This window comes from Myotis nattereri (genome assembly GCF_964212035.1).
Source record: "Myotis nattereri genome assembly, chromosome: 1".
Taxonomy (NCBI): domain Eukaryota; kingdom Metazoa; phylum Chordata; class Mammalia; order Chiroptera; family Vespertilionidae; genus Myotis; species Myotis nattereri.
Window position 1 is genome coordinate 60533848 of NC_138075.1, and position 144127 is coordinate 60677974.

General features: G+C 44.1%; 2 protein-coding genes across 2 annotated transcripts; one reads left to right on the forward strand and one right to left on the reverse strand.

Annotated features, from left to right (window-relative positions):
- The first annotated feature begins 8214 nt into the window (after positions 1-8214).
- On the forward strand, positions 8215-115011 carry SHC4 (SHC adaptor protein 4). Its single transcript, XM_081088786.1, is given in 13 exon segments — positions 8215-8293; positions 8296-8825; positions 41232-41302; positions 63307-63370; positions 67655-67774; positions 78893-78946; positions 80638-80689; positions 91739-91862; positions 93424-93595; positions 95579-95639; positions 102187-102366; positions 112774-113027; positions 114314-115011. Coding segments are annotated over 13 exon segments (1890 nt in total). The 5' UTR covers positions 8215-8241; the 3' UTR covers positions 114470-115011.
- Positions 73196-75099, reverse strand: EID1 (EP300 interacting inhibitor of differentiation 1). Its single transcript, XM_081113973.1, has one exon. The coding sequence runs from the start codon at positions 74843-74845 to the stop codon at positions 74279-74281; it is 567 nt and encodes a 188-aa protein (XP_080970099.1). The 5' UTR covers positions 74846-75099; the 3' UTR covers positions 73196-74278.
- Positions 115012-144127: the final 29116 nt, after the last annotated feature.

The following is a 144127-nucleotide window of genomic DNA, read 5'->3' on the forward strand; positions in this document are numbered from 1 at the left end:
TTCCCCCCGTTTAATTATTTACTCTGGTTGTTGATGCTTATTTATCTCAGGGTGCAAAGATTCTTTTTCCTCAGCTCACAGTACAAAGTGTCTGTATTAGTTTCTAGTGCTGCCAAAAACAAACAAATAAACAAACAAAAATAAAACCACGAACTCAGCAGCTTAAACAACACAAATTTAATATTTTAACTTCCTCTAGGTAAGTTCACCCTCAGGCCACCAAAGTTCACATCTGTCCCACATGCAAAATACATTCACCTCATCCCAAGGTCCCCAGTGATGTTATAGCATCAACTCAGAGTCCCAAATCGCATCAGCTCAAAAGTCCCAAATCCATCATCTGTGTCAGACATGGACCAAGTTCTGGGAAGGACCCATTCTGGGGGTATAGTGTCTTTCCATCTGTGGGCCTGTGAATGAAAGGAACAACATATAATGGTAGGACAAGCATAGGATAACAATTATAGGCATTCCAGAGCAAACAGGAAGAAAATTGAAAGCAAAAAAAGAGGCATTGGTCTCAAGTGGTTTCTAAATATAGCTGAGCAAATCCCGCTGGGTTTCATGGTCTTGGAATAATCCCTTTTGACCTGTGCCTCTGTCCCCTGGGCAGTGTTCTGCCGGCATGGCAATCTCAAGAACCTTGTGTGTCTCTCCTTTGTGTCATGGGGATTTACTTCATTAGACAAGAGTCTCATTCACAGACCTTCCCGAGATAATCCCATCCCTATTTTTGGCTTTTGTTGACATGGCTGAGAGAACAGACCTTAAGCTCTCTGGTGTGATTGAGGGCATTTGTGAGGCACATGCTTCATCTAAGAGCCTTTTCCATTGACTTTATTCTCTGACCCTTTGATCTTTCAGGTGGCACACCTTCAGCTTTTCTTGTAGCTCACATATTCCTGACAGTGGATCTTTTCATTTTAGCATCTTTTGAAATCCAGATGGTCTGAGAGTCTTCAAAACTATCAAATCCTGGTTCTTCTTTTTTTGTTTGTTTCTTTAACAGTTCTTTCCTCAATTTATCTCTTTCCTCTCACATTTTATTCCCCCCTGCAGTTGCAAGGAAGCCTGAGAAATTAAGTATTTAGCTTTTCCTGGTAGAGGTGGGCAAAGGAACAGAGGATTGGAAATGAAGTTTGGATTAGCCAACTCATAGTGCTCGGGTTTAAACCTGTCCAGGGCCCTGCCTTTGTCTTTTGCTCTTGCCAGTCCACAGTTAGAATTGGAGGCCAGCTCCTGAGTCAGACACCTCCTGATGACTGTGCTCTGACCCCCTGTCCGATACCCACTCACGCCTTCTTGTATGCCATCCCTGAGCCCTTGAACCACTTGGAGGGCCATCTTCAGCACTGGCTGCCTGGGGCTGACCCTGGAAGTGTCTGACCCCTTTCAGAGGCCTACACACTCCACCCGTCCCATTGCTATGCAGGGGAAAGCTGCGGTTCTGACAGCACCTGTTTTCACATGGGTCATTTGTCAGCTTCGTGTGTGTGTGTGTGTGTGTGTGTGTGTGTGTGTGAAAAAGAGGAAAATGGAACACACTGAGCAAGGCCATGTTTATCCTATGCTAGCTTTACTACACTTAATCTTAGCCAAAAGGCTGAGAAGCGATATCTTATGCTAGCTTTGGAGTCTATGTAGGTAGAAGCTCTTCTGAAAATATTACTATGGCAGAGCTGTTGTTGTCTGCCACAATATCCATTGTCGGCTCCTTCCCCAGAAGCAGACTGTGATTTTGTGTGCAGCAGCCACGCACTCAGACAAAAGACTTCATTCTCAGGTGAAGCGTTCGTTTTCTCTCACAGCCAGGTGCAGCCCGGTGACTACGTTCTGGCTAATGCGGTGTACTGGACACATTCTATTGCGCTTCCAGGATGTCTCATTAAAGAGAGCGGGCATGTCCTTGTTTGTCCTTTCATCCACTTTGTTGCCTGGAATGCAGCTTGAGTGGCTGGAGTTCCATCCGCCACTATGGACTGTGAGGAGAAGAGATCTACGTTCAGGATGGCCCAGAGTTGATGCTATGCCTGGACTTTCCACTTCCAGGGAAGTAAATATTTTGTTTAAGCCACTGTTCTTTTGATTTTTATGTTATTTGCAACTGAAGGTCACCCTAAGTAACTCTTCTATTCTTTTTTTATTTTTTTAATATACTTCTATTGATTTCAGAGAGGACAGGAGAGGGGGAGAGAGAGAGAGAGAGAAACATTAGTTATGAGAGAGAATCATTGATTGGCTGCTTCCTTCATGCCCCACACTGGGGATCAAGCCTACAACCCAGGCATATGCCCTAACCAGGAATCCTGGTTCATAGGCCAACGCTCAACCACTAAGCCATGCTGGCCAGGCTATTATTTTTCTTCATGATGTCTAACTCTTTACACAGTGCTTCCAGGGACATTGTCTCATTTTTCAACAGCTAGGAAAATATTGGGTTTCCTATGCTGTTTCTAGCTGGTCCTGGTTCCAGGAGAGCCAGTCAGGGCCAATAGCAACCATCATAGAGCTGTTTACCTACCAAGGTTGAAGAGTGGTAAAACTGTAAATGTTTTGATTAGGAGGCAAAAGGAAGATGTTGCTTTAATGACAAATCTGGGGTGAATGGACCTGCTCCCTTTTTTTGATACTAGGCCCTAACTCTCAGACTCAACTCTTCCACACCTCTCACATCCCCACCCTTAAAATGGTATTTTGATCTCTGGAATGAGCTTTATATAAATACTAGAGGCCTGGTGCATGAAATTCGTGCACTGGAGCGGGGGGGGGGGGGTCCCCTCAGTCTGGCCTGCGCCCTCTCACAGTTCAGGAACCCTTGGGGGATGTCCGACTAACGGCTTAGGCCCACTCCTAAGCCGGCAGTTGGACATCCTTAGTGCTGCAGGGGAGACAGGAGAGGTTCCTGCCACCTCCACTGTGCTCACCAGCCATGAGCCCGGTTTCTGGCTGAGCAGCACTCCTCCTGTGGGAGCACACTGACCACCAGGGGGCAACTCCTCCATTGAGTGTCTGCCCCCTGGTGGTCAGTGAGCATCATAGTGACTGGTTGTTCCGCCGTTGGGCTGAAACTGGCTCTCTGACATCCCCTAAGGCAGCGGCTCTCAACCTGTGAGTCGCGAACAATGAAAATACATCCTGCATATCAGATATTTACATTATGATTCTTAACAGTAGCAAAATTACAGTTATGAAGTAGCAACGAAAATAATTTTATGGTTGGGGGTCACCATAACATGAGGAACTGTGTTAAAGGGTCGCGGCATTAGGAAGGTTGAGAACCACTGCAGGGGTCCTAGATTGAGAGAGAGCGCAGGCCAGGCCGAGAGATCCCACCGGTGCACAATAGGGGCCAGGGAGGGACCACGGGAGGGCTCCAGGGCGTGACCAGCCTGTTTTGCTCAGTCCCAATCAGCTGGACCCCAGCAGCAAGCTAACCTCACAGTCAGAGCGTCTGCCTCCTGGTGGTCAGTGCATGTCATAGCGAGCAGTTGAGTGGCCTTAGCATATCATTAGCATATTACACTTTGATTGGTTGAACGGCCAACCGGATGACTGGACACTTAGTATATTAGGTTTTATTATATAAGATTGTATTGCGGATTCCCCCCAGAAATAGAGCTTCCACAGTGTTTTCATTTCTCGCTGATGGGCTGTTGGACTCATCCTCAGTGAAATTCTTTAGGAGTAGGTCTTGCCCAGTTACAGTTCTTCAGGAGTGGTCTGCTCTGTGATAGAGATGGATTTGGTGTCTGGAGTAGGAGTCCTTGTGCTTTAACACTCTGATCCTATCTGCTCCACTTGGTTCCAAAGAAGCAATTGGCCTATATTCCCTCAGAGTTATTTCTGTCTTGTTCTGTTTCCACCTCCTTACACTCCCTAGCACACCCTTTCCTTCACCCCAAATCCCACCTTGGGCAACCTTCCGAAGCTGGGCAGGCAATTCTGCCCAGGTCCTCTTCCCCCTCACTCCTCTGAGAAATCCTGGCGGGACCTGGCTAATTCTATGGTGGCCCAGCCTGACCCAACTCTTCCATGAACCTGCCTGTGCCACCAAGAAGCTCAGCCATGGCAGGCTGTCCCTTAAAAAGCTGGCATTTTGACTCATAGCAGGTGCCCTTGGCATGGGGATGTCTCAAAGCAAAGGAGGCGTAGCAGAACCCTGAGTTCTGGGGCAGAGATGTGGGTTTATGGTACTCTGATGGTTTATTGACACTAATGGCTTTTCTTCTCTATTATTCATGTTTTTACTCCGGGCAATCCCGGGAAGTATTTAGGGTGAATGTTATAGATGTAATCTCCAAGGATTCGGAGAGGGAGCAAGCACTAACATTTAGTGGGTGCTGAGTGGGAGGTAGGTTCTTGCTTGGCTGGCTGGTATCACAACGAGCAGGGACATGGCTGTTGGAGCGAATCAGCACTTGGTTCTACCCTAGATCCACCTCTAACTGGCTGTGGGGCTTAGATGAGCCAGTAAACCAGGGTGGCTTACTGTACACTCGGATCCTAGGGTTCTGCAACGTGGAGGTGACAGGCCTGGGATGTAGGCTTGGGCTCCCTGGTGAGTGCAGTGGCTACAGCACAGGCCTCGCAGCCAAGCAGAGCTGCTGGAGGGCCCCTGCATCATCGTTCAACCAGCAGGGACCTTGGTCCAGTCACTGAACTTGCTCTGAGACTTTTCTACATGTGTAAGATGGCGATGAAAGTAGTCCCAGCCCCCAAAAGTTATTATAATGATTAAATGAGAATGCAGGTGTTAAAGGGAAAAAAAACCACAGGCCCCAAATGGCGTCACTCGAGTTAAAAGCCCATGATACCAAACCTAGATTTAAGACCTGATCTAATTGCAGTTTCAACCTCTCCCAGAAACAATCTTAATCAACCAGTAGGGAATTTTCCGGTCAAGGACCAGTAAGGTAATATGTCACATAGGCCCTCTCCATCCCCCGTAGAAAGAAGAGGCTCCCTATATAATAAAGCTCTTCCCCTTCTCTTTCCTCCAAGGAAAAGGTGCCCCTCCCTCAAAGGAATCCTTCCTTTTCTTTCTGGCTAATAGCTCTCTTGCCCCCGACCCAGCTTCCTATAAAGACCCTCCATTTTGTACAACCCCTTGGAGCACCCTTCCAATTGCTAGTTGGGATGCTTCCTGAATTGTTTAATAAAATCAACTAGGTATCCAGATTTACTTGGTTAAATTTTGCGGTTTTCTTTAAATGTGTTTTTATAAATTGATATTTAGAGAGAGAGGAAGGGAGAGGGATAGAGAGATAGAAATACTGGGGATCTAGCCCGCAACCTCGGTATGTGCCATGACGGGGAATTGAACTGGTGACCTCTTGGTTCCTGGGTCTACACTGAACTGCTGAGCCACACCAGCTGGGCAAGTGCTGTGTGTTTTGTTTGTTGTTGTTTTAACACCGGTAAACTGCCTTGTGTTCCACAAATAGTAGCGCTTCTTAATATTAGTTTCATCATTATTGTTTGAAAAGGATATTCTAATGTCCTGGGAAAGAGGGAACTGTCTGCTTTGTCTACGCACCTACCTGGAATGGAAATCCACTCAACTAATGAGCCTTTTCTTGGGCTGTTGGGGCAGCTTCTCAGCCCTGCCTTTGTGCTGAGAGCAGCCCAGCTGGGCTGGCGTGGTCTCTGAGGAGGTTCCCCCACCCCCAGTTGTGGGTCTGGTTTCTTTCACCCTCACAAAAGGCCTGGCAGAGCTGCCTAGCGGAGTCAGTATCTCCAGGGTCCCGTGGGACAGAAGCAGCCCACGGTGGCCATGGCTGCTTGTCCAGTCCCACCTGATGCCCCTCCCCTCCAACTCTCTCCTAGGACTCACTCCTCCTGAGCCATGGGGCTGGTCTGAGGCCCTGGAGTCTGACTGGTGAGGTGCACACCGGGGCACCTGGCTCTCTTCCAGTCTGAAAGACCTCAGCACGGGCCCACACGGCCAGGCGGGCTGCCACTGTTCCGGCCCACACCACTGTGAGGAAGCTGTTTCTTTGGACAGCGTTGGCTTTCTTGGCTTCCAATTTGTGCTAGTTTTTCTTCCCATTGCCCAGAAGGGAGTAGAGTGTAGGGGGAAGAGTACCAGCTTCAGGGGCAGGTGGCCTGGCAGGGACTCCTGGGCCAGGCACTGTATGAAGCATGGTGCCAAGTGCTTTGCAGAAATTAGAATTATCTCAGGAGCCCTCATAACATTGCCATTAGAGGCTCCTCCTAACACAGGAGGGCACGCAGGCGCAGAGTGGTAAAGTAACTTTCTCAAGCAGCATAGCAAAAGGGGGCTGGGATCGCAAGGAGGGAGTCCGCGGGAGGGGCGGGGAGAAGGGGGAAAAGGGGAGAGGGAGATTGCTTCACAGTCTTGCCCAGAGCCTGACTTACAACGGATTTAGCCGCACCCTTCCCAGGGAGGAGGTCAGCAAGGACTGAATGGAAGGTTTAGGAAGATACAAGAGGGCCTTCCCAAGGAAAAACACATCCTAACGGGAGATGTGAAGAGGCGTTATTTCCCTGGGGGAGCAGGAAGCCAGTGAGCATGCCTTTTTGGGTGGTCACAGCAACCATTTAATTCAGAGCCTATGTTTGGATCCCAAAGGACCCCAGGCCACTGAAGTCATGCACACCTGAGCCGAACGCAGCCTTATGACCAATAAGACCATGAAGGCGGCGTCCCTGATTCCTGTGGTTGCCAGTGAGATTTACTTTTTAATTTTTGAATGAGTGAATGAACAGTTTCACACGCAAGAGCCTTGGCCCACCAGCAAATGTCACCTTCAGCAGAGGTTTTCTTGTTTCTTCTGGCCTGTGATTTCCACATCCTCCCAGTGTTTCAGCAGCTTCCTCTTCCCCATTCCTGAAAGAACCAGCAGTTTCCCTCCCCGGGCTTCCTTCCTGGCTTCCTGTGTTGCTAAGCCTCTTGCAGTTGTCATCACGTCTTCAGCAAGCAGTTGATAGGTACAGGAAGTTGCACCAGACGGGAGATGAAACCAGCAATCAATAAAAAAGGACTATGTTTCTAAGAAAAATGCATCACTGGCTTCCCGCAGGAGTTGTGTACCATATGTCCTAATATCCGTGGAACAATGCATCTCGCTTTTAGCTCTTCTGCTTGGATTTCCTGAACATCTCAGCAAGAAAGAAACCGGACCTTTTAACCTGCTGCTGCCCAGCTTACCGATGACTGATAGTAAACGATGGCCTCTCCTTTTAACCCTTTCATCAGAGATGGCAACAGAGACTCTCTCCCTCCAGCCTGCTTTCTCCTGGCTACTAGCTTTAGTATATTTATGGTGCATGAGTCACCAAGCTGCCGCCTGATTGGATAAAAACCAAGCACCCCTGAGACCATCAGTCAATTACAGCTATTCTCAGCCCCATTCACAGATTTATTAGCTTGCACACACAGAGAAATTCATTCAGCAAAGTTCATTCATAAAAATTTCAACACTCTGCGTACCATCCCGCACATCTCAGCCTTCCGCCGCCGCCGCCGCCGCGCTCCCGAAAGAAGCTCTGAGAGGGACGGATGCTCTGGGCCAGGGCGGGCCGGCGGGAGGGGATGCGAGGAACTCGGAGAGACCACAAGTCCCTGAAATAATGCCGAGCAGCTCCGGCCACTAGTTCTCCTGGCTTGTGGCCCAGACGGAATGCAAGACAAGATCTTCCAAGAGAGGGCAGCCATTAGAATCAAGAAACTCAGGCAGAAAGCCCTTTGGCTCCTATAGACCTTTTCTTTTTCTTTTTTAAATGGACAATCACTGGAACAAAGGGTTAATAGGCCAGTCATTGCCCCGCCCTGTGGGAGCCCGAGGGAGCAGGTTTGAAAGTTCCTGTGTGCCGCGGGGCGGCTGGGGGTGGGGGTGGGGGTGGGGGCGCTGAATATTTCTGCAACCTCCGGCACCGCAGGCGAGGCTGCGGGACCCGCGGGCCGGTGCGGGGCCGGGTTCTGCTCCCAAGAGTTGGCCTTGAGTGGTCCCCGCCGCCGCGAGCCGGGACCCGACCGAGGCTGGCCCGGCGAGGAATCCAGGCGAGGACACCGGGTGCTGCCGCCCGGACCGGGGGAGGGCTGGGAGCTGGGGAGCGGTCTTCCCTCTCGGCTGTCACCCCCAGGGGCTCGGCCGCCGAGCCGAAGAGGTGGCCGCCGCGAGCCGCACGGGGCGTGGAGACATTTGCTTTCCGCACCGGTTATCCAGCAGACGAGCGGCGATTGATGCCACAGTGTCCGGTCTCAGCGCTGCCAAGGCTATGCGAGAACGCAGCCCGGACGGCTTGGCAGGACTCGCGCTGCATGTAGGACTCTCGGGCACCCCGGGATGCTGCACAGGGCCAAGTACAGCCGCTTTCGGAACGAGTCCGTCACGTCCTTGGACGAAGGCAGCCCCGGAGGCTCCGTCGGGAACAAGGGCTCCCCGCAGCCTCCCTACCCCGCCCTGGCCCCTCACTTGCCGGCTGAAGATGCCCCCTCGCCGTCCCAGGAGAGCCCCACCCCACTGTGCACCTTGATCCCGCGGATGGCCAGCGTGAAGCTGGCCAACCCAGCCACCTTGCTGAGTCTGAAAAACTTTTGCTTGGGGACCAAAGAGGTGCCCCGGCTGAAGCTCCAGGAAAGCCAGGATCCGGCTCCCAGCAGCCCGGCTTCACCCGACAACAGTCTAAATAGGTCCGGGTCTGCACCTCCGCAGCAGCAGGACGTGGTGGGGCGCAGGGCAAGCGCCCTAACTCCCGATGCCTGCCCCCTCCCGGGCCCTGGGGACCCGACCCCCGGGAGCCGGCAGGACAGGCACTTCCTGCAGCACCTGTTGGGGATGGGCATGACCTACTGTGTGAAGGTGAGTCCGTTTCCGTCTCCCTCGCTGCGCGCCCGAGGGCTCCTGGGCACAGACAGGGGCCTCTTCTCTGCTTTCTGCGGGGGGCTGCACATCACCGGGCTGTGGGCTAGGTTTGGACAGGACATTGTGCAACTGGACCCAGGGCAGGAGGGGAGCCGGGCTTACGGACTCTGCAAAACCTGCCTTGTACTGGAGTCGCACAACTTTGGTTCAAGGGCATGAACTAGTGCTAACTTAGGGTAGTTGCCAGGTGTGGGGTAACTTCTGATCGGGACAGGGGAGATAGCGCCTTCTTGTCCCCACTGGACCTAGCATTCTGGCCAAGAAGAGTCCAGAATTTCAAATCTGATTAGTGATTGAGACCCGGTAGGTTATACCAGCCATTGTACTTCGGGAGAGATTTCTGTGCTAGAGGAATACATGCTGTGTAAGGAACTTGAATTATACTTTAAATTTCAATTTAGTATTTAACAAGCACGTATCAAAACATGGCCAAGTCTCTAGTCTTGTATGAGGAGCCAGTCTTAGGTCTTTGGTGCGCATTTTTGCATTTATTGCCTGCACTGAGGCAAGTGCGACTTGTCCAGGAGCTGTGTGCAAAGCCAAGGTCCTTGCTGGCTTGGCATCTGCTCTTGCCCAGTCCAGGTCTGGGTGAAAGAAGTAGATTTGGTCCTTGCCCTTCTGGAGCTCACCTTTCAGTTGAGGAGATCGATGAGTGCATGTGAAATAAAAAGAGAGAGATACCTAGTAATAGATATCTAGTGTGAGAAGGCTGAGGGAATTCAGAAAGATGGACGGTTGTGATCTGGGATTTATTCATGAGGCCCCTTCAGGGGAAGGTGCATCTTGGAAGAGAGAACACATCTGGATTGGCAGAGGGGAGGAGATTCCTAGCAGGGCAAGAATATGAGCACAGCCTAAAGGCAGGTGTGACTGTGGTGGCTGCAGGCCAGCATCACAGAGGCTGGGCTTTCCTGAGAGAAGGGGCTGTTAGGTCGGAGAGAGCCCAGGATCGGATACATGCAGACATGACAAGATAATGGACTTCCAGGCATGCTGTAATGAGGGGTGGTACATAGCTGGGGCTCAAACAAATACGTGTCAGAAAGAGGCCAGTATAGATCATGGATAGCTTAGGATGAAGGGAGCAGTTGACCAAAGAAAGCTCTTAGATGTCGAATGTGGAGTTTTTAAACAATGACTAGATCCCTTGTAGGTTTGTAGGTAAACTGTGACTTCACCAAAATGGTTTCAAAAAGATCAACCTGTGGATTGTGATGAATTGAAGCCAGGAGAAATTGGAGATTGGAAGGTCAATAAGAAAGTTCAGGAAAGAAGGATGAAAACATGGGTGAAGGTAGCGATGAGAGAAAGGAGATGAGTGTGAGAGAAACTGTGAGAAACCTCCGCAGCTTTGGGTGATGGGTCAGATCATTTCAGGTCATAATACAAATCACGGAATGATCAACATTTATTGAGCAGTGGGCAGATTGGTGAGTTTGTGCTTGTTGTTTATGGAAGTTGGGGGAAAGGCTGATGAAGGGGATTGTGAGGAGTGAAAAATACCTTCAGACTTAAGTCTCAGAATAAGAGTAGTGAAGCCAGTGATAAAAGCCGAGTGAATTGGGGAGACTCATGCTACGTTTGCCCTTGACATGTTACATTTAAAGTGATGTTATCCAAGTGGCACTTATTTGTAAGTAGGCTGTCACTTAAGACTAGCACTCAGGTGAGGAGTTTCATGTGAAGGTGTAAATTTCAGAGCTAGCCCGATCACTGTATTATAAACAGGCAATTAAAATCTCTAGGAAGACCAATAACGAACATTGAGAGGGTTACAAAGAGAGCAGGCTTGGGGCAGCCTTGGAAGATGGATAATTAAAACCTCTAAGGAAGATGAACTTATGGGACACTCAGCTCTTGCTCTCCTCCACAATGACATGACTCATGCTGGAAATGGCTTCATGTATCTACTAAAAGTTCATGGGCACAGTCTCATTTGCCAAGCGTAAGTGTCTGCTCCGTCCTAACAGGAAAATGACTGCCTCTCCAAACCCATGGTCTTGGCACCTGCCTTCCCATCACTGAGATATCACCTACCTTCTGCTGTGCCTTTCCTCCCCTCTGGTACTGCCTTCCACCTCCCCACACCCAGGCACCACCTGTACCATTTTAAATGGCAAGAGTTGCTGTGTGCTCTCCATTGTCCCTGGTGAGTGCCTCCACTGGCATTTTGCATTTTTAATGAGAAGCCCATCTGTCTTTCCCTGGGATGACAACTGACCCCAGGAAGAGTGCTGACCCATGACCCATCCTATTTTGCCATTAGACAGTGATGTGAGGTACCAGTTGACACCTCTCTTAGGAAGTCAAAACACACAGAAGAGCTTACTTTAATAATTTTTATAGAATCCTAACTTTGAAAGATGGCAGGGGCTCAGAAGTGATCAAGTTCAATGTCCCTACAGAGAAACTGAAGCCCAGATAAGTGATTTTTTAAAGGTCACACAGAAGTTAAAAGGACAGATCCCAGTCCCTTGCCTGCCATTCTGGGCTCTTTTCACCACAGGTTTTCCTCGTGGTTGAGATTCTGTTCCTCAGGATTCTTTGAGATGTGAACCAATTAAAAAAAAAAATGAAATGGAAACCTATTAATTTACAGTGAAAAATACCGAACCAAAATTGTGATCCCTATATAGGAACAGGTACATAGGAAGACTTAAACCAAAGGTTACTCGGTGATGGTGGAAGCAAGGCATAGAAGTGACAGGAATATTCTTAATGGCGAGTTGCATAGGGACAGATTTTATAGGCAAGAGGCGGCCACATATTTCACTTCCTCATCCGCATCATATGACTGCCCCCCTCCCCCCCAAAATTTACTTGTTTATTCATTCACTCATGTATTCAACGAATATGTATTGTGAACCAATTTATGTGACAGGCCCTGGGGATACATATGTGAATAAAAGAGACCAGGTCTGGGCCTTGGTGGAACTTACATTCTAGGAAGCAGAGATGGGCTCTGGTTGAATATTGAATAAACAAGTCAGTAGAATATGTCATGTGCAGTAGGTGTTAGGAGAGCAATACAGCAGGGGAAGTAAGAAAGGCAGTGGCCTGGGTGGGGATGGCAGGTATATTGTGCGGGGGCTAAAAATGGCATAGTTCATTATGTTTCCTTGCACATTTTATCTTTCCAATAGGAACTGTATTTGCCCTCTAAGTTACAGTTGACTTTGGGTTAAATATCCTTTTTTAAAAATGACTCTTCTTTTGGTCTCTTGCCGTAGAATCAGTTAGACAGCTGAAAATGCTTAGAAATCCTGAGCACCTAATTTCGAGTCACTTTCATTTAAGCTCAGGCCTTGCACACCCTGGAGGTCACCAAGGGAGATGGCCAGCAAGTCATCCTTTGAGAGGTGCTGGGCCAGAAACAGCCAGCCAGGTCTGAGCAAAGTAGTGAGGTGAGTGAAGTCTGCCCCACGATGCCAAATGGTTTATTTTCGCCATAAGATTAAGTCTCATTTTTTTCTGAGGTCTCCCCACGTCACTTCACCCATCAGCAGACATCCACCTGGAGGCCTCCCAGGTGCCCCCCATGTCTGTGGTGAGTGTGGAAAACATACAACGTGACGGGTGTGCTCATCTCTAAAATGAGCGGCTTGGTCTTCATGGCCTTCACGGTGCCCCCCAGCACCAGCGTTGAATGATTCTAGGCTCCTTTCTCCAGTGGGAAGTGTTTTAAACTTTCCCGTCCCCACCCCCCCAAATTGCCTGTAATTTAGTTCAAAGACTACATAAAGCAGACAGAGAAACCCTGCTGCGACAGGTGAACATATTAGTTCTCACACTGCCCCTCGGAGGGAGGCTGCCTTCTCCAAGTGAGGGCACTGAGACCCCAGAAGTCGGTTATCTGCCCTTTACAACCCAAGTAGCAGACAGGATTCAAACCCAGGCTTGTCTCCCTCCATTGCTCGTCTCCTTCCAGGCATCCTGGAAGTGTGCGAGTGGAGTAGTGTGTGTGGAGGACCACACTGTGCAGGGAGCTTTATTACAGGAACGGTTCTTAGAGCTTGCTGGGTCGCGTTCATTGGCATGATTTCAGTCTCCTCACTTCAGCCCAGCCCAGCCCAACCAATTCCTTAGACCGTGTTAGTGTCCTAGGGCGGCGGCCACAAATATCACAAACTGGGTGGCTTACAACAACAGATAGTTATTCTCTTGCAATTCCGGTGACTAGAACTCTGAAATCAGCAGTCCTTGGCATTCCTTGACTTGTGGATACATGACTCTAATCTCTGCCTCCTCTTCACGTGGCTTTCTCTCCTATGTGTTCACGTTCAAATTTCCCTCTTCTTATAAGGGCACCAGACCCTGGGGTAGGGCCCATATGAATTCAGCATGACTGTAGCTTAACCTGATTACATCTGCAAAGACTCTACCTCCAAATAAGGTCACATTCACAGGTTCTTGGGGTTGACTTCAACCTACCTTTTGGGCGATGTAATTCAATCATAACAGTTCCCCAGAACATTAACTGCAATGTGTTTGCCCACATAGACGTCCTTGGGTATTGGGCTCATCAGCTTTGTATGCAAATACAAATTTGTATTGAGGTATTTTCTTTACTTCCTCTGTAAATATCACAGCATACTCTTATTGTCTATCCTCCTGTGTCTAATGTTGTGTCTTAACACTGAGCTACTAGGTTCGTGCTGTCTGTTGTCTAGATTAGATGTAGTCCACAGAGCTACAATGTTCTGTCTGCCCAAGTATCTTTTTCACAGGCGTGCACAGGTCTAGGTGTGACAAGATCTGGGTTAGAGTAATGGCCCTCACATTAAATAGCTGTGTGACCTTGGGTGAGTCACCTTACCTCTCTGCTTTTCTCAGATTTAAAACAAGAAGTTTGAACAAAATGCTGCCTGAGATCCGGAGACGCCAGGTCTTAAATATCCTTCTCTGAGGATCTCTTTTGGTTAGAAAACAGATTCAGGGCAGTTTCCTGAAGGAAATAACTTTTTACATTTCTTTGTTAATAGAGAGGAGAAGGAATGCCCTTGGCACCCTCTTACTAACACTGAGCTGGCTTCACCAGTCAAGCAGAAAGGGGTATGTTATACTGGCATGGGCGCAGGTGGTCAATTTCAGAGAAATAGTGAGAGAGGAGTCAGGTTGTAGAAAAGCATCTGCGTGTAGGATTATGGGGGGTGTGGGTGGGGGGCAGAGGGCAGGCTGGTCCAGGGCAGGCCAGGGTGAATGATGGTGGCTGGGATCCTGAGAACTTGGCGTCACTCACGTGGCCTAATCAGCCAGGCCAGGTTCGGGCTCGGTGTTCAACCTGAGGACTGTAGAAGCAGCCGGAGTGAGTTAACCTTTCTCTATTTTCTATAGACAAAGTGCTAAGAGAAAAAGGCCCTGCTACACACACAGGCAGTCTGGTAACTCTAACCTTGAAAGAGGGAGATTTGTAACTCCAGGAAATCCCTGAAGAGACAGTCCCACGGTCCATGCAAAATAAAGGCAGACCTGAGAGGTGTGGGTCAGGCACGCACAGCCCACTGCTAATTTCCCTCTGTTCTAAGTCATTGGTGGTTAAAAAGGAGGTAGAAGGGGTGGGAGGAAATAATTCCAGCTAAAACTGACAATTTGGCCTTGAGAATATTGTGTTGTTTTTCCTCTTTCTTTCTTGGAGTAGATGTAGGACTTGATTTTGCTAGAGCTTAGGAAAACCCTGGCAGATTTGACCTGTTGTTCCTGTTATTCTCTCTCTTTAAAAAAAACCAAAAACATTTTTTTAATTGATTTCAGAGAGGAAGGGAGAGTGAGAGAGAGAGATAGAAACATCAATGATGAGAGAGAATCACTGATCAGCTGCCTCCTGCAGGCCCCACAGTGGGGACTGAACCTGCATCCCGGGCATGTGCCCTGACTGGGAATCGAACCGTGACCTCCTGGTTCATAGGTTGACACTGAGCCATGCCAGCCAGGCCTGTTATTCTCTTTAAACCCTCACACATGGTTTGATCTGCCCAGTCCTTTTCCACCCCTGGCCACTAGAATGTTAACTAGAAGAAAAGAGTCTTAGAGATGACCAAGTTCAGAACCTTATTTTTAGTTGAGGAAACAGAGGATCAGAGATGTGAAGTGACTTGCCCCATGCACACAGCAGCTTAGTGGGGGAGCCCAGACATGAACTGTGTACAATGCTCTATTTTCTACCCTTATCTTGCTTCACCTTCCCCCACTCCCTGAACATGCAATGCAGATGTGTCTGCTTGATTAAAATGCTGTGCGTGTGCTTTTTAAAAGACCAGAATGAAAACATTTTTTCTAATAGGAAAACTGTATTTAAAAATCAGTGAGAAGGGAAAAGAGAGCAAGGAAGGAGCAGCAAAGAGCCCAGAGTGCATTGCTTTTACCAAGTCCACCTTTTTGTTTATGGGTGGTAACATGTCCTTGTTGGACCGGTACTTGTACAACATTTCATTCATCTTCCACAACCCTTTGGGCTTGTCTTCTCAGTATGGCTTGTCGTCTCATTTCCATTTTCATACCACTTTAAAGCCAATATCATGTCTCTGTGATTATATTGAATCAACCCTGTTCCCAATACAGTTCCCAATGTGACAGCCCCCTCTCGAGGACAGTGATAAGATGTTGCACACAGCTCATGAAGCAAGGTGACTCCTCACCCCTTCCCACCAGCTGCAGGCATGTGAGGTAGCTGGCGTTTCCTCCCCTCTCCTAAAAGATACAAGCTTTGGAGCTCAGGGATCTGGTCATATTTGCATTGACATATTAAGATCATGGAGACCAAAAGATACAGGCCTCACTGCTGCCCACATATAGCTGGTACATGCGATGGGAGGGTTTTGCAAGGAGGTATTTGGAAAAGTCGACAGGTCTCAAAGAGCTGGAATGTTGATTGAGAACATTGGTTGAGGTCGGAATAACAGAAATTTATTGATAGCATAGCAATGATGATAAGTATGTATAAATTTGCAACCATAAACTTAGGTGTACAAGATGCCATTAAAAAAATATATATTTTTGTGTTAATCCTCACCTGAGCATATTTTTCCATTGATTGTTTTTTTAGAGAGAATGGAAGGGAGGGAGAAAGACAGAGAGAGAAACATCTCTCTCATCTCTCCCACTTACACCCCAGCAAGGGCTAGTGATCAAGCCTCCAACCAAGGTATGTCTCCTTGACTGGAATCAAACTCAGGACCCTTTGGTTCATGGGCTGGTGCTCTATCCACTGAGCCAAACCGGCTAGGGCCATTAAAAATATTATGAAATCTAACACCAAGTCATTTCCTGCTTTAATTTTGGTCATTATTCACCTCCAAACCTCTAACCGGTATCACATAGTGAACAGGGGGCTCATTTTATGTCCCTCTGGCCTTCAGTTCATTGTTAAGAATGTTGATAGTTAGATGGGAGGCACCCCTGGATCTAGGCTCCATTTTCACACTAGAATCTCTCCCAATTCTGGGAGCCCTTTGCTGAGAATTTAGCCTGGCTAGCTGCCTCTCCAGCCACTCCCCTTAGGAGGCCTGGCCACTTGCCTGGGACCTGGCCCCAGGGTGCAGGTTGAGGGTTCATCATGGTCAGACACCACCAGTATCAGCTAGCCATCTTCTTCCCACTTCCTGCCCCTGAAGGTAGGGAGGACAGATGGCTTAAGCAAGTTAATGGGAAATCCTGAAGCAGCTGGCAAACAAAAGAGGTGACAGTGGTAGGAGGACACAACAGGAAGACACAGAGGAAAGGACAGCCCACTCATGGAGACAGAACACAGAATCCTCAGGCCCAAAGTGTCAGTAGTACTACTGAGGCCGAGAAACCCCGAGTCCGCGGGACGAAGTGCATAAGCCTGGGATGTGCATTAGGAGGAAACAATGAATAGAAGAATAGACAATTGATTAGTCTGAAAAATCAACCAAGCTCCTTCTAATTTTCTCAAATTTTCTTCTTTAAACCCACAGATTCTCTAAATATTATAGTTCACTCTCTTACCCTGACCCAAACAATACTTACTCCTCAGGCTTCCACGTGGGGATCTCAAGTGATGGGAATGACCATGGGGCTAATTAGCCATGTGCTACTAGTGCGTACTTGTAGATCAGGTACTGGCAGCAGTTTCGACCTCAGGTGCTCTCTGGGCTAAAGGTCGCTTCCAGGCTAACTTGGTATCCTAACCATGGCATCCTACCTTTGTCCAGACTTTCATTTCATAGGAAATGCATTAAGATTTTTAACAACTAACTTACAAGTAACTTTTTAGAAGGGTTTGTTTGGGGATTGGAAACGCCCTCTAGTTAGAAGGGAAGAAGTGATGGAAGGCAAGCAACCTGAGGAAAAAGCCCAAGGGCAGTAAGGACAACCTCAGAAATTGGATTTTCCCCTCAGTGTCGTCAGATCATAATTTCTATGAATCATTCATTAGGAAACGGCGAGATGTATAATTCAAACTTGATTTTTTTAAATTTTTTTTTTACCTCTGCCAACTCTAGGGCCTTGAAAAACATTGCCTCCTCCTTCCCCTCTCCTCAACATGGTTCCTTTAACCCTGGACTCGGGACACAGACTGATATATTAGACTGCAAAGTTCTGTTTCATGGCAAGCTAAGCTATCCAAGGTCACAGGGCTCATCAGCGGCAGAGCAAGGACTAAGACTCAGGTCTCCTGACTCCCAGGCCAGGCTCTTTTGGTACTTTTTCTGAATAAGACATAATTCTTGCATGAGGAGGTTCTAATATGAAAGGTGAGAGGAGAACAAAGATGTTCACATAATATCTATGATATTGGCCAGTGTATAATAAATGACACCAAAATGATGCAAGTAAAGCATGTGGGAGTTGAGGGAGGAAAGGGAACTCCTTCCATTTGAGGTGGTTGGAGAAGGTTTCATGAAGGAGGTGGCATCTTCACTGAGTCTTAACTAAATCATTTGTGTTTTCACAGGCAGAGATGGAGGAAGAGCATTCTGGGCAAAGACACTGACAGGAGGGGAGGCACGGAGGTGGGAAGTGGAGGATGCGTTTGGGAAGTAGTGAGCAATTTGACTTGGTGGGAGAGGGCATGGGGTATCTGTAGGAGGTCTGAGGGAAAATAAGATGAACCAATGCTATTACAAAGTTGTATAATGTCTGAAAAGTTGGGTTTTCCAACAGAAAACTATGGATTTTTTTTTTAAATAGGGGAATGACAAACTCAGAGGTATGTTTTAGAAAGATTATATGGGCTGCAGTGCTCAGAGAGGATCCAAAAGGAGAGTGACTGGGAAAAGGGAGCTCAGGGGCGAAGCCGTTTGGGAACAAAGGCAGTGGCAATAGCAATGGGGAAAGATGTGAGACCCATCAGAGGAGGGAGTGGGGGGAGCAGGAAGCATTTGGGGGTGAGTTCCATTTTGCATGTGTTGCATTCAAGGTGACTTCAAAGCATCCAGGTGGGACTCTCCTGGTGGACATCGAATAGGTAGGGCTGAAGAGAAGTCATTTTTGCTGCTGTGATCATCAAGACACCGGGAATGAACAAGGCTACCCAAATGAGGGTGTGGAGCAAGAAGAGGAGAGGCTTAGAGCGTGCCACCTTTAGGTATTTCATGGAGGCAGAGGAGCAAAAGGCATCAGGGACAGAACTAGCAGCGTGAGGAGCAGGATGGAGAGAAGATGGGGAAGGAGGGGAGAGTTTCGAGGAGAAAGAGGTTGTACAAAACTGTCAGAACTCGGGGATTATTCAAGGAAGATGAGAACCAAGAAAGCCATGGGTTTGGCCTTTTATCTTCTTACTGCCACTCTCCACTAAGATATTAAATTTAACTGTTGCAAGCCAGACATCATTAGATACTGGCACCTCCGCTCCCTCCTTTTGAGTTCTCAGTGAATGGCAGTTCCCAGCTGTTCAGGTCAGAAATCCGAATGTCATTCTAGACCAGCGGTCGCCCACCGGTGGTCAGCAGACCACTGGTGGTCTGTGAAGTCTGAAAGGTTGGCGACCGCTGTTCTAGACCACTCATTCTGTCTTACCCTCACAGCCTCCAGTTTTCAAGTCCTGCTAATTCCACCTTTAGACATTTATCATACACATTCATTTTTCTTCATCCTCACTGAAATTCCTAAGGTGGGGACTAGAGCAGGCAGCATTTTCAAATTTATTGTTCAGCTTCTGTCTGGAACTACTGTTTTGTCAAACACACTTTGTGAGACTCTCAGTTGAAACTGGGAGATGAGTAATCATAACACATGGTAGAAAATGATGTATACCTACAGCAAATAGTCAAGTCCATCAGTGTAATAAACTCCAAGAGGTAGAGACAGCTTCTAGCTGGGCAATGAGAAAAGGCTTTCAGAGCAGATTATGGCATTTGAGATGGTCCCTGAAAATGGACAGCAGTTACACCAAAGGAAATATCTATATATATAAAAGCCTAAGTGACCAGAATGACTGGAACAACTGGTCACTATGGTACGCACTGACCACCAGGGGGCAGACGCTCAATGCAGGAGCTGCCCCCTTGTGGTCAGTGGGTTCCCACAGCCAACCTCCCCTGGCTGGCCGACCTTCTGTGGTCCCTCCCCCCAGCCAAGAGCCCAGGGGTCCAAGGGCTGGCTGCCTCCTTGGGGCCAGCAGCCAACCTCCTGTGCCCCATCCTTCCCCGTGGCTGGCAGGCCCTGATCAGCCCACCACCTGCCTGTCACAGTGGCAGCATGGCAGCGAGGGAAGGAGGAAAAGGTGAGGCAGGGAATCGCATGGTAGTGGGTGTGCTGATGATGGTGGCATTAGTGTCTGTTCCTTCCGTGCCCGGCCCAGCCCTGATCGGCCTGGCCCTGATTGGCCCTGATCTCCAGTCAGGCCTAGGGACCCCACCCATGCACGAATTTTGTGCAGTGGGCCTCTAGTATATTTATAAAAGGGCATTCCACATGGAGGAAATATGGTTAACATACAAGGGAGAGCACTGATTTTAGTTTGGTTAGGGTAGAAGCTGCTTGGGAAAAAATGGTAGATAATAAACTAAGATCTGAGCCAGATTATAGCAAGAAGTTTATTAGATATTTGAGAAGAGGCATCAGGATTCATTTGTGTAGAGAAGGGAGTGAGTGACTGGAGGTGGGGAATCTGTTCAAAGGCTGTTACAGCCATAGTCAAGGTGACAAGTGTCTATATCAGGGTCTTCATAGAGGAAGTGAAGTTAAGAAACATTGGTAGAGATATTAAGGAAGAAAAATTTGATGAAGAGGGCAAAGAGGAAGGGCAGATTCCAATCCAACCTGCCTGAGCTTTTGAGTAACAGGCCTGGGTTGGGGTGGGAAAACATGCCAGTAAAAGACCTGGAGGACCACAGGAGGAGAACAGTGTTGAGAAGATGAGATGTTTGATTTCTGATACATTGAACTTGATGTCGCAGAGAGTCACTGAAGAGAGGATGGTGTCCAGCAGGCCAGCAGAGTTAGGAGAGCCTTAGGCCTGTGTGCACTTTGTGCGCCAAGCCAGGCGATTGGGCATCTTTCCTAACCTGACAACTGTCCCAGTAAGGCAGGTAGATGTTAGGTGATTTTCGAGGGTAGAAGAATGGAGTGTTACTTAATACAATATAGTGGAGGCCTCTTCTCTGATGAAGTTGTTCCATATGTTCTTTTGACACTTAAATTAAACGTATATAAATGTGCTTTTGTTTTGTAAAGTCGAGGCCTTTCTCTCAGTTTTGTAAATACAATGATTAATATCCCCTTTCATTGCTCTTGCACAAATTCTACCCATAGTTTCTTATCAACATTCCTCCTTTTCGTTTTTTTAAGGTGAGATCTTGGAGGCATCCTCAAAGCAACCTGAGTGCAGAATCAGTTTTATTTTAAAAATCATTTTAGAGTCGTCTTATCCACACCTAACATTATTTTTTTTAAGCAACTTGCCTTCATAAAGTCTTTCCAAAGTTTTTGACTTAATTTTTATGGAAATGACTACCTTTAAGAAATCCACACTCCTATTTTATCAGTTTGTTTAATATCTACCTAAATCATGTCATTTCATTGGCCATTACAATTGCCATATACTGGTACTGGTGTGGCACCAATACAGTGGGGTTCCTGGTACGTCCACAATTCAAATGGTGGCAGCAGAAGGTGTGGACATTCTAGCCGCCTGGTGGCCGAAGCAAATCGGTTAAATGGAAACCCAATCACAGCTTTTGTAGTATTGGGTGCTAACAGTTCAGCAACTTGGTTCTGTTGACATGTCTCACAATACATTTCTGATTTTTGGCATCGCGTACAAAAGCTTTGCTGCATAGTTGTAATCAATGAGTGTGTTTTACATTCTACATGTTTCCCCCCACTAAACTTGACAGCAGCATCTAGCCCAGCCGTGGGCAAACTACGGCCCGCGGGCCGGATCCGGTCCATTTGAAATGAATAAAACTATTGAAAAAAAAGACTGTACCCTTTTATGTAATGATGTTTACTTTGAATTTATATTAGTTCACACAAACACTCCATCCATGCTTTTGTTCCGGCCCTCCAGTCCAGTTTAAGAACCCATTGTGGCCCTCGAGTCAAAAAGTTTGCCCACCCCTGATCTAGCCCTTGAAGAGCAGACAGTGTTTAATGAATGCTCTTGTTCTTTTTCTCCAAACAGTTTCTGTTCGGAGAAAGTGCTCTATAGAGTGTCCCCAGGCAAACTGGAAAATACAAAACACAGTTAGGGATACAGCAGGTATCTGACTGCCCTGCAGAATCCTGTCCAAGGCCCTGTTTGCAGAAGATGAAACTGAATCAGCTACTAGAGAGGTTTAAATTTAGAAACTCATCTATGACCCTAAGCCTTTCCCTTTGCAAAGAAAACCCACAGCCAACATAGTTCTACCAGCTTCAGACTAAGTGAAGACCCTCTGTTTTTTGTTTCTTTTAACAATAGTCTGCGTTTTATAGGGTGCCATTTGTATCTTCACAACATTTTGTAAACGTTAAAGGAATAGATCAAGTTTGTTACAAGAGTAGATGTAGTTTGTTATCAGCAGCTTTTATTTGTCATTTGGAAAAAAATGCGTATCTTTCTCAGATGGGATAACATTAACAATTGGAAATATGCTCTAGCCAAAACCGATTTTTACATATCGCCTGCCAGAAACCAAGGTACTTTACTCAAAAAAATGCATCCTCTCTCCCGCCCACTGACCTGCATGGCTTTGCCAGAGAGAACACAGGCGGGTGCTTTGGCCAAGATGGGACCTGTGGGTGGGATGGAGGAGAATGCTGACCAGAAGCGTGTCTATTTTCATTCTGGTTTTCTTTTGGTTTCTGAAATGATGTTAAAGATACTAATTCTGGCTAGATGAAGAGATGCTTGGAAAGAGTGTTTGTTTTGAAAAGAAAATATTTTAAGCGTACTGAACATTTGAAATAAATACCTAAAACTTTTCAGAGTAGCTTTAACTGCACCTCACCCCCACTCCCCAACATACACATCCTGGGTAGACAGCCCACGGGAGCTAATACCTGTCTGCATAATGCTGGACTCTCAGGACCTAAGTTATCTCACGGATCTCTTCGAAATCCCTTCAAATACAGAGATACATTTTAAAAAATATGTTAACCTATCAGGAGTAGCTGTGAGCTGTTCACTTAGAAACAAAGAAACCCTTATTCAGCACCAGATCTTCAATTCTTTATCTCATATGACAAGCAGTAATAAGTTGCAAAGTTCTGTGAAAAGAAAGATGAAGACTGCAAGCACCGTACCCGTACCGCTGCACCGAGTTCAGTGACAGGCTTTGAGGAGGGAATGTTCAGAAAGTACTGCACAGAGAGCAAAGATGATCATTGAGGAGGGAGAGCGCCAGGCAGCAAACCCCAGCGGGAAACCAAGGAGAGGTTCTGGGGAGGGAAGGAGGAGAGGGGGTGGGGGAAGGAAGAGGAAGGGTGGGCAGGATGTCGGCATTGCTGCGGGAGGCCCCTGGGTCTTGGCAAGGAGTGAGTATTGATCCTGGAGGCCTCCAGGAAGCGTAATGTGCACACTCACGGATAATATATTTATTTATGATTTATAGCCTGCTGACTTCCAGAAAGGTTTGATGTGGCTCACCGGCTAGTGAGTTAATGTTTCCTGTACACACTGAGCAACTCTGAAAAAAGTGAAAGGGCAGAAGCTCTGTGAGTCATCACCCAACTGTTTAAGTGAGCTGAGAGGGCTGTTTCTCCTGAATGATGTGCCCACAGATGCTGTAAATACCCACTGGTAGGAATCCTGATGCAGTCAAGCTCATGGAGCTGACATCGCCAGGACATCATGGGGTTTCTCAGGTAATGGAAGCTTCCCCCTTTAGAAGTCAATCTTCCACAACTTAAATTTTTTACTGACATGGGAACCTCTGTGTAATGAAGATTATAGGCTTCTTTCTCTTCAAAGATGTTTGATAACTGATTGGAAGGGAAATGCCAATTTTTTCTCTAGATCAGCGGTTCTCAACCTGTGGGTCGCGAACCCTTTGGGGGTCGAACGACCCTTTCACAAGGGTCGCCTAAGACCATCCTGCATATCAGATATTTACATTACGATTCATAACAGTAGCAACTTTACAGTTATGAAGTAGCAACGAAAATAATTTTATGGTTGGGTCCCAACATGAGGAACTGTATTTAAAGGGCCGGAAGGTTGAGAACCACTGTAAATCTAGATCTATGTTTTATTTTTGTAACAGTTTTATTGAGATATAATTCACACACCATAAAATTCACCCTTACGGCTCTAACTGGTTTGGCTCAATGGATAGAGCGTCGGCCTGCGGACTCAAGGGTCCCAGGTTCGATTCCGGTCAAGGGCATGTACCTTGGTTGTGGTCACATACACAGTAGGGAGTGTGCAGAAGGCAGCTGATCGATGTTTCTCTCTCATCGATGTTTCAGACTCTATACCCCTCTCCCTCTCTGTAAAAAAATCAATAAAATATATTTTAAAAATAAATAAATAAAAAATATTCACCCTTACGGTGTATCATTTAGTGGTTTTAAGTATATTCTCAGAGTAGGGCAACCATAACCCCTATCTAATTTTGGAACATCCTCAGCACTCCAAAAAGTAGCCAAGTACCCAATAGCAGTCACTCTCTAAGACTTACCCCTTCCACCCCTGGAAGCTACTAATCAACTTTCTGTCTCTGTGGATTCAATTATTTGGGACATTTTATATAAATGTAGTCATATAATATGTTGTCCTTTGGGCCTGGCTTCTTTTATTTAGCATAAATATTTCCAAGAATGATCCATGTGGTAGCATGTGTTATACTTCATTTCTTTTTTTTTTTTTAAATATACTTTATTGATTTCAGAGAGGAAGGGAACAGGAGAGAGAGATGATGAGAGAGAATCATTGATCGACTGCCTCCTGCATGCCTCTTACTGGGGATCAAGCCCGAAATCCATGCATGTGTCCTGATAGGGAATTGAATCATGACCTCCTGGTCCATAGGTTGATGCTCAACCACTGGGACCTTCATTTCTTTTTATGGCCGAATAATGGTCCATTGGGTGGATATCCCACATTTTGTTGATCCATTCACCAGTTGATAGACATTTGGGTTGTTTCTACTTTGGGGTTTTTATAAATAATGCTGCTCTGAACATTCACGTATAAGATTTTGTGTGGATGCATGCTTTCAACTTTCTTGGGTCTAGGAACTGCCTTTGAGTGAATACAGATTGAATGAGCTTTCACTCTTCAATGGTCATGGTGCTGTGCTGGGAGCAGGGCAGACTTTCGGGAGCTAATGAGTACGATGGGCTAGTTGCCCCTGAACTCTGGGTCCCCAAATAGAAGAGCTTGAAAAATGTATATGTCTATATTTGTGTAATTTTTTCGATTCCTTCTGCTCAGTCAGCTATCACTCCTTGCTTTTGACAGCGAGCCTATCCCAAGGAGAACCCAAAACTTCAATTTGGGCTTCTGAGTCCTGAGAAGACAACCTGTTAAAACCGTATCTAAGTCTAGAGTGCATGGGCTCTGAATGAAGGACCAAGGTGCTCTCCTAGGGAAAAACACACGCATTCGCGTTAGTTAGAAAATCTGTTTGCGCAGTTACTTCTGAATTCTCAGTCATGGTTAGGACACTTGAAGTTGTCAAGTAGGAGACCTCCAGTTAAGGTGTTATGATATAAAATCTCTCTTTCAGATAAAAGAGATTACTACTTTTAAGATGTTACTTTTGCTGGTATATAGGAAAATCAATGGAAGAACTGCTGAACTGATTCTAGTCTTAAACCTTTTCACAAAACTCATTTGGTAGGAAGGGAGCCACAGAGGAGCCCTGACTCCCAGACCATCATCTGCAAAACACAGGTTAAAAGGCCTCTGTATCCCTTCGGAATAGGTTTTTACAAAGACTCAAATAACTGGAGTTTAAACAAGACAGAGGTTTACTTTTTGGCTCACGTAAAAGAAGCCCATAGGTAGGTAGGCCAGAGTTACATAGTGGTCCCACAGTTATCAATAACCCAGGCTCCTCCCGTCTTTTTGTTTAGCCATCCTTAACCCATAGCTCCCATCCTCAAGCTCACTCAAGATTGCAACCGGCCACTGGAACATCATCCCCCAACATGCCTGTTTTCCAGGCAGCAGGGGCTGAGCAAGGACAAAAATGGTGCACTTCAGGGCTGAGTTAGCCCTGTTAAGTGGCTTTCCTGGAATCCAACGACATTCTTTACATTCCATTGGTCTCCTGGCTTCACGGAGAAGCTAGGAAATGGTAGTTTTTAAGCTGGGTACATTGGAGATTCTATTAGTAAGGAACAAAAGAGGAAAGGAAATACAGGGAAAGGACAGAGGTAGGCAACCCAGAGTCTCTGCACCGACCTTTCTTGGAGCTCATGGTTTAAGATGGATGAGGCAAAGGCAGGTCATCACACAGTGTTACATCCCAGAGCTGTGCAGAGCCTCACAACAGCCCACCCCTGGACCACTAAAGCCCGCCGGCTTAGATTGTGGAAAGGATGATTGTTGGTGATGGTTGAATTGTCTATCTCATTTCTTCAGTGGGAGGATCAGAGGAGTTTCTGGAGGATATGGAGTTTCAGAAGGATGTTAAAGAAAATGATGCTATGAACAGAAACCATTAAATATGATGGGAATGGCTGGTTCAGAGCCATCTGCATGGTGTCACCTACTCTTGGTTTCCATTTGTGTATTCAATGAATGCCATCGGTCAGGGGTATTCAGGGCAATGGTTGGAGGTATGGAGTATAGTCAGTGGCTGGAAAAGGAAAGAAGCGTATTAATTTCCATGAGAATCTCAAACCTGAGCTAGACTCCCATTAGTAGCTGTTACCACCAATTGACCTCTTCCTACCTTTGGCATCGTTCTTCACATGCCTGTCTTTCTGATTGCTGACATTAAACTACACGTCCTTGTAGAAAGTCATTATTTAATGTAATAACCAAGAGTACTAATAACTTACCTCATGCAAATGGACTTTAAAGGCAATAGAGACCCTCCTTGTACTCTATTCCTTGCATTCAGTTAAAAATGCTGAGATTTTGAAAAAAGACTACAAGCTACAAAACTAGCAAATTAAACCTAAGATTCTATTTAAGTTGTTTTCTGAAGGTGTCACTTTAAGTAATGTACAGGCATCATTTGAGTTTGACTCACAAATCTAGGTTAGAATTCATTGACAACTTGAGGTCTGTGATAACGGGAACAGGTTAACAATTTTCTACACTTGTTTAGAGCTTTGTGATGTTGCATGAACTTGTGAAAATATCATAAATGCTTCAAAAATAAGGGGGTTGGGGCAGATAGACCTTTCCAATGCAAAGGTTTTATGCGCAGAGTTTTGTATGTAAATATTGACTAGCAGGTCATTTCTTTCTAGCTCTGATCATTATGCCTCTTCGATTCAATTCTAAAGCAGCCCTGTGGTTGCTGAAGCCATAGGACTTTGCTGCTATTCACCATAACGTTTCCATTTGCACAGGTGATCATAAGAATATTTAAGAATCCCTAAATAGTATCCAGACATAGGAAAAGGGCAAATGTTCCTTCCAACGTTGAAAGCTATTTGATTTGGGCACTTGGGAGAATCTGATTCATGATTAAAAGCATTTATTTGAATCAGGCCTTACGCATTTCATGAACAGTGTCCACTTCTGCCTCCCCAGGGGCTGCGATCTCTCCATTCTCTCCCTCTCCTGTCATTGTCAACCTTTGTATCCCAGGCGCACGTGTAAGTCGGTTCCATCCTTAAAGTAACCTCCTCCCCTTAGCTTATCTTTCCTCTTTTGTTCAAATACAAGTTCCTCAAAAGAAAAAGTAAAACAAAGCACTATGCTCACTGGTTTGCTTCTTTGCCTGTATCGTACGCTCTAACCCACCGCTCTCTGGTTCTGCTCCCCTACCCTACTGCCATTGCTCCACGAACTCCCATAGTCAAACTCAGCAGTTGCCAAATGCCAGTGGTCGTTGTCTAGCCCTTCAGTACATTGATTCTCTCTGCTGCCCTCAATTCAGTTAACAGTCTGTTCTCTTTGAAGCTCTGTGTGCCCTTGTCTTCCACCTCATCATACTCTCTGGTTCCCTTGTACATTTTTTTTCTTAAAAAAATGTTTTTATTGATTTCAGAAAGAGGAAGGGAGAGGAAGAGAGATAGAAACATCAATGATGAGAGAGAATCATTCATGGGCTGCCTCCTGGACGCTCCATACTGGGGATTGAGCCCGCCACCCAGGCATGTGCCCTAACGGAGAATTGAACTGTGACCCCTTGGTTCATGGGTTGATGCTCAACCACTGAGCCACACTGGCCAGCCTCTCCTTGTACATTTCTGACTTCTGTTTCGTGTCTTTAGTGGCTCTACTCTGCGTGCCCTTTCAGGGCCAAATGACATCAGACAAGCCACTTGATTCTTTAATCCATGAAAAGTAGACAGGTTGGAATGGATAATCTCCAGGGCCCTTCCAAGTCATAATAGGAGTCAGAATGCACTGACTTGAGCTACAGTAAACTCTTGTGTTTCATGTAAAAAGAAGTGTAATGAGAGATGAGTAACATTTGGACTGCAGTTCTGCAAAGGCATATTGTTGGCCGCTTCTTTCAGAGATGCCATAGACGCTGAAAACCAGTACGACATCATTCAGCAGTTTATCACCAGTGGGAGACTGACTAATGTGAGTTGTGGTTTTAGTGTAACACAGAACAACGGACCATTCACGTAAAGCTCCAGTGCTGGGACTTGGAGCGGGGAGCGGTGTGAATGAGGTTCTTTGGCCACCATGACCTCCAGATATGACCACACACTGGGCATAGTTACTGCCTTAGAGAGCAAAAGTTTAGAGGTGAAGTGATTGGCCCAGAGAGCTGGGAAGATTGAAACCACCATCATGCAGATGTTCTCACTGGGACCTAGTGTTTGACTAAACATGGCAATGGCTGACAAAATGGCCCTTTCCAATTGGTCTTTTTCAGTGACAATGAAATGGTACCCAGTTTGTAATAGTAATTTAGTTCTATATACTGCTATCCAAGATTTCAGATTATTCCCAGAGAGTGGGATTTAACTTGACAGGCAGGGGCAGGAGCAAAAGTTTAAGGGTATTTGAATTTCTGAAGTGGGATGGGTGCAGACACTGCTGGTGGGGGAGGGAAGAGAAGAGACAGGTTGATGGAGCTGCTCGGTGTGCAGTAGCACTTGCACACGCCCTCCTGTGTGATGCATGCTGGTCTTCCAATAAGTGTTTGATTCAACCAAAACCTTTAGGTCGTGGAACAACCCAAAATTCTGGGTACTCAAGGCTGAGTCAGATTTGTGTTATTTTGGGATGAAGGGTGTAATTTCATTTAATATTTTGGAGGATCTCAAATCTGAGAAGTAAGGTCATAAAACCCCAAAGATGTAGGATTTTAATTGCATTATGGGTTGGCAGGAGAGACTGACACACACCATCACTATTAGATTAGATTAAGTTTCCAACTTAATTAGACAAGGATACAAAATATAATTGGTAGGTCATCTGCGAAGCCATTCTGCAAAGGTGTTGCCTTGGCTACAGCAGTAACCAAATTAAGGTCATAGTCAACACGGTGGTGGATACAGTAGGCAGGGCTCTTTGCCATGCTCTTGAGCACACACCCAGGGCACCCCTGTTAGCCTCTGTGGGGATGCACAGGGCTGCTGCCCCTGGCCCCTCTGGATACCAGGTGGGCACCAATGGCAAGCCTGGGAATTGCATTAGCTTTACCTGCGTAGCAGTCGTGCTGGCGTTTTGCCTTACCTTTCAGAGCAAAGGACATCCGGCAATACTCTCCTGGGAAGCCGATTAACTTCTGTGAGTCACTGCTTTTCCATCTCATTTATGATTCATGACCTGGGCTATATTTTTAGCTTATATTTATTTGGATCTGAGAAGTGGGCTGGGTGGAAGTGTTGTTTGGAAACTTATGGAAAAACAAGGAGAAATTGGCATCATGCTTAAGCTTACGTGGTCTGAAATATGGTTATAGTCTTCTGACAGTCTGTGATCATTTACTGAGAGCCTACTGTGTGCCACATACTGTGCCAGATACTAAGGATGCAAGGTAAATGGCCCCCTGAGAGCTCATTGAATTGTGTGGACAGACAGTTAACTAGATAACGAATGTACTGTAGCTCCTGCCTGTAACCCCAGTTGTATCTCTGGACTCCAGTCATATGGAAGTTTTGGAGCGCCCCTTATTCTTGCCTCACCTCTTGCACATGCAGTTCTCCTTGCCCAGTCTTTCCTTAGTTGCCCTTCATGACTCAAAGCAGGATCCCTCCTTCTGAAATATCTTCACTGATTCCCAGAGGCTGGGTAGAGACCCTCCTATCTACTCCCATAGTACCTTGCGTCCCTGCGTTTGTCACACTCCTGTCAAGAGTGCTCTGGATTGAGCTCCCTCCACGGTAGAGGCCCATCCATCAGCTCCCCAAACTAGGAGCCAGGTGAAACTGATCTGGATAAAAGCATTGTCATCCCAGGGTAGTCGCTGCCATTTGCTGAGCCTCTTCCACGTGCCAGGCACTGTGCTCAGCACCACACCACGCATTACCTCCTCTGAACCTCGTAATAGCCCTATGAGGCAGGAAATGGAGGCCTTAGAGGTGAAGCGATTTGCCCAGGGTTCTTTCCCAGCTGGTGCATGCAGAGCTGAGATTCACACCCAGGCCCGCCTCTCCGAGCTCCTGCTCCTACACTATGGCACGGCCCTGCTTCCCTGTCATGTTGCTGCACCAGTCAGGGTAGACTGGGTCCTGCTGTGTTGATAAGCAACCCCAGCATCCCAGTGGCTTAGACAAAAATGGTTTATTTCTTGCTTACGCCATGCATCCACAGCAAGTTGGCTGGCGGGGGGTGGGGGGGGGGTTGGGGGGGGCGGGCGGGGGGGGGCCTCTAATCTGAGTTATTCTCCCTCAGGACTGGGCTGAGGGAGGCTCAGACTCTGTGCTTCCCAATGACAAGAGACGGGAAATGGGAACCATCACTCCCAATGGGATAGGCCACTTGAGTATCACTGACTAAATCACGAGCCCCGCCCAACCTAAGGAGCAGTGGAAGTGCCCCTACTATGTGCTGGGAAGGGGAAATATTGGAAATATTTGTAGAGCAGCACTAATAATGCCCACATTGGATTATATAAAGAAAGGATTGGGGTAAGTGTACAGATGAAAATAAGAGAAAAATAAAGTGAATAGATGGAGCAATGAGCACCTTTCAGGGAATAAGAGAAAGCTCTTGCCTTTTTACCCCTAGGTCTCTAGTTAAACGGCTGTTGGGATCAATTATTCAGTGGTTCTTCCTGTAAGCAGCACCGTTAAGGCTTCTCCTCTGGATGCATTAACGCTTTGACACAACCTGGGGTTTCGCTGGGCCCATCAGGAGAGAGGAGTCCATTGCTATTACAAAAGCAACTTAGTCTGAGCAGGGCCAGCCTCCCACGTCTCACTTTCACCATGGGGAGCAAGTCCCACCAGGTTAGAGACTTTCTCCAAGAAACACAGAAGACAGCCCTCTTGGTCTCCTAGGATTGTGCCTGCCCAGGGATAAAAATCCCTTCTGAGTAGGCTGGGACACAGTGTCAACGCTTGTTACTCCCCAAAAAGGACTTTGCTTAAAGCTGTTGGTTGTGGCTTTTGAAACTCAACATTAAAATTGAATGTAAGATACAAGGTCCCTAAGGAATTTCTGCAAAAAGTGCACTTGGTCAAGGAGAATTCACCCTTGTACCATACAACCCTGGTCTCAGAAAACAAAGGGTGACCAATGGAGTGCAGAACAGAGTGCGGCACTGACTGTCTCAGGTGGTGGCTGCAGCAGCTGTACCTAAGTTCCTCTTAGTTTTATAGAACCCAACAGGCTACCTAGAGCGGATGCCTGCCTTTACCACTTTTATTTTTCAATTCTTCATGGGGAAAATACATATACATACACACACACACACACACACACACACACAAAAGAGAAAGATGCAAATTGACTGTACCTTCATGATGCCCACCAGCCAATCAGGAGTGAGTATGCAAATTAACCCAACAAAGATGGAAGGCTAATTTGCATATGCAGGTGCAGAGCAGCCAGGGGTGGGACGCTTGCGTCATTGTCATGGTGACGATGCAGGCATTCTGCACCGCCCCAGCTGCTCCGGGCCTCTGGACAGTGTGGGAAGGCGGAAAGGCAGCTCCGGCCAGAGCGAAGGTGGTGTGGCAGCCAGGGAAAGGAAGGCCCATTCTTGCACAAATCTTCATGCATCGGGCCTCTAGTATATATATATATATATATATATATATATAGAGAGAGAGAGAGAGAGAGAGAGAGAGAGAGAGAGATGGTTTGGGTGGGTAGAGGAGAGACACAATGCAGTATCTTTAATCCAGAAGTTTTTAGTTTCTTGAATTCATTTTCATTTTAAATATCTCCACCAACTCTACCATGGTGGAGCATGGGGCACTGCAGGGGGTAAGCATCAGAGGAAACTCCTCCTGCCTCACCCAGGTACCGTGAGGGAGTTGCTGTCAGCACATCGCGTCCATAGGATGAAATACACTTGTGTCTGTTAAGCCAGTGTTCAACATCACTGCGTGCTAGTTTGTATATTTCATAGAAGCAGGGCTTGGTGTCTCCCCTAGGTGGTAAACTTCTCCAAGACAGGTACATGACATGGAATAGCACAGCCGTAAGCATTGAAACATCTGGGTTCTTCTCCATTAACCAGGCCTGTGGCCTTTGAGCAGACCACTGTATCTCTGGGAGTCAGTTTTCCCATCTGTAAAAAGGGTATTAGACGCCTGTTCAGGTTCTGTCACAGTTTCACTGTGATAACACTCGTGAGAACAGTATAAATCTCTGTTTGGGCAAAAGCTCATGACCACAGAGGCTGCCTTTTCTGCTGTGCTCAGCAACAGAAAGAGCCACCCGTGTCTCCCAGCACAAGGGTGTAGAGTTGTTCCTCACAGAAGTCACAGCTTTCCAAATGCTGTCAGGGTGGTTTTGCCACTGGAATGACCTCCATCTGAGTGACTATGTCTGTCCAGTGGTTCTCAACCTTCCTAATGCCGCAACCCTTTAGTACAGTTCTTCATGTTGTGGTGACCCCCAACCATAAAATTATTATTTTAAAAATATATTTTATTGATATTTTACAGAGAGGAAGGGAGAGGGATAGAGAGTTAGAAACATCGATGAGAGAGAAATATTGACCAACTGCCTCCTGCACACCTCCCACTGGGGATGTGCCCACAACCAAGGTACATGCCCTTGACTGGAATCGAACCCGGGACCCTTCAGTCTGCAGGCAGACGCTCTAGCCACTGAGCCAAACCGGTCAGGGCCATAAAATTATTTTTGTTGCTACTTCATAATTGTAATTTTGCTACTGTTATGAATCGTAATGTAAATATCTGATATGCAGGATGTATTTTCAGGGGTCGCGGCCCACAGGTTGAGAACCGCTGTGTACGCAGAAATGAAACCTCTCTCGGTTCAGACAATCCCCCGTGTGTCAGGGCTTTTCAGTGGGAGTAGGACTGTTGGTATGAGACACCACATAGCCGCCTCATGGGATGCAGATGGTTGTCATACTTTTCTCGCCCACAGACAGCCAGTATGTTTTTTTCAGATTAATTAGGTGGGTTTTTTGGACACTCGTAGACAGCCTGTATCCTAGTATATTCGAGTGTCTCCAAGGTGTCAACCAGACCAAGATCTGTACTGTTTAGCTGGTCTTCTGATACTCAATACTCACCATATGTGGGATCCTGGGGTGCCCACTGTCAAAGAGAAACTCTTCTTCTGAATCAACTTAAAACTTCCCTCATTTAATTCTAAAGTTCCCCAGGAGATATGCTGACATGTTACCAGTTCTGCTGGCCTTCAAGGGACTAGGAATGGGCTGTGGCCCAAGGGGTCCGCTTAGCAGGGACAGCGCATCCAGGTGAGGGCTTGGGCCAGCGGGGCAGGTGAGCTCCCTTCCCAGCCCTGCCTTGGCTTGCTCAGGCACCTGGGGGGTCGGGGTGAGGAGAGCTGCCTGTGGAAGAACCAGCAGAGCACACGACTTACATTTAGAAGGTTCCACCTTTGTGAGCATGAAGGACTCAGAGGGTTGAAATTCCCTGGGTGCCAAGACCTCAAATGTGAGTGAATGAACAAATCCAGATTTCCAGGCTTTTGAACCTGGAGTAGAAGGAGCTTTCAGCAGAGTAGATGTATATTTGGATTTAAAAAAAAAACATGTTCAGTCTGGCCAGTGTGGCTCAGTGGTGAGCATCAACCTATGAACCAGGAGATTGTGGTTTGATTCCCAGTCATGGTGCGTGCCCGGGTTGCAGGCTCGGTCCTCCATGTGGGACATGCAGGAGGCAGCCAATCAATGATTCTCTCTCGTCATTGATGTTTCTCTCTCCCTCTCCCTTCCTCTCTGAAATCAATAAAAATATATTATAAATAAATAAAATGTTCAATTTGATCAACCAAAGTTTATTTTGAGGGGCTACTGTGTGCCACGCAGTATTCTAGGTGTTGGGGATAGTGCAGTGCAGCTGTCTGCTACTAACCTTTCAGTGCGGGAGACAGCAAACACAAATGCACAGTACAATCAACACCAGGCCCTCTGAAGAAACACACCAGGGGACAGAGAACAGTGAGGAGAGGGAAGTGTCAGCAGCCCTGGGCTCTTGGATGGCCAGTTTCAAAGGTGCTGTCCAATCACTCCACGAAAAATCAGCATTTGGCAAGACACCCACCTGTGCCTCTTCCACGGAGGCCTGCCTCCTGTTAGTCTCACTGAACGCCCCCTAAACTTGCTCTCCCACAGAGCTCCCATTCCAGAGGTGGGTCCCCACCCCCACTGCCCACCTGCCCAGGCTTTCATGAGGTCAGTGTGGCACTAAAGGGGAAGGACTTTCCACTCCCTCCCCGCACCGTGCACATTCTGACCCAAACCTGGCACGAGGAGGGCTTCGACCAGCTTCACGTCAGGGTTATTTTAACTGGCAAGGTATCCCTTTAAGAAGGATCACATTACAGATGGTCCAGTTGGGATGCAGGTTATTTTGAGACTTCCTGAACATCATTTCTTGGCTACTTCATTCAGATAAATCATTGATTGCCCTGGAAGAGGTGCCGGGGGTAATGATGACTAAGACTCATGCCCTGCCCTTGAGCAGCCCACAGTCCAGCAGTGGGCAGAGGCATTTGAACAGATCAATTGCAGCACCACTGGGCGAGTGCAACTTTGGCAAGTGCAAGATGCTCTGGGAGCCCAAAGGGAGAGCAATGAACTCTGCCTCAAGGGTGCTGAAGAAGATTTCCAACACCTGTCATGATTCCTGATGCCTCACCCATTTATTCCTCATCCGTCCATTCACACATATTTCCTGAGCAGTTTCTATCCGGGCCACACCCTGCCTGCAGAGATTATTTGTGTGGCCTGTTATTGCTGCTGCTGTCATTGTCTGATAATAGTTGCCTTCCACTATTCCGAATAATGCTGCGATGAACATTGGTGTGCAAGTGTTTTGGGTGGACATATGCTTTCAGTTTTCGTGGGTATATATCTAGACGTGGAATTGCTGGGTCATATGACAATTGCAAGCTATACTTTTGAGGACCTGCTAACCTATTTTCCTACTGACGCCACCATTTTACATTCCCCTCAGCAACATAGGAGAGTTCTAGTTTATCTAGTTTATTGCTAACACTTGCTATTTTCAGCTTGTGGATTTGTTTTTTTAAATTATAGTTAGCCCAGAGGGTGTGAATTAATATCTCATTGTGGTTTTGATGTTCAATTCCCTGGTGATGGACAATATTGAGCAGTTTTTATGTGCTTATTGGCCATATGAATATGTTCTTGGGAGAACTGTCTATTCAGGTCATTTGTTCATTTAACAATTGGGTTACTTTTTAACCTAAAATGCTCTAGAGGTTCAGAGGAAAGGGCATGTGGCTAGAGGTCGGCAGCGGTGGATGCCCTGGAGTCGAGGGTGAGCCAAAGAACAGAAGCGCCAGGTCCCTGGAGTGGACGATGTGGGGCGGCTGGTGAGCTCAGGCAGTGCGGGTAGAGTCTGGAGGCAGAAACTCCTGGAGTAAGTTGATGCCTGAGTGGAAAGTAACTCACTGAACAAATGAGACAATGTTTCACGATTATGAAGAGAACATTCTCTCCCTTCTCCTCCCCCTCCCCCCATTTTTATTTTTATTTTTTTAATGAGAAGGACTAGAAGTTTTAAAGGTGGCAGAAAAGTCTTGCAGTGTCTTCGGGCCACATTGTCGGCCTCTATCATTCTGAACATTTATTGCGTGAAGGTCAGACCCTTGTCGTATCGTCCTTGGTGATATACTGTTCTCAGTGTCCTGATGGCTTCAAAGTGCCCTTCCTCCTTGTCTTATCAAGCACAGGGCCTCGGTCTTAAACCTTCTCTTGAACAATATTCCTCCATTCTGCCAGGGCAGGGGCAGGCACTGTCTAAGGAAGGGGCTGTGCCACTGGAACATAAAGGGACTTAACCCCACTAGTAATTCATAAACTCTGGTTCCGAGAGATTAATTTAATTTTTAGGCTGTATTTAATTGTTTCACTCCAAATAATACTACCTACTTATTTTTTAATAATATAAACAATACAAAAATATTAAATAAAAAGTGAAAGGCTGCCTCTCTCCCAGGCCCAGAGGTAACCACTGTGAGCAGTGCCTATGTGTCCTGCAGACACCCTTTCTGAGGCTATGAGAACATATTGTTCGAAAGAGAGTCAGGATGAGAGGTTCCCATAAACTAGCTCTCATTCCTCTTCTCCGAAAACCCCAATAATTCCTTTTCTGGCATGCAGAGCCCAAGATACACACGGCCATGAATAGGCTGTTCATCTCTCCCTGGGAGCTGGGGGTGGAGGCTCAGACAGTACAACAATATTATGACTGCCCGGGGCGCGAGGAGAGTGAGCTGGGAGTTAGGAAGGCGTTAGCCAGGTGCTGAATGGGGAGGTTGTCTGAGCTGTGCTGAGACCCGCCCCTTTCTCATCACCCAGTGTGTCTCTAATAAAGGTCTTCAGTGTCCTCCCCTCATCCCCTGGTCAGGAGTTAAGGAGTGTCTTGTCTCCTGTGCCGCCTCCTGTTGTCCCCAGGGGAGCCTGGTTCATGCCTGTTCTTACCAGGTGGCCCCAGGCTCGTCCCCTCCTTATCCACCTGAGTGCCTTCACGCGGAGTGCGCGGGGACGGCTGGAGGAGCCCTCTCATTTGGATGGTTCTGTTATACAGACTTACACACAGAGCCCAGAAGTGGACTTGGGCTCTAGAAGAAACCCTGATTTCATCTCACTGAACAAATGAAATGGAGCCAGGCACTGTCCCTTCATAGGCCTTAATTTCCTCATCTACTCAATGGAATGAACAACAATGACTAACCTCACAGAAAGAAAAGTCATCCCTTTCACAGTTGTTCTATCCTTATGGGGCTGATTTTCCTAAGAACAGAGACTGTGTCCGGCGCACATCTGCCTTTAATAAATGATTGAGAGGTATTGTCATCCCTAGTTTATATCTAAATCAACAAACTGAACTTCTTCCTCAGGCATTGACATTCACCCACCATCCACTTATGCAGCCAGCAGGTACTTAAACAAAGGGAGGAGGTTATTTTTATGTGCGCTCGCTCCCTGCTTCCTCACAGCCATGGTTTCTGAGTGAAATGGACTGTGTGAGCCAATGGGGAGGCCAACCCCATTCTGGTTTTTGGGGTAATTGTGGCAACAATCAGGCATTGATTTCCCCCCTTCGCTCTCCTCAGAGTGGCTTCCTCACAGTTCTCAGGGTGGAGAGGATGTACTCATTGTCTTGGTCACCATAGGCCTCCCTCCCTCCCTCCCTCCCTTTCTTCCTTCCTCCCTCCCTCGCTTCCTTACTTCCTTCCTTTCTTCCTTCCTTCCTTCTCCTCACAAGGATATTTTTCCCGTTGATTTTTTTAAAAAAATATATTTTATTGATTTTTTACAGAGAGGAAGGGAGAGAGATAGAGAGTTAGAAACATCGATGAGAGAGAAACATCGATCAGCTGCCTCCTGCACACCCCCTACTGGGGATGTGCCCGCAACCGACGCTCTATCCACTGAGCCAAACCGGTTCCGGCCCGTTGATTTTTTAGAGAGAGTGGAAGAGAGGAAGAGGGGAGAGAGAGAGAGAGAGAGAGAGAGAGAGAGAGAGAGAGAGAGAGAGAGACATCGATGCCAGAGAGATACATCGATTGGTTGCCTCCCACACACGCCCCACTGGCTTTGGGGATCAAACCTGAAACCCAAGTATGTGCCCTAGACTGGGAATGGAACCCACGACCCTTTGGTGCACGGGCCGGTGCTCTAACCACCGGGCAGGGCACCTCAGGCCTTGCTGGGAGGCCTACGGGGTACCTTCCCTTCAGCACCTCATGACTCACGTTTCTTCAGAGACTTCAGTTTATCTCAGTGAGGCTGCAGAAGGTGTCACCTGTGCTGTGGCCAACAGACAAGTGTGTGAAGCCAAACGGGTTTCAGGGAGGGGCGAGGGGGGATCAGACCATACCATGGTCTGCCTTAGAAGGAAGGAGATGAGGTGGCCAGCACCCTGAAATGTGACTAAGAACCAAACCCTGGAAGGTCCACTCTCTCCCGGCCCTCCACCCCCACTCTGCACTAACCGCCCCCCCTTGGAATTGCCCCATTTAGACACCGCCCCACACATGGGAGCTCATTATCATTGTGGGCTTCTCCCCACAACACGGAGGGTAGCGCACTGTTCTCCCCCATCCATGTCACTGCAAAACCCTCTCAGTTTAGGTGGATGCCAATCCCTGAGGTGGGGGGATAACAAAACACACATAGAGGAAGGAACGAAGACATCTAGAAACCCCCCAAAGGCTATCCTCCTGGCCTGCAGTTCCCGAGTCCTCAGTTCTCCTGTGCTGCTCGCTAATTCTGGGTCAAACCTTCACCTCCCTCCCTCTGCTCACCTGAAAGGTACTGCTGGACTTGAACAGTAAAAGCCGGATTCATTCTTTCATCAGCATCTACCTGTCCCAGGTGATGGGGACACAGTGGTGGCCGTGGTCCTTACCCTATGGTGCTTACAGCCAAGGGAAGGGAGACAGGGAGCAAGCAAATTAACAGGTAACCCTGACAGTCGGTCAGTGGCATGAAGGGGACAAATAGGGGCTGTGATGAAGGGCGAGGGGAGGGGCTTCTGGGGCAGTGACATCTGCACTAAAATCTGAGGGATGAGGAGGAGTCAGTCCTGCAGAGCAGCAGGGGAAGAGCTGGCAGTGCGGGGCGAGGAGCTGCAAAGAGTGGGTGCATTCGAGGACTAGAGAGAAGGCCCGTGTGGCAGCAAAGAGCATGGGGAGCGGGGGGGGGGGGGGCGGGGGGAGGGGAGTGACCCAGATGGAGTGGAAGGGCAAGCAGGGCCAGAAACCCCGGGGTCTAGGTTTATAGGATTGCGGTTGTTTTCAGAATTCGTGCCAGGGGTTTTAAGCAGTGCAGGGGCCTGTTCCGCTCCTCACTTTGGAAAATCACGCTGGCAGAGTGTGAAGCATGTCGGTGCTTGGTCACGGCTTCAAAAACTGTACCCTGACAGGTGGCGTCACCTCATCTCGAATAGATTCACACGGAAGGGGAAATGACCTGTGCACTGTCCAGGGCCTGGAGGCGTAGCCCAGACCCTCTCCCAACCTGCGTGGGGAGGCCATTCTTTCCAGCGTGAGGCGCGCAGGAAATAGGGAAGCGGGAGGAAAGTTCTGGAATAGAAAGAGACACCGGAAGGCAGGAGCAGCCAGTGAGGTTAGGAAAACCGTCTTTTCAGTTCACCTTGGCAGGGAGCTTAGAAACCTTGGAATCTCGTTTCACGACAATTCTGAGATGGGCTTTCTACCACACCCCCTGACCTAGCGGTCCTTCCCTGCCTCGTCTTATGGTTCATTGACCTGGAATTTCTAGACACCACTCACTTCCCTGAGGTGCTCAAGCCTTGGGAAGTTAAGTGTGATGGGGACAGAATAAGACATTCAAAAAAGATGTGTGTGTCAGTTCTAGAGACCCCCAGCGAAGCGTGATGGACAGGAACCTGGCCGAGAATCGCCAGGCGATTGTCCAGGCCAGCACGCCCTCCCCAGCCCTAGGCTCTCTCTAGGCAACCCTGGGAGACCGACCAGCTCTTAGGATGCTAATTCTACAGAATTTGTTCAGAAATGATACGCAAAGTGTTGGAGAGGCACCCCTGGCCCCCCGCCACCTTTCCACGGGGTTTTTGGCCATTTCCAAGCAGAGGGAGGCTGGACGGTTTCCAAAGGAAAGCTAACAGGAAGCATATAATTTTCAAGGAGCCGACAGATCACTTGCAGTCAGACCACGTGGCTCTCCTAACATTTCTGAGCTCATTCTCTGAGAACCACTCTTCCTCAGCACCTAAGGCTCTGCTAAGAGGACTCACTCCCCCAGCCTCACCTGGCAAAGCTACCCAGCCGGCTACGGAGTCTGCACCCCAGGCTTCATTCCTCTCCCCGCTCCCCGAGCCCAGCTTTCATCCGCCAGCTTGTCATTTCCTGGATGCCCCACCAGGGCTTTCCAGTCAATGGGTCCCCAACCAGCTCATCTTCCCGGCCCCGGCTTTCCTGTTTCCGTGGATGGAAGCACTGCTCCCTCTGCTTCCCCGCTGGAAATGTCTGAGTCATCCTTGACTCATCCTTCTCATTCTCCAGATCAAACCAGCTCCCGAATCACGTAGTACCTATTTCCATGATGCCGCTTGACTCTGTCCCCTCCTTCCGACGGCTGGCCCCCATCCCATTTCGGTGTGGGCTGTCATTGCTTCCCTCCGGTGTTCCCTCACCATTTCCCACCCCCACACTGCTGCTGACATCGGCTGCTCACACTGATCGCCTCGCTCTCTCACAGCAGCCTGACGTGGCTCCCTCTGCTACCACATTCAACGTAAACCAGCTTTGAGCTTGCTAAGTCACCATTCCTTTCCTAATACTGCGTGTTCAAGTTCAATTCACTTATTCTCGGTGTAGGACATAATGCTTTGTCTTTTCTCACACCTTCTTATATGATTTTGAAAAAATAAGGTCTTCTGTTACGAAATCCTATATTATCTGCATTTGTAGGCTTGCTTTACCTCCTTAGAACAGCGGTTCTCAACCTGTGGGTCGCGACCCCTTTGGCGGTCGAACGACCCTTTCACAGGGGTCGCCCAAGACCATCCTGCATATCAGATATTTACATTACAATTCATAACAGTAGCAACATTACAGTTATGAAGTAGCAACGAAAATAATTTTATGGTTGGGTCACAACATGAGGAACTGTATTTAAAGGGCCAGAAGGTTGAGAACCACTGCCTTAGAAGATTCAGTGTTTCTGTATTACTAGTCTCACATTTGCTTATACTTCCTCTACTATGTGAGCACATGCGTGTGCCACACACTGCTCTCAGGACACCTGCATGCAATAATGTACTCTCACAACAATTCTGGTTGTGTCCCCATTTCACTGGTGACAAAACCGAGCTGCAGAGATGTTGAGTAACTTGCTGAGGCCCCAGACCTAACATGTGGCAGCGCCTGGATTCTAAATCACATGGTCTGGCCCCAGAGCTCAAGCTGTTAACCAGTGAATTCATATTTGTCTCTGTTACCTGCATTCCTGATATTATAGTTTGACTTTAGCTGATGTTTTATAGCTGAACTGAAGTTTAAGGCGTGTGTCCATTATTGGTCAGAAATATCAATGGCAGGCCGAGTGTGTAAATGTAATTTGATAGCAGGAGCTGATTTAAGGTGTCTCCCAGGAAATCACTCTAAAGTTAAGAGACATCTTTGTGCTATTTTTTTTTCCTACCTGTTCTTCTTCTTTTTCCCTTTTCTTATTCCAGTACATGGGCTGTATTGAAGTGCTGCAGTCGATGAGGTCCCTGGATTTTGGAATGAGAACTCAAGTTACAAGGTAAGAGAACTAGATTGGAAGAGGCTTTGAGGACCATGTTTTATTTTTCACTTTGTTATTTTTTTAATAAGAGAAAGTGTATTTAGAAAGTCACAGAGGTAGAAAAATCAGCCAGCTGAGCTACGTGGGTTCAGGAAATAAGTTACAGAGAGGCAAAAGAAGAGGACAATTTTTGTTTGTTTGTTGTTGTTTTAAAGAGAACTGTTTTTAAAGCACAACAGTTTCTCCCCACAGAAATGTCATGCAAGCCTTTAAAGTCCCCATGGGTTGTTATTCAGATGCCTGGAAGCTGGAACACAGTCCAGCGACCGGGGATAAGTCCCCTTATCACGTCATGTGGAAGACTTCCCAGTTCTGTGGCAGAGCACCTGCATTGTGTATGAGAACTGGGAAGATGATGCAGTCGTAGAAATAGCGGGTTTCCCAGGTACCAACAGTTTTTAAAATTCTGCCTAGAAATAGGGCCTTACAGAATCTGAGACCTGTGGAGGAAGTAGCTGAAAAGAAGACGAGAGCTGTTTTATCTTCCCAATTTGAAACTCTGTATTCATTAAACCTAACTCCCCAGTCCCCATTCCCCACCCGGCCCCAGCCCTGGCAGCCATCATTCTATTTCATGTCTATGAATTTGACTACTCTATTGACTACTCTAGGCACCTCATATATGTGGAATCGTACAGTGTTGGTCTTTTTTTAAAAAATATATTTTATTGATTTTTTTTTAATTTTTTATTTTTTTACAGAGAGGAAGGGAGAGGGATAGAGAGTTAGAAACATCGATCAGCTGCCTCCTGCACCCATCCCCGTCCCCGCCACCCCCCCCCCCCCACTGGGGATGTGCCCGCAACCAAGGTACATGTCCTTGACTGGAATCGAACCTGGGACCCTTCAGCCTGTAGGCGACGCTCTATCCACTGAGCCAAACCAGTCAGGGTGGTCTTTTTTTTTTTTTTTGGATAGCATAACGTCCTCAATGTTTATCACTAGGCCAAACACTGTAACTATTTTGAAGGCTGCTGCTGTGTATTGCTAGGTTGTTCTACAGAAGAACTGTACTGGATGGTGCTCCTCCCTCCCAGCCATGTATCTGTCGTTTGTTAGGGCCTATTTTTTAAATCGTTGTAAACTTGTAAGTGCATATTTTTCCATTGTTTCATAACTGGTACAACACTGTTTTTTCTATGCCATGACGTTTCAGTGTGTGACTAAGGTACAAACCCAAGCAAGTGGCTGCCGTGGTTTCTGGATGGTATTCCTTGCAGGTGTGTCTGTATGTGATTTGGGCATGGCCGACTATGCTCTGGGCAGATTCGCAGAGGCTCGAGGGCGGTGGGTTGTTGTTAGATTTGGTGGTGGGGAAGGCCTCTCTGAGGAGAAGATATTTGAGCTAATCTCTGAATAAAATGAGGGATCCAGCATGGGAGTGTCTCGGGGAAGAGAGCTCAGGCAGAGGGAAGGCGGTGTGTGCACCATTGGTCCATAGCGTCAACCCTGACAAGGCCCCAAACCTGGGCAATTGGCCTGTCCGGTAAGAGTGTGAAGAAAGTGCATCTTCTTCCAAGAGTGGATACCAGACAGTGACCAGTGGGCTCCAACTCAGGGGAGGGAGAGGCTGGATGGGAGATTCAGGGTTTAAGATGCCCTATGGTGCAAGTGGTCTGCCTTGAAGTCAGGAGACTCCAGCCACGTTAGCCCACGTTGTCTGTGGTTTGACTTAAAGGCCATGAAGCCGATTTCCATGTACCAGGGCTGAAGCATATGTTCCAGGCTGCCCTCCCCAGCTCTCGAACCCATTCTCTGGGGCTTGTGGAGTTTGAGGTGCTGTATCTTGTAGCTACCTGCGCTCAGCAGCAGTCCTGAGACTCCCTGATCCAGATGGGAGAAGGAGAAAAGCCACCAGGAAAGTGAGGTAGAAGACAAAGGAGAAGAGATAAAATAGGTATGTCCCACTTTCAGGAATGAACAAAAATTGAAATTTACTGAACAGAACAGTTACCATGCAGAGTGCACCCCTGGATTCCTTTACATAATGAATTCCTTGCTGGTACTTCGAAGGAGATTCAATATAGGAAAGAAAGTGTGTTTACTTTGTTCCCCAGGAGCTCACATATTGCTGAAAGTGGGAGTGAGCTTTGAAACTCTACGGTAGGTCCGATAGGACATTCTACAAGAGGATGTAAGCGTAGGTATTAGTGCACAGCCATAGAGCTCCCCGTGTGTTACCTGGGTGGGAACATTCTGTTTGGGCCCGGGATCATTTCTTTGGGCCCTCGCCCCTCGCCATCAGACTGGTGCATTCTATGAAGTGTGCACCTCGAAGCCACATGCCTGTTGCTGGGCACTGTGTTCTCATGTGACCAGCATAAGAAAATGGCTCACTTTCCTCCACACCTCTAATTTCCACCCTACTTCCCAAATATTTACTCTTCTTCTGTCTCTTTTAATTTTTCCTCCTTTATCTCATTCTCCTTTCCTCTCTCACCTTCTGTATTTTGACATTCACCTACTACTCGAGTTGCTTTATTACCAGTTGTCCTAGATGTTATCATTAAAACATTACTCCGGAATCAGGCTTCAAATGGTTTTCAATTTAACTTTCACATATTCACAAAGTTTCACTTTGCTCATACCTTACTGAATGCAAGAAAATAATTTTCAGTGCACCAGTTAGAATTCCAAGAGAAAAGACCTTTGCTTCTCATGGCCCATGTCCCACCCTGATAAATGGTGTTACCATGTCGATCCTAGTTCACACCTTATTCCAGATAACAGGCCGACAGCAACAAGAAATCCCTGGTAATCAAGGGGGAGCGAGGATTAAGACACAGGGATTGGGTCAGCATTTGGAACAGAGGAGGAGGGTGGGGCACGGTTCTTGTCTTCCTGAGGGACCTGCCTGCCCCTTGTTTGGGGGCTGAGTCCACAGGGTCTGGAACACAGAAAGGACTCAAATAGAGCCGCAGAGAAAAAGAAGAGGACAGGAGGCACCCACTTCATAGCCCCACTGAACTCTGTCCCTCAGTCCAGACTTAGTCCCCGAGGGAGCCCTGTGGTGGCTGTTACTGTTGTTCCTCTGCGAATTCTCACCCACAGATCTTGACTGATTCAGGACCAGATCTCAATCGTTAGTAACTGAGTATTCATGCAAAAGGGCAAAGGAAGAGGTTTTCCACCACAGAAACAGAAACACAATCATTAGGAAAACATAGGCTCGCAGCCACAGTTGTCTTCAGATGTCTGGAAGACAATGCCAAGGAAGTGAAGGAAAGAGAGGGGCTGGAAATCATGCTAAGGATGATCTGGTCATTTGTTCTCTCCCGTAAAAATGTTCTCATCCTGAGTTTAAAAATAAAACACCTCATTTAATCTGAAACACACACACACACACACACACACACACAGAATCAGGTCACTAAACCCTAAAGTCCAACTTCCATCCCTTGAATAAGCACCCACGTCATGCACAGAAGAAATCGTCCCTCTCCCCCTAAGATGCCGCCCTCCTTGTGTTTGGGTGCCTGAGGCAGGCAGGAGGAATAAGCCCATCAAGGGCAATCACCTAAGTGGAGCTGGTGGGACAGGGCCTGGCTTCCAGGCCCAAAGAACAGAACTTCATAAGAAACTGTCATTGGTCACATTTAGTTCATCACCACAGAACATAATACAGGGTGGGCAAACGTAGGTTTACAGTTGTATGGAAAATAATACAATGATTAATAAATAATAATACAAGAATAAACTGTACTTCGTGTACTCACAATTGTAAACCTACTTTTGCCCCACCCCATATATCCCAAGGGGCAAGGCATACTGCTGGTGGGAGGGACTTACAGATCACTGGCTTACTATTCTGGCACCCTCCTGCATTTTTCACCTTATATTTGTAACTCCTATTTGGGAAAGAAAGAAAGAAAGAAAGAAAGAAAGAAAGAAAGAAAGAAAGAAAGAAAGAAAGAAAGAAAGAAAGAAAGAAAGAAGGGAAGGAGGGAAGGAAAGGGAAGGAAAGGGAAGGAAAGGGAAGGGAAGGGAAGGGAAGGGAAGGGAAGGGAAGGGAAGGGAAGGGAAGGGAAGGGAAGGGAAGGAAAGGGAAGGAAAGGAAAGGAAAGGAAAGGAAAAGAAAGGAAAAGAAAGGAAAAGAAAGAGAGAAAGAAGAGAGGAGAAGAGGGGAGGGCAAAGGAGGGGAGGGGAGAGGAGAAGAGAAGAGAAAAAAGAATCAGCTAGACAAAGTGCAAGGCAACCTAGCACAGGATCTGCCCATGCCACGCTCCAGGACAGCTGAGGCGGGGAGGGATGCCTGTGTAGGGAAATGGGGAGCTGTTAGAGAATGAGTGGTGAACGTTCCTTTTGGGGTCCTGGTCTAAGACTCATTTTCTCTAGCGGATCCTAAGGGGCTGCATGTTGTGGATTATTTATCTGCCCCATCCCATCCCATGGGGAGGAAAACCCTGACCCGCATTTTCCTGAACTGCTGCTGCAGACAGTTGGCAAGCTGTTCGGGTGATTTGGTACCAGGTAAAGCAACAAGGATGCAGAGATCATAATTCAGAGGACATTGTAACTGGACCAATTTCCTGTTTGGAACGTTATTGCTCCTGAGCAGTGATTAGCTTACTAGCTTGAAGGTTTGATTCTTTGGCTTCAGCAGGACATTAAAGGCAGTTCTTCAGAGACAAATGCATACTTCCCGTGTGTGTGTGTGTGTGTGTGTGTGTGTGTGTGTGTGTGTGTGTGAGAAATGTGGACATTAGGAGGGAAAGTATTCTATAGAGGTCAAATATTTTCATGTTGGGGAGCTAAGTTAATAATCTTTGAGTACAGGTTGGCATTTATCTAAATTTCCTGAGAATTGCAGGGATGGGAGTGGTGCAGCTCTGTGTGGATAAGTGTGTGCATCTCCACCTAAGACTTGGAGTAACTGTATGGCACCAGGTGTGTGTGTTGAGCTGTGAGGAAGCCATGGAGGTAGGAATAGGATTGCAGCCCACATGACATGCCAAAGGAAGACCATGAGAAGAGGCCAAGTCTACCAGCTTGCCAGGCAAGGGAACGCTCCCAATGAGGAAATTACTGAGAAGAGTGGAAAGGAGGTTTAAGGTTCACAGTGGTTATGCTACGGATGGAAACACGAGCACTCTGGCTGAGACAGATGTACGTGATTGGATTTAAAAAAAGTTTCATTATTCATTGGTCAGGAAAGAATGTTAAGGTGCCAGTAAGGCTCTGGTGTTCCAAGGTCAAGGTTTATGACCTTTACCAGCTAGTAAGAATAGCTACAATAAAACCTAAGAGTGAAGCCTGGCTGGCGGGGCTTAGTGGTTGAGTGTTGACCTATGAACCAGGAGGTCATGGTTCGATTCCCAGTCAGGGCACATGCCTGGGTTGCAGGCTCGATCCCCAGTAGGGGGCGTGCAGGAGGCAGCCAATCAGTGATTCTCTCTCAGCATTGATGTTTTCATCTCTCTCTCCCTCTTCCTTCCTCTCTGACATCAATAAAAATATATAGAAAAAAAATAACAGTCAAATGCTCCTAGACACATTTGATGTAGTGGAAGTACTTCCTTTCACACATGTAGATGTCAGGAAGCCCTTGCAGGAGGTTTTGATGTGTGTGTGTGTGTGTGTGTGTGTGTGTGTGTGTGTGTGTGTGTTGTGTGTAACCACCACTTCTTCTAGCTTCAAGTTCTGCTGCTCCTCAGTTCCTCACAATCTATTTTGGACTGAGATCTCACTTCTCAGATATCTGAGATGAAATTGCCAATTAAATTCCTTTTAGAAGACTTCAAAAGTCTAGTTAATAAAAAAAATATGTTTCCAGGCAATTGGGAAGAGTTTTGAAAAGCATGTCAGAGTCAGGTGAAGAGAGAGGACATGAAAGTCAACAGTAGTACGTTTTTGCTCACTCATTTAGCACATCTTTCACATCCAGGTGCACAGTTACTATTTGAATGAACAGGTGTAAGGTCCAGCAGTATAGTTCCTAAAGCAACACACAGAATGTGCAAATCATATATACAATAAAGGATTAGTATCCAGAACATATAAAGAACTCTTACAACTCAATAACAAAAACAAAAACCCTATTAAAAACTGGGAAAACGCCTTGGCCAGGTAGCACAGATGGTTAGAGTGTCATCCCAATATACCAATATTTCGGGTTCAATTCCTGTTCAGGTCACATGTAAGAATCAACCAATGAATGTATAGATAGGAAGGACAACACATCGATGTCTCTCTCTCTCTCTCTCTCTCTCTCTCTCTCTCTCTCTCTCTCTCTCTCCAATCAATAAATTTTAAAAAACTGGGCAAAGGAATTGTATGGACATTTCTCTAAAGAAGATATACAAATGGGCAATAAGCACAAGAAAAGATGCTTAACAATACTAATCATTAGGGAAATGCAAATCAAAACCACAATGAGATAGTACTCCACACTCATTAAAATGGATATCATTTTTTAAAAAAACCATAAAATAACAAAAGTTTGTGAGGATGTGGAGAAGTTGGGACCTCTTGTGCATTACTGGTGGCAATGTAAAATGGAGTAGCCACTGTGGAAAACAGTATGGGATTTCCTAAAAAAAATTAAAAATAAAATTACCATTTGATCCAACAGTTCCACTTCTGGGTATATATCTAAAAAAATTGAAAGTAGGGACTCGAACAGATATTTGTATACCTATGTTCATAGAAATGTTATTCACAATAGCCAAAAAATGGAAACAGCCCAAGTATTGATTGACAAATGAATGGATAAACAAAATATGGTATACACACACACACACACACACACACACGCACGCACACACGCGCGCACACACACACACACACACGCACACATATTAATCAGCCTTTAAAAAGAAGGAAATTCTGCCCTGGCCAGTTTGGCTCCGTGACTAGAGCATCAGCCCATGGGCCAAAGGGTTGGGGGTTTTATTCCTGGTCAAGGGCACAGGTTTGATCCCCTGGGTTGGGTGGGGTGGTGTATGAGGGGGGCAACCAATCGATGTGTCTCTCTCACGTTGATGTGTGTGTGTTTTTCTCTTCCTCCCCTCCCACTCTTCCACTCTCTCTAAAAATCAATGGAAAAAGGGTATCCTCTGGTGAGGCTTAACAATAACAACAACAAATAAATAAAAGAAGGAAATTCGCAAGAACTGGTTTGGCTCAGTGGATGGAGCGTCGGCCTGCGGACTCAAGGGTCCCGGTTTTGATTCCGGTCAAGGGCATGTACCTTGGTTGTGGGCACATCCCCAGTGGGGGGCGTGCAGGAGGCAGCTGATTGATGTTTCTCTCTCATCGATGTTTCTGGCTCTCTATCCCTCTCCCTTCCTCTCTGTAAAAAATCAATAAAATATATTAAAAAAAAAAAAAGAAGGAAATTCTACCAGTTGTAACAACATGAATGAAACTGTAGGGCATTATGCTAAGTGAAATAAGCCAGACAATGCACGGCATCATGTAAATGTGGAATCTAAAAGAGGTTTGACAAAAAAGAAATAAAGTTGAACTTATAGCAACAGAAAGTAGAATGGTGGTTGCCAGGGGCTGAGGATTGAGGGTTGGAGGATATGGGGAGATGTTGGTAAAAGGGTACCATCTCTCAGTTATATGATGATTAAGGTCTGAGGATCTAATGTAGACCATGGTGACCATGGTTGATAATACTGTATTGTATAATTGAAAGTTGCTAAGATACTACATCTGAAGTGTTTTCACAGCAAAAAAAAAAAAAAAGGTAAATATGTTAGGTGATGGTGGTGTTAAGTAATCTGATTGTGGGAATCCTTTTGCAATGTATACATATATCAAGTCATCATGTTGCACACTTTAAATATATTGCAACTTTATTTGCAATATATTTAAAGAGGAAAGAGGCTTGTGAAATGGATGTAGTAGATACAGTACAAAATGGACTTCTACCTCAAAGGGAAATGAAGACATTAGATCACTTTCTTTGGACACCTTAAAAGAGAGCGAGAGAGGAAGAAAGAGAGAGGGGTGTGTGTGTGGGAAGAGAGAGAGAGAGAGAGAGAGAGAGAGAGAGAGAGAGAGAGAGAGGGAGAGAGATTGGGACTATTTAATTCATCACTAAAATCTAAGGTTTGCAAAATTGTTAATTCATCACTAAAATCTAAGGTTTGCAAAATTGTTAATGTTTTATGTTATTATAGCTAGTGCATTAATTTAAGATCATAATTCAAAGGAGCTGTATTTTTATGGAGTGAAGAAACTTAGAGACTACATGGATAGGTATTGTATATGTATATGCTCCTTTTCTAGGACTTAGAGCATTGTCTTAATACTTTGGATATTTATAGAGGTTTGTAAAATGGTTATTATTTTTGTTCCACGGCAGGCTGTTTTCAGTGTCTATATTTTATTTGCCAAAAAGCCCTTGGTCAGGAGTGAAACTCCAAATTATAGTGTCTTTTCCATGAAAATATGATTTACTCTATGGAGTGGTTTCTAAAAATATGTGGTAGATAAAATCAGGGCCTGCTTATTCATCATATCTATATATCTGTGAGTATATATAAACTTACAGATGTGTAGATACTATCACACAAATACATACACTCACAAACACACACTCTCAAGTAGACAATATACATACATTCACTGACCCAAGCGAGAACAGTTAGCTATCTGTCCATGTCCAATATGCATGGTAGTGAACTGGCCTCAAGTGTTTGAGGAGAAGCAGATTAATTCAGTGCTTAAAAATGCATGAATGTTGAAGCCTATGGGGAGACCACAGTATTTTTAGCTCTGATTTTAGAGTGAAATAGCTTTTTCTGGTAATCACCCCCACCCCACCCCAAGCTTTCTTTACAACTTGTAGAACTAGATGAGAATGCATTCAAGTATCTCCCTTTTGTGACCCTCTTTTGTTTCCTTTAGGAGTTAGTACTAAATGTTTGTGGCATCCCAAGCATTCTCGATTATACTCTGCAGATGTTCAACAGGAGCAAGAGAGTGGGTTTCTAATTTTTGTTTTGATGGACACAATGGCCATCCGCGGTCTGAATAATTTAACAAGGCAAGTAGAATAGGCCTTTGGAACCATTGTTCTTGGAAACGTTCTTACTGTAGTTGTATGAGAGCCTCTTGAGAAAACTCAGAGGGTACCCCAGAGTGGGTCTGGCCTAGAAGGAATTGGGTCAATCATAGGGAGTGATGCTTCAATGGGGCAATCATAAGGGCTCCATCATCCATCATCTTTGGGCTTGAAAGTTCTCTCTGATCCATGGGCCTAGTCCATGGGTCTGGCAGTTTTCAGAGCTACAGTCCCTGGGGCATGGTTGAATTAATAAATATTTATTAACAGAAAGGAGTCAGGGCTTCTAAGAGATTTTGAGATGATTCTGGAGGTCTTGAAAGCTCCATGGTCACTGCTGGGAGTCAGGGAAAATATGCAGACAGTCTATACACATGGACTCTGGTATCTTGAATGAGGCCAGATTCTAGAATGAGGAGCTCTAGACAAGTGGGTCAGGTCCCTGCTTCCATGATAGAATGCTGGCACATGGACACCATCTACACCAGTGGTTCTCAACCTTCTGGCCATTTAAATACAGTTCCTCATGTTGTGACCCAACCATAAAATTATTTTTGTTGCTACTTCATAACTGTAATGTTGCTACTGTTATGAATCGTAATGTGAATATCTGATATACAGGGTGGTCTTAGGTGACCCCTTGTGAAAGGGTCGTTCGACCGCCAAAGGGGTCGCGACCCCCAGGTTGAGAACCACTGATCTACACTAATAAAAGAGAAACAGGCAAATTGGTGTCATACTGCTACGCCCACCAATCAGAGTGACTATGCAAATTAACCCAACAAAGATGGTGGTTAATTTGCATATGCAGGCACAGAACGAAGACTGAAGGCTCCAGCCAGAGTGAAGACTTGAAGAGACTGGGCTTGTCCGCTGCAGCCGGACCAAAGGCCTGGGTCCCCGGTGCCGGAGGAAAACCGGTGCTGGCAGCCAGGGGAAGGAAGGCCTATTGCGTGAATCTTCGTGCAATGGGCTTCTAGTTTGTATATATTACTGAACACAGGAATAAAAATACATTCACTGAAGATACTCATTTTGGTTCAGAGAGCGTTGGGGTCCAATGAGTTGGTTCAGATAAAAAGTAGAATTTCTCAAAGAAGTGGCTAAACTTCAACTCTTTCTAGTTTCAGGGAGTCAAACATGATTTTCAACTACTAACACACAGTCTATAGAGAAGTTTATTATTAATTAATAGCTACTATCATCAGCATTGTCCTCATCACAAAAGTTAACATTTATAAAATAGATACTACTATGAACCCTATTGTGCCCATGCAAATACTTAGACTTACAGAAATTACAGAACTCACCGTGGTTGTCACCTAGCAAGTGGTGGAACCAGAAATCATATCTGCTTGGCTCTTGTGTACCATGTCTCAATTAGAATGAGAGAATATTAAGGAAATGTTTAATCCATCTGGATTCAAGATGCCAGATTCCTGGTTTGTGAGTTCCCTCTGAGAGACCTTCATTCAGATGCTCATAAATCTGTAGGTGAGGATAGTTTCACTGTCCTTTGCTCAGCTCTCCTGAGGAACAAAAGAGATTGTGTCAGACAATGGTTCTCAAATTTTAGCATGCAGGAGAATCAGTCACCTGGAGGGCTTCTTAAAACACAGCATGTGTGTGTCTAACAAGTTCCCAGATGTTGCTGATGCTGCTGGTCCATGGGCCACACTTTGGGAACCACAGATATAAGGGAGGCCTACCTAGTGGTTTCAAAATGAGGTCTCCTGTTAGACCACAAATCATATGGGAACCCCTAGTTTTAAAAAAGTGGTTCCCCAGAAAATCCCCCAAAGCATGAGGTTTTTATTGTTTTGGTTTTGAAATGTTGAGGGCAAAGCCTAGGGAAAGCCAGAGCAGTGAGTTTTAATTCTGCTATATGTTTATATATATGTATATATGTATATATGTATGTAGAGCCAGAGAAGTCAATATTACATTTCTTCTGGGGAAGAGTGGAGTTAGAGGGGAGGCGCTCAAAATTCCTTACAGGCTAATTCAGCCTGGGAGAGTCCTTTCTTAGACAAAAAGGGAGCTTTTGGCCAAAGGAAATGCAGGACAGTTGGTGCATCTCTTCACCTGCATGCAGATCTCTCCGTTCTCATTGGTATTCTCCTTCGGAAACCTGAGAAGTGCCTAGAGGAGTAAGTGCTCAGCTCTGACCCCTCTACTTAGACATGAGTTGTAGCTTGTGAGAGCTGCACCCAATCTAGGAAAATGCGTATGTTCACACATGCTTGAACAGGAAGAAGGTGGATCTTTTTGATCCAGATCATCTGAACTACTTATGAGAATTTCTCTGAAAATGATTTTTTCACAGTCAACTGTGACAACACAGACTCTTAAAAGGAATGTTTTGATCATTAAACTTCCTGCTTAAGTTGAACTATAAAAAAGAGAAAGACATCCTCTACTGAAGTGTTTATGCCAATGTAAAGTAGCATAGTTCTGGCAGCAGCTCCTTAGCAGGAATTAGGCTGGATCTAGAAACAGACTCTGAGATGGAGAGTGAAAGGCAGAAGATTTGCTGGAAGGGCTCTCGAGATGCTGAGGGAGTGAGAATGCAACCCTGGGCAGCGGGAGGTTGACTAGTGGTGCCGTGTCAACAGAGGCCTCAGCAGATGTCACGGGCAAACAGACCAGGCCTTCAAACCTGTATTGACTTGTCACAGGTTACCTGCTGCCTCTGGGGAGGGGCAGATCTATAGTCAGGGTAACTGCTTTAAAGAGAGGACAATTTCTGGGAACTCAGCTGTGAGCCTTTAGTCCTGACCATTCCAACAACTGGAGCAACAAACATCTCTGTTCTGCAGGGGGATATGGGTTCCACAGGGGGACAGGGTCATACTTTGTTTCATGCCACAGAGCTGTCTAAAGGCCTACTAGGTACTCTGGGTCATCCAAAGAAGATCAGAGAGGCATTCCACCTTTCTAGAAACGTGTATTATCCATTACTATTTGCATGATAGACATAATCAGACCTTTACAGCATACTGTCTATAGCATTCCAGTTATAACACACGAGAGGACTCTGCTAGGTCCTAGGCATTGTAAAAAGTAGCCTAAACCCAGTCCTGAAAGCAGATGGAAACGATAAGGATTAAGCAATGATAATGGCTAGCATTTCCTGAGGCCTTGTTTAAAGCTCTATTATTATTCCCACTTTTTAGATTAAGGAACGGAGACAGAGAGCTTTACAGACTTGCTCAAGGTCACAGAGCTCGCAAGAAGCAGCTAGATTTTCAACTCTGTCTGGTTGCAGAGCCCACTTAACCACTCTGTTATCCTAGAGGAGTTATAGAGAAATTACAGCCCTCAACTTTTAAAAAAAAAATATTTTATTGATTTCTTAGAGAGGAAGGGGGAGAGAGAGAGAGAGAGAGAGAGAGAGAGTTAGAAACATCAATGAGAGAGAAACATCGATCAGCTGCCTCCTGCACACCTCCCACTGGGGATGTGCCCGCAACCAAGGTATATGCCCTTGACCGGAATCGAACCTGGGACCTTTCAGTCTGAAGGCCGACGCTCTATCCACTGAGCCAAACCAGTTAGGGCACAGCCCTCAACTTTTTTTTCCTTTTCTCATTTACTATAATTTTGCACTTTTGCTTATTTCTGTATCCCCCAAGCACTTTGTACTGGATTATGCACATAGTGACACATAACGAAGCTTAGTTGATATTTTAAAAAAGAGTTTTAGTTCCCCTCTCCCTCCACTGAGTGTTGGCGGGAGGGACAAAGGATGAAAGATAATAATTTGCAGTTTGTAAAAGGAATTTTAGTAGGAGACTCATGTCTTATAAAATCCAGCTTCTTGTACCAAGGAACTGAACAAGACCAGGTCCAAAAGGCATAGAAATAATCTTTGTCTGTAAAGATTAAAGGTGGAATTCTAGTCGTTTCTTTCTGCTGCACACAAGCTAATAGCGGACCTGACCCCACAGCCGCTCACATCACTTTCTAGTCTGCTCCAGAGGGGGGTCAGCAAGCCACAGCCTGCCCGCCAACCCAGGCTGCTACACTGGAGTTTGAGTCTGCCACCTTTTGAGCCAGGAATGGCTTTTGACATTTTTTTAATTGTTGGGGGGGGTGGCGGGGGGGGGTCAAAAGAAGAATATTTTGTGAATGTGGACATTATCTGAGTTCAAATTTCAGTATCCATACGTGTTACCAGCACGTGAGCATGCCCATTCGCTTGTGTAATATCTGTGGCTGCTTTTCGAGGTACAAGTGCAGAGAGAGATCAGTAGTTGAACAGAGACTGTATGGCCCGCAAAACCTAACATTTTTACTACCTCGCCCTTTACAACAAACACCTGCCAGGTGCTGCTTTGAGTGGTTCTCAATCTTAGCTCTGTTGGAAACACTTGGGGGAGCGCTGGGAACGCCCAAGCCCCGGCCTGTACCAGCTAAATCAGCATGTCTAGAGGTGAGACCCAGTCTTCTGGATTTGTTAAAGCTCCTCCATGTTTCCCCGATGTCCAGCCAGGGTTCAGAACGACTGCCCTGAGCATGAGTGCCTTTGGAGGGGCAGGTGGACTCGGCCTCTCACCATCCAGGCTGCCAGATGGAGGGCAAATGCAGATCACTCATCACCACCTGTGTGTGCCAGGGGTGATGTGAGCAAAGAGGTTCCGGACCTCCAGACACCCTCTGGTGAAAGCTCTTCCCAAGGAGGGGATGGCAGGGATGAAGGGAACCAAGGCGAGAGGAAAGGATGGGTTATACCAGATACCTATTGCAGCACATTAGGTGACTACGTTGAAGACAGATTTTCGTCCAAATGGAGCATCATCAAATGTACAGGTGGTGTAGCTTTCTCCCCTCCCTTCGCCACGAGAAACAGGTGACCTGATTCCTTAGCATCCACTAATGCAGTGGTTCTCAACCTTGGCTACACATTAGAATCACCTGGGAATCTTTTTAAAATCCTGATTTCTGGGCCTCATCCTCCGGAAATTCTGTTTCTTTGTTATGGGGTGGGGCCACAACATTAGTAACCACTGCTCTAATACAACCATCTGCTCAACTCTGCAGGGCACAGAGCCAGGCCTCCTGGGCAGTGAGTCCAAGTAGAAGTTTTAATCAGCTGTGTGGTCCATGAACTGATCTGCTTCCCACCCCAGACGTATAGAATCAGAATCCGTAGGAACAGCCCAGGAACCTGCATTTTAACCAGCATCCCAGTTGCTTCTTAAAAACTTTCAAGTTTGATCATCACTTATCCAAATGGTTAGTTTAGAAAGTGATCGAACTTTGAAGTGAGTGCATAGCAGATGCGCAGGCACGGTTGTCCTACCCTGTTTCCCACAGTGGACTCGACTGGCAAGGCCAGCTGTGATTCCTTCCAGACAGGACACTGTAGCACACCCACAATGAAAAGAGATGGAATTACCACATCAAATCTATCATATGCACATAGGGCAACCGGCCTTTTAAAATGTTGTTTGTTTTAAGAAAAAAAAAAAACAAAAACAAACAAACAAAAAAACAGTAGTGGAAGTCATACACTCATCCCACCAACTGCTGTCTTCCTCAGTATGATGGGACCTCCATGGCAAACTGTTTTAAACATCTAAATAGTGCTAATCTTCCTTTTTAGAAGACAGGCTTAACTTTTGTAAGTTGATAAGCATCGTTTGTCATGAAATGTGACTACAGTGGGTGATTCCGTTGGATCTGTTTTCCTTCACGAGCTTTGGCTTTGACCACACTGAACGAGCAGTAAGTACACTCTCCAACTCCAAAAGATATGCCTTCTTAAGATTTTGAATACTTTGTCTAAAACAGAGTTGTTTTAGAAGATTCCAGTTTATCTTAAAATAAAGGAGAACAGTCTTTGGGATTTACAAGTTCCAGTGTCTTTTGTATGAAATCAACCCCATTTCTCCCGTGTGATTTTCACAGGGCTTCGGTATTGTGAAGGTGTATAAGCCATCAGTTTGTGGGGACAGGTGTTTGAATTTTGAAATACGTGTGATTCTATTACAGCCAATCGTTGTGGGGAATGGAGAAACTTTTATTTCTGTTCATTAGGGGGGACTTGTAGGGAGGTACCTACTGGGGGCAGGGTGGTCTTTTACTTCACTGAAGTGCAATGGATGGGTCAACATTTGCATCAGAGCCAAAGGGCAGAAGGGGGAGCGGACAGAACCACCTGTGTTTGGCGGCAGCTGGAGCTGGGTAGAATTGCAAATGTACTTTAGCTTCAGGTTTTAACTCTGAGTCAGGTCGAATGGAGTGGTGCCAAAAGTCAGTGTGAGAGCCAGTGCTGAGGGCAGTGCTGAGAGCCTTTACTCGACCACCCTGGGACCCAAGTGCCTGTTTCTGAAATGAAAGGCTAGATTTTATGGGCTGAGTCTACCCTCCCAGAGTACCTGGGCGATGCCCCTTAATGATAGCACGAAGGGAGTTTGAAGCTTTCCCTTCTCAGCCGGCCTCTGGCATTGACTGCATCCATTGTGTGCTTATCGCCACGGAGGCAGGCTCCTGTTCTAGAGTGTCCTGTCTGCTGGCTCGCACAAGTTCTTGGATGTCTTTGATTTCACCAAACTGAACAAAATTGAACACACAGATCACTGAGCCTTGATGTGCTAAAGGCAGAAATTAAAAAAAAAAAAAGGTACTCATTTCCCTAGAACAATTGGAACAACATAATACCACACTGGCGTGGAGTCTGAATTGCAGGTCCCTTCCTTCATGGATATGACACATTCAGGTGACAACTTGTCCCTTCTCCACCGATCACTGGTTTCTGTAAGGATTCATGTTGGAGATGATAAGTAAGGGAAAGTCCCTTGGGAAAGGGGTGGCTTTGTTTGCCTGAGTCTTTTTGAATATTATTTTGGAAAGGCTCTTTTCTGGGATTAAAATGTATTCTCATTTCTGTTAGCCTGGACGAAACTGAAACCACTCCGTCCCTCCGTGTGTGTGTGTGTGTGTGTGTGTGTGTGTGTGTGTGCTCGCGCGCATGTGTGCTGGGAGCTGGAGGGAGCTGCCTTAAACGGTTCCAGGGGGCCATTTGCTTGGTTTCATGTTACACATTTTCTGGCTTTCCTATTTACTGGAGAACTGCATTTTGACATTCACTGGAAGCGATCTGTCCCACAGCCCCTCCCCCATGAAATGCTCCACTCGGTCCTGGATTGTGCTATTGCCTTCCAAACTTAAACATAAGGGGTGAGGGGTGGGGGTGGGGGGGTTGGGGGCGCGGTTAGGCAACAATGCTTCTCGGGCAGCTTAACTGTTTAAGGGTTAAAGACACAGAAAAGTTATAACTTGGGGACTGTAGCCACCAAGGGTTGGTGAAGAAAGGTGCCTTTGTGTGCATGATTAGTTTGGACTCCGTTAAGACAAAATATCTTTTTTTGGTCCTATGGTGTAGGCAGGGTTTTATAGGCTTAAAAGCAAATCTTCAACTGCATTCTCATTCTCTGACATCAGCCCACTTCTTCCCTTCCTTCTCATGTGGCAAAAACAATAAACAAAGTGGCCACTGTGGGTACTGTGGGGCGTTTCCCCTCTTCCCTTCTCGTGCAGGCTCCCAGGGTGGAAATCGTCAGCCATTTCAACTCCAGAAATTCTGCTCCTCTCACAGCAGGTCAGCCCCAAAATGGGTTATGCAGACATGCAGGCTGCCTGGGCAGCTGGGGGGCGGCACCCAGCCCTGCGACCGGCCCCTGCCTGGGCTTCTCTTTTCTTTTTCCTCAGCATTTGTCAAGTCAGCGCTTTAGGTCAAAGGGTGTAGCTGAAACTTCAGAAAAGCGTTGGAAGTACTATTTGTCCTGGAAAATGTTACAGTTAATCTCTCAGCCCCAGTCAGAGGGGAAGAAAAGATCTTTGTAAAGAAAGGCAACAAAATGCAGGCATCTATCTGTCTTCCCTGGTGGGAGTTTCAAGAGATTTGTTAACACCGATAGGTATCAGCGAAGGAAGCAGAATCTGAGAGGTTGTTTTAAAGCAGGGACCTGTGGTTCCCAAGAGGCCCACAGATGGTTTTCTGGGGGTGCTGGTGAGGGGGGCCCTCTCAAATTAAATAGGAAAGTTTGTGCAAACAGGCACAAACTTTATTGGAGAGAGAGTGTGGCTCTCTTTAAAGTCTCAAATTAATAAGTACTTTTGTTGGGTTTTTTTTGTGGTAAGATACACATAACATAAAAGTTACCATCATAACACGTTTTTACATGTATATTCAGTGCTATTAAATACATTCTTAGTGCTTTGCAGCCGTCATTACCATCTAACCCCATTATTCTATTCACCTTGTAAAACTGAAAGTCTATACCCATTAAACAATAACCCCTCATCCTCCCCTCCCCCTCAGACTCCTGGCCACCCCCGTTCTACTTTCTGCTTTTGACCAACTACCTCACATAGGTGGAATCATGTAGCATTTGTCTTTTTGTTACCACCTTATTTCACTTAGCACAGTGTCCTCAAGGTTCATCCATGTAGTAACATGTTGCAGAATTTCCTCCCTTTTTAAAAGGCTGAATAATATTCCATTGTATATATATATAATCACATTTTGCTTTTCCATTTATCTGCAGATCGGCACTTGGGTTGCTTCTATGTTTAGCTATTGTGAATAATACTGCTATGAACACGGTGTACAATATAACTACTTCTTAAAAGCAAGTTCATAGGCACAAGTGCCCTCTTTTTTTTTTCTGAGCAAAGTTGTATGTCAAGAGATTTTCAGAATCTGTGAAACTTCCTGTGCCTCAACTGACTTTAAAGTTCTGAGTGAGGGTGCCAGTGCACACACGTGTGTGCTGCCCGCTTGGGCATATGGACTGGCTCTGAAGAACATAAGTCGGTAACAGCCAATGTATGGAAAGCAGAGGGCTGGGAAAGGGTAGGAGCATCCATTTCCAGAGTTGACCCCTGCCTCTGTGCCCTGTTTCCTTGGCAGTTTACCTTGTAATAGAAGACAGGAGAAAAACCAAGCAACCCTTAGAGAAATGGAGTTACACAGCTTTATTACACTGGCAGACACAGAGGAGGTTGCCTCTCAAATTCTGAGCAAACCAATATGGTGGCAGCCCCTCTTTTTTCCCCTTTTGGTGTCTTTGTCCCCCAAATATGGATTATACTTCCAGGTCTTTCTCAGGCTTTGCAAAAAACACCAGGTGTTGGGGATCTTGAGACCATACCTAAGGGCCTGGCCTGGCGCCAGCGCTGATAAACCCCCTCCGGGGACTGTCTCATGGTTTATGGCCTCTGTACGATGTGAGCATTTAGGTAACAGGTTTTGCAAGACCAGTTTCTGGGAAAGGGGCAGTGACTTAATTATAGGTTTTCAAGAATGTACATTAGGTTACTGGCATAAATTCAGATTGCTAGTCCCCCCCCGCCCCGCCCCCCCCAAAAAATAAATGTCTTATTTTCCCATCAACCTCAGCCACATTGGCATAAGGATTGGTTAAAAAGAAGCCCTTGTGGCCCTGGCTGGGTAGTGCAGTTGGTTAGAGCACTGCCCTGTTACACTAAGGTTGCGGGTTTTATCCCCAATCAGGGCACATACAAGAATCAACCAATGAATGCATAAACAAGTGGAACAACAAATCCATGTTTTCTCTCCCCTCCCCCTCTCTTTCTCAGATCAATAATTTGTTTAAAATAAAGGAGCCCTCTATATGTTGGGAAGTGAGCAAGGGAAGGACACCAATATATTTGCTCCTGTAGACCCAGGATCCTAGGACTCTGTCCTTTCCATGTATCCCACCCCCCCGCCCCCCCCCGCCCCATGCCTTCAGGCTTTGAATTCAGAGCTGGATTTGCATGTTGTCTCTCCCAGTATCAGCTGCATTTTTTGGAGTCAGGTATTTAAATTCTTTGACCTTTAGTATACTCATTTGTAAAACGGGTAAAGTACCTACCTGAAAATGACATTGCTAAGACTGAATGAGATGCTTCCAGCCGGGCCTGGCCATGTACATAGGAGCTGCTCCTTCCTTAAAACCCTGGCTTCCTGCTGCAGCTTCTGAAGTAGGCATTTGTAATGTGAAAGGGTGGCTGAACCTGGTCAAGATTCCTTTTTCTTCATGAACATTTGGGAAATGGAAACAGGCAAGTCTACCAAATAAACTGAAAAGGTAGCTCTGGATGTAGTGAGCTACCCGGCCACAGCCATGAGGGCTTCTTTTTGACCAATCCTTATGCCCATGTGGCTGAGGTAAACTGCCAAAGAAATAGGGAGGAGTTAAAGGCCAAGGTGGGACTTGAGCGGCGAGGGAAATAAAGATCTGTTGCTATCGGTAGCATGAACGTTGTCCCACCTCTCTGTATAATTTTGCTAACCAGTGTCACCCCAATAAATTCAACAAAATGGAAAAGAAAGCTAAAATCCAGGTTTAAAAAAAATAAAGCATTTTTTTAATTCAAAGTCACAACTTTACATTTTGTTAGAGGGTATTGGAAAAGGAATTTTTGGACTGGAACTCGAATTCTTTGTCCATTGGAGTCGAAGAATGAATCCACAGACAGAGGGTAGTATAGCAAAGGTGGAAATTTATTAAAGAACAAGTACGGACTCCCACGTGGGGAGGGGAAAGGGTCCCACTGAGTTCCTTTTTCTTAGGCTTATAAAAGGCTGCAGATCTTGGTGCCTTGATATCCCCTCTGATTGGTCACTATTTCCTTAGACTGTTACTATAGTAACTCCTGGGCTCAAAGGTTCAGCCTCACATGGGACATGTGAGGTTCTCCCCCTCCTTCCTTATTGTTTTCCTATTCCCTTTGGGCTGTCTTCTTCTGAATGAAGGGCTTCCTTCCCTTTATTTTGTAAATATAGACCTTTTGCTGTTCCCAGCTCCCTCATTCTATGGAAATATACCTTTTTCTGCTCTGCAGCCCTGTGCTTCTTCCATGGTTCTCTTAATTTCTAAAACTGCCTAAACCTATCTTTTTCACCCCCAAAAATTCCTGTTTCAGTGTTGACCGTTGGTATGAGAATAAAAAACAAAACAAAAACACAACCCAATGTCTGGGAAAGCACTTTGTAAAACTACAGGGTCCTATGTAAAAAGTAACAACTTCGAATAATTACTATTATTATACGCAGCAGCAGCACTGCTCATCTTTGTTTTTACTTTTATTTCAAACCATTTACAAAGAGCTTTTTAGACCCAAGCACTCCAGGAGACCAGTAGGCTCTCACGGAGTAAAGGATCTGATAATGCCTTTCTTATAATACATCGTTATTAAATACCAACACCCTAGTGGGGTGCCTGCACTAGTTATTTTGGCAACACCAGAGGCCAATTTGGATCAATTATATGTGTCTCATCAATTATTGATTAATCATTAAGATGACTCAAACATCAATCAACCAAACAAAAGAGCCCAACCCTCTATGTTATCCTTCTATTTGACTCCAGAGACAAAGTTTGAAATCCTAGGAAAACAATAAGTATGAAATCCTGAGAAAATACGCTAAGCCCAAAAGCTGTTCTATCTTTTGGTGGCAGGTATTTATGCAAAAATCAGACAAGATAATACCTTGGAGAAGAAGCACTTTGTAAAACTACAAGGTCCTATATAAAAAGTAACAACTTCGAATAATTATTTATCCAGAAAGAAAAAAAAATCGGAATCCAGAAAAAAAAAAATCATTTATCCAGAAACACAAAAGAATCGGAACTAAAACCTACATTATAAATCCAAAGTAATATCTAGAATCTTTGGAAATTCTTTTATTCTTCTTCTGTCTAAAGTGTCTACTAGAACTGTTCTGCCTCTCTTGCTCTCTGTCTGTCTCTCTCTACCTCTATCTCTGTCTCTCCTCTCTCTAATGGCTCCTCCTTTTGAAAACATCTCAGAGAAAATATTTTCATGAAATAGAATAATAGATATAAAAACTGTATTGTGCGTGTTAATATAGTTTACTAATTTGAACAGTGATCTCTTGGGAATCCGGGGAAGAGCTTAGAGATTTCCATTTGCTTTGTGAAAAGTTTACTATAAGTATTGAAAGCCACATGGCGAGGGCTCAGATTACGCGAGTGAAAGCTTGGGCGGTTGTGAATGCGGAGGCAGGAGACAGAAGCTCTTAGTTCTAACTGCATTTCTGGGGAGGAGGGCGCCAGTGCGTTCACCACTTCCATTAAGGAGCAGCTACTTGTTTTAGTGGAGCCTTTCTCTCAGGAAGTGCAATATATAGAAAGGGCAGAAAAATAAGCAAAGGAGGAAATTTGTTATTGATTTTCCTTTCTTCTGTGAAATTACGTGAGAGCTCAATGGCTCGTAGCAGTAGCTTGGTCAATAAGGCTCCATTTGAGACCACGTTGAAGTTCAGTCTCTCCCTTTCCTTTCAAACTTCCTCTAGTGGCAGGTTCTTTTGTATTTAATTGTCTTCGGTGCTGAGCTACTATGAAGCTTTTTATTCATAGCACCACAGAGAGGGTTATGCTACAGGTAAACTGTGAAATAGTCTCAGACAATAAAGTCCTGCCCCTCCTTGTTGGTTAAAAAACAACAACACTAAAAACCAAACCTGGCCCTAGCCGGTTTGGCTCAGTGGATAGAGCATTGGCCTGCGGACCAAAGGGTCCCAGGTTGGATTCCAGTCAAGGGCATGTACCTTGGTTGCTGACTCTCACTCCTCTTCCACCCTCCCTAAAAATCAATGGGGAAAAATATCCTTGGGCAAGGATTAACAGCAACAACAACAAAACACACACACAAAAACAAACAAACCTGGAAAGCCTAGAAAAAAAAATGAGACGAAGGTGAAGGGTAGGACTGCTTATTATAAAGCAGTTTTTCAGGATTAGGGCGTTGCTGGAAGTACCAAGCGTGTTTTCCCCTATGGGAGTGGGGAAGGTTGCTTATGTCAGACTCGCCACGATGTGTGTCGTATAATACTTGCTAACATTAATTGAGCGTTTACTGCGCACTAGACAGTACGCTAAGTCTTCACGTGGTTTCTGTTCCGTAGGGAAGCAATAAGCCGTCTGTGCGAAGCTGTCCCTGGGGCAAACGGAGCCACTAAAAAGCGAAAGGTAAGTAAATATTGGCGTGGTTTTCTTCTTTTATGTTTCCCCAACTATGAGAACGATGATATCAAAATAGTTGTTAGGTCATTCCACCATATGACTTAAGGTCCCGAATGGCCTTTATTAGTTGGCATGATAGTAGAGATACAACTCAAAGTCGCTCTGGCCCCTCAGATTTTCCGACTTGTCTTAAATGGTGTTGCCTGGAAGGACAGAGCAGAGAAAGGGGGGTTCAAGTGAGAACGTCTGGGTTCCAGGCCTGGGTCCTTACCTTCTTTCGAACGCGGTGTCTTCTGTGTCTGAGACTCTTTCTTATTCCTGTAAAGTGAAGTTGTTGAACCAGATGGCCAGTTTGGTACCTTCCAATTTGAATATGATCTAATATCTGTATTTTTAACATTTTAGATGTTTTAAACTCCTTGGCTGATTTTCAAATGCAAACACGGGTGCTGGCAGAGATGAGATAATAACACATGGGGAGAAGGAACTTTTCATGCTGAAAGAGCACAAGTTTTGGTGTTAGATAGACTTGGGTTTAAATCCTGCCTCTGCCTCCTACTTTTAAAGAACAAAAGTTCAGTTGAGTAAATTTGAAGATCTAATTGGCTTTATTAAACCGGCCAACATCCCGTCGAATAAATAGAGAGGTGCTCCGAGAAACTGTGCAGTATAGAAGGCCTTTCTAGGCAGAAACTGTGCCAGACAAGGAAATGATTAGCAAAAGAAAAAAAGGATTGTTTCAGGCAAGCTTACCTTCCCTTTGGGAAAGGCGGGGCCTTACCAGGCAAATTGCCTCAGTTTCCTTTCGGATGCAGAAGGCCCATGTGAGAGGTTACCTCACGGGTACTGACCGGAACATTCCAGATTGACTGATTAAGATTACATTCCTGGAAAAAGTTGAAACAGCAATTAGGTCAGGTATTAAGAGTAGGTTCAGCCCTGGCTGGTTTAGCTCAGTGGATAGAGTGTCGGCCTGCTGGACTAAGGGGTCCCAGGTTCGATTTCACTTCAGAGCACATGCCCAAGTTGGGGGCTCAATCATCGGTGGGGGGTGTGCAGGAGGCAGTCGATCATTGTTTCTCTCTCATCGTTGATGTTTCTCTCTCTTCCTCTCTGAAATCAATAAAAATATATATATATAAAAAAGAGTAGGTTCAGTGACATGGGCTTTAGTGCAAGTGACTCCATTTGGAGCCTGCGGTTTTCTCTTTAACACTACCAACTGTGTGATCTTGGACAAGTCACTTCACCTTTTAGACCCTTGGTTTCCTCATCTGTGAAACGGGAGAAAATTGCACTTACTTTACAGAGTTGTATAAGAATTAAGTGAAATGATGTCTACAGAGTGCTTAACACGGCGTCTGACACCTATTAGACTTTCAACAATAATGGTAATTAGTATTATTGTTATTAAGCTATTAACTCTAGGATGTTTAGTTGCTTTGAAAAGTCCAAAGGGGACATAAAGGCTCTTAAGATAACTGTGTAAGTCTTAGAAATGGAAACTGTTTAAAAGGGAAGGAATGTTTGGGTATCCTCCGGGCTGACCCTCCATTTTGCCAGTTACTAAACTGTGGCTCACAGAAGAGATTTGTCTTGAGTCACTAGGATCATGAAGACCAGAGCCAGCTATAGAAGCCAGGTCTTCAGATTCCCACCTTAGAGCTCTATTTCCATACCACCCTGCCTCATTTGTCATCATTCTTCATCATTTTGCATAGAGCTGAACCCGGTGTAACCCAGGATGACTCAGATGAGCCACATGGTATGGAAAACTCTGATGCATGACTTTGAATTCTATTAGAAAAGCATCCTCCTACTTCTAAGAACCTCTGTGAATAGGATGCTGCTACTGGATGATCCCAACAAACAGGCCCATTCATTTAAGGTTTTCTCATTTCAGGAGTAGGGAGTCCATACCCCCAAACAAAACAAACCAGGCTATTATTGTTCCAGAAAGTACACCTTTAACAAAAAAGGAAAATTTTGAGTTAAATTTCCTTTGACAGCTAGCATTTACTGAATACTTAGTACATGCCAGGGACTCTTCTAAGCACTTTGTATTTTTTATGCTCTTTCCCCCACAACTTAAAAAATTGTGGTGAAATATACATAATATCAAGTTTACCTATTAACCATTTTAAGTGTACCGTTTAGTGATATGAAGTACATTCATGTTGTGCAATCATTACCACCATCCATCTCCACAACTCTTTTCATCTTCTATAGACCAAAACTCCACTACCCATTAAACAATAACTTCCCATTCCTCTCTCCATTCTTGTGTGTGTGTGTGTGTGTGTGTGTGTGTGTGTGTGTGTGTGTAACTCTCAAGTCCTTTTGAACATCACAAATATTTAAAGATGGAATCTTAAGACCTGGCTTCCACAGCTTTATGGGAATAAAGATAATAGGCAATGGGAATCACATTGCATCCACCGCCATACTTCCTATCGCCATGATTTGGACTACTCTAAGTACTTCATTTAAGTGGAATCATACGGTATTTGTCTTTTTCACTTAGCATAATATACTCAGAGTTCATCCATGTTGCAGCATGTGTCAGAATTCCTTACCTTTTTAAGGCTGAATAATATCCCATTGTCTGTATATAATGCATTTTGCTTGTCCATGTATCTGTCAGTGGACACTGGGTTGCTTCCACATTTTAGCTATGAAAACGGGAGTCCGAATATCTGGTCAAGTCTCTGCTTTCAATTTTGTGGGGATATATATCAAGAAGTGGGATTGCAGGATCATACAGTAATTCTATTTTTAATTTTTTGAGGACTGTCATATTGTTTTCTAGAGTGGTTGTGCCATTTTACATTCCTACTAATGGTGCACAGGCTTTTATTTTCTCCATGTCCTTGTCAACACTTAAAAAATTGTGGTAAAATATATTATGTCCTGTGTGTGTGTGTGTGTGTGTGTGTGTGTGTGTGTGTGTGTGTTTTGTGTTTTGTTTCTGACTAGTTGTAGATCTATCCAGATTTCCTATTTGTCCATGATTAGTCTTGGTAGGTCTAATGTTTCCAGAAATTTATCTATCTTGTCTAGGTAATCCAATTTGTCGGAATTCAATTGTTTATAGCACTCTTATAATCCTTTTATTTCTGTTGAGTCAGTAGTAATGTCCCCACTTTCATTTCTGATCTTAATAACATGAGTCTTATCGTTTTCTTAGTGTATCTAACTAAAGGTTTGTCAATTTTGATCTTCTTGAAGAACCAACTTTTGTTTTTGTTGATTTTCTCTTTTGTTTTCTAATCTCTATATCACTTATTTATGCTCTCATCTTCATTTTTTCCTCCCTTCTGCTAGTTTTGGGTTTAGTTTTTTTTTTTCTTTCAAGTTCTTTAAGCTGTAAAGCTAGGTTGTTGATTTGAGGCCTTTCTTTTTTAATGTGTTTATAGCTATAAATGCTGCTTCCCATAAGTTTTGCTACATTGTGTTTTTCATATTCTTAATCATCACAAAAAAAACACTTAGACAGCAACTTTTTATATTTTTAATACTTGTGATGTTCAAAAGGACTTGGGAGTTCAGTTAATCCAAACTCTCTCAGGAATTCCTTTTATATAAACCAGGCCTCTACTCCAAATACTTGGGGAGAAGGGAATGTGTGAGAAAAGTTCTGAGGGCTCAGATTTAACTGCTGCATTCCATTTTTAAAATCCTCACTTGTGGATATGTTATTATTGATTTAAATATATATTATTGATTTCAGAGAGGAAGGAGAGGGAGAGAAAGAAACATCAATGATGAGAGAGAATCATTCATTGGCTGCCTCCTGCATGCTCCCCACTCAAGATTGAGCCTGCAACCCGGCATGTGGCCTACCCGGGATAAAACCGTGACCTTCTGGTTCATAGGTTGATGCCCAACCACTGAGCCACACCAGCTTGGCTTATTGATTTTAGAGAGAGAAGAAGGGAGAGGGAGAGAGAGAGAAACATGGATGAGAGAAACATCAATCTCTTGCCTCCCATAGGCACCCTAACCTGGGCTCAAACCTGCAACCTGGGCATGTGCCCTGACTGGGAACCGAACCTCCTACTTTTCGGTGTGCAGGACGACACTCAACCAACTGAACCACAACAGCCAGGGTGCATTCCAATTTTTAAAAAAGTTTTTATTTAAAAGATCATTTCATCTCATTTGATTTATGTAGAGTTGAAATAAAGAAGAAGGGTATGTCTGGGCTTTGACCCATTTTTAACATGAAAAGAAACAAACATTCATTCTGTAACAGAATTCATAACTTAGAGTGTTTTGTTCTTTTTAAAGCCTCCAGTTAAGTTCCTATCAACAGTTCTTGGCAAAAGTAATCTTCAGTTTTCGGGAATGAATATAAAACTGACCATCTCAACATGCAGCCTTACATTAATGAATCTTGACAACCACCAGGTAAGATCATGAATGTCATTTATGGCTTAACATATTATCTATTTCTCTGGAAAGCCTGAGCATAATGAAGAGAATAAAGTTTCAGGCAGTGTGCCTAAAATTTACTAAGGCATAGGGGAGGAAATCTGCCAAGGATTTATACATAATAATAATTAGAACAGCATTTCTAATCCATCACTGGGGCATTTAACTGCTTGCATACTTGCCCCTTACCTAATTGGCTTTGTAATAAGACCAAAGTGCAAAGAATATAAAAAAATACCATTTGGTAACACCTATTTTTTATATTTTTAAATATGTTTCTATTGATTTTTATAGAGAGAAAGAGGGAGAGAGAGAAACATTGATGAGAGAAAAACATCGATCGGCTGCCTCCTGCACACCCCCTCCTGGGGATAGAGCTCGACACCGGGCATGTGCCCTGACTGGGAATTGAACGGGTGACCTCTTGGTGCATGGGGCAGCACCCAATCCACTGAGCCACACCGGCGGGGCAACACCCAGTTTTGAATCAGTCATTTATTACTCTCCACCAACCCTTCCTGAAGAAAAAGCAGTTTCACCCTGGCCGGAATCGTGAACATTGTTCCATGCACCAAAAGGTTGCTGGAGAAATTCCCTCTCAAAACACATACTTGGGTTGTGGGTTTGATCCCCAATTGGGGAGCATACAGAAGGGCAACTGGCTGACTGCAGGTGAGGATTAAAAAACAGAACAAGCAATTTCATTATCAGAATTAAGCACAGAGGAAGGGTGATGTTAGGGTTAATGTTCTAGCTAAGGGAAATTTAAGCAGAAAACATTTTCTTACAAACCTTGAGGTTGAAAGCTTTCTAAAACATTATTGTGTAAACATAATTTTTTCAACTTTGATGACTTATGATACTGAGTTTTTATTGTTAACCTTATTTCTTAAAGAACAGCATTGCTTGTGTCCTAGTCAGTTTGGCTCAGTGGATAGAGCACCCACCTGCGGACTGAAGGGTCTCAGATTTGATTCCGGTCAAGGGCACATGCCCAGGTTGCTGGCTAGATCCCCAGTACGGGGTGTGCAGGAGGCAGCCAATCAATGATTCTCTGTCATCATTGATGTTTCTATCTCTCTCTCTCTCTTTCCCTTCCTCTCTGATATCAATAAAAATATATATTAAAAAAAAGAACAGCATTGCTGAAGCAAATGTAAAAGACAGAGGCATTGAGCTAAATGTGTACCTTAAAATAGGACATTTTTTACTTGCTTATATTTTTTAAACTAAATTCCTTGTATCAGGTTATTTTTGTGTGTTAAAGCCTAGTTTTTTTGAGGTCACAAATAGGTTGAAATCCTGGCTTGGCTATGAATGAGCAAGTTACCCTACCACTCAATTGTCCTCATCAGTGAAAGAGGTGTAGACTACCTTTTCACAGTTCCTGAGGGGATGGATTTAGCAATAGTATGGCTCACGGGGTTATTTAGGGGACTGGGTGAGATCATGGATGTCAATCACTTAGCACAGTGCCAGTCACATGGTATCTATTGTTATTATTTACTCAAACATTCTTCTTTGAGACCTTTACATATACTCAGTACTTAATAGGGGAAGCATATTATATAAAATTATAGAATTGTCAGTAACATATAAGTACAGTTATATACATTTTGATTTCCTTTTTTTTTTTTTTGCCAAAAAACCCACTTGTGTTTTTGAGGGCTGTTTTATTTTTTAAATTCAAAAGCAGAATTAAATACATTGATCACACAGTAGTATAAACCATCATAGAGGAAAATGCAGACTATGAAGCAGTTCAAAACAGATTCCTGTATCCTTGGGTTATCCAAGAGAGGTGACACCCCTGTTATAATGACAGCAGAACCCTTGGGGCTGCACTTGGGAGATGCAGCATATCTGGGTGAAAGGTAAAACATTCTTTCAGTCCTTCAGATGCTTTGTCTTCAAGACATTTGTAGATTTAAAATTTATTTTTAGTTTTCAACCTCGTGTATGGTACCAGGGATGCTCCATGCTTTTAGTTATGAGATTTCATGGAGTATAGGAGCCCTCGAATTATCTCAGAGTTTTGTAGGGAAGGAAGAGTGGGCAGAGCCGAGCCAATCTGGTGACAGCCTTATGTGCAGAGTCCAAAGAGCATTTTTAAAACGACTTGTTCCACAGGGTGACGGAGGAATGGTGAATTTAGGAAGCATAGGGTCGTGTTGTGTGTGGCACGGGTTCTAGTTTATTCTCAGCATTTCCTCATCCTCCACTGCCTTTTTCCCCCCAGGCCACTGCAATTAGCGATGATATTGCCACACACCCATCATCTTTCTGGCAGAACCGAAGTAGGGACAATGGGCGTGGGCAGCTTCCACCATCAGTGGTTACGGCAATGAGGTACCTTTGGGAGTGAACCACGTCTTTTCTGCAGTGGTGCCATGGACTGGGGTCGTGTTCAGCTCAGTGCTGGAATGCTGACCAAAGTTAGGATCTCACTGATACACCACCGTTCAAATAATTTTGAACTATTCTGCAGGCCTGGGGGAAATGGCTTGGGGGCAGTGTACAAAAAGATGTGCCTCACTCCAGATGCTTAACCTCGAGAAGCTTTGTACATTCCATCACAAGGGCAACTTAAATGTTCCAGGCCTGAAGGCAGCAAAGAAGCAACCTTATGGATATAGCGTGAGAGAAAGATTTTGTAATTACATTCTCCTTTTAAAAGGCTACCCTTTGAAGTTCTAACATAAATACAAAGATATACTAATGCCTCCCCCTCCCTTAACTTCTAAGATATACTTTGGACTGAAAACATAAACAGGTTCAAGCTTACAGATACAGTCATAGATGACAGAGTTTTTATGGGTCAGATGGTTCACATTTATTTTCAGCCACTGAAACTTTAAAAATATAACGAGCCATTCACTTCCAGAAAATGTGTCATAGAACTTCAGAGGCAGGAAATAAAACTATATTAAACACGTAATGCTTGCAGTTTTTAAAACTTACCATATTTTGGGATGACAACGTATATTTTGGAAAAGCAAGTCATAGGGTTTAAAAATGGTTTTTGTATATTCCTTGTTTTAAAAATGCTAACAACAGACCTCATTGACATACTTTAATATACAGTATTTTAGGGCCTTAAGCAAAAATGTCAGGCTCGGTAGTTTCCATTCTTAGTGTTTCTTTATTCATTTTTACATCTCCTACCACCAACCAGCTCTAACAGCTACTGAAATTGAGAAGAGTAATAAAGAGGTAACGAGGGTTAAAACAAACAAACAAACAAACAGGAAATAGAGACATTCTTTAGTCTCAAATATTTACAGAGTCCAGGCAGGTAATGCAGTGTTTAGCACAAGGAAAACCAGTGTTGTGCCAGGCAGGTGCGGCTCAGTGGTTGAACATCGACCTATGAAACAGGAGGTCAGGGCATATGCCCAGGTTGCAGGCTCCATCCCCAGTAGGGAATGTGCAGGAGGCAGCAAATCAATGATGCTCTCTCATCATTGATGTTTCTATCTCTTCCTCTCCCTTCCTCTCTGAAATCAATATAAATATATTTTTTAAAAAATTTTTAAGTGGTGCAAGCACAATAAACAGTGAGTGCCACTTTGACTCCTGTTAGAGAGACAACACTGGGGGACATGGCAAACAGAATACCTTCCCCATGTAAAGGTGAGACAGGTGCTTTCTCCATGTCACTGTAGGTCAAGGACTGCCAGATCTCCTAATTTTGAAGAAAAAAGATGGAAACCTGGGAGTTTTACTGCTCTCTTTAGTACAGGGGTGGGCAAACTACGGCCCGCGGGCTGGATCCGGCCCGTTTGAAATGAATAAAACTTAAAAAAAAAAAAAGACCGTACCCTTTTACGTAATGATGTTTACTTTGAATTTATATTAGTTCACACAAACACTCCATCCATGCTTTTGTCCCGGCCCTCCGGTCCAGTTTAAGAGCCCATTGTGGCCCTCGAGTCAAAAAGTTTGCCCACCCCTGCTCTAGTATGAAGTATTGGTCTTTAATTAAGAAATTAAAATTATAAGTATGAGCCAAACAAAACAGATCTGTCCCTAGGGCAGCCAATGTGGGATATCTGATTTAAGCATTTGTAATGTTTATGAACAGATGCAGAAAATGCTCCCCAAATCTCACACTACATACTCATAAGCTTAAATTCCCTCTCCCCACACAAAACCAGGACCAGAATTTTCCCACAATCCTTTTAGTACCTATTAAATGAAGAGATATATTGTTTTTCCTAATCTCTATTACAATGTATCTCTTTAGTTTCCATTAAATGATTATATATATATAATTATATATATATAAATATATAAATAAATAAATATATAAATTATCCCTATTTTCAATTGAGGACTGAGGCAGAAATATTAAGTAATTTGTCTACTTAGAAAGCTAGTAAGTAGTGGAGCCTAAATTTGAATCAGGTGGGTTGGGTCCAGTCTGTGATAAGGTTTATAATAGAAACACAAGTCATTTAACACTCCTAACAGGGGTGTTAAAAATGGTAACGTTTTATACCTTCAGTAAGGTAACAAGTATTAATTTCAGTGATCTCTCAGTTCACTGCCTATGTTTAAGACCAACAGACAACCACTAGGAGTCAGTTGCAGAATGCAGGTCTTTCTCCCCCAAACAAGCCTTCAAACCCAACAGGGATTGGTTTTCCCTCCCCCTCCTCTTGCTCCCCAGTCAGTCCCAGAGAAATAGAATCACATCTCTGGGTTCGTGAACCTGTTTTTTTGTGTGTCTCTTTCCTATCGCCTATTGGCATCCTCCCCCTCCCCCCTCCCAGTACTGTTCATTCACATCACACAGGCAATTGATTACTTACCCACAGACTCACCTAACTGCAGCTATGAGCTGTCTGAAAATGCAGTGAAAGTGAGGCACGCAGGAGGCAGGATTAAGAAGTTGAAATTTTCCCCCCATCTCTCTCTTCCTGCCCACCAAGCTAGTGTTATTATGATCATCCTTGTCAGCCCCATGTTTTACAGAAAACCACCCCCCTCCCTAAGGCCCCGAGCTGTCATGTTGTATTAGATGTGTCTTTTATTGCCATAATGGAGCAGGAACATCTAGTATCTCTTTATTGGTCATAAGACCTGCCGATACACTGTTTCACTGGCCACAGCCTTCTGACAGAATTATCATAGAACTTTAGAACCTTAATAAAATAACCACAGTAACATGCTCACCTATAGGGCAGGTTTTCCCAGGTTGGCACATTCTCTTATAGGAATTTACTAAATTTAGTTTCCCCAAATTAATTTACAAATCACATATTTGAAGCTGGAACACTTTCCCTTGCAGTGGTTAAATTTAAATCATAAGTGGCTGCAATAATGAAATGATATAGAATACAGTAAAAATAGTATATAAAGTGTGTATGCATACTAATTATTAGTCAAACAAAATACACAGAACAAGAAATTTTATTATCTCAAATGCTGGTGCATAACCAATGACAAGCTTAATTAGAGGAGGAGACAGAGGGAAACTTCAGAAATTTCTGGATAGGTTTGAAACCTTTAAAGGTTGACGGCATAACTGTCCATAAAGTCTTTTTTAAATGTAGGGCCTTTCTTCTCCTTGACAATTTTCACTTAACAATTCTTTCATGATGAAGTCCCACCAGTCTTTTCCCTGTAAAGTTAAAGGTAAAACAAAATTCCTCTAGGATATGAAGGTATTAGAAATAGTTTTCTTTATACTTTCACATACATTTTAATGTCTGAATTTGAAAATTTACTGAGGATTTCTTCATTTTTTACTTTTAAAAATAATGGTCAAGATAATGAGTTTTCTTGAATTACAGATCACAATAGCTTTATAAATGATCAAGATACATGTACAAATAAAATTTCAGATGCCCTTGGAAACATGTTAAGATGTAATACACATGATACATATTTCTTCTGGGGTTTGCTTATACTTCTGGGATACTAAGAATATTCACCTTATTATTAATACACAAAAAATTTAGCCTTTGCTACCTACAGCTTGAACAGATCACAAAGTGGAATCTTCAAAGTTTTCTCAATAGGCTTTCTGTCCAATAAACTCAAAAGACATCTGGTGTCCACGCTGGATGCGTTACTTTTTCTCACGTCATTAGCGTCCGTGGGCTCTCGCACGGGCTGGCAGTGTGTCTTGGTCACGACGCATCCTTGCAGAAGCATTCCTCACAGTGGATGTGGAAGTAATTTTTCCCAATGCAAAGAAGATAATCGGGATCAATCGCGAAGTCAAAGCCATAGGTGTTTCAGGATAAACCGGTTTCAACAGTCCTAAGATCCTTTTTCCTTTAACAGCTTTTTTTTTTCTTTTTCACAACTGTGCAGTCACTGCCCTATTCTATTCTGAAAAACAAAACCAAAAAAAATTTTTTTTTGAAGATCAAGTTGTTCATTGGCACGGAACCATTTGGAATGAACCCCAGAGACAGTGGAATGCTGGGCGTCTCCTCAAGTGGCCTCCTCCTCTTCCACCGCATTTGACTAATCTTTGTCAATAATCTCATCGCAGCCGAGCTCTTCGGTCAGGCGATTGACCACCATCAGTGAAAAAAGCTCTTCGATGAAAGCCAACTGATCAAACGGGGTCTTCTCGTAATGCATCTGGAAACCGCCGTCCGCGGCCGCCTCCCCGGCGCTGGACGTTCTCAGAAACATCTTGTTGGCTTCGTCCAGGGCCACGGAGGCGCCCCGGTAGCCGGCCCCGCGCCGCTGCGCCTCCTCGGGGTAGTCGTAGTCGTCCTCCCAGTCGTCGAACTCCTCGGCCTCAAACTCGGGGCCGGCGAACACGGCTGGCAGCTCCCCGGGGTCGGGCCGGCCTGCAAGGCCTCGGTCGCCCGCGGCCGCCGCCATGGCCTGGGCCCCCTCCTCCTCCATCGGGCCTTCCTCCTCGGGCCCAGGCGCGCCCCGGTGGCGGGGGTGGTTCGGGGACGGCTCCCGGTTCCCGCCGCCTACCTCCATCGGCGGAAGGTCGCCCTCGCCGGGCATCACATCCATCTGCAGGTCATTGCTCTCGCGGTACAGCTCGGACAGCTCGTGCATTGCGGCCATGGCGCCAGCGGCTCAAGCTCGGGCAGGGCGTGTGCTGCAGGCTCGGCGCGGCGGGCGTGCGGGTGTGCGCGTGCACCGGCGGCGTGCGCGCCCCCTGCGTCAGGGTGACCCCCAGACACCGCCCCCCGCCCCGCGCGCCGCTCCGCCCGGCCGCCCGCTCTTTCACGGGGGGGGTGTCTGCGTGGCTTGGAGGTCTGTGTTTCGTCCGATCAAAGGAATGCTTAGAAAGACTGCGCTTGCAAGAGCGTTACTTTGTCCCCGTGTCACCGAACAGTGTTGCTGCTTATGATGCTACAAACTGGGAAAGACGCGCCTCTGTAGCCGCGCATCCTCCTCCTCCTCCTCGTTCCCGCTTCCTTCCCGGCTCCTCGGGCCCCTCCTCCTGCGCCACCCCCGGCCAGCGCGCCTGCTCCGGGGTTTCCACCACCTTTTGTCTGCGCAGATGACGCCTGAGTCCACGCCTGCAAACCGCACAGTGTTCTCAACCACAAAGCAACATGCTAAGAATGGGTCCTTTTTTCTTTTCTTTCGATGTTCCTCATTAGGAAAAGTTAAATTCACAAATAAGCATATATTTTCCGTGCTCTTTTAAAGAAGTTCTAGTGAGGATATACTCGGTCCCATTTCTTTTTGCAAGAGGTAACGCCCCATTATTATAAATCTGATGTGTATGCTTTAAATTTTTTTTCTTTGCATTTACATGGGTCTTAGGTCCTCGTGGGAAATGTCTTTTTTTTAATGTCTCACATAACTGTCTTCAGTTTGCAAACCCAAACCCTCAGCAGTGTCTTAAAGATTTAGCTTAATAGCATTTCCTTTGTATAACTATACTATGGTTGACCTAACTATGCAAAAATAATTTTCCAGTTTTTTAATGTTATAAACTGGCTAAATGAACGTCCACATATGCCAGTTTCTCTAGAATAAATACAGTATTTGGAAATGGAAAGGTGGAATCATAGGGTATGCATACTTTAGTTTTAATAAATACTGTCAAATTGCTTTCTAAAGTTGCTATACAAATTTAAGTCCTGGCCAGCAGTGTTTGAGAATATCCACACCCTTGCCACACATGATTTTGCTGAACTTGGACAGTTTTATCAATTTAATGTCTCTTGTTTTATTTTGAATAGTCTTGATTTCTTAGACATCGATTATTTTTTCAATGTTTATTGAATATTTGTATTACTTCTGAAAATTAACTGGCCTTACTTTGGGTTTGTTTCTTTTTCGTATTGGTACATAAGAACTCCTTATAAACTCTGACTATATGAATACTTTTGTTTTACATGTTGTAAATATATTCTCTCTTCCTGTTGTTTGTCCTGTTTCAGGGGTCTTTTCTAATACAAAGTTTTAAAATGAGTTTTTATGTAATCTAATTTGAGGGGATTTTTGGCTTGTCTTCTTAAGATGGGGTTTTCCTATCTCAAAGATCACAAGCATAATCTTTTATCTGACTTCTGATGTATTTGTAGATTTTTTAATGAATCAAACATTTATTTATATAGATAGTATGACGACAGGACTTATTTATATATTTTTCCATATAAGCCCGCCACTCCACTGATTTAATCACTTATCCTTTTGTCTGTTAGATGCCACATTTATCATAGACTTAAAGTCCATGAATATGTGTCTGTTTTTAGACTTTGTATTCTAATGAAATCCGTAGTTTTATAATATGTCTTGCTTATAAGGAAAATCTAGTCTCTTTGTTCTTTTTAAAAAAACACATTTCCATTGATTTCAGAGAGGAAGGGAAAGATAGAAACATCAATGATGAGAGAGAATCATTGATCAGCTGCCTCCTGCACGCCCCTCTATTGGGGATCGAGCCCACAACTTCGGAATGTGGCATGTGCCTGTGCCTTGATTGGAAAAACCATGACCTCCTGGTTCATTGGTCGATGCTCAACCTCGGAGCCACACCAGCCAGGCTAGTCTCTTTGTTCTTTAAAAATTTTCTTTAGCTTTTTTTGCATATTCTTCCATGTGAATTTTAGAAGCAGCATGAAAAGTTTCCTGATTGACATTGGTGGAATTTTTAGTGGAATTGCATGGAAATTACAGATTAATTTGGGGAAGAATTGGCATCTTTACAATATTATCTTCTCATCCATAAAGGTGATATGTATCTTTTTTACTTTTTACTTATTCAGGTAGTATTTATACCTTCCAATGAAGTTTTTTTAAAAAAAACTTTGCACAGTTCTTTTTAGATTTATCTATACTTTTGTAAATTTACCTCCTCTACCCCCAAATACAGTGTCTAATTGGCTATTGCTGACATAAAGGAATGACATTGATCTTTGTATGTTGATTTTGTTTTTAGTAATCATTTTAACTGAAATGTAAATATCTATAATAATAAAAGTGTAATGTGCTAATTAGACCGGATAGCCAAATGACCTTCCAGAAGACCTCCGGACAAAGCTGGGGCTGTGAGGGCCGAGCCCCTTGCATAATTTTGTGCATCAGGCCTCTAGTAGAAAACATAAATATAGAAAAGTTGCACACATAATAATGATTTTCACAAAATGAACATACTTATGTAACTATTACCCAGATAAGGAAACACACTATAATTCCAGAAAACCATTTTCTCTCTCTTCCTTTGCGCCAGAAGTAACCAATATCATGACTTCAAACAGGATAAAATAATTTTGGCTATTTTGAACTTTATATAAATGAAATAATTCAGCTTATATTTCTTTGTGTCTGGCTTCTTTTGCCCAAGAAACATGTTGTTGCTGTGTAGTAGTTCATTGCTTGAATATCACTATAGTCATCATTGTGACTGGTTCCAGTTGTGGGCTATTACGAAAAGGGCAGTGCTTATGTTTTTAGCACACATTTTTGGTGCACACATTTACACAATCCTGTTGCATATACATTTAGGAGTAGCATCACTTGGTCATTTTATATAAGCTACTTGAGTATATTCTATTAAACACTTTTGAAGACAGGACTAGTTAATAGGTGCACAGTTGATATTTTAATGAACCCGCAAAACAGTATGACAAATACATTTCTGCAAATAGGTCATTTCACCCTGGAGATTATGAACAAGTGATCCTAGAATCTCAAGTAAAGAGATAATCTTCTTAGTTAAATAATGCAGTTCACTTGAATAATGTTACTTCATATTGGAAATCTTAGTGTTAATTTCTTAGGATACTTTTGGTGGTAAATGACTGAAAATCCAATTCAAACCAATTTATATAAAAATAAATTAGAAAAATGATAAAGGGGGACAGGAATTGTATTGGTTTTAATGATGAAACAAATGCTACAACCAGAGTATTTATTTATTCTTATTGAATTTATTGGGGTGACATTGGTTAATACAGTTTTGTAGGTTTTAGGTATACAGTTCTATTATACATCATCTGTACATTGTATTGTGTGTTCACTGCCCCAAGTCAAGTCTCCCTCCACCCCATTTATACCCCCTTTACCCTCTTTTACCTGCCCCACCCCCTTTCCCTCGGGTAATCACCATACTGTGGTCTATGAGGTATTTGTTTTGTTTTTTGCCTTAATCTCTTCACCTTTTTTACCCAGCCTCCCCACCCCCACCCCTCTGACAGCTGTCCATCTTATTTTTTTCTATTTTCCAATTGTCAGCTGATTTTCTCCAGAGGGAAAGCTTCATTTTTCCAGTAGGATTTTCCCACATGCCAGCAAAAGATGGCTCACCGAAGCTTTGGGCTGACATGGTCCCTAATGGCAGAGAGAGATGTATCCTTTCCTGTTGTCCATATCAGTTTCTCCCCAAAGACTTAGATTGGCGCTGCTACATCCACATGTTTCCCGATTGGCTAGGCCTGGGTCATGTGTCCACCTGTAAGGAGAGAGGCAATGAGATGGGCATGTCGAAACCAGCTGAAATCTCATGGTCTGAGTGAGATTATTATAAAATGTGGGTGGAGTGGTTTCCACGGGGATGCTGACCAAGCAAATGCATGTCCATTACTGTTAGGTTGGATGTAGCTAGGAGTAATGAATTTATAGCATCATACATGTTTAATTTATGTTTTCCAGATTATTGCCAATCATCATATGCAGTCTATTTCATTTGCCTCTGGAGGGGATCCTGTAAGTATGGATTCATTAAAGCCTTTTTTTGTAAGAGTTATAAGAACATCCATGTAAAGCATGTTAGCCACTACATGTCCTTTCCAAATATCTTATTAGAATTTGTGAATAGCTACATGTAACAGGTAATTAAAAAGTTGGGTTTGACAAAATATATCCTACCACTGATTTTTTAAATAGTTGGATTAGTAGGCGAGCGAATAGCCAGGGAGTTATCATCTGAGAAGCTTTTTGCAGGTAACATCAAAGTCATGAAACACAAACTTGTCATACGTGTGTTGCCCCTCCTCCCTCAGAATTCTTCTCCACAGAGAGTTCCAGGCAAATGCTACTCATCAGCTGGATTTGGCATATGTGTGCTTTACTTTTCACATGCTTTAAAGTGCTCCCGGATAGTCACAGTTACTGAATCCTAGAGCTCAGAGACTGTTGGGCACTCCGCTGAAGATGAGGAAACGGGTCTGCAGAGGTCCCACGACCTCGACCCCCTCATCCAATATGCCAGGCACCATTGTTGGCACCACAGTGCCTCTTTAGCTTTCAGAAGAGCAGCTGAGCCCCCTGCAAGTGTGGCCTTCCTTCTAAATTATATTAAAACAAAGCCTGGAGATACGAACTTCCATATTTACAAGACAGTTCAAACCTTTTATCTGTTTGCATAAGAGAACTTTACCTAGGAGTCTGTTGTTTTTTAAAATGACTCAAGAAACTTTATGCAGATCCTGAGATCCGCTTCCTGTATGATTCACTGCGGGTTATTAAATGATTGTCTTTGGTGGAATTACAGACACGGGCTTTTATTTCCTGCCAGTTGATTGCATCTTCCCTCCAGAGAGTCATGCTTCTAATCTTCAAATGGCAGTGTGTATTTTTTCCCTGAGAACCGAGATAACAAAAAGCATCTTTAATTTGTTACCATTCATCAGCTTGCTGTTTTCAATAAAAATCAGAATTACCAAGTGGCTTTTTGTTTGTTAGTTTTTACAAAGCCAGCAACACACACCCCTCTCTCTCTCTCTCTCTCTCTCTCTCTCTCTCTCTCTCTCTCTCTCATCTCTTATCTCTATCTCTCTCTGTCTCTCTCTCTCCTTAGGTTTCAATGGGTTCTCTTTTTTAATAAATGACTTTTCCTTCCTCTATCTTGATCAAAGAAATGCTTGTATTTCTGCTTTATTGTTCCTTAAGTTAATGTGCACTGCACGCAAGCAAGCTAACAATCACAAAATGCAAGGTGTTTCTTTAATGGAATTATTTTCTGATGCTCATGGTGTCTGTTTGGACAACTGGGACATCATGATGCCACCCACATCCAAGTTTATGACACCTTTGTGATTGGGTAACCCCTGGTATTGACTCAACACAGGATAGAGTCACAGCCCCTAATCATTTTTTAAGAATATATGCCCTAGCATATTACCTACCTGCATTCTCTTTTATTCTTAGTGACATGGTCTGCCTCTGAATTTTCAATCTTCAGATTCTCTCCACAAGGGGCAGAGAAAGTGGACCCCACAATGTCTAAATCATATAAGTGTATATTTATGTTCCCTCCTAAGATGCTTTCCTTTTTTCTTTAACAAAGAAACCTTAATATTTAAGTCCTTGACTTAGTATCATGTCCTAAATGTACTCTTATCTTTCAACAGTACAATCCATTTATTTTAAATGCAATCATTTTCCCTTTTTTATAGGATACTACAGACTATGTTGCCTACGTAGCTAAAGATCCAGTTAATCAACGAGGTATGGAAAGCAACTTCTAGATTTTCTTAAGAGCTGCCGTATACCAACTTTAAAGAGCGATAAGCCTCTATTTTCAGTATACAGAGTGATGAGGATCACTAGAGTGCTGTACTGGGTTCTGGAAATACTATGTAAATTTGAGTTGGAAATAAATAGTAGAGCAAAGTAGAAAAAAATATATATACATAGGTCATTTGAGAGACCCATAAACCAAAAGTCTTATCTATTTTTTTAATCAAAAGAAAAGCTGTTTTGACTATGATAGAAAGAGCTGGACATCTTCAGTGGACAAATGAATTACCGATAATTAGCCCCCGAGTGGCTGTGTGCATGTGTGTGTGATGAACCTATGAACTTGCTGTTCAAGAGCCTGGCATGTCACTTTGAGTGCCTGGCTTCTCCTCTTTCGAATCTTAGTTTAAATGTCTCTCCTTCAGAGGGGCTTTGGTTGAGAGCCTCCTCTCCCCAGTCAGCCTATCCCACTCTGCCGCACTTTCTCTTTTTATTAACACTTCTCCCACATTTTTATTCCTTTATTTTCTCACTTATTGATGTGTTTTATGTCTGTGTCTCCTACTAAAGGCTCCATGAGGGCAAGAACTGTTTTTTCCCCTGAGCATTCATCGCAATGCTTAGCACATAGGTGGTACCCAATAACTATTTTTGTTGAATGGCTGAGTGAATGGAACAATGAGTTGATTGGATGTCTTGTCTCAGAATTTAGCAAGGGATCCAAGAAACTCAGATCCTAGCAGCACCTTGGGTCAAGGGCCTGATGTTCCTTAGGTCATGGGACTTCTCTAGACAGAATGGTTAGTACTGCTTCTCATCCCTCACTCTGGATCATTCGGACTCCGCGTAGGGATGGGTGTGATGAGGACGCTTCTCTTCCTTAACCAGAACCCATTAGTTGGGCAGCATCCCCTGCCATCCCAGCGCTAAGTTTGCCCCAAGATGCTTATTAAATACATGTGGAGTGGAATTTGGAAATTCAAAGAGCTGTGAGACTCAGAGGTGGAAATCTGTCGTAAGTGTTCCCCTCCACGTCCTGCGTGGTTCGGGTTCGGGTCTGGAAGAGGAGCCGCACACAAATGAAAAAGAAAAGACACGAGATAATTTGGGAATATTGGGGGACCAGGCGGCAAGTCCAACTCAAGAGGAAGGACTTCCCCTGTGCTCAGGCCTCACCAAGCTTTTTATAGTGAACGGTAAACAAGGCAGTGGTTACCACTTGTTTACCAAAGTCACACTGTTCTGTGAGTTTCACTTGTTTTTGTTCTTGTGAGTTTCACTTGTTTACACCATGGTTATACTTCCGGCACTTCCTCAGCCCCTTAGCTTCCCGGATAAGATCTAGGGAGTATCATAAGGCCAAGCCTAATTATGCTAAGAGGACTGTGCCCTCTAAGCCGGGAATTGTTTGTGACTTTGCCAGCAGGTCAGTCCGAGGCTCAACCCTATATCAGTTTCCCACAGAAATCTATATGGCATGCTGGGGAGCAAGTGAATAGGAGACAGTAGAATGTAGATTGTAAGTGAAGGAACATGTCTAAAAGGCATCGAGAGGGCACATAGAAGAGAGTTAATGAGCAGGACTTAATCCTGCGGGCGCACGGGTGGAGAAGGCTGTTGACAAAGCAGAGTTTCAGGACGATTGGGCAGCAGGATGCAGTAGGGGGCGTCAGAGCGAAACCTCCAGGCAGGGGGATCCTACCGCAGGAAGCTGTTGTGATGGTCAGAAACGATAGTGTGGGGACCAGCTGCTGGCACCGAACCTGGCAGCCGGGAGATGCTCAGTAAATGCTTGCCAGAAGAACAAGGCCCGGATAAGATGAAGAGGAAGGAACAGGTGGTGAGTTCCATGCAGCACTTCATTGAAATGGGCTTGCTAACTCTGAATGAAATAATGAAGAACAGATAAGTGGGCAGGAGAGACAGGAACCAGCGAAGGGAGCCGGGGGTGTAGGAAGGGAGCACAACAAAGGATACCAGAAAAGAGCAACCTCTTTGAACTAAGCCCTGACTTCCCAGCGAAGAACGGCCTCCTATTTTTAGGAAGGCCTCTGAACAACAAGGCCTTTGATCTTCAGCTGAAAAGGACAGGGTGAAAGGAAGAACAAATCAGGAAATCTAGATGTTGAGTAACTTTGCCATCCGGCACCAAATATCTCTGGGCAGGTCATTGCTCCTCAGTAAATGGTGAGAGAAATGCAGGGATTAATGCTGGTTGCTGAGGGCAATGGCTAAAGAGGACCTGCCTGCTTGCAGATATCCCCTTTGCTTAAATGAGACAAGAGAGGCAGAGACAATGGCGATATGGCTCATTCCCTCGGAGAGAGCCTGCTTTGGTGTTTGAGTAACTCATCAGCGCCCCGCTGCTTAAATGGGACCCACAGGGACCCTGTCTGGGGATTCTGAAAAGGCGTTTGTGGGAGCTGTTGACTGAGTTCATGGCTGGGGTTTGAGAGACAGTCCAAATAGGGTTCAGTTTTTTCTTTCTTTAGCCTCAGACTGTATAGAAAATAAGAAAGATGCTGGAGCCAGACAGACTGGGTGGGAATCCTAGTTCTTCCATCGTCTCACCATAGGACCTTAGTCAAGTGGTTCCGCATCCTTGGACCTCAGTTCCTTTAGGTGGGAATAGCACGTCTACTTGCTGGTGGTGTTGGGAGGAGTGACTGAGATACCACACAGAGGCGTCCTTTTCTTTCCCTCCTCACCTCATCATTCCTGTTTAGGGAAACGGGTCTATCTAGTAGATAAATGACTAAAAAACGTAGGGTAATTTTCTTGGATTGAAAGTTAGTACCTCTCCATCACTTAATGCTCCTTTTCCTATCCCTTTGCCCCTTCTCTTATCTTGGTTTATAGAACCTCTGTGAGTAGCCATTCTGTTCTCTACCTACCCCTGCTCGCATACCCCTGCAGGTTAAATCCTGTCCCCTCACCTGAGCCTCTGGGCTTGACTTTCTGCCCAGAGATACTGACAGTTACTGATTACATACAAATACACAAGAAGCTGAGCTAATCACTGTGCAAGAAAGACAATTCCTGGCCACCATGGGCTCAGCATTTAGTGGGAGAGGGAAACATAACCTGTAGGATGTGCACAGAGAATGGGATGGGGGCGCGCCTAAAGGACAGTGCCTGGAACGTAGAGGTGCTGTCAGGATGTGTGGGAGAAATGAATGAAACACCGGCCACAGAGCCGGGTGGCGAGAACTTGGGATTATGTGTTTGGATGGAGTGTGTGTGCACGTGCGTGTGCGTGTGCGTGTGCGTGTGCGTGTGTGTGTGTGTGTGTGTGTGTCTCAAGGCGGGGTTGCAGAGAAAAGGTAGAAGGAGGGGAGCCATGGCTGAGCAGATAGGCCAGAAACAGATTATGGAGGGGTTAGAATGCTGGGTCATTCAGAACGTTGCAGATTCCGAACTTTATAAAAATTACTCTGGCTTTTGTCATCCTATTGCAATGGTAAAATGATAATTTTTCTGGCGTTTATATCTGTGACACTGATCTTGGGCAGAAAAGCAGTCTGGAACCGTAGAGTCTAGTTCAGAGGCCATCTCACTAGTTCTAAACTGCCCTGGGGAGGAAGGGACTGTTTGGGCAAATTGGTAAACTAATACTGTAGTACTTGGGAACTGTTCAGATATGAGGGCCGATGAAGAAATAGAAATCAGGCCGGCCAGCATGGCTCAGTGGTTGAGCCTCGACCTATGAACCAGGAGGTTGCAGTTCGATTCCTGGTCAGGGCACATGCCTGGGTTGCGGGCTCAGTCCCCAGGGTGGGGCGTGCAAGAGACAGCCAATCAATGATTCTCTCTCATCATTGATGTTTCTATCTCCCTCTCCCTTCCTCTCTGAAATCAATAAAAACATATGTGTGTGTATATATACACTAGTATATATATATATAAAAGAAATAGAAATCAGATAGCCCTGAAGATTTAATGAGCTACTGTATGCAGTGCAAGTATCTCAGTGCCAGGCTTATAGTAAGTATTAAACGAATGTTAGTTATTATTACTATCCTGTGTGGTCTGGAGTGCCATTGCCACTAAAGAAACAGGGATTTTTACAAATAGAGAAGACAAAAACCCAGTGAAAATAGGGCCCCCCAAAAGGGAAAGAAACCTACCATTTCTTGCGTGCTCTCATATGCCAGGAGCATTTTGTCTGCACTGTCTCATTTCCTCCTCACAGCAACCCTGGAGGGTAGATATTACAATTATTCCTTTTTACAAATGCAAATACTGGAGCTGAGAAAAATGAGGTAGCTTTCCTAAGCTCACCAGCCAATAAGCACCGACCGACTCCAGATCCTGAGCACAGCTTTATACAAGGACATTGCGTGGGTCCAAGAAACATTTAAAAATTTAAAAAATTTTAGCCTCGTTAGCAAGCAAAGGCACACAATTATAATTTGATATCATATTTCATCTTCAAATTTCAAACATCGCTAAAAGGTAAAATGTGGCGTAGAGGAGCAGTTACTCCTGAACACCTTTAGCAGGAGTGTGGGTGCATATGTTTTGCAGAGCAATTTGACAATTTGCATCAAAACTTTAAAAAAATAATTTTGAACCATCAATTTCACTTCTAAGGGAAGAATGAGGGCATGCACAAAGATTAAGCAGTAAAGATCATTGGCATATATTATTTATGTAATGGGAAAAATTCAATATTAATGAATAGCAAATTATTTAAATGAATTCATAGACTGTCCTACTGTACTGCAATTAAAGCTAGTGTTATGTAAGAATAAATAATGACATGGGGAAATATTCACAATATTATTAAGTGCACAAAGCAGATTATGAGACAATGTGTAAAATATGAGCCCCGGTAAATTTTTGGAAGTAAATACACATAGAAAAGAGATTGGAAAGGCACATGCCAAAATATTAGTTGTAGTTATCTCTGAATAGTAAGACTTTATGTAATTTTAATTTATTCTTGGTGCCTTTTTATCTAAAACAACTACAATGAATATTTGTTACATTTATAAAAGGTAAAGTGTTTTTGAATTCTTAATTAAATACAAAAATAATGGGAACAGAAAGACAATGTTAAGAAATTACCCAGTGGGTTTGGTTCATCCAGGGGGAAATGTTTAGCAGACAGGAGAATCCTGGGGGTGAGAGGGTGATAGTGGTGGGTAGAAGCAGGCAGAGAGAGAGAGAGGGAGAGAGAGAGAGGGAGAGAGAGAGAGAGAGAGAGAGAGAGAGAGAGAGAGAGAGAGAGAGGAAGAAAGAAAGGAAGGAAGGAAGAAAGAAAACACCATAGAGAGAATATGAGTTATGCCTTCTGTAGGAGCTTGGAAAAACTACAACTTCTTTGCTCTAAGGATGAGTGAGGTCACCAAAGGAAGAACCAGGAAGAAGAGGCACAGGGTGTCAGGGAGCGGGAGAAGGCGGAGGGACAGTGGAGAGTCAGAGGAGTAGTCAGGGGAGAGGAGAAAACCAGGAGAGGAGTAGCAACGAAGGAGGAAGAGCAAGGTTCTCTGGGAGAGGACACTCTGGAATGTCTCATACTGAAAAGGAGTTTAAAGTGGATGAAGGTGGAAAATGCCATTCAGGCCAGCATTAACAGGCCATGGTCACCTGGGAAGCATGATGTCAGTGGACTGGTAGCAGCAGCAGGAGCCGGGCCTCAGGGATGAGCACGTGGCTGATAGGAAGTGGAGCCGGGCAGAGGAGACTGGCTTCATGTTCATAATCTGGAATGTCCCCACTGTCTCCTGCTTGCGTGGTTCACTTTTAGCATTAGTGCATGCAAGTCGGGGCAGTTGCCACTTTTTTTCCCGTCTTGGCTCACCCTTCGGTGAGCTTGTCATTTTATAAAAGGCCTTTTCTGGAGAAAAGGTAAGTTCCAGTAAGAATGTTTTGAGTTTGCTTAGTGACTAATACAGCCTGCCCCTGTAATTGCCACAAATGAGGAAGTCTCTTCCCCTCTTATCCAGGAGAGTTAACATTTTCTCTGGATCTAGTTTGTGAAGAGGCCCCAATTTACCTGGAGTACCTGCCCATATAGTAAGGCCATGGTTCTGAGTCTCTGAAGAAAGTTAAAAAAAGAAAGAAAGATAGTAAAACCAATTTAACTTAACCCAGTTATTTAGGTTTATGTTTATAGTTACAAAAATACATGCACTACTGCCCTGCTCACATTAGTTGAGTATGGACTGACTGGCTTGCTTCTGCAGGCTGGTTTCTTCCGTAGGGATGGTGGACCCCATGCTTCGACCCCACAGCACCATCTGGTGGTTAATCTGAGAAGCTGCACTTTTCAATTTCTTGTTTTCTAGTAACAACAACAAAACCCAGAAACAACCCAAAAAACCTTGTGTATTAAAAAAATATATAAATCAGGAAAGAATAACCTGCTATCCTTGAAGAATAGCATCAGCCTTTTGTTCATGACTATCTCATTAGGAAACCCAAAGTAAAAGACAAAAGAAAATGAACCTAAGATTTTTTCACATTTTGCTTAATATAGTACCTGATACCCCAGCATCTATCTGGCTGCCAGTGGAGTGAAAAGAACCCAGGTTTTCATCTGATTCCGGTCAAGGAGATCAAAGCTCAGTTCTCCAAGCAAAGTTATCAGATCACTTGAAAATTCTTTTCTGGGAATTGGGACTTTTTATAGGCTTGTCTTTCTTCCTTCCATTAGCTAAAGACTGGGCAATTCTTGGCCAAACTGGCCACTTATCTGAGCTTTTGGAGGCCTGTCTCACCCTGGAAAGTGGGCATATTTGTTTTTTGTGTTTTTTTTTAAATATTTTTAAAAAAATATATTTTATTGATTTTTTACAGAGAGGAAGGGAGAGGGATAGAGAGCCAGAAACATCGATGAGAGAGAAACATCGACCAGCTGCCTCCTGCACACCCCCTACTGGGGATGTGCCTGCAACCAAGGTACATGCCCTTGATCTGAATCGAACCTGGGACCTTTCAGTCCGCAGGCCGACGCTCTATCCACTGAGCCAAACTGGTTAGGGCAAGTGGGCATATTTGTATGTGATTTAAAGCCCATCCCTATTCTGGCCCATGACCAGCTTAAAAAAGAGCCGAGACCATATCCACAGAGCAGCATGTCCTGTCAGCAGGAGCGCCACCAAGACGTGTGTGTTCCCTGAGCGCTGAGGCGGCACCGGGCTTCTGCACAGGCCAGCCTCTTGGTCCAGTGCTGTTTCTCTCATGGAGACAGGAGCCACTGGTTTTCTTTCTTTCTGTTTAATCTTCTCAAAAAAGTAATATGGCCACAGCAAGGTTATCCAAAGTGAAGCAGACACTTAGGTTGGTAGCCTCAGCCTGGGAACAGGACCAAACCCTCAGCGTATCAGAACGAGAAAAGTTGAGAGACGTGAAACATTAGCGGTATAAGAGAAGTGGTGGAGGACGCGGTGGGGTTGGTCGATGCATTCATTCCTGAGTGCCCCACGTGCCTCGCCCTGCTCCGTCCGCAGAGGGTGTAAGGGACTGCGTCCCAGGAAGGGTGCAAGTCCTATAAAGCAGCAGGGACTTCAGAGATCCCCCAGCGCCCTGCCTCAGCAGGTGAGGGCCTTGCTGTAGAGCAGCTTATTTGGGGTCACACAGATTGTAGTGTAATCGGAACCTGAACTTGGATCTGAATCTTTTCATAGAGTACTTTTAACCATCCTTGTTCTCTCATCCTCTCATGGGAGGCACGCTTTAGTCACCCTCCTTTCCTTCCTCCCTTCCTCCCTACATTCTTTTCTCCTTCCCTCCCTCCCTCCCTCCCTCCTTTTCTCCCTCTTTTCCTTCCTTCCTTCCTTCTTTCCTTCCTTCCTTCCTTCCTTCCTTCCTTCCTTCCTTCCTTCCCCCTTTCATTAATTCGTTCATTTATGTTTGAATTTTCTGCCTCTCTCATTATCTTCCCCATGTTTATCTCTAGATATCTGCTTGAGTCTAAGAAATAATAAAATTACAAAAATTGTTGTCTCCATTTCCATATGATTTCTGGTCTTCATGTTTAATTGGACAAAGAATTTATGAAAAACAAAAAAAAAATTCAAATGAATTACTTTTTTTTTTTTTTTAAATCACAATGTAACACACATTTTTTTTTCGGCTCAGCTAGAGGCTACATCTCCAAGGGCACTTTGTAGGTTTGAGGCTGTGAGGCCTGACCAGGAAGGAGGAGAGCATTCCCCAAAGATCATGCAGTCACTTGCACCACTCAATGCTGGAAGGACCTGCCCCACTATTGGGGCTCATTGTAGGTCTTATTTTAATAAAAGTGGAGACAATTTCTCACAGTAGAATTATTTATGTGATTCAGAGAAATCAGAATTTATTCCATCAAAACATATTTTTGAAACACTTACTCATTGGTCGCTATGTGAAGCTACTGTAGAGAAAAAGAAGGGGCCATAAAATGTCAGTCTAAAGATAGATCAAACGTTTTCCTTTGGTAGAAAGGATATAAATTTATAGATATTCTCAATTGTGTTTTCAAAATTGTAAATAGCTCCTAGTCTACTTCAGGATCCAGGTTGCTCTTTAAAGGGACAACTTTATAAAAAATGATCAATAACTCTTGGGGATTTGACACCTGAGCGTTGTTTGATTTTGTAATAGCACCCTGCCCCCCATCCCTTCCAAAAGTATTCAAAGACATAAATCCTTTAAATAAATGTCCAACTAACCTAAAATGACAATTATCTGACATTTCTCTTTTTAAAAAATATATTTTTATTGATTTCAGAGAGAAAGGGAGAGGGAGAGAGAGAGAGAAACATCTATGATGAGAGAGAATCATTCATCGACTGCCTCCTACATGCCCCCCACTGGGGATCAAGCCTGCAACCTGGGCATGTGCTCTTGACCAGAATCGAACCCGGGACCCTTTAGACCGCAAGCCGATGCTCTATCCCAGCGGTGGTGAACCTTTTGAGCTCGGTGTGTCAGCATTTTCAAAAACCCTAACTTAACTCTGGTGCCGTGTCACATATAGAATTTTTTTGGTATTTGCAACCATAGTAAAACAAAGGCTTATAGTTTTGATATTTATTTTATATATTTAAATGCCATTTAACAAAGAAAAATCAACCAAAAAAATGAGTTCGTGTGTCACCTCTGACACGTGTGTCATAGGTTCACCATCACTGCTCTATCCACTGAGCCAAAATGGCTAGGGCAACATCCGACATTTCTTGGCATGATTATCAACGTTCGCTAAGAAACACCAGTGTAGGTTCTACCATAACCTCCTATTATAGACTCTGCAAGTTCAAACACAGGTGAACGAGTTGCCTCTTACTTTAAGTGAATTCAACATTCTTTCCAAGACATTGCAAAGCATAAAATCCGGCTTCCACGTCAACAGTTAAGCCCTTCCATAGAGTCAGGCATCTCTCCGCTCCTCCCGTGTCCCCTTTAGCCATTCTCTCATTCTCCCAGGGTTGGTTTTAGGGTCCCCAGGACCTATGATGCTTCCCCAGTATCTAACCCGATTCCCTGTGCACTCAATCCTTTCCTATTCTCAGAGAACAGCTGACAGTTTTTACAGCATCCTTGTACCCATTTAACCGTTATCAAGCTTTTCCTCAATTGTTCCGGCTATACTAACCAATATATATCTTAAAAAACTTCCCACGAGACATTGCCTCTATCTTAGACAGAGTCATCCTTAGGACTCTTTCTAAGCCATTCTTACGAAACCTCAAATTCAATGAAACCTTCATATTGCAAGGCCTTAAGCATGACGCCGACCTCTCACCAAGGCTGGGATGGTATTCCTGATAGAGGGGAGAGGGATTTCCAGCCCCTGATGGAGGGGAGAGGGATTTCCATCCAGCCCCTGATGGAGGGGAGAGGGATTTCCAGCCCCTGATGGAGGGGAGAGGGATTTCCATCCAGCCCCTGATGGAGGGGAGAGGGATTTCCATCCAGCCCCTGATGGAGGGGAGAGGGATTTCCAGCCCCTGATGGAGGGGAGAGGGATTTCCATCCAGCCCCTGATGGAGGGGAGAGGGATTTCCATCCAGCCCCTGATGGAGGGGAGAGGGATTTCCATCCAGCCCCTGGTGGAGGGGAGAGGGATTTCCATCCAGCCCCTGGTGGAGGGGAGAGGGATTTCCAGCCCCTGGTGGAGGGGAGAGGGATTTCCAGCCCCTGGTGGAGGGGAGAGGGATTTCCAGCCCCTGGTGGAGGGGAGAGGGATTTCCAGCCCCTGGTGGAGGGGAGAGGGATTTCCAGCCCCTGAACTTGGGCTCCTTTGTTGGTGGCCTTCCGGCAGCAGCCCCCTTCACGACTGACTTCTCTAATTTGCTTGTGAAAACTAGCCTTTCCCAGGAACTGCTTCTCAGGGAAGGTGTCTACTAAAACTTGTAACATATTCTAATAATGCCATCTTCACAGAATCTTGGTTCTGATGCTTATTGGAGGAAGTTTTTCCATAGGGTTCAGTGATGGGGATTCCGGACCATCACTGGCAGCAGCAGGGCAAAGGGGTGGCTAGAGGAGGGGGTATTCTAAAGCCTGTGTCTTCACTAGTTGTTCATATCTCCTTTGGGGGAGAGGGGTGGGGAGGTTTGGAGAGTTACCTTTGGTCAATCTTCTGTGGCATCCCATGCCAGGACAAGGCTGAAAACCCCATCTTCCCTGCGGATTGCTGTCCTAAGCCTTTCCTGTATTGAATTCCAGAGCTAACACTGACCTTGAGTATTCGTCAAAATCGTCCTACTTTTATGAAAATGTGAGCCCAAAATACCTGCCTTGAGACCAAAATTTGTGTTTTGAGATATTTAGATATAGACTATGAAGTGCCAGCCTTTTGTTCATGACTATCTCATTAGGAGAGGCTAGGTTGGGAATTGAAATTTACTCCAATTCCAAACCTCATGTTTCTGCTCTCGGATGCGTATGAAATATGAGGTCTTGTTATACCACTTCAGAGCTGAAGAGAGCCTGTACCTCCTCCTGTTTATTCAATTACCAGGCCATATTCTGGAAATATTTTGACTTTATATAATCTTCTCTTATTGAAAATCTGTTATAATTTTTTTGTATATCCTTTTGCAGCCTGCCACATATTGGAATGCCGCAACGGAATGGCCCAAGATGTCATAACTACCATAGGGCAGGCTTTTGAGCTCCGGTTTAAACAGTATTTGAAAAATCCTTCTTTGAGTACTTCCTGTGAAAGGTCAGCCAACAGTTCTATAATTATTTGACTTACTATATTTTGTTTCATTTTAAAATGAATAGGGCATTTTAAAATTGACTAATGGAATTAGTACATTTTTTTTTCTTACAAATGGGCACAGTGTCAGTACAAACTACTAGTAACATTTTCCGTTTTTCTTCCATTCATATTTGTCCAGATATTTCTCCTTGGTTTCTAACAAAATGAAAGAAGAAACTAAAAGAGAAGGGATCAGCCATGTTTCTCTGATGTTACACAGCACTGTGAATTAATTAAGTAGCATCATAAAATAATAAACATCCACAGATTTCTCAGATTTAGTTCAACCCCAAAGCCCTAGCATATCAGTAAAAACAAAATACATTGAGAAAGAAGAGCAAAATAGTAAGAGTCAAGTGTCTATTGCAGGAATTCCTGTTGGGTTGTTGGTTTGCAGTGTAAATAGGTCAGCTCCAGCTAAATGGTGGCTGGGGTGACATACACCGTGACCCAAGCAAGGGTCTGGTTGTTCTGCCTCAGGCACAGAAAGGCTGCAGTGAAAGCTGAATGCGTTCAGGCCGGTGGAATGTGAATGCGGTGAGGCCCCTGGCGCGCAGAATTCACACCTGAGAAATAAAACTCTTGGGCACTTTTAAATGCATCTCTCCCCCTAATTTGTCATTTTGGGTATCAACAAACACTTTGTTTGGAGCTCACCCTTTATGAGGTGGTTGAGGGCAGCAAAGGAGAGATGGTTACCAGAAGGTGCAGATGTTGAATTTCTCCCAGGGGAGCTCTTACAGCGTTAGTGCTGTCACTGTGTTGACATGTAAGGAGCCCAACAAAACTGTGTGTGTTGTCAGTGGAATCGGTTCAATCCAAAAGGACTTGATTTATTCCTTTCCATAAGAAACTTTTACTAATTCCAATTTGGAAGGAAAGTACATTTGTTTTCTTGCCCTGTTTCATTTTTTAAAACAATGCATGTTTACATTAATCTACCCTCTTGCCACATATGGTTCTGATATTTATTTATGAATCCCACATACTCCTGCAGCCTTAGGCAGACAAGGTAGCTGGCCAGAGCTTTTTAATTGTTTTCCTCTTAATTTACTAAACTGGGCCAGGCCCTCTGCCCAATATCTACATTTCCTTTGAGCAAAGCATTTGTGAAATGGTACAAAGCATGCTGGAGGTACCCGGGAAAACTTTGTATCTTTATATACCATTGACAAAAATGTCTTACATTCAGTGAGTTTACATATATATATATATATATATATATATATATATATATATATTCCCCCCCCCCCCCCCACCGCCCCGGGCTGGAAGGGAGACATAAAAGCATCACCCTTGTCACTTTGGTTGGCTTATCCCACTTTAATTGTCCATGGAAATCTAAACAACTCAGCCATCTGGTTGCTTCCATCCAGATGTTTGACATCGTTTAAGCACATCTGTAAAGTTACAACATGAATGCAGCGTTTTCAGGATGATTTGCGTTGTTCTGACCCATCTGCATCCCCTACAGCATTTGAATTCCCGCCCAGCCTCTTGGGGATTCTTTTTTGCCTTACAGTGAGGAGGTCCATATTGACGGCCATGCGGAGGAGAGAGACGATCATGAGTATTACAATGAAATACCAGGAAAGCAGCCACCCATGGGTGGTGTTTCAGACGTGCGGGTCAGAGTTCAAGCCACAGAACAGATGGCTTACTGCCCCATACGGTGTGAAAAGTTGTGCTATTTGGTAAGTAACGTTTTATTATGATTGGAACTAGCAAAGTGATTCTGTCCTTATCACTAGAGAGTTTAATTTGTGGGTTTCCAAATGCTAATTTAGAGAAAGTATCATCTTCCTCAGTACTGAGCCAGAGAGTGAATCATTGACAGGGCCTGGAGTAGATCATTTTTACTCCAATTCCCAACCTCAGCCTCAGCAGCTGACCTCACATCTCACTTCACTGGAACCCCAGGGCGGTCCAACACATTATCCTCAACTTCACCCTCTCCCGTCTCCAAGTCTTCCGACGTTCTCCTTGCCTCTCTTCCTTAGTTACCATCTCCACAGCCAGTCTTTCCCTTGGGCTCCTGATCCCACCCACCCATCCTACCAACTCTGTGTCCTTGTTCTGTCATCAACCTCTATCTCTCTCTGTCTACCAGTTCTTTCCCTTCTGTCTGCACATAAACTTGGACTCCTCCAATCCAACTAATAATGTCTCACCTCCTCCTCTTTCTTTAACCCACAAACTTCTAGAAAAAAAGAAAAACAGCTATCTTTACCTATACTTTTAAGATCTGAACTCCACTTGACAACTTGAGAGAAATTACTTTTACAGTAGTCACGAATTTTTTTTGTTTAGTCACCAGTGGTTTAACTGCTAAATCTACTTCCTTCTCCAGTATTCTGAATTTGTCTCCAGCATTTGATACCTGTTGGCTGCCTCGTGTTTTCTTAGACCTCGTCTGTTGAGCTTCTAAAACATTTCCATTGTGTGATACTGATCCCACATCTCTAGTTGCCGTTTTTCTTCCTTTTGTTTGGCTTTCCAAATTTTATTATGAATATTTTCAAACATACAGAAAAGTTGAAAGAATTATATGGCGAACACTCATCGACTCACCATCTAGATTCTACAATTAACATTTTACTATATTTGCTCTGTCATCCTATGTAGCCATCTATCCTCCACCCATCCATCCATCTTATTTTTGATGCATTTTCTGTCTTGTATTCTTGCATCCCCTCCCCTGGGAAGCCAAGCCCCTGCCTCACCACCAGGGAGGCGCTCTCCAATGCGCTGCCCTGGCCCGGTTTCTCCTGTGGCCTGACACCTATGTGTGTAGTCCTCCAGCCTCTTCTCCCAGCTCTTACCTCCCTCGGCTGTGATGCCACAGGCATGAAGTTGCTGGTTTATATCAAGACTGAACTGAGCGTTTTCTCCTGGACTCCAAACCAGAGTCCTCTACTGATTTACTCATGTTAAAGAACGGCATTGCCACTCTTCCAATAATCTACAGTTTTTTGTTTTCCTCACACATTGAGCCCTATATCGACTCATCTTAGAGACCTGGGATTCTATGTCTTTTGAATATACCCAGCTTTTTCCATTCCTTTCCTAAGTTCTGGTCCTCACTTGCCCGGATGATTCTGAAAGCCCCTTTATCTCTAATTTCATGCCCCCAAACGCTCCCACACGAAACAGCTGGGTTATCTTCCTAAAGCACAGACACCCCTTCTCGAAGGCATCCCTGGATCCCATCCCAATACTGAAGCGAGCACGAGATGTTTAAGTTTGAAAGTGAGCCTGGCACCAGCCCCAGCGGAATAGGGCTGCAGTCTGCCATTCACGGTTAAATAGAGGTTTGCCAAGTGGCCGGTGTTTAGACAAGTGTCCTGGAAATCACACCTTCTCGCGGAGCCTTGGCCTGAGTCCTGGAATGTGACCTCCCAGCAGAAGCAGTGCCCCTCAGGGTGAGCCTGGTGGTGGCAGCTGTGACGACCCTCACCCCGTCTCTGCAGCTCCCAGCTACGCACTATGGAAAGGAGTCTACACTCCTCACCCCAAGCCCCAGGTTCCTTTTTTCACCTGCCAGGCACTTCCTGTATCAGAAGGTGAAGTTGCCTGCTGTAGTCTGCTGGGAGTGTTATTCCTGCTTAGTTTATTTTGGGGAAGTTCAGGAACGGATGCTGTGATTGTAAATGTCTCATGATCTGTTGTCCCTGCAGCCTGGGAACTCCGACTGCAGCAGCGTCTATGAGAACTGTTTGGAGCAAAGCAGGGCAATCGGTAGGTACAGTCGCCCTTCCCCATCGGCCACTCTCCCTACTCCTTTTATGTCACATGGTCATGTGTGGGCCTTGCTGTAACACTTGATGGGAAAGGCAGGTGCATATTCTGAACACATACTGCCTCGGCCACAGGCCTGTGCGTTCTGAGAGACCCAGGAGGCCGCAGGCGGGTCCCTGGGGAGGTTCGTGTTTCTCCCTCTACCGCACTGTCCTCCTCCCTCACGGGGCCTCTCACTGCTCTGGCACAAAGGCTCGCACTGGAAAGGTGCTTTCTCCGACTCCCACTTCAAAGGTCAGGCAGGAGGCGAATGTGAAAATGAGTGCTTGTCAAGTCCACCAGGATTAAGAGAAAACCTTTATTTCTGCTTGGCAAAGGGAACAAAGAGAAATCTGAAATGTGAGTCCTGATCCCGGTCCCACCCACCCCAGACTTGCCGGGGCATTAAATGTCTGATGACTGCTTGTGGTTATTGACATAGGGCGCAGCTTTTCCACAGCACAGGTGCAGGGCATCCACTCTCAGATTGGAAACTATTTTCATAAAAACAAGGTATACTGATAGGTAGTCGTTTCATTCTTATAAATGGTTGAAAGTATTTATCCATTCATGTACTCATTTGGGAAGGAAAGTGTTGCAGCTTTACAGGGGGAGATAACTGGACAGTGAAAATAGTACAGGGGAGGGTAGAGCTGGATGACCACACGTAGGGATGCCAAGGAAATTAGCAGGAGCTTGTCCTGTAGAAGGTAGTCACTCCCAAGGATACTTTGGTATTTCTGATGGAATTATGCCAATGTAATCTATTAATTTTATTATTTTTATGCAGTGGGGAAAGCATGAGGATTTATTGTTTTCGGTACAGCTATGATTACCACCTTCCTCCAACCTGAAAAAATAATAGGAGTAGTAAGTAATGCAGTAATTAAAATTCTTCAAAAGTATGGCTTCTTTTGATAGAAATTAAAATTTCATGCTATTCTTTAAAGTTTTTTAAATTTTTAAAGGAATTCTTAATGATCTGACTAAAACAAATTAGATGAATGGTAAATGTCTTTTTAAAACTATGCTCCCTGCTCCAACCAGTTTGGCTCAGTGGATAGAGCATCGGCCCATGGACTGAAGGGTTCAGGTTCAATTCCAGTCAAGGACATTACCTTGGTTGCAGGCTCCATCCCTGGCTCTGGTTGGGGTGCATGTCTCTCTCACATAGATGTTTCTCTTTCTCTGTCTCTCCCCCTTCCTTCTACTCTCTCTAAAAATCAATGGGAAAAAATATCCTTGGGTGGAGATTTAAAAATAAATAAAACTATGCTCCCTGTGAGCTATAATTGCTCCCTCCTTCCCTCCTTTCCCTTTCTCTGGAAACCCCTCACCTAAGGACCCCATTTTCCACCTGTGCTGAAGCTCCCTGAAACTGTCTCCATGCTCTGCCTTGATCTCATTTTATAGTCTTCACTAGAGACCCAGTGCATGAAATTTGTGCACTCGGAGGGGCTAGGGGGAGTTTCTCAGCCCAGCCTGCACCCTCTTGCAGTCCAGGAGACCTTGGGGGATGTCCAACTGATGGCTTAGGCTGCGTAAGCCATCAGTCGGACATCCTTAGCACTGCTGTGGAGATGGGAGAGGCTCTCGCCAGCCATGAGCCCAGCTTCTGGCTGAGCGGTGCTCCCCCTGTGGAAGCACACTGACCACCAGGGGGCAACTTCTGCATTGAGCGTCTGCCCCCTGGTGGTCAGTGCACGTCATAATGAATGGTTGTTCCGCTATCGGGCCAAATCTGGCTCTCCGACATCCCCTGAGGAGTCCCGATTGCAAGAGGGTGCAGGCCAGGCCAAGGGACACGGGAGGTTGGCCAGCCAGGGAGGGACCATGGGAGGGCTCCAGGGCGTGTCTGGCCCATCTCACTCAGTCCCAATCGCAGTCCCAATCGGCCGGACCCCAGCAGCAAGCTAATTTACCAATCGAAGCGTCTGCCCCCTGGTGGTCAGTGCATATCATAGCGAGCAGTTGAGCAGCCTTAGCATATCATTAGCATATTATGCTTTGATTGGTTGAACAGATGACCAGACACTTGGCATATTAGGCTTTTATTATATAGGATTTCTTCAACAATTCACTCAGTGCCTCTTTACTGTCCTGTGGGTCAAACACCGAGCTATAACATTGTTTCTTTTAAAAAGCAGGTTCCTCACTTCCAGTGGGAACCAGAACATGAGGCAGCTACTTCCCCAGACCTCAGCCACTGAGACCAGGGGGCTAGAAAGAGGCAGCCCTGCTCCAGGGACCATGACAGGTGTGGTTCTCTCCATTGTGGCAGGAAGGACGCCCCTAACTCCGTACCCTTTCACCCACAGACACACAGGAATCAGGTGTTCCTCCTTGGGGCCTGCGTTGGACACATGTTAAAAAGTGGTCTGAAATTCTTGACCAGTGAGCAAATTAATAGCAGTTGCCAGAATAGCAAATAGACATTTTTATGGTTTTTCCCAGAGATTCATACATAAGTATTTGGGAGACACCTATACAAATATTTTCAATAAGGTTTGGCTTTTTCTTCCCAAGACATTGATTTATTCAAATATTGACTTAAAACTTGAATCCCAGTGTATTATAAATACTGCAGTAGGCTTCTGGTTGTTGAAGGAGTTAATTGTATTTATTGCCAGATGTATAAAATATCCCTATCCTTAATAATAAATTCCCTTATGGAAAGAAATAGTTAGCAAAATAGAATAATGTTCCCCCAACCTTCAATTTAAAATGGGAATGTTGATATTTTTAATCAAAAAGATGTTAAATTCCCACAAACCCTACTTATAAACGTTGGTACTTACAGCGTACACACTGTGCATGTACTTTACTAGTATATTCTGCCAGAAACCTCCTCTTGGGCTGGTTGGGTGATTCTCAATGGTACTTGGCACAAAGGACTTTTGGCCTGCATAGCGGCTGGCAGGTGTGGGTAAGCTCTCATCAACCACACGCTTCTCCCTAAAAAGATTTTAAATTTGGGTAAAGGGTGAGATATATTTTTTTTTTTTAAATTTAAGACAACATTGCTGACTTAAATATAATGGCACACTTGAAATAAAAAAAGGAATGGTAGTTTTCAGGAGAGACTGGGTGTGGACATGGGCGCTTTTGTGCCAGCCTGTGGAATGGCAGACTTGGTGTGGTCAGTGCATGCCAGCGCGCCGTGAGGGGCAGACGAGCAGCGCCTTGTGCCGAAGGCCGGCTCTGGGTCTTTAGATCATGGTGCGGTCAGCCTGGGCTGACACTCCGTCATCTGCTCATTCACCTGACAGACATTTTTCTTTTGAGCATCTGCTTTCGACCAGACATTGAGGATGCAGAAGGTACACCGATAAGTGGATTCTAGTCTCTCCTCAAGGACTCAAGGAATTTGTAGTCTCAAGGGGAAGACAGACAAGTAAGCAGACGCCTTCAGTGTATCAGAGAGTGGCACCTTCCTTACCGAGCCTGGGGAAGGGAGGAACTTACCGGAAGGTTTCCTAAAGGAGGTGGATTCAGAGCAGAATCTTACTAGATAAATGGAAGTTAGGTCAAGAAAGGGATGGGGCCCAGCCAGCGTGGCTCAGTGGTTAAGCACTGACTTACGAATCAGGAAGTCACAGTTCGATTCCTGGTCAAGGCACATGCCTGGGTTGTGGGCTCCGTCCCCAGTAGAGGGCGTGCAGGAGGCATCCAGTCAATGATTCTCTCTCATCATTGAGGTTTCTATCTCTCTCTCTCCCTCTACCTTCCTCTCTGAAATAAATAAAAATGTATTTAAAAAACCATAGAAAGGGATGGGGTGGCTATTACAGCAGGAACTAAGCACTGTGTGCAGAGGCGCAGTATCAGTGAATAAATACACACTGAGCATTGACAGGGACCTGCTACTGAATGCCTACTGGGCGGCAGGCTCTATGCTCAGGGAGGGTCTCGGCCATATTCTTCCATTTAATCCTCACAGCCATATTTTAAGTGAGCCCTCCCCCCCCCCCCCCATTTTACAAAAACGATAGTTGGAGAGGTTAAGTGGCTTGCCTCACGCCACACAAATAGTAAGAGAGAACACAGGGATCTGAAGTCAGGCCCCCTGTTCATTCAGAAGCACACTGCTTGCAGACACTTTTGATCATATTCCACTTTCAGTAAATTTTTATGAGCAGGCACTCCTAAATGTAATTTAATCATGTATAAGCTGTTGACACGTATACTAATATATTATGCATGTACAATAAAACACACAAAAATAGAAATTTCGAAGTTAGAGTTAATGATAAACATTTTCTAAAAATGTCTTGCTAATTACATTGGCTGAATATTGTCATTAGATAATATCTCAAGGCCCAATATACATTTAAAGCATTTATTGATCAATAAAATTGATATAAATCCACATTTCAAATCTCAATAATTCCAACTTTTGGTAGATTAAACTTTGCATTTAATTATATTACTCTTATAAGCTCTAATGCAGCCAAGGAGGAACTTGTACTAAAAAGAATAATCTTCAATTCTTGATTTATTTGCAGTGATCTTTTAGCCACTTAAGCATTTGTGAAAGTAAGTTTAGATTAAACGAGATAACACACTTCATAAATCCACCTCACCAAGCAGGTGCAAATTGTCATGTGCTGCAAACAAATGAGGTGCCTTGCCAACCTCTCCCTCTAGAAATCCCACTCCTCCTCAGGGTGGCCCATGTATAGAACATGACATGGCACAAGGTGACATGTGACACCGATAGGCAGACAAGGTGTAAAGGAGGAGCAGGTATTAAGAGCTGTTGTTTTCCGGTTGGGCTTCCCTGAGTCGGTGCACTCTTGGGTTTCCATGCTTTGCATTACATCATACAACTATTCACCATGCTGTGAAGTCCAATATGAAGTTGGTCCCTTTTGGACCACATGGGAGGGGTTTAATGACTGAAACAATAGAAGGACTGATGTTGTTTTATGGTGGGACGATGGAATGCCACTGCCACCACTTCATGTGCGTCTTGGTGATCTCGTAGCACATGTGGCCAAAAACTATAAATGTACTGGTTTCAATAGCAAAGCAAAAAAACTCCATCCTGGCATTCTCAAGACAGAACCATCTGGATGGTACAAAGTATTGAACTACCTGACATCAGGTAGTGAACGATGGTGCTAATATCCATTCATCCAGTAACTGTTGTTGATGTCATTTTATGTGCCCGGCATGTGCTAGCAGCAGGAGTAGCAGCCGTGAACAAGACAGACAGGATCCCTGTCCTCATGGAACATGCAGTTCAGATGTAATACACACCTTAAAAAATAATAAGCAACAAAATATATTACTCTTTTTAAAAAAATATATATCTTATTGATTTTTTTACAAAGAGGAAGGGATAGGGATAGAGAGTTAAAAACATCGATGAGAGAAACATCGATCAGCTTCCTCCTGCACACCTCCCACTGGGGATGTGCCCGCAACCAAGGTACATGCCCTTGACCAGAATCGAACCCGGGACCCCTCAGTCCACAGGCCGACGCTCTATCCACTGAGCAAAACTGGCCCGGGCAAAATATATTATTCTTGTGATATGGGCTTCAAAGGCCAAGTACAAACTGCTAGGAAAGCAGAGACTGCGCCTAGTCTGAGAAGGTCAGCGAAGGCTCTCTTGAGAAAGTGAGGTTTGAACTGACACCTGAAGGATGAGGATGATGGAGAAGGGGAGAGAAGAGCATGTCCATCAGAAGGTGGCCTTGTGGTGGGGATCATACTGCGAGAAGGCCAACGTGAGCCCAGGCAGGACAAGAGGGGTTACCAGGGAAGCTGGGTGGCCAGGAGGAGGGCCACGGGCTTGTTGAAGACTTTGAGCTTTATCTGAAGATGCAATGGAAGGAATTAAAGGGTTTTGAACCTCTGAGAAATACGATGAGATTTTCAGTGACCTTCTAAAAAGGTCATTTTGGCCATAATGTGCAGAATAGAATGGAGAGGAGAGGATGGAGTCAGGGAGGTGGAGGAGATAGTCAGGGGAGTGGAGGAATTGGCCTGAGGGGTGAGTCCTTTCTGATAAAAAACAGCGGAAACACCAGTCCTTGCTGCAAGGCTGAGCTGGGCAGAACAAAACTGGGCATAGAGAGAAGAGAGGCTTCCCACTCTAAATAATTTTAAATCAAGGAATGAGTTTTTTGAAAAGGAGTTTGAATAATTGGTATTCAGGTTCCATGTGGCACGTGTGTTTTCTTGGTTCTGGACTGCAGCTCTGAGCAATGTTGTCTGCCGGTTGGTCTGTTTGCTGGACAGTCGGCCCTTTTCCTGCCTGGCTGTTCTCCGGAATCTTCCTGCTCCTTTTCTGTCTGTTTGAAGCCGTGGGGCAGGGAGACGCATGAGAGGGAGCTTTTCCTCAAAGACCAGAGCTTATCTTATTTCTACAGGTCAATATTCAATCCTTGTAGGGGATGAGGGTGGCTTTTGGCTTCCTATCAATTCTAGACTCAAATATGATTTCATTTATTATTTGCAAAGCAGAACATGACTCACTGATCTCAACTAATCACTACAGGTAATGCCCACGAGAGAGCAGTGCCGTCCCAAAGGGACACCGCGTTAATGAAGCACACGTGTCGAGTGGATCTCTTCGACGACCCCTGCTACATCAACACGCAGGCTCTTCACAGCGCACTGGGCTCTGCCCGGAATCCAAGCTCCGCCCAGCTGCTGGGGAGCCTGTGGCACCGTGAAAGTAAGTAGCTATTTTCTGTCTGTATTAGTCTCCTGTAGGTGCTGTAACAAATAGCTGCAAACTGGGTGTCTTAACACAGCAGAAATTCATTGTTTCACAGTTCTGGAGGCCAGGAATCCTAAATGAACATGTTAGCTGGGGTGGTGCCTTCTGAAAGCTCTGGAGAAGAGTCTGTCCCAGGCCTCTCCTAGTTCCTTGGCTTGTCTTCACCTGGCCTTCACCCTGCCTCTCCGATCTCCCTCTTCTCTCTCTTATAAGACAGCAGCTTCTGAATTGAGGGCCCACCTAAACCCAGGAAGAGGTCATCTCGAGAACATCAGTGACATCTGCAAAGACCCTTTTCCCAAATGAGGTCACAGTCACCGGTATGGGGGTGGGGTTAGGACTTGAACCTAATCTTTTGGGGTTACTGTGGAGCTCACTACACTGTCTCACATGAAAGAAGGCTATTTCCTTGGCCTCATTTCCAGGAAGCTAAAAGGATTCTTTCTGGCCTCAGCCCCTCACCACAATAACAGATAATAACAGTTATTAACAGAATTTTGTGGAGATAATGGATTTCAAAATGTGGGGACTTCGTGATATGGGCTTCAAATGGACAGTACAAACTGCTAGGAAAGCAGAGAGATGGAGCCTGGTCCGAGAAGGTCAGAGAAGGCTCTCTTGAGGAAGTGAGGTTTAAATCATCTTTTCACATACTTTCAATTTTGCTCTGTGCTCTTGCTGAAGGGAGGATGGTCAAAGCCAGGAGATAATTTTGAATTTGTTTGTTTGCATGAGAAACAATGGCCATGACTTCGGTTCTGTTTATTGATGATGTTAATTTTACTCTTTTCACAACCCCTTGGTAAGTCATCTATTCAGCACTAAAATAAGACGGCTCCTTTTTAAAACTGTAGACTGTGAGTAAAAACACTAAGACTTTACTTAATCTTAAAATACATCACTTTCTTGCCGATTGCTTCCAGGGATAAATGCAGAAACAGGAATATCTATAGTAATAAAAGCATAATATGCTAATTAGACCAGACGGCTGAACAGCGGAATGACCTTCTGGACAAAGCCGGGGCTGCAAGGGCCGAGTCCCTTGCACGAATTTCGTGCATCGGGCCTCTAGTAAATAAATAAAAGCAAAAACAAGCCAAAAGCATACAATCAACTGAAAAATAAACAAAACATGCTTCTCATAAAACGTTGACGTGTGTTGGGTTCAAAGGTTGGCTCGGTGTCAAATCTGGTTCATTCCAAGGATGGAGAACACGCTGCTGAGCAGGTCCTTTCACTGGCCCAGGAGGCCTTTCCCGAACTGCCAAGGGAACCGCACAGCTGGCGTGGCCAGGTGGCCAGATGAAATGTGAATGGAGACTTTGCTGAGCCTTGGCTTAACCAGATCACCTGAACTCTCTCTAGACCAGTGGTTCTCAACCTTGGCTGCACATTAGAATCACCTGGGAATCTTTTTAAAATCCTGATTTCTGGGCCTCATCCTCCAAAAATTCTGTTTCTTTGTTACTAATGTTGTGGCCCCACCCCATAACAAAGAAACAGAATTTCTGGAGGATGAGGCCCAGAAATCAGGATTTTAAAAAGATTCCCAGGTGATTCTAATGTGCAGCCAAGGTTGAGAACCACTGCTCTAGATGAGTGGTCAGCAAACTCATTAGTCAACAGAGCCAAATATCAACAGTACAATGATTGAAATTTCTTTTGAGCCAAATTTTTTAAACTTAAACTATATAGGTAGGTACATTGTTATTAACTTAATTAGGGTACTCCTAAGGCTTAGGAAGAGCCACACTTAAGGGGCCAAGGAGCTGCATGTGGTTCGCAAGCCACAGTTTGCCAACCACGGCTCTAGACCAGCCGTGGGCAAACTACGGCCCGCAGGCCGGATCCGGCCCGTTTAAAAAAAAAAAAAGACCGTACCCTTTTATGTAATGATGTTTACTTTGAATTTATATTAGTTCACACAAACACTCCATCCATGCTTTTGTTCCGGCCCTCCGGTCCAGTTTAAGAACCCATTGTGGCCCTCGAGTCAAAAAGTTTGCCCACCCCTGCTCTAGACTAAGAAACAGACGTCCTCGTGGCCAGACAGGTGGCGAATGGGCCGTCTTCTTACAAGCTTTCCAAGATCACTCTTGGCTCTCAAACATCCCTGCTGGGTTGGTTCTCTGGAAGCAGACACTGAGATGGGGCTTGTCATGCAGGGTCTTTATTGGGATCAGTTATCAGGAAAGGAGGGGCAGAAAGCAGGCTGGTGCTGGGAGGGATTGGCAAAGCCTCAGCCAACCCTGCAGAGAGCTTATGGGCCTGTGAGAGTGGCACACATTGGCCCCACTTATCTCAGTCTTTGGACGTGGGCCACATGAGGGCTTGCCTGAGGGTAGGACAGCTCCCTGCAGCTGAGGCAGACCCTGCGGGGATGGTTGGCTGGAGGCTGGCTGCTGACACCTGGGGCTCTTGGTCCTTCCCTGAAGGGGGATCTGGGTGGTGTAGCTCCACATCCATCACAGGGGGAAGCTTGTGCCCTGGGTAATGGGATATGCAGTGAATGCAGATTCCTGCAGTGAACTTAGCTACATTGGAGAGTATCCTGTTTGGATAAGGTAATATTTGTTAGAGGCACAGCTTTTTGAAAACAAGTTTGTGGACCTCAGATTTTAAAAGTCACTTTATAAGACTTTACATTGGTAGCTTCCATGTCATGGGCTGTTCAGAGCAGCAACCTATTATTAGAAATATGGCCTGAGTCAGGTGATCTGACCTAGTCCTTGATTCTCAACTGCAGTGCCTTTATAACCAAGTCTTTAATGTTAAAAATGCTCACAACTCAAGCAAAGAAACTTTGCCTTTTATCATAAACAATTTTATAATGTGAAAAGGCAAAATTAATCCATAACATCATCCTGACATTGGTGGAAAGTAAATGAGTCCTGCTATATCCAAAATAGTAATGTCACATGTGTTCTCGCTGACTCCAGCCTTCTTTATTCATCCTTTTCCCCTCTCTCTGCCTTGGAGGCAACAGTTTTAATAATTTAGGCCTCTAGTGCTCTCTTCTCTTTATTCCCATTAGGACTGGATGTACCATAGCCCTCCTGGGCTTCTTGCTACCCCCTCCAGGTTCATTTCATCTTATCGTTACTCCCTCCAAAAATTCAAATCCCGCTCCAAAAATATAGATAATGTTGAGTTAAGAAAATCTAGTAGAGATGGAGTAGGGATAACTTTGGACATACTTTTCTGCAAAATATCTTAAATACACCTTTTAACCTTTCTCCCCTAATGTTTCCTCCTATTTCTTTCTAGCTTCTTGAGGCATCCTTAGCCTCCCTTATTCGTACAAAAGCTCACTGATTAGCTCAGGAAAATGAGACAATGACCTAATAGCTCTCAAGCATAGCATCAGGGCTCCTCAGTTCATCCTGGCATACAGCCAGCATCGGAAACCTCTGGCACAGTCCTTACTCTCATCACACACGGCAGAGTAATCATTAGTTCTCATACTGTTTAATTTTTGTACCAATTTATGTTAGTTTCAGTCTAAAGCTGCCATAACAAAGAAATATTATAGTGTAAAAAGGACTGAAGTTCATTCATTTTACCTATTACCCCCCAAAATTGGTGGTTCAGGTCTGATAGGAAGTTTGTCATTCTTAATACCTGGCTCACTCTCTGGTCTAAAGTGGCTGCTTGGCCAGTCCCCATCATATCTATATTCAGCCAGTAGGCAGAGAGAAAGGCAAGAGGCATACATACACATACATTCCTTTAAAGGACATGACTTAGGAGAGCAGGCATCATTTCTTCCCACCTGCTATTTGTGGGACTTGGTCATGTGGCCATACCTAGCTTCAAAGGGGCTAACAATGTTACTCTAACTGGGTGGCCATGTGCCCAGCTAAAACTAGCATGTAATGAAAGGGAGGAGAGACATTGGTGAACAGCTGTCCCTGCTACCTTTCTGCCACCCCAATGAGCTCTCTTCACAGAGAACCCATTTGCCCTCTCCCAAAGGAAGACTTTGAAAATACCCATCCGGTTAGAGCAGGCAGCTTAAAAGTCCATGACATCTGGGTGGCATGAGTCCCCTCCATCAAGATTGGGTAGGGATTCTTATACTTGCCAAGTTGTCTGCCCTCCTGCACAACCAAAATTGCTGGTGGAAACGGAATACGATAACCGCAGTACAAACTCACACTTAACAAAAGGGAAGCACGCAAAACACACCGCAGCCATTGGTTCTAGTGACTGCCTCATCCTGCCAGGGGTGATGTGCAGGCTCTCTGAGCTGGAGGTAGGAGATGATGATCTGCCTGGACTCCGGTTCTGCTTTAGGAGAGGACTCCTCGTCTGTTGCTATCTGGGGGCTGGACCTGTGCCTTCCGGGATGTTTCTGCCATCATCCTCCATGTGTACGTTGAAAGGAGATGCTGGAGAATGTGTCTTTCTTGGGAGCTTCACAACTTTCACAGCCTATTCCTGTTGGCATGGGCTCAAGAGATTGGAGTTTGCTCAAGAGGCCAAACAGCCAGACCAGAAGAGGCTGTGGTTTCTTTGGCAGTGTAATTTACCGAAAAATTTAGTAGGATTGTGCTTTATTCACTTAGAGTCAGTTCTACATGAAATGCCCCATAATATTCCTCTTATTGCCTGAAGGATGCCTTCTCTCTTTCTTGTCATTGGTGTTTTCTGTCTTCTCTCTTCTTTTCTTGATGAGTGTTCATTAAGATTTATTAAGCTTAATTGATCTTTTCAAAGTACCTAAGTTTTGGTTTCACTTTCTCTATTGTTTTTTATTTTCTATTTCATTGATTTCCATTTTTATCTTTAGTATATCTTCCTTCTATTTGCTTCGGATTAAATTTTTCTCTTCTCTATCCAGCTCCTACTACATTTTCTTCTATCAGCTTTATTGTTTTATTTATATAATAAAATATTTATTCAACTTGAAATTTCTATTTTATATGAGGTAGGGGGAGTCTAACAGTGTTATCTAACACTCTGCTCACACCTTGCTATCCCTCTTCTAGTTTACCTTTCGTTATGTTGCTATCTGATATCCTGACTTTTGTATACATTTTTAATTCTGTAAACAGTTTTTTCCAGTCCTTTGATAATATAATATTATCCAAACATCCTTTTACGTGTGCTTTTAATGACTGTATCAATAAGCTGTCTTCACAATTCGCATTAGTTTCATTTCTTTAAATGTCTCATCCCTCCTTTCTCATTGACATTACTTGCAATTGCTAATGCTAGACTTTGCATGTTAGATTTTTCTTTTAGACTCTATATGTGTGAGTCTGTTTCTGAGCCTTTTATATACATGAATACTTTTTCAGATGGCTTAGTTGTCTGTTCTATACCAGTATATTAATTACTATATACTAATTTCTGTTGCTTTGTAATATATCTTAACTAGGGACCCGGTGCACAAAGATTCATGCACTGGGGTGGGTCCCTCAGGCTGACCTGCACCCTCTCCAATCTGGGAGCCCTCAGGGGAGCCCTCTCCAATCCAGGAGTTTCTGTCTGTCTTTGCAATCATATGAGCGAATTGTCTGAGACCCCCAACCCAGTTTGGTTTGTTGCTCACAGAATAATAGAGGCCTTTTTTTTTTCTTTGCTTCATTGGTGGAGATTTCCTGGAAGTTTTAGGATATCTTCCCTTTAATTCTTCCTAGACACTCTGATTTTACGTATGTCTCTCACCTTTGCTTTCCCTCCATCCCCCACCACGACAGTAACTTGCTCCAGGCTCACTTTGCTCTAGAGCAGTGATGGCGAACCTCTGACACGCGAACTCATTTTTTTGGTTGATTTTTTTTGTTGTTGTTAAATGGCATTTAAATATATAAAATAAATATCAAAAATATAAGTTTTTGTTTTACTATGGTTTCAGATATCAGAAAATTTCTATATGTGACACAGCACCAGAGTTAAGTTAGGATTTTTCAAAATGCTGACACGCCGAGCTCAAAAGGTTCGCCATCACTGCTCTAGTGTCTAGGAGATCCATCTGCCACCAGAACTGTGATTCCCAGCATTCCTGGTGCTCCCTGCGCTCTTGGTTTTCCCTTCCTGCTCTGTCTCTGTCCCATGGCCTCTCACTCTGCCAAGTCCTCCAAGCCGCCAGCTCTCCCTCTCTGCTCTCTGTCAGGCGGCTTAGGGAGCCAAGTTCCCCAAGCTGCTCCACTCTCTGCTAGCTCTCCCGCTCTGCTCTCCGCACAGTGCCTGTGGTATGCAAATTAACCCACCATCTTTGTTGTGTTAATTTGCATACTCCTGATTGGCTGGTGAACATAGCAGAGGGACTGTCAATTTACATGTTTCTCCTTTATTATATAGGATAGACATGTGCATTTTCCTTTATTTTACAGATAAGTTTTCTCTGGGTAGTATTTCAGCCCTTCACATATGCTTAACATTTTATGTTAACATATTTTACTAGCAACTTTTAGGCATCTTATAGAGTGAACATATTTTCCCCTCAAAATGCAAATAAGTCCCTATTTTATAATTTTCAGATGCCCAGTAATCCATACTAATAAACAATATACAGTTGATTCTCATTGTTCATGGATCCCGTATTTGAGAATTTGCTCACTCACTAAAATGTATCCATACCCCCAAGTCAACAGTCATGGCACTTTTGTGGCCATTTGCAGGCATGTGCAGAGCAATGAAAAATTAGAGTTGCCCAACGTGCACATTCCCAGCTGAGGTGGAACAAGGCAGTGCTCTGCCTTCTTGCTTCAGCTTTCATCTTGTAAGCAAGTGTCCTTTTCCTGTCTACATGGTGTCATGCTTTTCACAGTTTGCGATATTTCTCTATGGCTTTGCTGTTTCAAATGGCCTCTAAGTGTAGTGTTGAAGTTCTGTCAAGCATTCCTAAGCTCAAGAAGCTGTGATGTGCCTTACCAAGAAAATATGTGTTAGATAAGCTTCTTTCAGGCTGTTGGCCATGCACTAAGGAATCAAAAATATATACTATGGAAGGTGTCTTTAAACAGAAGCACGCATAAAGCAAGGTGTTGTATGACTGATGAACATGTGGTGATCTGAGGCCTGGAGGAACTTAACCCTGCATGACCCCCAGGGACAATGGCTCACTTTTCACTAATTCGGTGTTCATGGTAACTTTATAAACTATAGCTACCCGAATGAAGAGAATTCACTACTTAGCGTCCTCCTGAGTCAGAGATGGAGTCATTATAACACTTACGGGAGACAAGGGTGGGCTTTTCCTCCCACAGCAGAAACCTGAGGATTGTCCCCAACCTGGACACGCTTCTCACACCTTTATATCCCTCTTCTAGTTTACCTTTAGTTATGTTGCTATCCAATATCCTGACTTTTGTATACATTTTTAATTCTGTAAACAGTTTTTTTCCAGTCCTTTGATAATAATCAACATTATCAAAACATCCTTTTACGTGTGCTTGTAAAAGCTGACTGCATCAGGATGCTGTCTTCACAGTTCACATTAGTTTCGTTTCTTTAAAGGTCTCATCCCACCTTTCTCATCGACATTACTTGCAATTGCTAATTCTAGACTTTGCATGTTAGACTTTTCTTTCTTAAGCTCTATTCCCCTTTTCAGAGGTTTGCCCGTCAGCTGCATATGGGTGTGGAAATTCACACCTCTCGTGTGCTTTCCTGAAGTTTTGATTGTGAACAATATGTCTCCAGTTACTGTTGGGAACTCCAAGATGACATGATGACTTTCTTCCAGGATTCCTATCACTTTTTTTCTTTTTTGGTCTCAGTTAAGTCTTGAGTGGCTTTCCTTGTTGCTTCTTTAACCCTCACTACTTCTGGGAAAATATATCAAGTTAATAATTTATTAAATATTGTGTGGGAATTACATATAAAAAACTATATTGAAATTATGATTATCTTTCTCAAAGTTAACTTTATGTGAGGGAAGGGTCAAGATAATAGATAATGCACCACTATGTTAAGAGTGGTTGTATTTGGTGGTAGAGCCAGAGGTGATTCATCTTCTTTGTTTTTCCAAGATTTAAAAGAACTAGCCTGGGTAACTTTTAAAATCAAAACTAAAATTTACAAAAGTCTGTGAGATTTTCTCTTTCAGTAGAATTAGATTTTCAGCAAATGTTTGGATGACTGGACTCTCCTAGCACAGTGTATCTTGTGAGAAACTGAGTTGGGAAAATATTGTCCAGACCCTCTGGCTGGCCCATGATCTGTTGCCTCTTTTCACGATGATATAATGTCTCTTTTTCTTTTGTTGTGTCCTTGTCCAAAAGCTCTCCACCATACTCTCAGAAGAAACCCAAACCACCATGCACCAAGATGTGTGTGCCACACACATGCATGCTCCTCCCCCACGCTTAAACAAACACTTTCTCACAAACATAAACACACACACACACAGCTACTCATCAGAAGTTCCCTGTTATGCCTCAAGCAGGCAGCACTAAAGCCCAACTACAAGTATTATCAAATCTAGACACATTTCTTCAGGCTTCCCCCAGCAACAATAGAGGCGAATATTTATAGACACGAGATATAGACTAAAGGTATTTTTTAAATAGTGCTGCACTATAACTGTGTTGCGTAGAGAAGTTCTTAAGCAGGGACAAAGCTATAACATTAACAGGAGAACTGGATTGTGCCTGCAGGGCACTGATCTCCTACATCAGTGACTTCATAGGATTGTCTTGTGTAAGCTCTAAATCTCAGAAGCCAGAGGATTTTTCATGTGAGACCCTTGCATAAGGACATGTGAACACCCCCTTTGCATTTATAAAGGTGAAGGCTGGTTTCTATGCAAAACGTCCTTTGCATTTAAAGACAAAGCCCGATTCCTATGGTTATTTTCCTGGTAAATTTGCTGTAAGGAATCGTATGACTCCTACCTGGATTCAGACCTAAGAATTTTATGTTATTCCTTCTGGAGATGCTGTATATCATCCTGACAGCCTTGTTATCTTCTAAGGATCCTTGTGGGCACTACAGGAATGGAGTGGATAGACCTTGTGAAATGGATTTTCCCATCAAAGCAAGGAAGTCAGTCACCTCAGAGGAGTGGTTCTCAACCTTGGCTGCACATTAGAATCACCTGGGAATCTTTTTAAAATCCTGATTTCTGGGCCTTATCCTCCGGAAATTCTGTTTCTTTGTTACTAATGCTGTGGCCCCACCCCATAACAAAGAAACAGAATTTCCAGAGGATGAGGCCCAGAAATCAGGATTTTAAAAAGATTCCCAGGTGATTCTAATGTGCAGCCAAGGTTGAGAACCACTGCCTTAGAGTGTGGTGATGAATAACCTGGGCTTTGGAGTCAGACCTTGTTTCAAATCTCAGACCTGCACCATATTAGCAGTGTGACTTTCCACAAGTCATCTAACCTTTGTAAAGATCCATTGCCTTGCCTACCTAATTTTGAGAGTGAAACCAAGTAGTATACTAGTATATAAAGCATGAGCAGTGCCTGTCATACTCGGTAAATGGAACCTCACAGTAACTATTATCACTAAGAGTATCAATGGTATTACTAAGTGCTGCCTGGAGGTGCCTTGTCATCCCAGCGCTCTCGACTCTAAATAGGACTTATCTGCAGAGGCGTGGGGCGCTGTCTCAGGCCATGCTTCCCTGATGTTTTGCCTGCTTTTACCCCACTGACTCTGTTTTGTCCAGGCCAGTGAATGACACAAACAGAGTAGTCATTTAATAGGAATACTCTGAGGTTCAGCACAGCTTAGATGTATTTGGTTAGAAGCGTCTCTGAAGCACATTGGTAATTTGTTGTGTTTTCTTAAAACTAAATGCTAAAAAAATGGCATTGCCAAAGTTACCATAGGCATTTTCAAAGAGTTTGGAAAAATCTTAGAAGATATCTGTAATCCAGACACAGCATAAGCCTCCTTCTCTTTGACCAGTGGTCGGCAAACTGCGGCCCCTTGAGTGTGGCTCTTCCACAAAATACCACGTATGGGCGCGCACGTACAGTGCAATTGAAACTTTGTGGCCACACTCAAGGGGCCAAAGAGCCGCATGTGGCTCGCGAGCCGTAGTTTGCCGACCACTGTCTTTGACAGACAGCCCCTGGGACATAACAAGCCTCTTGCAGCAGCTCTAAAAGCAGTTCTCGTGCGTCAGTTCCATTTCTCATCAGAAGGAAAAACTCCTGCACCTGGGCAAGCCTCTCTGGACAACAGAAGCCAAAGGCAGTGTTTGGATCTACCATTCAATTAGAGCCTGTTGGAAGTTCCCAGAACAAAACCCTCATTTGTTCCAGGAACAGCATTGTTCAAATAGCGCCTGGCACGTAGTAGGGGCTCACGTTGTATTTGCTGAATGAGTGAATGATCGAATAAGTGGATGGATGAGGAATTAACTTGGTGATGTCTCCTTTTGTATTTTGACTTCAGAAGCACCTGAAACTGTTCAGCCAGGTGCCACGGCCCAGCGTGCCAGCTCCCAGGCTCTGCCGTACATTCAGCAGCAGCTGCGGAGTGAAGACTGCTACCACGGCAAGCTGAGCAGGAAGGCAGCAGAGAACCTCTTGGTGAAGGATGGGGACTTTCTGGTTCGAGAGAGTGCCACCTCTCCTGGCCAGTATGTGCTGAGTGGACTCCAGGGAGGCCAGGCAAAGCATCTTCTTCTGGTGGATCCCGAAGGCAAGGTATTATGGCCTTCTCTCTGTGGTCCTTATAGGATGTTGTGATTGGTTACTCTGAATGACAGGTCCCAAACCTGTTGACATTGTTGAAGAGTGTTCAAGGCTAAGGGTTTACTTTTACTTGAACCCTCCAGCTGGGGCAGCAAGTCCTAAATAGAGGTTAGTGGAGGGATGTGAGTAGAAGGCACCTTATAGGATCAAGTAGAGGACAACCTCTTTCTGCCTCTCTCAATTCAATTCAGTGAATACCTCCATGGAAGTTCACAGTTGACTATTCACAGTTGACTATTGCTCAGTATCACATACTTAGTTCTTGCTGTCAGGGTGCTTATGATTTCATAAAATAGATGCTTAAATAATTATAAGGATGAATGACATAAGAATGGTTCAGCTAAAGCATTAGGTGTTCCTCAGGATAGAGGAGTTCTCTGGATGAGGCACACGGAAAGGGTCCCTGCAGGGTCTGGCATATAAGATGAACCTTGAAAGAGGGCAAAATCTTTAAAGGGGAGGGCATTTGGAGTGTAGGGAAGGAACCACAGGAGCAGAGCAGCAGTGTGGTGTTAAGCCAATACAAGATGTATGGCTGGAGCAGAGGCTGCCTGTAGACAGAAATGATCCTGGATTAAAATGAAAAACTGTCAAAAGAGATAAAGAATGATATTATCTATATATATAAAAGCCTAAGTGACCATTATGACTAGACAAATGGATGACCGGCCAGTAGCTATGACCTGCACGGACCACCAGGGGGCATACGCTCAACACAGGAGCTGCCCCTGGTGGTCAGTGCGTTTCCACAGCCAACCTCCCACGGCCTGCCAACCTCCTGTGGTCCCTTCCCCCAGCCAGCAGGCCCTGATCAACCCAATTAGGACTGGGAGAGATGGCCCCTATTGGCCCCGATCGCCGGCCAGGCCCAGGGTCTCCCCCCAACCCCCCACCCCTGTGCACAAATTTGTGCACCAGGCCTCTAGTATAATGATAAAAGAATCAATTCACTATGAAGATATAACAATTACCAATATATATGCACACAGACATTGATACAACTGAAGGGAAAAATAGATGACGAGTGCTTACCATTTTCCAAACCTGGAGAGACAGTTGTTTTAAAAAGGTATTTTTACTAAGGGATATAGAGTTAAAAAGTATCTTTTCTTTTTTTCATTAAGCAAAATGCCTCTTTCAGGGTTATGTGTCATCCCGCCCGCCCCCCCCCCCCCAATTGTTTACATCTGTCAGGAGAACAATTATCATTTAACATACTTTTGTTCCTCTTTTTCAAGGTGAGGACCAAGGATCATGTATTTGATAATGTCGGCCACCTTATCAGATACCACATGGATAATAGTTTGCCAATCATCTCTTCTGGAAGTGAAGTAAGCCTTAAACAACCAGTGAGAAGAGATAATATTCCAGGACTTTTGCATTTGAACAAATGATAATATGGAAATACCATCACACTGGTGATTCAAGAAACTCCATTTTGTGTTAGGACACAAGGATGATTCAAACTTGGTTTCTAGATAAAATAGAACACAAACTGTGAAGTGCATCTTTCGAGACCATCATGGACTAATGAAAACTGATCTTCAGAAAGTGGAAGTCAGAAGAGGGGAAGAGGATTGGTCCATTTGAAAAGTTATACATATGCACGGATGTCACTTTTTAAGGCCATATTGCATTGATAACAAGCTAAAAGCACAATTAAAATCTCACATGCTAAAGACAACTTGAATGAACTGCTGGGGCAGTGGTATGTGCCTTTCACCTTGATCATTAGGGGACATTTTCATATTGGGGAAATTAGTTCGAAGTGTCTTCATATTCTATAACTACAGAACCATTTGCCAAAAAAAAAAAAAAAAAATCTTTCCTCGTTACAAAAATAAGGAGCAATTTGCTTGACGGATATTGACTTGCATTTTTCTGTTTATTAGCACTTTCACTGCAATGTTAAAATAAATTTGACATTGAATCTGGACTGTGTCTATGGCAGTGGAATCAAATCAAAAGCCACTGAAAGCATTGGTCTGTTGCATTGACTTGCCCATTTGCTGGTTAAAGGGTTGGGGCCCAAATTGTGTGGCCTAGTATTTCTCGATTTTTGCTATTTGGACTGTTTGTATGCAGCATGTGACAAGCTGAAGAGGCCAAATCTAGTAGTCATTTCTGATTTCACCATATTTCTCCCTCCATCTCTCTACCCACCAAAAAAAAGCTCATGAGTACATGGACTTAAAAGATGGCAAACAAACCAGTGGTCTTCATAATTAATATCCAAATTGGTTCTATTACTATTTAAAATGCTGAATTTATTTGAAAGAATGGGGAGATCTCTTCCTGATTGGCTGTGACTACATGATGGTCCCTCACCTTTTCTACATAACATCAGGCCTAATGCAGAAGGGAGAAAACATAGTGAATGAAACAGTGGGAAAGGTTTGCCATGTAGAGACACAGTGGTAAAGTGATGGTATAATTAAGCGCTGTGTAGGGAAAAGTGCTGGTCTGGCTGTCTTCAGAGTGACCACGAGCAAGTTGCTGAGCCTGTCTGGATTCCCATTGCCATGTCTCCCATGTGAGAGAACAGGGTTAGGGTCCATTTCAGCCCTCACATAAGTCTATAAAAAGCAAAATTTCCATTTAATGGCAATGTTGATCGCCAGTCTGTATAGTTAAGGTGAAACCTTCAGTATTCTCTTTTAGTCTGTCTCTATACTCAGAATGAATGGCACAGCTGAGATCAACATTCAGATAGTGGACACCCAAGCCTTTCAGTAAAAAACATTGAAACTGTGGCATAACACAAGTAAATATGATAGAAGTGGATTTGGTTATTTTGAGTAGCAAGAAAACTGCTTCAGTCCTCCACTTGCCTTTGCATGGAGACATATGGCCATTACTATAAAGTGTTTTTTTCATCCTCAATTATCTGGATAATAGTCTTAACTCCACTTCATTTTGGCTACGTAGATACAACTTAATATTTGTAATTGTGATATATTTGCTAAGTTTTAAATAAAGTACGGGAAACTTCTTTTGGATAGAAATAATCAGAAATCAAGCATACTGAACTCTAATATTTTTATGAAAAGGTTTATCATTTTACTTTATTCTAGTATTTTTCATCAATTTTGCATACATCTTAGTTCTTGATTATCTGTCCTCATAAAGGAAGGGGGTCAGGAGGGTATAGAATAGATCATAGAGACTTATGGGTGATCTAATCACCTTTATCAGAGACAGAGAAGGGCTGTGGTGTCAGTCTGCAGAGCAGTGTTCCCTGGGTAGCAAGAAAGAGTTCCTGGTCCAAAAAATGCAGAGTATAAAGGATGTGAGCAGTGCACATGGAAAATCAATATTTGACTGTGATGGTATCTTAGTTGGATGAGCTAATACCATACTAATAAACACCACAGACTCTGTGAAAACAGAAAGAAACAACAAAGGGAACGTTTGATTGCATGCTCGTTTACTGACACACTCTCATCTTCATCTGTCTTAAAGTGGAAGTCCATTTGACTATAAATACCTGTAAGTGACTTTTCAGAAAAATAAATGATTATTACTTTGTGACTATCGACAGTATATGTCTGATGTTTGGGATTTGGAAAATGTGTCATTTGCGGGCTGTGTCAGAGTCCCGACAGGAAACAGATGGCTCACCTAAAGTGGGTAATTTGAGATGTTAATAAAGGGACTCCGTTTTACAAAGGTGTGGGCAGAGTGTGGGAAACCACAGGGGAGGACACAGCCTTGGGGCCAGGGAAGGGGGAGGGAGGAGACAGTAGCAGAAGGTGAGAGAGCTGTGGGAAGGCTGCTTTTTAGGAGCTATGGCTACGGTGGAGGGACTCAACCAGTCTTGGTGGCTCCAAAACCAGGGTCATTATTCCACAAATGGTGTTGGAGCAATCGGACCTCTGGAGGCAAAAGAGTGAACCTCACATTTTACATAAACTTTAACTCAATGCATTATGAGCATGAATGTAAAACTTTTTTTTAAATTAAAGCTTTATTGTTCAGATTATTACATGTATTCCTCTTTTTCCCCCCCATAACTCCCCTCCTCCCAGTTCCCACCCCACCCGCCTCCCTCACTCCCCATCTACTGTCCATAGGTGCACAATTTTTGTCCAGTCTCTTCCTGCATTCCCCTCACCCCTTCCCCCCCCAAAATAGCCAGTCCACTACTTTCTATGACCCTGATTCTATTATAATCACCAGTTCATTCTGTTCATCAAATTATTCACTTGATTTTCAGGTTCACTTGTTGATAGATGTGTATTTGTTGTTCATAATTTGTATCTTTACCTTCTTCTTCTTCCTCTTCTTAAAGGATACCTTTCAGCATTTCATATAATACTAGTTTGGTGGTGATGAAGTCCTTTAGCTTTTTCTTATCTGTGAAGCTCTTTATCTGACCTTCAATTCTGAATGATAGCTTTGCTGGATAAAGTAATCTTGGTTGTAGGTTCTTGGCATTCATCACTTTGAATATTTCTTGCCACTCCCTTCTGGCCTGCAAAGTTTCTGTTGAGAAATCAGCTGACAGTCGTATGGGTACTCCCTTGTAGGTAACTGACTGTCTTTCTCTTGCTGCTTTTAAGATTCTCTCTTTGTCTTTTGCTCTTGGCATTTTAATTATGATGTGTCTTGGTGTGGTCGTCTTTGGATTCCTTTTGTTTGGGGTTCTCTGTGCTTCCTGGACTTGTAAGTCTATTTCTTTCACCAGGTAGGGGAAGTTTTCTGTCATTATTTCTTCAAATAGGTTTTCAATATCTTGCTCTCTCTCATCTTCTGGCACCCCTATAATTCTGATGTTGGTATGCTTGAAGCTGTCCCAGAGGCTCCTTACACTATCTTTGTATTTTTGGATTCTTTTTTCATTTTGCTTTTCTGGTTGGGTGTTTTTTGCTTCTTCATATTTCAAATCGTTGACTTGATTCTTGCAATCCTCTAGTCTGCTGTTGGGAGTCTGTATAATATTCTTTATTTCAGTCAGTGTATGCTTAATTTCTAGTTGGTCCTTTATCGCAACCTCGAGGGTCTCATTAGATTTCTTGTAGATCTCATTAAGTTTATCGGCAGTTTCTAAAAAATTCTTAAAAAACCTTAAAAGTGTGGTTTTGAACTCTATATCCAGTAGTTTGCTTTCCTCCATTTCTGTCATTTGTGTCCTTTTTCTTTGTCTCCACATTTTTTATGCTTCCCTGTGTTGATAAAGTGGTTTTCTGTGCTAAGTGTCCTCTAGTGCCCAGTGGCTCAGCCTCCCCAATTACCTGAGGAGGTCACTCTTGGTGCACCCCCTGTGCTCTTTGTGCACAGTCTTGTTGTGGTTAAGCCTTGATTGTTGTGGGTATCACTGAGAGGAATTGACCTCCAGGCCAATTGGCTGTGAGAATCAGCTGTATCTGCAGTGGGAGAACTTCTGTGCTGGAGACACGCCTCTGGCAAGACTTGCTTCAGTGGGGCTTTGGTGCTCACTGAGTCTGCCCCCTGAGTGTGTCCTTTATGGTTCCACAGAGCTACAAACTGGATGGTTCCACTCTGACCTCTGGGTTTCCTGGCTCCTGGATCTCTAGGGATGTGCTAATCTAGTCTTTGCCTGAGGCTATCCAGCAAAAGCCTCCCTGCAGGGCTTGGGCGGGGCAGGTCTCACGAGATCAAAAGGGCAGGGCTAGCAGCTATGGCGCCTCCGCTTCTCAGTATCCTGGAAATCCCTGTCAGCCCCTTTGAGAGAAAGCTGCCCTGAGTTCCGACCGATTCCAGACAGTCCTGCTTCTCCTGTTTGAGTCTGGGTCCCCAGAGACTCGCCAGGAACTGAAGCTCAGAGCCTGAGACTCCCTCCCTATTGAAAAAGACAGATTGAAAAAGACAACCGCGCCCTCAGCCGCCAGCCCTCTCCGCATGCACTCCGCACCTTAGTATTTTACTTCCGCACTGCCCCTCCTCTGAGTCTCGGTATGCTTTTCTCTTTCCCTCTAATGTAGAATTTCCACTCAGCCAGCCTTCCTGTGGTTCTGGATGATGTCCGTTCCATCTTTTAGTTGTATTTTTGAAGTGGTTGTTTGAGGCAGCTAACTCCGGTGTTTACCTTTGCCGCCATCTCGGTTTCTTGAATGTAAAACTTTTATGAAAGAAAAAATAAGGGCAAATCTTCAGGATATAAGGCTAGGCAAAGAGCTCTTGCACTTGACATGATCCATTAAAAAACACACTGGTAAAAAAAAAATAAAGAAAAAAAAACCTAGTGTATTACACTTAATTGAAAATACAAATTTTTGGCCTGACTGCTGTGGCTCAGTGGTTGAGCAACTGTGAACCAGGAGGTCAGGGTTTGTTTTGATTCCTGGTCAGGGTACATGCCTGGGTTGTGGGCTTGATCCCCAGTGTGGGGCATGCAGGAGGCAGCTGATCAATGATTCCCTCTCATCATTGATGTTTCTATCTCTCCCTGTCCCTTCCTCTCTGAAATTAATAAAAATATTTTTTAAAAATTAGCCTGCTATATTTAAAAAATATAAATTTTTTCTCTGTGAAAGAATGTTAAGAAGATGAAAGATAAGCAATAGACTGGAATAAAATACTTGCCAACCACATATCTGAAAAAGGGCTAATATTTAGAATATATAAAAAATTCTTTAAAACTAAACAGTAAAAAATCTAATTAGAAAATGGGCAAAAAAAACACAGGCATATCCCTGATGATATAGAGATGGCAAATAAGCACATGAAAATAGGTTCAACACCATTAGCTAGTAGGGTAATGCAAATTAAAATCACAAGGAGATATTACCACATACCTATCAGAATGGGTAAAACGAAAAATAGCAACACTAAATGCTGCTAGGATGAGAAGAAAGTGGATCACAAATACATTCCTGGTGAGAATGTAAAATAGTACAGCCATTCTGGAAAGCAATTTGGTAGTGTATTACAAAACTAAACATGCATCTAATATTCAACTGAGTAATGCATTCCTGGGCATTGACCACAGAGAAGTGGAAACCTGTGTTCACAGAAACACTTGTACAGGAATGTTCATGGTAGCTTTGTTTTTAACTACGTACAACTGGAAACAGCCCAGATGTTCCCAGGTGAATGGCTAAATAAATGGTACATCTATATCATGGAGTACTACTCAGCAAAAAAAAGGAATATATGCAGACAAGATCAAAAGTTGGCAAACAGATGTTGTAGGAGATACCGACAGCTCCGCCCAGACCCTGGTGGATCCTTGAATCATATCTGTATGCTCACACTGCTGGCTTCTATGTGTTTTGCTCTTAACTACCTGCACTGTGACTCTTCATTCTGAGGACTGCCTCAGGCTAGGGAGTTGCTTTGAGTCACCAATAGCCAGAAGCGCCTGTGCTTCCTTCTCCCCTTCCCTGCCACCATCACTGCTGCAGAAGTGGGAAAGCTCGGCTCCCTCCCCGGCTCCCCCCTCCCAATTATACTCCGGAGCTCCCAGTGAATCAGGCTGGGGCGGGCACTTCTCCCAAAGCGCAGCCCTGTACCGCCTCTTCCCTTTCCCTGATCTTGCTCACTCCCTGACAGCTTTCTCTGGGAAGTCCTTCCTCAGTCAATCATTTGTGCTCAAATTTTCATCCTAATGTTCACTTCTACGAACCTGATCTAAGACAAAGAACATCAAACCACTTTAAACATGTATCTCATTCCTGGAGTATACCACCTAAGTATTCAAATCCATTAGCATTCTAAATAAATCCTGTGATATTTTTATGAATGTTATGATTACATTATGTTGTATTTTTGTCAATATGCATTGAATGTGTCATCTAAGCATTTAAAATGTACCCCAATTTTAAATCTCATTTGGGTACCTCCTTCTTTCCTTTGTAATCTACTGAGTGTTTCAAGAAACATAAAGTGTAGTGGCCTTTGCGGGGGGTGTGGGGGGGGTGGGGGGGTGGGGGGGTGGGGGGGTGGGGTCTGAGTTCCAAGTTCAAATATAATTCAAATATATGTTTTTATTGATTTTTTTAAGAGATAGAGGAAGGGAGAGGGATAGAGAGACAGAAACATTGAGGAAAACTTCATCGATCGGCTGCCTCCTGCACGCACGCTCCCTACTGGGGATGGAGCCTGTAACTCGTGCCTGTGCCCTGACCAGAAATCAAACCGTGATCTCCTGGTTCATGGGTTGACGCTCAACCACTGAGCCACACCAGCTGGGTGGTTCTCACACTCCTTTGAGAAAAGACCTACCATGCTACATACATTTCACCCCCCAACCCATCCTTTTTTTGTGTGTGCATGTAAGGAAAAGTAACTCAGTGACAATAAAGAACTGGAAAGAATGCTAGGAGTTGTTTATTTACTTTTAAGGGAAGATATAATCTCATCAATATGATTATATATTCCAAAATACAGCCTTATAAATTTTTTGAAAAACTTATTTAATCACAATTAACATCCTTCTCCCCAAAGTGGGAATTTCAATTCTCTTCAAGTGTATATGACAGGAACTTTGCAATGTTGTGCATAGAAATGATGAATAGCCATTCTTGGTAAACTTGAATAAGGTGCTAATTTTAATTTATGAATTCTAAACATTAGAAATCCCTAACATCTTACTTGGTAGATTTCTAATAGAGAAACCTTACTTATATGTAAAAATAAAAACCTATCAAATTGCAAGTTATTTTTTCATGGCAACTGAAGAAATGACATGCTTGTTGATATCATTTAATGGCCCATCAGGAAGATCCTTGAGTTCCAACAGTGGACGGGGAACAATGTTGGGAGAGTCACTGGTCTAGACTTTTCAAATATAATCTATCATCATGAATGCATCTTAGTCATAAATGCTTGCTTGCAAGAAATGGAAACCATCCTGTATTAATTTCTTGGAGCTGCTGCAACAAAGTAACACAAACCAGATGCCTTAAAACAAGAGAAATTTATTTTCTCACAGTTCTGGAGACCAGAAGTCTGAAATAAAGGTGTTGACCGTGATTTCAAGGGCCATGCTCCCCCTGAAAGTTCTACTGGGGAATCCTTCCTGGCCTCTCCTAGCTTCTGGTGGGCCCAGGCAGTAGAACTCCAATCTCTGCCTGCATCTCCACGTGGCTGTCTTCTCCCTGTGTGTCTCTCTGTATCTCTCCTCTTCTTTTAGGGACACTAGTATTAGTAATTAGATTTAGGATCCATCCTCATCCAGAATAACCTCTTAATTAATTACATTTGCAAAGACCCTATTTGCAAGTAAGGTCACATTCTAAGGTTCTGAGTGAACATGAAAGATTGAACTATTCAATCCCTACATGACCCAAGCCAGCTCAAGTCAAAAGATGTTTTAAGGCTCAGGTATCACAGGACCCAAGGGAAAGCTGAAGTGTCAGGCTTCACAAAGTGCAGGAACCAGATAGATCCATGGCTTTGAGTGACAGAAGTTCATGCTCTTTAGTCAGGTTCTACCATACACAAGCCACAGCTATGGTGGTCGCGTATTTCCCATAAAATACAGACGAGTGTAATAAAAGTCTGCTTTTCTGTACGGTTCCCACCTGCCTCAGTTTCATGAAGTCTTATTTCAGTTATCTGGGAAGGGGACATGATTGGCCCAGCTTGGGCCTGATGCTCACCTTGGATCCAATCAGGCCTCAGGGTGGTGGCAAGGTGTTGATGGTGGAGTCATGGTGGCTGTGGGCAGGAGCAGATTCTGTGAAAAGGAGCTTGGTCAGGACAGGCATTTTGATCCACGTGTCAGCCTTAAATGAGCCTCTGGAACGGTGCGTGGCACAAAGTAGATGCTCCCCAAATATGATTGGTTGAATATTCTAAATTACAAATAATGGCCCGATCTTCCTTGGTTCTTCCAAGTCCTCCTTTTCCATCTCAGCACTTCACATTTTGGTCTTGTCCTCATAAAGCTATCTCTCTTGAACAAACTCCTCTTTTTCCCCATTCCATAAGCTCCTGCTGCCCTCTGCACACAGTCACACGTGTTTCTCTCTACCATCCACTCTTAGGCCACTGTAGCATTTGGGTTATGGCAAGTATAACTTCATGATTTTTCTTTACTCTCTCAGATTCCAGTATGTACTCCAGTTCAACCAGCTATAACTACAGGAAACAATACAAATAATCTTGAGAAATAGTATTCCTACATTTTAAAAGCTTTTTTCACACAATCTTATTTCATCTTTTGCACAATCCTGTGAAGTAGGTATCATTCCTATTTTCAGATAGGGATTTGGAGGCTCAGAGAGGTAAAAAAAAAAATTGTGCAGACAGCCCTGGCTGGTTTGGCTCGGTGGATAGAGCGTCGGCCTGGGGACTGAGGGGTCCCAGGTTCAATTCTGGTCAAGGGCATGTACCTTGGTTGCGGGCACATCCCCAGTGGGGGGTGTGCAGGAGACAACTGATCGATGTTTCTCTCTCATTGATGTTTCTAACTCTCTCTATCTCTCTCCCTTCCTTTCTGTAAAAAAATCAATAAAATATATCTTAAAAAGATTGTGCAGACAAAAGCTGGTAGGTAGGAGAGCTGGAACTTGAACTCAGAGGATAGCACTCATTTCATGATTGTATTGCATTGATCTGATAGCTCTGAGAAGGTAGGAAAAAAGAGAAATGTTAGCATAACTCCACCTTTATAAATGTTTCTTAATAGGAAGAACCACATCTCATCAACAATGTGACATTTACACTTGAAATGTAGACAAGTCTGGTAGAGGTAGCCTCCTTCCAGCTCACAGGTGTGTCTGTTTAAAAAATGCAGGATAAGCTTTAACCCAACATTCCAAATAATCTCTTGTCCAGCAGTCAAGGTCTTTGGCAGTTTTTCTCTCCCCCATCATTTGTCTTTATTACCTCAGAATACCTCTGTCTGTGTATCTCTGGACATGTTCATTCTTACCTCTGTAGAATGCCTTTCCCATTCTTCCAGGCCCCAAGCTCTTCTATTGGTTACCTTCTGTCTGCCTACTTCTCCAATCTTACCTCTGGATATAAGAATCCTTCATTTTTGCTTGTCTGGCCTTCACATTGCAATCATTCATGCTAGTCAACCTGCCTGTTGACTCTCTTCCTCTAGGAACCTTTCCTGATAGAGCCTTCATGAGATGTTCTCTTTCCCCTAGAGAATTATTGCCTATTCTACTCACATTACCTGTAGTCAACTACGTTTCTGAGTTGTCTTTTTATGTAAGCATCTTGCACTCCAAAAAGAGTGTAGGTACCTTGAGAGTAAGGGTCCTGCCTCACACTTTGAAGTTCTTGAATAGAACACCCCAAGCAAGTTCTGTAACAGTAGCAAAGGAAAACTAGCTGGATTATGAAGAGCCTTGAACAACCATTTTACTCCATATATGGGAAAGGGTTAAAAGGCTCTGTGAACCTGCTGCTACCAACTCCTTGATATTCTCGGGAACCCTTTCGTCCATGGAAGGAGCGTAAAGTAAGGGGCTTTACTGCAAACTGGGCAGCGCTGTCTTCAGGGACAGGTTAACATCTACTAGTAAGTGACAAGAACTTTCGCATCGGAGGAAATTCAAGTAGTGAATAAACACGTGGGAAAATGTGCCACCTAACTAGTAATTAAAGAAACACAAATTCAAACAAGGAGGGACTTAGTAATCAGGAAGACAAAGTAAAAAAAACCATTTAAGCTGTTTAGCAGGCACCTTGGAGAATCAGAAGGCCAAACTGCAAGGTAAGGGTTTGATAGGCAAGTGGGGGATTCTGTGTGCTGAGGTTTAGGAATGGCAAGCGCAGGGGGCACAGTCACCACACCAGGGGACAGATGGGTCATGGGGTTCAGGGATGACCAAGTTCATCTTAGCCCAAGGGTGGAGTTACTAAGCGCTTGGGCGTCTCTAGGCAACCGATAAACCTTCCCTCTCCAGAGTCAACTCTTTTGTAATTGGCTCACGAAGCCACCAATGGGCGCACAGGAGGCGCTTCCCGCCACCTCTGGCGCCCGCTTTTAAACAGCCTTACTTTTGCAACTGCAGACGGACTTCTCAACCAACCTTGAGCAAGGCGGAGACTTTCGCCTCCACGCCACGCCCACCCCGGCATGGCCCCGCCTACCAGGAGAGCCTCTAGTGGGCGATTGAAGGAGGCAGCTGCTCCTCAATAACGTCAGGACTCCGTGTTCGGTTGTGACTAGGAAGGAACTAGCAGATTGGAGCCTGGGTCTGGGGGTTTGCTAGAAGCTGGACTTCAGCTGGGGCTAGAGTTTCCCCGCGGTGACAGCATCTGCAGCTTCCGGTGAGTTCCGCTTCGCCTCCGGGCTTGGGGGTGCAGTCAGAGGAGGTGCGGGATCCTCCTGATTCTGGCTGAGGCTTCCGGGAGGGCTGACCCGCCCCCTCCCCAAATCCCGCGGAGGTGCATGGCCCTGCGGGAGCTCAGCCTTTGACTTTCAAGTGTCATTCTGCTTAGCTGTGAACTCCGGGAGGCCCTCTTCTCTTCTAGGCTGCTGGGGTCACCCTGAGACCCTCCCCTGGGGACCCCCGCGTGGTCGCCCTGGCGCCCGCCTGGCTCACAGTGGGTGCTCTGTACACGTGTGTTGACCGAGTGCATGTGTCGCTCGTTGGCAGGCAAAGCCCGCCATCCCAGGCATCCTGGGCTCTGTGCAGCTTCGGTCTCGCGGAACCTGCTTGTGCCATAGCTGACGCCAGGCGGAGTTCCTGGGTAAGGCCTTTGATTAATTCATTCGTTCAGCCCATGGGTGCTTGCTTACTCCCTGCATCCTCTGGGATCCCGGACTTGATTTGTCTACGGCTAAGCTGCTGTCATTAGCACTGATCACAGATTATCGTCATCCTTTGTTTATATGTTTATTTTCTTCCACCAAGTCCTGCTAAGCTTTGCAATCTCGAACAGTGCTTGGTAAATGGTTGAATGAATGCATAGACCTCCTGAGCCTGATATTGCAAGTCTAAAACAGGCTAGTGTGCTCCGGCTCTTTCCATTCTAGAAGAGAAGCAGGCATGTCAGCAAATCAATAGGATTTACTAACTCTTAGAGCTCTTCTAAACCCCTTTTGTGGCACCTAACGTTTTCTTTCTGATAGTCATGAACTTATAGTGTGGTTTAAGCTGCATTTCGTGGTATCCTTTCACCAGATGTGACAAAATATATGCACTTCTAGATATGTGAATGTATTCAACTAATTGCCTTGGAATTTTCTTATGGCTGGAATTGAAGTCATAAGAAAAGCATAAGAAATATCGACCAAAAGTGGAAAAAGAGTGATTAATTCCATGGGGGAACCGGGTAGGGAGGGCATTTTGAAGGAGGTGGCATTTTTATCTCAGAAGGGGTTGTGTTATTTACTAGTAAAAGTTTCCCACAGGCTAAACGTTGACCTTTTCTCAAATATTCTGAATGCTCTCTGTTCCTTTAACCTCTTTTGTAGCTGGCCGACTCTTATTCAGCGTTAATGTCGTAATAATAATAACTATAATGTATTGGTTGCTACACAGTGCTAAGCACTTGATATGCATTATCTGGTGAAGCCTTATAACCAATCTTGGAGGTGGGTACTACTTTTGTCCGCATTTTACTAATTAAGAAATGGAAACTCTTTGCTTAAAGTTGGACAGCTTGTAAGTAGAAGAGCCAGATTTGAGCCCGGGTTGTCTGAATGAGAGCCCTCATTCTTAACCACTTCCAGCCATATTGTGTCTTTGAACATCTATTTCTTATTAGAAGTCTTTCTGTAAAACTTCCCTCAGCCTTTTTTTCTTCTCAAAGTTAATATTTGCTGTTACTTTTCTCTATTATAAAATTTATGACAATGTATCATTGTAACTATTAATTAATATCATTGTTTCCCTAAGGAACTGTTAGCTTCTCACATCTGGTACCATGTCTTGGATATATCTAGGATATAACCTGGCACCCAATAGGTGTTCAGTAAAGTTTTATCGAAATAATGAATCCATATAGGGTAACATGAATGCATTATATTCATTCAACCAGTATTCGTTGTGTGCCTACCATGTCCAAAGGGTAGGGTAGATAACATTTAATTTCTACCTTCAGAATGCTTGTAGATTCTTAAATGAGGCAAAAACAAAATGTTTTAGTTTAGCTTAACGTTTTGTCTAACTAAACACCCATTGGTCTTCCTTCTCATTGCAAGGAGAGCAAAGACAACATAACCAGGGACAACAAAATGAGTACTGAGGGTACGAAAGGGCACACCGTAGTCTTGTTAATAGGTTCAGAAAAGCTATCTGTCTGGAAGAAAGTATTAACTAGCTTGCTATTAAAAAAGCATACTGGATACATTCTGCCTCTTGATTTTTAAATGATCAGGCAATAAATATAGAAATATTTAATTTTTATTAGTGGCATAGTATTGCCAAATTTATTCAAGAGTACATTTACTAGCCCTGGCTGGTGTGGCTCAGTGGTAGAGTTTAGGCCCGAACACTGAAGGGTTTCAGGTTTGATTCCCAGTCAGGGGCATGTACCTGGGTTGCAGGTTCATTCCCTGCCCTCGGGAAGCAACCAATCTATGGATGTGTCTTTCTCACATAGATGTTTCTCTCTCTTTTAGTGGAAAAAATGTCCTTAGGTGAGGGTTAACAAACAAAAAGGATTGTCATGTCAGTTGCCTATTTTTAAATTATTTTGTTTTGTGTTCCCCCCCCCCCCCCATTTTCTGTGTGAGAACTGTATATTGGGACTTTGTCATGTATTTTGCAAATATTTTTTCTCATTATTATTATTATTTTATCTTTTGACATTTTTAGTGATGTATTTTCCCCTACATAATTTTTAACTTGTTAATGTTATCTTTAGCTATATACAAAACTTTTTGTGTGATTAATTTCTGTCAAGTTTTTCCTTTATGGCTTCTGGGTTTATTATCTTGCTAATTTTTCTTCTAAAGCAGGCTCTTTTATTGTTCTGAATATTATAGTAAAGTCCCTGGTAGCAATGATAATTAGTAGAGGTTAATAAGTTGAAGAAAAACATTGGCTTTTATTTTAAATTTTAAGTAAAATACTAATGATCTTTTTAGTCTTTTTTTCTGAACCACAGTAAATTTATCAGATTCCCCTTTATGCTTATAATAGTTCTACGGTAGTCTGCACTTTTTAGAAGGAAAACTTGTTTGTATCATTTCCTCTGCAATGGAGAGAGATTTTGGCCTTTTCAGATATTTTCAAATTTCTTCTTTAGTGAGATGGTTTGAATTTAAAATGTAATTTAAAAAAAAGATGTGCTTTGATCTTTTACATTATCTTCACTTAAGAATGAAAATAACATTTTTATTTTCAAATGGCTGGGTAGGTCAGTTGACTAGAGTGACGTCCCCATAGGCCAAGGTTACGGAGTTTGAATGCCTGGCAAGGCACATCCGAGAAGCAACAAATGAATGCATAAATGAGTGGAACAAGAAATTGATGTTTTTCTCTCTTTCTTATTCTTTCTTTCTTTCTCTTCCCTCTCCCCCTTCCTCTCTCTCTAAATTCAATAAATAACAACAACAAAAATGAAAATACCTTATAGAATTCATTATTCCCTATCTGAGAAAAAAGTAGGCTCTTATAAATCTTTTTTTTTCAATGTTCAACACATTACTGGCATGTTGGTGAAAGAACACTTCCCCTTCTTTTACCTAATAAAGAAGAAATTAACCCAAATCCTACCTCCTGGCTTTAATGATAAAATTCAGGAAGAGGTGAATAAGAATCAAAAGCAGGAAAGATTATTTATGCCTGGAGACTTTCGGGAAGTCTTTAAGGTCTAGCTTAATCTCATTTCTTTTATGGAGCCGGGATTTAAACGGCCTAGTATTTTCTTTATAGATTGTGTAGACTTGATGTTTATAAGCAGTAGTGAAAAAAACCATGGACCCGAGCTTGTATGTCTTCCCCTCGCCATTTCAGCTCTACTATAGACTTGTAGCTCAGGGGTGGGGAATGTCTGGCCCACGGGCCGTATCAGACCCGTGAAATCATTTAGGGGTGAGCTAATTAAATGTTTGACCAAGTAGCAGACTAGTTTTTAAGTTGATGATTTTGGATGGCCTGCAAATGATGTTACAAATATCCAAATGGCGCTTGACAGAAAAAAGGTTCCCCACCTCTGTTGTAGCTGCTCGGGGGAGACAGGGTTAGACTCCCCCAAGCATAGATATTTTCCCTCTCAGTGTAAGAGAACACATGTCCCCTCCTCCTTTTAGCCCTGGCACAGGAGCATCAAGGAGCAGGGCAGGCCTAGGAAGCAGGGTTGGCGGGTTTACAGCTGATGCAAGGAGTTTGAGTCTATAGAGTTGAAAGTGATGGGCAGGGTGTAGGGATCCAGGAGGGAGGGATAAATAAGGTGGACAGCAAATTAGAGTATGGCCAAGAAACCTAATTCAGACCTTGAAAAACAAAAACTGGACAACTGGGGGTTTCAGCATTGAAAATCATGTTTGTGTTGACCTGTAATCCCATGTTTCTCCTACCTTCAAGTGCACATTTTAACATCTACAAAGTCAGGCTGCCTTTTAAAATTAATGATGTGCCATAATTTAATTGGCCACATCTTTTTCTTGGTGGTACAGATGGAACTGTGTCATCCCATCCAGGGAGCCTCAGATCTGATGAAGTGGAATATCTTTTCCTATGGAGCTGTTGGCTTATATAAAAGTTTGTGATCATAGTTCTCAACTGTTCACACGAAGGAGTTGAGTTCTTTATGGCAAAATGCTTTTGGATGGCTGGGTCCATGTTTCTTATTTCACTTCCAGCTTAATGACATTTCAGAGCCTGAACAGTGTAGCGAATGAGCTGCGGCTCAGGCTCACATCAAAGTGCCTTGCGGCCCGCGTGGAGGGCCGGAGCGGGGGTAATTGATGGCGTCCGCCTACCTTTCTGTCAGGATTGTTCAGAGCTTTGAAAATCCGGGTCGTTTCTGTGTAGCGTCAGGATCCCAAAGCATAATTCAAATCATCGGCAGCTTTTTTCGTGTAAGTACTTGAAAACCCATTTCCTGCTGCTGCTTCTGCCACAGCCGTTACCATTCTCCAGGGAGCCCTGGCTGTTGCCTTTGGAATGGGAACTCCACAGTGGTACCACTTCATAGGCTCCACTTCTGTTTTTCTGGAGTGTTTTTTCCCCCTGGAACCTGATTTTATCAGCTTTAAGAACAGGACATTAACCACTTATAGTTTAGTTGTGTGCAGTATGGAGTCCACCAGATTGAAAATGATTTTTGGGTTCCAATGATTTCCTTAGGATTTAATGGCTCACTTTTTTAACAAATATATTTTATTGATTCTTTACAGAGAGGAAGGGAGAGGGACAGAGTTAGAAACATCGATGAGAGAGAAACATCGATCAGCTGCCTCCTGCACACCCCACACCGGGGATGTGCCCGCAACCAAGATACATGCCCTTGACTGGAATCGAACCTGGGACCTTTCAGTCCGCAGGCCGATGCTCTATCCACTGAGCCAAACCGGTCAGGGCAATGGCTCACTTTCTGTAAAGCATGAACTTTGGGTTTGTGGCATTCAAAGGAGGAAGCCAATTGCTGGGGGTACTACCTGTGCCACACCGAATACGTCTAATTAGAAAATCGGAGGATGTTCTTAAGATTTTTATGTTTAGGGACATTTCTAATTTATTATTATTTTATTTTTGTGTGTATGTGAACAAATGACTTTTTAAAAAAAAATCTTCATTGTTAAAAGTATTGCACATGTCCTCTTTCATCCCCATTGACCCCTTCTAGCCTGCACCCACCCCTCTGCCCCAGGCCTTCATCACACTATTCTCTGTGTCCATGGGTTATGAAGTCTTATTGTTTTAAGTTATATATATATATATATTTTTAATATATTTTATTGATTTTTTACAGAGAGGAAGGGAGAGAGATAGAGAGCCAGAAACATCGATGAGAGAGAAACATCGATCAGCTGCCTCCTGCACATCTCCTACTGGGGATATGCCCGCAACCCAGGTACATGCCCTTGACCGGAATCGAACCTGGGACCTTTCAGTCCGCAGGCCGACGCTCTATCCACTGAGCCAAACCGGTTTGGGCTTAAGTTATATTTTTCAAAACACTGGGAAGGTCTAGTCATCAGTTTATCACATTTTTGCATTTTTTTCCCCTGCGAATTGCTATCATACCGCTATTTTCTGTGAATCACACTTGATTTGTAAGAACTCCCTTTATATTTGGAATACTAACCATTTGTCACGCATGAGTCTTCTTTGTGTGCGGCATCTTCTGTATAGTTCGGTCTGGCGACAGTTTTGGGACATTTAGAAACCAGACATCTTTCTCGTCCCGCAGGAGGACCATGTCACTAGACTTCGGCAGTGTGGCACTGCAGACACAAAACGAAGATGAAGAGTACGACAACGAAGATTATGAAAGGGAGAAAGAGGTGAGTTGCTCAGACAAAAAGACTCCAAACCCAATCTTGAACAATTTTATTTCCTCATCAAAATTATGTCCTTTTGTGTCATTTTGAAGGAGTTTATAATCCCCCATGAAACTTGATCAGTACTTGGACTTCTAAGAGGTAGATGAGTGGAATGCTTCCTTTTTTGAGACGAGAATAGAACACAACCTTGAATGATGCCACTAGATAATGGCTAGATTCTCTACGCTGTTTCATTTAGGACAGAGGTTCTCAGCCTGTCCCCTTTCACAGGGGTTGCCTAAGACCATTGGAAAACACATATAATTACATACTAGGGGCCTGTGCACGAAATTCGTGCACTGGGTGTGTGTGTGTGGGAGGAGTGTCCCTCAGCCCAGCCTGCCCCCTCTCACATACTGGGAGCCCGCAGGCGTTGACCCCCATCACCCTCCAATCGCAGGATCGGCTCCTTGCCCAGGCCTGACACCTCTGCCAGAGGCGTCAGGCCTGGGCAGGGGACCCTCATTTCCCCCCATCACTGGTTCTGCCCCCAGCCCAGGCCTGATGCTTCTGGCCCAGGAATCAGGCCTGGGCAGGGGACCCCCAGACCCCTCCGATTGCTGGCTCTGCCCCTTGCCCAGGCCTGATGCCTCGGCCAGAGGCGTAGACCCCCATCACCCTCCGATCGCCTGATTGGCCCTTTGCCCAGGCCTGACGCCTCCTCCAGAGGTGTCAGGCTTGGACAGGGGACCCCCATCTCCCCCCCGATCACTGGCTCTGGCCCCCGCCCAGGCCTGAGGCCTCTGGCCCAGGAATCATGCCTGGGCAGAGGACTCCCATCTCCCTCTGATCGCTTGCTCCACCCCCCGCCCAAGCCTGACGCCTCTGACCCAGGATTCAGACCTGGGCAAGGGGACCATCAAATCCCCCCAATCCCCGGCTCCGCCCCCCACCCAGGCCTGATGCCTCTGGTCCAGGCATCAGGCCTGGGCAGGGGACCCCCAGCCCCACGCCCAGGCCTGATGCCTCGGCCAGAGGAGTTGACCCTCATCACCCTCCGATCACCAATCACCGGATTGGCCCCTTGACCAGGCCTGAGGCCTCCGGCAGAGGTGTCAGGCCTGGGCAGGGGACCCCCAGCTCCCCGCGGTTGCAGGCTCTGCCCCTGCCCAGGCCTAACGCCTCTGGCCTAGGCATCCGGCCCGGGCAGCGGGGACCTGCAGTGGCAGCGGGGGGTGCCGCGATCGCGTGGGCTCTGCCCCTGCCCCTGCAGGACGCCACTGGCTGAGGCGTCCGGCCCGGGCAGCGGGGACCCGCAGTGGCAGCGGCCCCACGATCGTGGGCTTCTCTTTAGGCCCAGGCAAGGGACCCCTAGCTCCCGGGACTGCCAGCTTCGATCGTGCCCAGCTCCCATCGCTGGCTCCACCCCTACTTCCTGCTATCACTGGCCAGGGCGGCAAAGGCACCTGATTCTCCGATCATGGCTGGGGGGCAGGGCAAAGGGGGCCCCAGGGCCGCCTTTGCCCTGCCTCCCAGCTCTTAGCTCCCCCCTGGGTTTCAGATCACTGTCAGTGGCAGGGGGCTTCTTCCTGCTTTCCCTTTCGCCTCCCTGCATTGTGCCTACATATGCAAATTAACCGCCATCTTGTTGGCAGTTAACTGCCAATCTTAGTTGGCAGTTAATTTGCATATAGCCCTGATTAGCCAATGAAAAGGGTAGCGCCATATGCCAATTACCATTTTTCTCTTTAATTAGTGTAGATTGTTTTTGTGATTAATCACTGTGCTTTAATTATGTTCAATTTGTAACAATGAAATTGGGGGTCACCACAACATGAGGAACTGTATTAAAGGGTCGCGGTATTAGGAAGGTTGAGAACCACTGATTTAGGAGGTAGTGGCTGGTTTTGGAGGCAGAGGCCTAGGATCTAGCTGCTTTGGAACATTGTGTTGACCAAGTGTGGCAAGGTTCTTAGCTTACTTCTTAGTGGAGGCAGACCATATGCAGTGGGGCCTTGACTTACGAGTGTCCTGACTAACGAGTTTTTTGAGATACCAGCTGTCTCTCTGCCGATTTTTTGCATTGAGTTGACAGAGTAATTTGAGTTAACGAGCTCCTTAACGAGCTCGGTCTCCGGATTCGTAAGTCAAGGCCCCACTGTATAAGTAAACAAATGAATGAAGTCATTTGAGTGAGTGATAATTTAGCACTGATAAACGATAGGGGAACAAAATAGGGTTATATAAAGCTACTGGCAGGGAACTGGTGAGGAGGAAATGTTTGAGCTGAGGCTTGACTCATGAAAAGGAGCAGCCTTGCAGAAGCCTGAGGAAGAATATTCCAGGCCAAGACATCAATGAGTGTAAAGCCCAGAAGTCAGAAAGAGACCCTGTGTGTCCACCGAATAGCTGTTGGGATTGTGTGAGCAAGGGCGGAGTGGTGGAGATGGGGCAAAGAGGTGGGCTGGGCCAGATCTCAGTATGTCATGGTGAGACGTTTGTAGTTTATTCTAGGAGCAATGGGAAGCCAGTGGAGAATTTTAAGCAAGGAAGTGATATCTGACCATATTTTTGAATGATCTATGTAAATGCTGTGTGGTGAATAGACTAAAGGAGAAAAGGAGTACGTGGAGGAGATTTTATATATATAGTGTTTAACAGAATTCTTGGCACGTAGTAAATGGTGGCAATAGTAATAGTAGCAGTTGGTGCAAGTCAGTTTACTTGTTAGAATTGTTTTTAGTTTGATTCAGATTTCTTGACTGACTGATAGCAGGTTTCCTTTGCATTGAGTCTATGCTTCATATGACACTTTTCTAAGTGGCCCATTAGTGTTGACAGGAAGCAAGGAATAGGGTCAGTTGCCCTTGGGGTTGGCAGTACAGTTAGGGCAGAGATACAAAACTGCCAGCTCAGAGGGTCTTGTCCATAGACATGTATTCTTTGGTTGCACGGTATTTTTAAAACATTGAATCTATATTTAAAGATTGGAAATTTTCGTATAACAGTTCAGATTTTCTGGTTTGTCTTGAGACGTCCTAAGCCCTGGCCACTGCGGCCTGTGTCTGTACCCTGCGCAGGTGGGCGGAGCTGAACGGTAGCTCTCCCTTCCCGCTGGCCACAGCCCCCACCTCTCACAGACATGGGCTCTGCTCTTGGACCTGCCAGCTTCGCTCTTATAAATCCTCCGCCAGGTCTCTGAGGGACTAGGCTTTGTGACCCTGGTCAGGGTGTTTGGATTTTGACAGGGTCCTTCACAGCAGTGTGGCAAGGACAGGGATGAGGATTTGCTGTTGCTTTGTGAACTCACAGCATGAGGTTTTCATGACCCCAATGGCTTTGCATAGTTTGCTGGGATTTAGCTGCTGGGATTCTTGAGAGAATCAGTTTAAGTAATTATTGACTTTAGAGAAGAGGAAAAAAATGAACTGACAGGTGATTTTTCATTGGAAAAGATAGTAATAGAGAGATGGATAGGGTATTGGAGAGAACTTATTGCCAAATGTATTGTGTGGTGAAAGTTTTAAAGGGGTATGAGTTAAGGAATCAATTAGTTCTAGATAATAGACAAAAATAGCCATTAGGATAGCTTTTTTTTTTTTTTTTTTAAATATGTCTTTATTGATTTTAGAGAGAGGAAGGGAGAGGGAGAAAGAGAAACATTGATGGGCTGCCTCCTGCATGCCCCCTACTGGGGCCCACAATCAGGGCATGTGCCCTGACTGGGAATCTAACCCTGACCTCTTGTTGCATGGGACGATGCCAACCAACTGAGCCACACCTGCTAGGGAGGAACCATTTCGTGACAGATTATGTGCTGGGGTAGGGAATTTCCAGAGGCAAAGAAGCTCTTTCGAGGTAAAGTATCTGAGAATGAGTATTTCTAGCAGAGTGGAAGAATATAACATATAGATTATGTGACTCTGGTATGATGATTATGCTCCGTGTTAATAAAAAGTGATTCATGTTAATAAAAAAGTGGTTTTACCTTTTTTTAAAAAATTGCTTCAAGGTAAGACGTACAATGGATAAGGTTTCCATTGTATAGAGATTTTAAGATTTTCAGCAACAAAATTCAGAATTATTCATAAAAATCCAGCTGTATGTATATTTTGTCACTGCTAGTTAAAAGGAGAAGTTGACTGATCAGACCTAAGTTGCTTGCATACCCAAAAGCCTTTTCAAATCTCCTCACTCCCTGACCCTGTGGTAGCCGGACAGTTAGATGTTAGCTGTGGTCTTTTCTTGCCTGCCTGGTGGGTAGTTGTGGGATTGCTGGTTGGATTATGAGTGTTAGCAGTGGGCTAATGCAAATGGCTTTCTCTACCTAGTGAATCCCTTTGTATTCAGTTCACTTATGTGGGAGGAAAGCCTGTGTCGGCGAGGATGTGCTGTAGGGCTGGCCAAGCAGGCCATGTCTGACTCAGAGGCCACCTTGCTAAGGCTTTTGAGATCCTCTCTTGGCGGAATAATCCTGGTTTTGGTCAGTTGCTAATACAAGATGCTTTACCAAGTTTAGTTTTAATTTTGGAGCTTTGGGGTCAGTTGGGATTTTGTCCACACTTTCCCATAAGTCCCTAAATAAACCAGAGTCAAATTCCATCCTCCGTGCCCTTCTAATTAGCAGCTCTACGATCATTGTCTTGCCTTTTCCATTTCTTTTTTTTTTTAATTTATTGATTTTTTTACAAAGAGGAAGAGAGAGGGATAGAGAGTTAGAAACATCGATGAGAGAGAAACATCGATCAGCTGCCTCCTGCACGCCTCCTGCTGGGGATGTGCTCGCAACCCAGGTACACGCCCTTGACTGGAATCGAACCTGGGACACTTCAGTCCGCAGGCTGACGCTCTATCCGCTGAGCCAAACCGGTCAGGGAAGCCTTTTCCATTTCTATTCCCTCCATTGTTTGCTTTGAAGAGCAAATGGAGAAAATGCATTTAATCTTCAGAAAAACAAAGGATTTAGTGAAGTGACTTAATATTCAGAGAACACTTAGACCAGTGGAATCTCAAGTCACAGCCCACCATGAATAGACCCATTTTTTTTTTTTTTTTTAAGATCCAAGAATTTTGCAGAAAATAGGCAGTATTATCATTTCTAAATCGTTACATTCTAACTGGTATATTGGTAAACGTTTGGCTACTGTGGGCCAAGACATAGCAGATAAGTGCATAACCCACAGCCTCACCCAGTGTTTCCCCTGACACTCCGTCTCCTACGTAGTAAACAGAACAGATTAGGGTGCAGGTGAGTGAGGGCGATGATACCATGGAGACATGGTGTTATTCCAGTCAATAGTCGTATCACTCACATTCCTTACAACTTATTGGAGCTCATTGCTTTCTTGCTGTACCATTTGAGAACTACTGATATAGTTCTCTTTCTTGCTACTAAGTAGACCTCATCCAAAACATTTTAGATGAAATTTTACTGGAAAAGCTGGCCCAGAGAAGAGGAATTGAAAAGTTCTTTCATTAACTCATTCTTTTTTTTTTTTTTTAAATACGTTTTTATTGATTTCTGAAAGGAAGAGAGAGGGAGAGATAGAAACATCAATGATGAGAGAGAACCATTGATTGGGTGCCTCCTGCACACCCCACACTGGGGATCGAGCTCGCAACCAGGCATGTGCCTTTGACTGGAATCGAACCCGGTTCCCTTCAGTCCCCAGGACAACACTCTATCCACTGGGCCAAACCAGCCCGGGCCATTAACTCATTCTTTTTTTTTTTTCCTTTGTGGCTTAAGAGAACAGAAATTTATTGCATCACAGTCCTATATCAAGGTATCAGAAGGGCCACCACCCTCGGAGACTCTGGGTAGAATTCTTTCTTCCTTGCATCTTCCTTCTCCTCTCCTGTGAATCTATTGTAGGTTTTTTGCTGTGTGGTTACTGGAGCTTATATAAAACTTCATCTAGATATAAAAGTCCATTTTACACTAACTACAACTTTGATTTTATACAATAACTTCCCTTTATTCCCTCCCCTTTAAGTTTTTTTTTTTCTGGAAATACACAGACATTTTTAATGGAAGCAAAATGGGGCAACGGCGTCACAGCCAACAGGGATTGAACTCAGGCGAGGCAGGGCCGGTGCTGTCCCCGGGTCATGGAAGCCACAGCAGCCTGGAGGCACGGAGCAGGGGAGGGGGAGGTCCTGACCATGGGGGGCCTGCGAGGAGCCCAGGCTGCCAGCTTCATCCCTGGGGAGGAGCAGAGGCTCTGGCCCAGCTGGTTCTGCGAAAACTTCAAGGGTGGGCACCTGGCGGCTCCGAGTGGCTCCTCAGCTTAATTACTTAATCACACCCCGCGAGTAATCAATCAGCCCACGAGTATTTAATCATAGCCTGCGAGCTGGAGGTGGGCTGGGTGCGGGCTGGGTGCGGGCTGGGTGCGGGCTGGGTGCGGGCTGGGTGCGGGCTGGGTGCGGGCTGGGTGCGGGCTGGGTGCGGGCTGGAGGTGGGCCAGGTGTGAGCTTTTCAGGGAAGTCTTTAACTTGGCTCTTAGGTTAGAATGGAGATTCTGCTTAGTGCGTATCCATAAAAGTATTATTTAATAATTCATCTTCTAAAAGATCAGAATCTTTACAGCCAACCAATGAGGTAACCTGTTCACAAGGCACGCAATCAGTTAGATTGTCATTTTGGTTCTCCCCAAAGGACAGTTTGCTAGTATACAGGTACTTTATGCAGTGTCACCAGAAACAGCTCTGTGATCATTGCGTGATTCTTGATAATAAAATGATGTATGTGTGTACATATTTTGGAGCTGGTGGTTTGGGGCAGCAGTACTTAGTAATCTATGCTATCCAGATAATATTTGCTGATGATGGTTCATTTAGTGATGAAATATTTGAAACCTGAAAAATGATCTTGAGTATAAAGGCAGGTGGTTCAAATAGCAGATGGCAGACAGACCCTTGCACCTGGCAGTTGCGATTTGAGGCCCTTTTGGTTTTTCTATGGGTATTCCTCTAATAGGATAATAAAGCTCAGTTAAGCTTGGCATAGTGCATTTTAGAGATAAGGTTTCCATGGTATAGCCTTTCTTCCACTTTATTTTTTTTTTTTACTGCCTGATTTGATATAATTATGGAAGCATTTTGATATTTTGTCCCCAGTAGAGGGAGTTGTAAAGCTACTATTTGTTTACCTTTAATATTATTTGACCTATTTAGTGGAAATTTCTTGTCATCACCCAAGAAAATCAAAGAAACAAATGGCTGAGTATTCATATTTTTCTGATATATTTCTTTAGCAACTTTTTATACTTTATCTAGATTGGGCCTTTGAATGTTTCCCATAACATACAGGTATTTTTCAAGGACTGTTGCAATGGGAACAAACACATTGGACTCTGGCAGCCTGAAGTTTGTATACCAACAGGTAGAAGTAAGTGTCTCCCAGGGATGATTAAATGTCCCGTGGAAGAAAATAGGTGTGGAAATGGAGAGGTTCCGGAAATGGAGTGAGCTCTGGGGCTGTAATTCTCTCTTTTCGTGGGCCTGCCCCTGACCTCCTCTGGGCCCTGGTTGGCTGACCTGTAGGAGAGGTTTGGCCTGGAGGCGCTCCTGTGCTCCTTCAGGCCTAAAGTTCTCTCTATTATGTGTCGTCTAGACGGTCTTTGTCTCATGTTGCCATATTTCTTTTTGCAGAGATGTGGCAACCTAGACAGAGTCTTCCCCACTAACATTATAAAATTTACTTTAACTCATGGAATGGACTTTTTTTTTGTATCCTGCACAGAATGTAATTTGTCCACTAAAGTTTTAGCTGCCAAGTTATTTGGCTTGATATGAAGCCCATAGAGGGCCTTTTCAGAGAAGTTTTTAACTTGGCTCTTAGGTTAGAATGGAGATTCTGCTTAGTGCGTATCCATAAAAGTATTATTTAATAATTCATCTTCTAAACGATCAGAATCCTTACAGCCTACTGATGAGGTAACCTGTTCACAAGGCACACGAGTGCTGGCAGTCCATTTGCTGCTTTGCTCTGGGGAGAAGATGTATTGTACAGTTTGTAAGCTGAGAAGTCTTGCTTTCATGAATGTTGAGGATCAGAGGCTCTGAATACTGTCTGTTTAGTTAATTTTAGTTCTAAATCCTAACAAAAGGTTTATGTGTTCTCTGTTTTACATTCGCCCTACACGTAGGCTTGTTGGGTGTTCTACACTGAGTGATTGTAAAGTTTTTTATTTTTATTTTCCTGAAGTTCTTTGAGTAAAATGCCCCCTTTTAAAGGAAGGACCAGTATGAAGTAGTAAAGGGAGAGAGGTGTATGGAATGGTTTAAAATGCACTTCAATAGAAGACTTCACAATAGCTAATTATCGCTTTTTCTAGGGAAGGTACCTCTTTAATTACTAAACTCACCTGATTCACAGTAATATCCCACTGAGAAGATGGCATTTGCAGCCAAAAAGCAATTTGACATATTTGGGGAAAGTAGAGTGGAATTAAAAATCTTGTCATTTATAAGGATTGTTATGTTTGCCCTTGAATCTATTTGGTAGTGGGTTGATCTTTAATGAGGAAACTTTATAGTTTCTAAAATTTTCAATTTGGTAACATGCATAAGTTGATCTGGTAATTCTGTGTTTTATGGCACAAGGTTCCATGACCAAAAGCAAAATCCATTTGACAGTGAATATGAGGAGAGCACACCTAAAAAAATGTGTTTTTTTTTCCAGTTTTTTCAATTACAGTTGACTTTCACTATTTATTGGTTTCAGCTGTGCAACTTAGTGATTAGACATTTATGTAACTTATGAAGTGATTCCCCCCAATAAGTCTTAAACCCACCTGACAGCATATGTAAATATTGACTATATTCCACACGCTGTACTTTACATCCCCATGACTATTTTGTAACTACCAAAAATTTGTACTTTTTTAAAAAAATATTTTTATTGATTTTAGAGAGGAAGGGAGAGGAGGAGAGAGATAGAAACATCAATAATGAGAGGGAATCATTGATCGGCTGCCTCCTGCATGCCCCACACTGGGATCAAGCCCGAAGCCCAGGCATGTGCCCTGACCAGGAATGGAACCATGACCTCCTGGTTCATAGGTCAATGCTTAATCACTGAGCCAAGCTGACTGGGCCAATTTATACTTCTTAATTCCTTTACCCTTTTCACCCAGTCCCCCAACCATTCTCCCCTCTGGCAGCCATCAGTCTGTTCTCTGTATCTGTAAGTTTGCTTTTGTTTTGTTTTCTTATTTTGTTCTTTAGATTCCACATATAAGTGAAATCATATGGTATTTTATTTGTCTTTGTCTGACTTACTTCACGTAGCACAATACCATCATGTTTTGGCAAATGGTAAGAATACATTATCTTTTATGGTTGAGTAATATTCCATTGTATATATGTACCATGTCTTTATCCATTCATCCTTTGATTGGAGTATTTAATTCATTTGCATTTAAAGTAATTATTGATAGATATATAGTTATTGCCATTTTATTAATTGTTTTTTGATTGGTTTTATAGCTCTTGGCTCATATCTTAATCTCTTGTTCTTTTCTCTTATATGTTGATAACTTTCTGTAGTGTTGTTTTTGAATTCCTTTCTCTTTATTTCTTGTATATCTTTTGTAGAGTTTTGGTTTGTAGTTACAATGTGCTGCATATATACCATGCTATATGTATATAGCAGTCTATTTTAAGTTGATGTCTGCTCAAGTTCGAACACATTCTAAAATCACTACCATTTTTTTTCACTCCCTCCATGTTTGTTATTGTCATTATTTTTTACTTCTTTTGTGTGGGTGTGTATATGTGTGTATATGCCTCTTGATTTACTGTTGTAATTATGCATGATCTTTCTACTTTTGCTTTTTAACCTTTGTACTAGCTTTAGTGTTGGTTGATCCACTGCTTTTTATCTGCTGCTTTTATTAGGGTCAGTGAGAATTTTTTTCTGCATTATTTTCTTATTCATATTTTTTATTTTTTCCTTTCTCTTCTTAAAGAAGTCTCTTTAACAATTCTTGTAATACTGGTTTGGCAGTGATATAAATTCCTTCAGGCTTTTCTTGTCTGGGAAGTTCTTTATCTCTAAATGATAACCTTGCTGGGTAGAGTAATCTTGGTTTAAGTCCTTGCTTTTCATCACGTTGAATATTTCATGCTAATCCCTTCTAGCCTGCAAAGTTTCTGTTGAGAAATCAGTTTTATGGGAGCTTCCTTGTAGGTAACAACTACTTTTCTCTTTTAAGATTCTCTCTTTGTTTCTAAACTTTGGGATTTAAATTATGCTGTGTCTGGGTGTGGGCCTCTTTAGGTTCATCGTGTTTGTGACTCTCTCTGCTTCCTGGACTTGTGTGTCAATTTCCTTTGCCAGCTTGGGGAAGTTTTCCATTGTTATTTCTTCAAATAGATTTTCAATCCCCAGCGCTATATCTTCTCCTTTTGGTACCCCCATGATGTGATTGTTGTTATGCTTGATGTTGTCCAAGAGGTTCCTTAAACTATCCTCTCTTTTTTTCAATCCTTTTGTTTGTTTGTTTGTTTTGATTGAGTCTTTTCTTCTACCTAGTCTTCCACATCACTGAATTGATCCTCTGCTTCACGTAATTTGATGTTGACTCCAAGTAATGTAGCCTTCATTTCAGTTATTTTATTCTTCATTTCTGACTGGTTATTTTTTATTCCCTATCTCTTTGTTAAAGTTTTCACGGAGATCATTTATTCTTCCCCTAAGCTCATTGAGCATCCTTATAACCAGTGTTTTAAACTCTGCATCTGGCAGATTGCTTGCCTCCATTTTTTTTTTGTTTTTTTGTTTTTAGTTTTGTCCTGTTCTTTTATTTGGTACATGCTTTTTGTCTCATTTTGGCTGTCTCTCTAGGTTTATGTTTATTAGAAAGAGTTACTACATCTCTCAGTCTTGGCAGAGTGGCCTTATGTAGCAGTGGTGCAATCTCCCTATTTACCTGATCTTGGTGCTCCAGGATTTCCCCTGAGTCAGTTGTGTGTGCCCTCCTGTTGTAGTTGAGCCTTGATTGCTGTTGGCACATCAGTGAATAGGATTGATGCTTAGGCTGTCTGTCTGTGAGGACTGGCAGTGATTATAGTGGACAAGCTGTTGTGGATTTGCTTTAGTGGGGTTCTGGTGCTCAGTGAGTCCACCCTTTGGGTATGTCATCTGTGGCACTAATTGGGTGGTGCTCTGGTGTGCTCTGAAGCTGGCCACCAGGTGTGTTGGTTCTGGGGTCTCTTGGGGTGGGGCTCTCATGCAAGCCAAGGTCAGGCACTGCCTGTATCTGGCCTGGGGCCAACCTGGTAAGAAGAAGGGTACACTTTGATCCTGGGAAAATGGAAGCCTTGGGGGTGGGATTTTGTACCTGAATGAGGACTCACCTCATTTAGCTTCTCTCTGCCCTAAAAGTTGTGGAAGTCAAGGGAATATGCCCCAGCTATGCCAAAAAACTTTAATGGAGAACGTTTCTGAAGGGAAGGAAACGATTTCAAATGTTAGCTTACATTAAAAAAATAGTTTATAAGGCATTAAATACTACAGGGATGATTTTGCTGATTGATAAGTTTACTTACTGATCCAGAAACATTCAGAACTTATTTTTTATACTCAATTAAATTTTCTTCATAGATACCAATTTTGTTAATGCTTTTTCACTTACACCTGTGGTGTCACAAAGAAAGTTACAAGAGCTCCTTAATTATTGCATAGCTTTTTCTATTTTTGTGAGGGGAAAATGTACTGTTCAGATGTCCCTGTCAAACTTCCCCTGAATTATAAGGCTATGTACTTGAACCTCACTGAAGATTTAGAAGACAGTATTCTTTCTGTACAGGAGTCCTTACTTGATGTAAGTATAAAATATTTATTTGTTATTTTTCCCCTGTATAATGTGTGGGCATAGTCTTTTTCCTTAAAGCAGTGATACATAATTATCGACATAACAGGTTAGACTATTTAAAAAGACTTCATAGATGTTTTTTTTTCTTCTTAGTAAATTTTGTGTTTGTAAAATCACATTATTTTTTACTTGAGGCTCACATTTAATATACTAACATTTTGATATGTTTGTTTGGTTTTTAGTATTGTCTCTTTTGTGTTTCTTATTATTTATATCTTTGGATCAGCTCTGTGATGGCTGACTCTCAAAATGATTTTTCAATAACCTTGCATGGGCAGGTGGCCAATCAGTCAAGGCCTGCCTTATTTATATTAGTGTCAAATAAATTTTCAAATGAAGATAACTTGTCATTGAATAGAATATTTTTCTCTAATATAGGAATATTTGTAAAGAACCAAATGAATTGAGAAAATATTTTTTTTAAAAAGTTATCCAGTGAATATTAGAAATATATAAGGGAGTGAAGGAAGTATACCTCCCTTCCCACCGTACACACCTATTTTCCATTCCCAAGTTTGATTTCACGAAAATGAACTTAACAATTGGAGCATACCTTTCAGACCTTTCTTAAAATATTTTTATTTAACTGTTACCGTATGTATTTAGTTTATGAAAGTTTTTTTTATTATAAATGTAATTCTCAGATATGTTTTATAACTACACTTTTTTTTAATTTTAATGATAAAGTGGGGAAAATCTGTCATAGGCTAAGAAATGTTTCCTTTTCTTCCTCCAGGGTTTTACACAGAGTATTTAATATCTTTAAATTTTACTCATTGCATAATTTTATGGGATTGATTTATGTACCGTGGAGGGCCTCAGTCAACTTATTTATTTAACTGGTGCTTAATTTGAAA

Coding starts and splice junctions, on each gene's coding strand:
- EID1 (XM_081113973.1), bottom strand. CDS start 74,845: ATGGCCGCAATGCACGAGCTGTCCGAGCTGTACCGCGAGAGCAATGAC.